Source organism: Saccopteryx bilineata, chromosome 5, assembly GCF_036850765.1.
Source record: "Saccopteryx bilineata isolate mSacBil1 chromosome 5, mSacBil1_pri_phased_curated, whole genome shotgun sequence".
In the NCBI taxonomy this organism is placed as follows: domain Eukaryota; kingdom Metazoa; phylum Chordata; class Mammalia; order Chiroptera; family Emballonuridae; genus Saccopteryx; species Saccopteryx bilineata.
Window position 1 is genome coordinate 19,930,608 of NC_089494.1, and position 141,948 is coordinate 20,072,555.

The 141,948-nt window shown below is 51.0% G+C and overlaps 2 protein-coding genes and 2 long non-coding RNA genes across 5 annotated transcripts; 1 reads left to right on the forward strand and 3 right to left on the reverse strand.

The window, feature by feature from the left end:
- Positions 1-16,301: 16,301 nt before the first annotated feature.
- On the reverse strand, positions 16,302-36,163 carry LOC136338409 (uncharacterized). The gene is made up of 3 exons (XR_010731961.1): positions 36,085-36,163; positions 33,298-33,425; positions 16,302-17,413 (listed from the first exon to the last, which is right to left on the reverse strand). It is a non-coding gene; the product is annotated as an uncharacterized lncRNA (long non-coding RNA).
- Positions 36,164-40,858: 4,695 nt separating this feature from the next.
- IGFBP5 (insulin like growth factor binding protein 5) lies at positions 40,859-62,090 on the forward strand. 2 transcript variants are annotated; one of them, XM_066233450.1, is made up of 5 exons: positions 40,859-41,019; positions 41,560-41,945; positions 54,883-55,112; positions 55,941-56,060; positions 57,360-62,090. In XM_066233450.1, exons 2-5 carry the CDS (start codon positions 41,612-41,614, stop codon positions 57,489-57,491), a joined length of 816 nt encoding a protein of 271 aa, XP_066089547.1. In that variant the 5' UTR covers positions 40,859-41,019; positions 41,560-41,611; the 3' UTR covers positions 57,492-62,090. The 2 variants fall into 2 exon arrangements, with proteins under 2 accessions (XP_066089547.1, XP_066089548.1); XM_066233451.1 differs by having other exon boundaries at positions 41,589-41,945.
- Positions 62,091-69,389: 7,299 nt separating this feature from the next.
- On the reverse strand, positions 69,390-98,386 carry IGFBP2 (insulin like growth factor binding protein 2). The gene is made up of 4 exons (XM_066233831.1): positions 97,908-98,386; positions 73,592-73,806; positions 72,702-72,842; positions 69,390-69,853 (listed from the first exon to the last, which is right to left on the reverse strand). The coding sequence occupies exons 1-4, from the start codon at positions 98,278-98,280 to the stop codon at positions 69,719-69,721; spliced, it is 864 nt and encodes a 287-aa protein (XP_066089928.1). The 5' UTR covers positions 98,281-98,386; the 3' UTR covers positions 69,390-69,718.
- Positions 83,445-89,084, reverse strand: LOC136306927 (uncharacterized). Its single transcript, XR_010725712.1, has 3 exons — positions 88,970-89,084; positions 84,596-84,652; positions 83,445-84,413 (listed from the first exon to the last, which is right to left on the reverse strand). It is a non-coding gene; the product is annotated as an uncharacterized lncRNA (long non-coding RNA).
- Positions 98,387-141,948: the final 43,562 nt, after the last annotated feature.

Sequence of the window (141,948 nt, forward strand, 5' to 3'; positions counted from 1 at the left end):
CCTTTGTCAGGGGCAGCGGTCGCGCACAGTGGGCGTTTCCCCGGTTTCTGAAGCACATTGGGTTGTATGTACTTCCATGGAAACCAGAGTCGGCAGCCCTGACGCAGGAGAGCCAGCAGTCAGTTATCAGGAGGGCACCCCCATTACCAGGTAGATGCCTTCGTGGAAAGAAGGTGCCTCAAGAGGTCCATCTAAGCTTGGGAACAGCTGACCCGCTGGGAGACAGGGTAGGTATGGAATGAACTTTACAGAAACAGCACACGCCCCCTCCACCGCCTCCCTACCCCCCCCCCTCCTGCTGTTCTGTTTGTGCTGGCAAAGAGCATGCTCTCTCCACACCCCGCCTTATCTGTGAGGGTGCCAGTGGGGTCTGTTGCTTCTGCAAACAATCCGTGCTGCCCCTGTCAGAAGAGCCAGCTCTGCAGAGCATTTGCAAACATCAGGCCAGAAGAGTTTGACAGCACTCCGTCTCTGCCTTCCCGAGGCATCCACTCCCCTAAAATGAAGCGGCCGAGGAGAAGGCTGGCAGCTGGGCCCGCTGGACAGTGGGAGACAGAGTGCTCTGTGCCGCTGACATGGACTTCCCAACCTTTCCATCCGGGAGAAACCTCAGTGCCCTGGGAGACCGCCACAGTCAGGGCAGTCAGTGCCCTGGAGACCGCCACAGTCAGGACACTCAGTGCCCTGGGAGACCGCCACAGTCAGGACACTCAGTGCCCTGGAGACCGCCACAGTCAGGACAGTCAGTGCTCCTGGGAGACCGCCACAGTCAGGGCAGTCAGTGCCCTGGAGACCGCCACAGTCAGGACAGTCAGTGCCCTGGAGACCGCCACAGTCAGGACACTCAGTGCCCTGGGAGACCGCCACAGTCAGGACACTCAGTGCCCTGGGAGACCGCCACAGTCAGGGCAGTCAGTGCCCTGGGAGACCGCCACAGTCAGGGCAGTCAGTGCCCTGGAGACCGCCACAGTCAGGGCAGTCAGTGCCCTGGGAGACCGCCACAGTCAGGACAGTCAGTGCCCTGGGAGACCGCCACAGTCAGGACAGTCAGTGCCCTGGGAGACCGCCACAGTCAGGACAGTCAGTGCCCTGGGAGACCGCCACAGTCAGGGCAGTCAGTGCCCTGGGAGACCGCCACAGTCAGGACACTCAGTGCCCTGGAGACCGCCACAGTCAGGACACTCAGTGCCCTGGAGACCGCCACAGTCAGGACAGTCAGTGCTCCTGGGAGACCGCCACAGTCAGGGCAGTCAGTGCCCTGGGAGACCGCCACAGTCAGGACACTCAGTGCCCTGGAGACCGCCACAGTCAGGGCAGTCAGTGCCCTGGGAGACCGCCACAGTCAGGACAGTCAGTGCCCTGGGAGACCGCCACAGTCAGGACAGTCAGTGCTCCTGGGAGACCGCCACAGTCAGGACAGTCAGTGCTCCTGGGAGACCGCCACAGTCAGGGCAGTCAGTGCCCTGGGAGACCGCCACAGTCAGGACACTCAGTGCCCTGGAGACCGCCACAGTCAGGGCAGTCAGTGCCCTGGGAGACCGCCACAGTCAGGACAGTCAGTGCCCTGGGAGACCGCCACAGTCAGGGCAGTCAGTGCCCTGGGAGACCGCCACTGTCATGACAGTCAGTGCTCCTGGAGACCGCCACAGTCAGGGCAGTCAGTGCCCTGGGAGACCGCCACAGTCAGGGCAGTCAGTGCCCTGGAGACCGCCACAGTCAGGGCAGTCAGTGCCCTGGAGACCGCCACAGTCAGGGCAGTCAGTGCCCTGGAGACCGCCACAGTCAGGACAGTCAGTGCCCTGGAGACCGCCACAGTCAGGGCAGTCAGTGCCCTGGAGACCGCCACAGTCAGGGCAGTCAGTGCCCTGGGAGACCGCCACAGTCAGGACAGTCAGTGCCCTGGGAGACCGCCACAGTCAGGACAGTCAGTGCCCTGGGAGACCGCCACAGTCAGGACAGTCAGTGCTCCTGGGAGACCGCCACAGTCAGGGCAGTCAGTGCTCCTGGAGACCGCCACAGTCAGGACAGTCAGTGCTCCTGGAGACCGCCACAGTCAGGACAGTCAGTGCTCCTGGAGACCGCCACAGTCAGGACAGTCAGTGCTCCTGGGAGACCGCCACAGTCAGGGCAGTCAGTGCTCCTGGGAGACCGCCACAGTCAGGGCAGTCAGTGCTCCTGGGAGACCGCCACAGTCAGGGCAGTCAGTGCCCTGGGAGACCGCCACAGTCAGGGCAGTCAGTGCTCCTGGAGACCGCCACAGTCAGGGCAGTCAGTGCTCCTGGGAGACCGCCACAGTCAGGGCAGTCAGTGCCCTGGGAGACCGCCACAGTCAGGACAGTCAGTGCCCTGGAGAACGCCACAGTCAGGGCAGTCAGTGCCCTGGGAGACCGCCACAGTCAGGACAGTCAGTGCTCCTGGGAGACCGCCACAGTCAGGGCAGTCAGTGCTCCTGGGAGACCGCCACAGTCAGGACAGTCAGTGCCCTGGAGACCGCCACAGTCAGGGCAGTCAGTGCCCTGGGAGACCGCCACAGTCAGGACAGTCAGTGCTCCTGGGAGACCGCCACAGTCAGGGCAGTCAGTGCTCCTGGGAGACCGCCACAGTCAGGACAGTCAGTGCTCCTGGGAGACCGCCACAGTCAGGGCAGTCAGTGCCCTGGGAGACCGCCACAGTCAGGACAGTCAGTGCCCTGGAGACCGCCACAGTCAGGGCAGTCAGTGCCCTGGGAGACCGCCACAGTCAGGGCAGTCAGTGCTCCTGGGAGACCGCCACAGTCAGGGCAGTCAGTGCTCCTGGGAGACCGCCACAGTCAGGGCAGTCAGTGCTCCTGGGAGACCGCCACAGTCAGGGCAGTCAGTGCTCCTGGGAGACCGCCACAGTCAGGACAGTCAGTGCCCTGGGAGACCGCCACAGTCAGGGCAGTCAGTGCCCTGGGAGACCGCCACAGTCAGGGCAGTCAGTGCTCCTGGGAGACCGCCACAGTCAGGGCAGTCAGTGCTCCTGGGAGACCGCCACAGTCAGGACAGTCAGTGCCCTGGGAGACCGCCACAGTCAGGACAGTCAGTGCCCTGGGAGACCGCCACAGTCAGGACAGTCAGTGCCCTGGGAGACCGCCACAGTCAGGGCAGTCAGTGCTCCTGGGAGACCGCCACAGTCAGGACAGTCAGTGCCCTGGGAGACCGCCACAGTCAGGACAGTCAGTGCCCTGGGAGACCGCCACAGTCAGGACAGTCAGTGCTCCTGGGAGACCGCCACAGTCAGGGCAGTCAGTGCCCTGGGAGACCGCCACAGTCAGGACAGTCAGTGCCCTGGAGACCGCCACAGTCAGGGCAGTCAGTGCTCCTGGGAGACCGCCACAGTCAGGACAGTCAGTGCCCTGGGAGACCGCCACAGTCAGGACAGTCAGTGCCCTGGGAGACCGCCACAGTCAGGACAGTCAGTGCCCTGGAGACCGCCACAGTCAGGGCAGTCAGTGCCCTGGGAGACCGCCACAGTCAGGGCAGTCAGTGCCCTGGGAGACCGCCACAGTCAGGGCAGTCAGTGGTCTCCAACTCGGATTGAACCAGAAGGGCAGCGGGCGGCGCCCCAAGCCCCGTGGCTGTGTTGAGAGTCACTCAAGCAGGCATAACTTCCTGGTAGCTCAGGGGGGCACCTGCGCCACCCACCCAGAGACTGTAATTACCACGAAACCCAGCGCAGCACAGGGATGGGAGAGGGGCGTGGGGAAGCAGACGGAAGCAGGCGTAGCCTGGAGGAGACTGGGAGAGGCTGGAAGACAGTATGAAAAGGCAGTAAGGACAGGCAGATGTCAGGATATTCACAACAAACCCTATGTATCTATTGTACGCTCTCACTTTCATATGATCATCTGTAGGCATGCAGGACTGTCTGTATGGGCCAAATCAATAATAGACAAGTCTTATAACCACAGAAGATGTTTGGGGCAACCCAGTCAGGTGGACTTTTAGTCCCACCATGTCTCATCTGTGTGACCTTGGGCAAATAACATGACTTCCCCGTACCTCGGTTCTCAGACAGGATTAAGAGTAGTCCCTCCTAGAGTAGTTATGAGAATTAAACGAGTGCCTATTTGTGAAGCACTTCGAACAGCGCCTGGCACGTATCAAGTGTTAGGAGCACTCATTAAACACACTGAGATTCCAATGCATCTGTCCAGGATTTAATGCCAAAGGGCTCCCCGCCCTGTTCTTTTTTCTTTTTTCTTTTTTCATTCATTTATTTATTTAATGAATATTTATTGGGTGCCTACCCCACGTCAGGCTGTGTGTTGACACTGCAGCTGTGAAAAAGAGCAAAACAACCAGGGCCCTCCCACTCTCGGGCCTCGGAGTCTGCGTGTCGGCTCTTCTGATGAGCTTTTCCTCCCGGCACCTCCAGGTCTCTGCCAGGTTAAACCGGCCCAACCGAGATCAGGGCTTGTGTTGGGGGTGGGGGGCCCACCCCTGAATGCAGGATCTGTGTAGGAAAACTGGCTGTGGTTTCCCAGCTGCCCCAGCCTGGCAACCTGGTGACCTGGTGACCTGGCCTGCGGGAGAAAAGCTGCCAGGACCGCGGAAAGGAACCCCAGTATTCACAGTGCAGATGGGGTGAACCCAGCTTAACCGTCAGGGTGGCGGGGTGAGTCGGTTGCCTTGCCCAGCACCCATTCCAAACTCTCTGCTGCTACAGAGGCTAGAACCTTCCAAAACTACATTTCTCAGACAACCAGGCAGTTAAGGTTTCCAGACACAGCTTGGGACCTATGAAGTAGATACACCTGTTCAAGACCTTGATTTGCAATCAACTTATGAGGGACCAGGATGGAATGTCTATTTAACTGGAGCAGTCTGGAGCCAAGGCAGGCAGGCCTGGGACAGTGGCCGGGACCTCCTGATCCACAGGCAGCTTTCTGGTCACGGCAAAGGCAGAAGCTTATAGAAGGGCCTAATTCTGCAGTGGGCTTTGGGACATCATTCCTGGAAGCTCCATCTAGAATCTTTTCCTCCAGCCTTCCGTATCTATACCTCTTAACAGATCCCTTTCAGCCCACATCAGCTGGAGTGGCTTCCACTGTCTGCAACTAGACATAAAAGACTCTATCCAGAGCTGACCAACCCTAGCAATGTAATTATGGTTGAATCTAGACTTAAACTTAATGAGAAAACTCTGTTTTCTAAGGTGCTGGGAAGGAGGAGACACCGGTTTCCTTATCATTTGGCCAACACAAACAGCAGGGCCAGCTTGAGATTCAAAAAAAAAAACAACCTCCTGTGTGTTTTTCTCAATAATGAGCTTCCATATTAACCAGGCAGAGAAAAGTTTGGAAGGTTTCAGCTGCAAGGCCATGATGAAGTGAGCAGTTAAGAAAGAAGAGATGAGTATAGCTCTGTATTCTTCTCACCCTAGCCTCAATCATGTAGGACCTCTTTTCTCTCTCAAACATGCCAAGTGTGCTTGTGCCCCAGGGCCTTTGCCCACGCTGAGTGATGGGCAAAGTGGGAAGTGACTTTCTATTACATTGCCCTATCCTATTATCTTTGCATCACTTATCAGTTACTTTATTGATATATTTGTCTATGTGTTTATTATCTGTTTTTCCCCATTAGAGCATAAGCTTTTGGGGGTTGAGAGTCCTGACTTGTTCGCATGGATCCCCAGACTATGGACCCTGCCTGGCACAAACACATCTGTGTACTGGCTAACCTGTTCACTGGCTCTCATTCCTTAAAGCTACTTCTTGAGGTTCCAGGCTTTTGAGTCAACCAAAAAGATGCAGTCTTTTGGGTATGAATTAAATCCTGAGTACATCATGAGGACAGGAGGGGCTCACGAGTTAAAACCTGGAGGTCAACTGCAGGGAAACATTTCCCCCCTGAGAAATTAATAAGTTAAATCAGATGGAAATAAATTTAATCTTCTCCTTCCCTCTTATTATCCTAATTGATTTACTTTTATGGCAACTTTTCAGCATTCTTACAACGGAAAGCAACTCATGTTGCATCAGTAGCCCAGAAAGTAATTACCTTGTGGTTTTATTCTAATTCACTAACAGACACTCTCTTTGGCTTTGAGAACCCCTGAGAGCGAAGAAGTAAATCATGAAGATTAGAAAATGCTGGTGGGTTTTATTTCTTATGCTTATTTTACAATTGAAAACTAAGATAAAATGATTGGGCCTAACAATCATATTTGTTCTTCATTATTATAGAAGGCACGTAATTTAGAGTACAATGTAAGACATGAATAAATAGATACAAACATTTTAATACAACTGGGCATCCCGTTCAGTGACCTTCGACTAGTTTCAAATATTGCAAAATGCAGACTTGATTTTATTCTAGAACTGAGTAAATTAAATTCTTTGATTATCCTAACTCGGACATAATGTCTCCCCAGGGCTTATCTCAAGTCTAGCGTGCTTTGTGTCTTTGTAGCAGTTCCTCGTTTAAATAAATAAAAACATAACAATAATGCAAAAAGCTTCTATCTCACTTTGATCGCTTTCTAACAGAAAGACCTGTAGTGTTCTTTTTGCAATTTATTAAAGAAAACTCTAATTTGTCCTTTTAAGTCTCCAAGTTATTTTCCTTCTCCCCTCTCTTCCAATTTGCTATGCACCAAAAAGAAAGTAAAAATCAGACAAATGATACTCAGCTTTGTTAAAACCTCACTTTGAGATTTCCAACCCAACATGCCTGTAATCTGCATACAGTCCCTTCAGCACTCCCAGGAATCTCTGCCGTGGACAGGGGACTGTCCTATTAAGAAAGGCACCAATTCTTGCCCTTGACACCAAACTTATTTTAAGCAGGTAAAAACACTATTTAAACAGGTAAGGATGCTATTTCTCTACCATGTTCACATCCTACCCGTTGCAGCCAAACTTATCTGCAAGGTCCTTTGAAAGTCCTGAACAAAGTGGTAACATAGACGCTAGCATAATTGCCAATAAAAAGATAAGGTCCTGGGGACAGTTACCCAAGCGCCGAGGGTCCTTTTTGCCCTCCCCCTGTCCTCTGTTCTCCATCTGGTGCCATGAATAGCAGGGGTGGAACCCTCTGCTCTGTCCCAGGGCTCTGAGGTTTAATCCACCACTTGTCAAGTGGTGGAGCAAATTTTCCCAGCTCTCACCATGAGCCAGTTCACCAGAACAAATGTTGACAGAGGTTTACAAAGACGGGAGCTGGAGAAGTGAAGGAGTGGGAGCAAAGGAGAGCAATGCCACTCAAGAGGCCTGGCTGTCAACGGGCACACCAAGGCGACACACTCCATGGGTCCCAATGTCTCTCTCTCTGCACTGGAAGGTCTGCCCATGGCAACGCTCCTACATGTGTGGCCCAGCCTCAGCTCCCTCCTCTCGGCCTCTTCCTCCTTTCCTGCCGCCTCCTCCTGCTTGGAGAAACCTCCAAGGAGCATCTACCTGGTCATCTACCTGGTCATTCATAGCACATACAGAAGAAGGTGTCCTCCAGTGTCTGGGGTCAACACGGGAATGCCAGAACTTCATTTCCCAAGTGTCACCTCAGTTAAGGCGCTTTCGGGGACAAGTAATGGAGAGCCCAATGCAAACTGGACTTATCAATAAAGAGACTGATCTTCTCGTGTCACGGAAAGAGCGGAGGGTGGCTTCCGACAAGCTCACAATAGCAGCCGACCGACGCCCTCCAGGTCCTGACGTCCTTCCTTCTCTCCAGACTTCTAGCCACAGCATCTTTTCCTCATGCTTGCCAGAGGCTGCCAATGGCAGTGGAGACTGAACGCTTCAACGTTTCACAGGAGAGAGCAGCGAAATCTCTTTCCCAGACATGCATACAAATCTTTCCATGATCTAATCTGATTGGACTAGTTTGGGTCACTTACACAACCAAGCACTGCCCCCAGAGTAGACCAGTGGTTCTCAAACTTTTCCAACTTGGGACCCTTTCAAAACTCTAAAAAAATCAATGAGGATTTCAGGAAGCTTTGATTTAGGTGGGTTATATCTAGTGATATGTATTGCATTATAAATTAATACGGGGAGACTTTTTAAATATTTATTTAACAATTTATTTTTAAATAATAATAAAACACATGGCATATTAACATAAATAACCTATTTTGTTATGAAAAATAACTATCTTTTAAAGTTCAGTAACATGTGTGGCATTGTTCCATATTTTTGCAAATCTCTTTAATTTCTGGCTTCCCAGAGGCAGCTGGGTTCTCGTATCTGCTTCCGCACTCAACCTGCTGCCGTCTCACATGACAGCCCCTGGAATAATCCTGTGGACACTCACAAAAGAACCAAAGTGGAAAAGGCAAATAATGGTTTAGTATGAAAATAGTTCTGACCTCCCAGACACCCTGGAAGGGTCCCATAGACGCGTTTTGAAAATTGCAGGCTTAGACCCATCAGAATTGCCCTCCGAAGTACGGGGTGGAATGAACATCTGAACACAACTGGATCCTCTTGGAGGAAGGAAAGGGGTCTGGGTTTGGGTGGCAACCAAGTGTGTCCTTCACTGACACTGAAAACATACACACAGCCAAAAACAGCTGCCATCTACCATCTCCCACATTTCTTTAAAGAAAAAAAAATTTTTTTATATTGAAGACACTGGATGAACACAATTTCAAAATAAGAAGTAATGGTTTGGATAGAATACATCAAATTTTATGAAAAACTTACTACACTGGTTAAATACTTGAAAGAGAAGGGAAAGAAAGCATACAGTGGTCTCTGGCTTGAAAAGTGAGCCGAAGAGCATGACACTCACTGAAATATAGAACCGGATGGGGACAGGTCTGGGTCAGAAACCACAGGTCCCACTTTGGATGGTGTTGGGCTTGGCGGGGGCCTGGGAGACAGCCAAGTGGGGAGGTCAGGAGAGGAAAGTTGGGAGAGTCTCGGGTGTGTGCATGACGATGGAAAACACTAGACTGTGGGGCTCCCTAAAATGAGGGATGCTCTGAAGTCCCGGTACTCAATGTGGTGATTGGTACCCAGCACGTGCCAAAAATAGATCCGCTGAGGAAATGTATGGGTTTCGGCTCTGAGGCCTGGCTATGCACATCCTGACAGAGATGAACCTGGAAAGGGGGAAAGGACCAGGAGCTGAAGATCTGATTTTTAAGTTCCAGTATCTGAATGGTATGTTGAGGCCATGGGTGGAAATATTCTTGTTTAGGAAAAAGAATAATTATAATAAGGTTAAGTAAGCTTCTTTCATTAGAAACAAACAAAATGAATACCGGCAGTGTGAAGGGAGGAGCCAATCCACACAAACAAAGAACAGAATCCACTTGGGGCTCGGTGACTATCAGGCAGGTGAGGCTGACGCAGAGGGCGCGGTGGGCCAGAGAAAGCGGGGGCCAGGTGCAGAAAGGCCAGCTCCAGAACAGGTCAGGACGTCTGTGGAGAGCACAGCAGCTCACTCCAGGCTCACTGGCTGCACCCAAGTCCTGGGAGAGGAAATTCATTGGCATTTCTTGGGGCATGTACCCTTCTCTTGGTTAAACCAAGACAGGTCTTCACTGAGACCAAAGGGTAACTCCTGTCGATGAAACTAGGGTGGCATTATCAGAGAAAAAGAAAAGGAGAAATATCCTTAGCAGCCAATGCACAAGTGCCCTAATAATTACAAAGCTTTACCAAAGCGTCAGGATGGAAAGCGTGTGAACAAGTGACCCAGAGACCCTGCAAAGTCTCCGTCTGTGGTGACTTCTAAGAAAAGTCATATACAAACCCCCTCCTAAGATTATTTGAATGGCACGTTGACTGGAAATAGAATAAAGTGGGCAACATTTCCTGATCTACAAGAATCAATGTTTTAGGATAACCGAGGGAGCCTAGAAGGTTTGATAATTGCCTATTAGTGTATCTTTTTTAGGTGAAATGGTATGAAATTATTTCATTTTTGGTGTGCTGGTGATAGGGCTGGGCGGGGGTGGCGGAGGCACAGTGGGTGAGCTGTTGGAATAACCGACTTCAGGGTGGATGGGTAATGTCTAATTTATGTGTAGCCGTGCCTTCAGCGCTGCAGGCATATACGTCAAGATAGACATCTAGACGTGTTGAGATGCCGCGGGCAAGTTGCCCTCCCCGTTGGAACACCTGGGATTTATAGACTTGGAAGAGGCCTCCCCATGCAAGCAACTGTCAAGAATGACAGATGCCAAAACCTCAGGCAGGAGAAAGGCACAAACGACAGGCCTGAGCTCCGGGAACCTGTTGGAAGTTATTGCCATTCTCTTTATCCTCAACTACCAAGGACTAAGGAGGGGCGAGTCTTTCCAAGGTCCAGAGAAGCAATTGCAGAAGTAGTAGGAATGGCTTAAAAAGCCTTGGAGGAGAGTGGAAGAGGGGAGGGGAGCAGAGTGGTAATGGGCAAGGGAGATAACGGGGCAGAGACCCCATGGGGAGACCAAGAGGGGATCTAGCATGTCAGTAAGAAATTAGGATGACTTGCCTTTGAAACTACTATTTTGGACAAGAGCTTCTCTTCACCAGCTGTGATACCAGTCACCTTTCTCCTAGTTTTTAAAGCACAAGAATCTTTACATGACCTTCCGAAATTGCCCTCCCCGATTTCTCTTCCCTTCCACTTCCCAATCCTCTGCTTCCTATTTAAAATCTAGACAAGGGTCATATACTAAGCACTGAAGAGGTTAAAGCCCACAGACACTAGTCCCCAAAGTTTTTAAAGAAATGGCAGCAACATACATGATCCAGACCAGATTGAAAGCATTCTAACTGATACAATCTCAAGGAACTGTCACATCGGCCCCATAAAGTGGGTAGGGCCGGCCTTATTCTGCTTCGAAGCTAAGGAAACAGTGATAGAGAAACAAAGATACATGTTCAAGATGATGTTTCTGGTAAGGAGTGAAGCAGAGAGGTTGGTCTCAAAATTCTTTTTTTAATCTTACTACGGTATTAGAAATATCCTTTATAGCCGTGTGTTTAAACACTGTTTATGAATTCTGCGGTCACATTCATTCACTGAAATTACACTGAAACACTGATCTCCCATCTGCATGCAAGTAGCTCCTTGAGTGGTGGGGACAAGGTACCTGTTCTTTGTGTCGACTGCCAGCCAGACCAAAAAGAATGGGGCAGCACTACAGCTGAAGAGAACTGAGTTAGTTCGCAAGAAGAGCTTCCTCACTCTTCTGGAGCTCAGATATACTCTCAGAAAAGGTCACGGCATTTTATTTTATGGGTTTTTTTAGAAAAGGTGGGACCCTGGCCAGTGGCTCACTGGATAGAGCATTGACCTAGCATATGAACATCCTGGGTTCGATTCCCCATCAGGGCACACAGGAGAGACAACCATCTGCTTCTCCCCCCCCCTCTCCCCCTTCTCTCCCTCTTCCTCTCCTGCAGCCAGTGGCTCAAATGGTTCAAGCGTTGACCTCAGGGCACTGAGGATAGCTCAGTTGGTCTGAGCATATCAGCCTCAGGTGCTAAAAAATAGGTTGGTACTGGAGCATTGGCCCAAGATGAGGTCCCAGGTGGATCCTGTGAGGGAACACGTGGGAGTCTGCCTCACTATCTCGAAAGGAAAGGAAAGGAAAGGAAAGGAAAGGAAAGGAAAGGAAAGGAAAGGAAAGGAAAGGAAAGGAAAGGAAAGGAAAGGAAAGGAAAGGAAAGGAAAGGAAAGGAAAGGAAAGGAAAGGAAAGGAAAGGAAAGGAAAGGAAAGGAAAGGAAAGGAAAGGAAAGGAAGAGAAAAGAAACGGTGGACACCACTAGGTTTCTAGTATGGCTGCATGAGGTGCTCACCGTGGACAAGTGGACAGACACCTAGTGTTCTTGAGTGAAAGAAGCTAAGGCAGCGGAGTGTTGGAACCCAAGTTCTGGAAGTCAGAACCTAAACTCCCAGGCAGATCCCAGTGGAGCCCCACGCAGGCCACGGAAGCTGTGCCCAGGGCTACCTCTTTCTCTCCAGGTTGGTAGTGGGCGGGGCGGGGTGGAATTAGAGGCAAAGGAAGCAGGGACAAGATTGTGAGGAATGAATAATGTCATTTTCCTACAAGGATCTGAGCCTCTGAAAGATGTGATGTAAATACCAGGCATTGTTATTATGAATCAGCATTTCTTCTCTTTAAATCCTTTCTTCACTTAATACTCTCAGCAATGAAACATTTCTAGGAAAAGGGAGTCTGAGACTTGAGAGGTAGTTTTCCAACTGAGTGGAGTGTTTCAGATTCTTTGAACCGGGTTTCACAATCTTTTGTTTCTTTTCAGACTCAAACACCACCGACTGACAGACATCATTCTGTCTAAACAGGAAATCCCCAGCCCCAACCCAGTCCTTCTCCTTCCGTCTCCCCCGACATCTTCTTTACCCTTTGACCAGAACATAATACAAATATTTAATCTCATTTATTACCTGAAAATTATCTCTATTTATTTTGTTTATTTAATGACAGTTATGTAAAAACAAAATAAAAAATACAGGCTTGGGTCAAACAACCACTGTGTTTGATTTTTCCACTGAGGTACTCTCTTTTGCTATTTAATTTAGATAACTGACTGCTTCCCAAAAACACACGTGGGCTGTCCCAGCACTCTTGTTTTCCGACCTTCCTCACACTCCCCACCACCACCCCCATCTCTTCTCGGCCAGGAAAAATCCCATGTGTTGTTAGATTCCACATATAAGTGAAAGCCTATGGTATTTGTCTCTCTCTGACTGACTTATTTCACTGAGCATAACACCCTCTGGGTCCACCCACGCTGTCGCAAATGGTAAGATTGCATTCTTTTTATGGCTAAGTAATATTCCATTGTATATATGCACCACTGCTTTTTTATCCACTCACATCTATTAATGGGCACGTGGATTGCTTCCACAGCTTGGCTATTATAAATAACGCTGCAATAAACATAGGGGTGCATATCTTTTCGAATTAGTGCTTTGGGTTTCTGAGGATATAATCCCCAGGAGTTAGAATCACTGGGTCATAAGGCAGTTCCACTTCTAATTTTTTGAGGAACCTCCCTACTGTTTTTCCATAATGGCTGCTAAAGAACAAAATAAACAAGCGAAATAGAAACAGACTCGTAGATGCAGGGAGCCAGAGGGGTGGGGAGTTGGGGGCCGACTGAGAAAGGTGAAGGAATTGAGAAGTACAGATTGGCAGTTACAGAATAGTCACAGGGATGTAAAAGTACAGCACAGGGAATATAGTCAATATTGTAACAACCATGTATGATGTCAGGTGTACTGAAAATTTGGGGGGGGGATCACTTTATAAAATATGTGATGTATACCTGAAACTAATACAAAATAATATTGCATGTCAACAGTAATTTTAAAATAAAATATTTTTAAATCCCACTCATCTTCCAAACTCTATTTCACATACCCCCTCCTCCAGGAAGACTCCCTTGATAGCCCCTCCCACCTTGACAGCAAAGCCAGTGTTCCCTTCCCAGTTCCCAGAGAGCCTTGGGTGCACCTGTATCTTTGGTCTTATCGCAGCACATGATTCTCTGGGACCTCCTGAGACAATGAAATGGAGATATATCCAAGAAGGACTCTAGTCACACTCCCTGACTTCTAATACAGATGCTACAACTCTCTATTCTGAGACACAAGCCCAGTGTCTTTGCTTTTCCGTGAGTCAGGGAGCCCATCTTATAATACTCTGCTTGAGGGGCTTCTGGCTTCTAGGAGATACTTTGCTATCCTTGGGAGTTGGATAGACAAGGAAGAAAAGGAAACTAAACAGAAGAATAAATAAAGATGAAGATTGGAGAAGTTAGAGGGAAGAGGCAGGAAAAGAGGAAGGACGAACCCTTGAGTTCGTCTCCCACACCCCAGCTTCCAGCCGCTACAGCCTTTGGTTTGGGGCACGGCTTACATTGTCAGTGAGCCCCGTGCTCCTGATCCCCAGCGCGGTCTGGAGCTGAGGGTTGAGTGCAGCGGCAGGACGAGACAGGAGCGGGCAGGCTCCATCGGTCTGCGCTGGCACTGTTTACAAAGTCTGCCTCCAGGGCAGGACCTGGCTTTGGGACTACCCCACGCCCTCCCTCACCAAGCCAGACCCACTTAGCCTAGGGTTGGAAGAAGTCCAATTCCATAGAACTGGGGATCCATTTATCCTTTCAACACACAAGTCAGACCATGCCTGTCCCTTGCTCCCTGTGCCCTGATGGCTCTCCCATCACTCAGCATACAGTCCAAGGTCCTTACCAGGACCTGGCTTCTGGCTACTTCTCTGCCCTCTGTCCCCCCACTCAGCCTCCTTACTATTTCTTAAAAACACCACCAAACGGGTTCTCACAAAAGGCCTTTACAGAAACGTACTGCTCCTTTTCTGAGGCTCCACTCCTCCCGATAGAGGCAGGGCTGCCCCCAGCCTGGTCCGGACTCTGCCCTCCTGTCACCGTTGGGAGACATCTTCCACGCCCACCTCTCTAAGGCGCCTGCTCGTCTGCTCCCAGGTGCTTCCCTGTACACACCTCCATCCCCCTCATCTCACCTGACACGACCATTGTCACTTACTTGCTCGCTGCTTTATTTGGTTTTTGTCTGTTTTCGCTTCTCCGCGTGCTCCGCAATCACGTGTAATAATAGGTGCTCAGGAAACAGATGTGAGTAGATGACAGAATGAAGGTCTCCAACCTTCTCATTCACAGTGAGGAACCCAACATCCAGAGCAGGAAGTACTTGTTCAAGGTCACACTCGCCGGCTTGTGTGTGGCAGGTCCTGAATTCACCCCATTTCTCCTGGCTCCCCAATGGAAGCTCTAGTGCCACTCCACACTGTGATCTGGGGAAAGGCTCCCTCACCCCCACCATTCGTCCACATACACCCCTGGGTAGTCCCGAAAGGGAGGGTTAGCCGCCGTCAGCCCAGGGCGCAAAAAAAAGGCCCCTGCTCCCAGCCTGCTTCCTGTGCTGTACTGGGGTCTCTTTGCATCTCTTATTCCACATAGGTTTGGAACCGGAATGTGCAGTCGCTTTAAGAACCCAACTCAAAAATCACAGGCTGGGGATGACCTGTGATGGACTATGTCACAGAAAACAGAGCGACAGTTCACTGGCTTTGGTTGGAGTGGGGTTAAAGGGCAAAAGGGGTCCCTAATAACAAAAGACAATCGGAATTGGGAATGGGTTTCCAAGACAGGGTGAAATATTGTTAAAACCCTGCAGAGACAGGAGGAAGCCACAGCTATCAATTTATGTAACATTCATTCAGTCATTCAGCAAATATTTAGTGAGTGCCTACTGAAGCATTTTAGGACACCTAAGAACAGGGGCAGGGGCAGGAGACTTGAGAGGCCTCGCAAGCCCAAGGAGCCTGCATCTGTATGGCTTCATCCTCAGAGAACCTCTTTGAAGAACAGCTTCTGCATCAGCTGAAGTCCTGAGCATTGGGAACGAGAAACTTCCAACAGGGTGACATGGACTTCCTCCAAGGAGGATGACAATGACACCCGCATCACAGCGTCATGGGTGCAGATGCTGAGCATCCTGTCCTTCCCTCTGACCCCAAGAGTAAACAGCACTTGCTTGGCCCCAGGCAAGGGTGGGGCATTCTTGGAGATTTCCCAGCTCGGGTAATTCCACAGCCTCCTCTGTTCAATCATCAGTGACCACCACCAACCCTTTCCATCAGAAAGTTCCCTCTGAGTCTGCCCTCATCTTTACTGCTACCCTTTTTTTTTAGTTCTTTTTTTAAATTAATCTCTGTAATCATAGATAATTCTACAGACACCAGACCCCCTTTTGCACCATTTATTAAAGAATGCATTAAAAAAAAATCAATCGGTCAACAAGTGTGCACAAGGCATCAATTATGTGCGGAAATCCGTGGTAGGCTTGGGGAGAGGTACAGTGAAAAAACAGAGGGGAGAGTGGTGGGTCTGGGCACAGATAGGAAGTTGGAACCACATCTAGGACACTTGTCTCCATGAGGACAAATTCTCTTCCTCGTGTCAGGTTTATTGTTAATGAAATGGGGGTGAACAATTCTTGCTTCGTCTATCACACTGGGTTGTTGTGAAGCTCAATAAAAATTAGAATCAGCAGGGGCTTTATAAACTGTAAAATTCCATAGAAAAATGAGTCAGATGTAAGACGGCGTAGTGGAAAATCACTGAATTTACAGCCACAAGGCTGACAGTTCTGACTCTGTCAGTCCTGACTTCATCCCTAACGTCCCCTGGGACTTCGGACAGGTCATTTAACCTGTTTCCTTCTCTGTAAAAATGACTGTTGTGCAAATGAAGACACCACATGTGGAAGCACCCGTCACTGGCTCCTGGTACCTCGCAGATCCTCTGGGTCCGTTTGTTCAAACCCTAACATGTCTTTTGACATAGCTAGAGCTCAGAGCAAACCCCCAGCTTTCTAGAGTGCAGGCTTTGTCTCAGTCACATACAGCTGCAGAACAAATCACTTCAAGATGAACGGGCAAAAGACAAACATAAGCATGTATCATCACAGTTTCTGAGCATGCCCCGCTGGTTGGTTTGAACTCTGGGTCTCCTATAAAGTTACAGTCAAGAGGTCACCTGGGGCTGCAGTCCTCTGAGGGTCTGGCTGGGGCTGGGAACCCACTCCATGGTGGCCCCATCACATGGCAACAGATTGGTGCTGGTAGTCGACAGGGTGCTCAGTTACTCACTACATGAACATCTTCACAGGACGGTTTGAGAGGGCTGGTGATATAGTGTGGCGCTCTGAGAGAGAGCTAGCTGCAATGCCTTTGATGCCCTGGCATCAGAAGACACACCCTCTCACTTTCGTAGAATTCCATTGTCGCACTGACCAATCCTGTACAATGTGAGAGGGCTCTGCATAAGGGAGTTTTCAAGGACCACTGAGGACATCTTAGGGTCTGACTACCATGGCAGGGAGAATGGGATATTGAAGAGAAAAATCTTGGAACCAAACAGACCTGGGTTCAAAGCTCAGGTTCTTGACTTACTCCCTTTGTAACCTTGTACAAGTCACTTAAATCTCAAGTTTTTGTTTCTTCCCTGTAAGCTGAGAATAAAAATAGTAGTGCCAGCATCAGAAATGGTTCTGCACACAGAGTATCTTGTCAGCTCCAATCAGAGTCCGCGCTCGGTAAATGGTAGCTTTGTTCACTGCCGTGATGCACAGGCAGGTAGGTAGAGGACTGTCCCAGAAGCCCAGACCATCCTTGTGGTCTGCTGAATAATGCCCCCCAAGGATGCCTCTGTCCTGATTCTCTGAACCTAAAATTAGGTTACCTTAGAGGGCAAAATAGATTTTTATAGATGTAAGCCAAAGACTTGAGATGGGGAAACTGTCCTGGATTATCCCAGTGGGCCGATGACGAGTCACCAGGGTCCTTGTAAGAGGCAGGCAGTAGCAATACAAGCAGAAGGCGATGTGAAGAAGGAAGCAGGAACTGGAGTGGTGCAGCCACGAGCCAAGGAGCCAAGGCATGCTGTTGGGCAGATAAAATATATTATGCTCACTTTGTTAAAGATGGTGCTGCCCACGTGGAGGCCGTTGCCCAGGTGATATTAATGTGTGTCTCTGTGGGTTGTGGGCAGGCAGGATTCTCGTAGCCTGGGGCTTGGTTTTAGGACTAAGCCTTTCCCACCCTTTTTGATGTGGGGTGGCACAATCCCGTCATGACTCAGATAAGTGACTTTGTAGTAGAGACTTTCCTATTTTGTATATTGGATTAAAGGTTTTGATTTCTACACTATAAAATGGGGGCAAAGCGGGAGCTTGCTCTCTTGGTTCCTAAGATTATCATTAGAGGAGAGAGGAGAGAGCAGAGAGCAGAGAAAGGCCACGTGGAGGAGGCCAGGAGAAGCAGCCAAGATGGCGGAGTGTTGAGTGAGAAGTCAGTTTGTGCAGAGTTTGTGCAGGGAGAAGGAAGGAGATGGGGAACTGAGGAGAATAAGGCTGGTGAGCTAGAAACCTTTGATTCTAGGAAACTCAGATAAGTCAGTAGCTTTGTAAGCACTGAATGTGAGTGGGTTTTGGAGCCCAGTGTGTATTTTTACTTGCCCGCCGGGTGCAAGCTAGGATTAAAAATAATGGCCCATCAGTTTTTGGCTCTGTTGTTTCTTTACCGACTGTCCGAATCCAGTGCGAACCTGCATGGGCCAGGCTGCTGTGATAGTGGCCCTGGCTTCTGGCCTTACACATGCTCACTTCTAACTTCTGACCTCCAGAACTGTGAGACAATAAATTTTGCTGCCTTCATCCACTAAATGCATGGCAACTTGTTACAGCAGCAGTAGAAAACTAATATGGTCCTCTGAGGGGATCTAATTGGCACCTGGAGCCTGCTGGGAGGATGGATGGCGGGAGAAAGGATAAAAGGAGAACAGGATAGGCGCACATTGCTGAACTACGTGGAGGGAGACCCATCACCCTCTCCCAAGACAGTGACAACCCAGCTCTGGAGGCTCTGCTGCTCCCTGAACAAGAGGCATGGATTCGGGCCCCAAGCAGAAGTAGGGAGAGATAGAACACAAAGAGGCGAAGGGTGCTGGAGCAGTTCTGAAGATGACCGGCCTGGCCCTTAGAGTGCCTTTTGATTGACAAACTACATCGGCCAGTTCCTGATGATCTCAGTGGCCCTGCTCCAAGACTGGTATTCTGCAAACTTCTTTCTCTCCCAGCAAAAAGATTAGGAGAAAGCATCTAAAGCCTGGAGGAGACTAATGGAGGGGGAAGAAGGAGGGGAGAGAGACTGGATGCCATGGGCAGATGCCAACGAAAAGCAAGCACAGGGTTAGGAGGCAGAAAATGTTCTTCGGTCCCAGGCTCTGCCACTTGCTGCTTAGTGACACCGAGAAAGTCAGTTTTACTTCTCTGAGCCTCAATTTCATCATCTGTCAAATGAGATTGTTGAGTATTCCATAGGTGAAGGCATGTAGTATAGTCTGCACAACAGGCATACAGCAAGCAATGGATAAACTTAACCAATAGTATGGTGACCAATTTTGTTTCAGAAGCATGGGTTAAGTGGTTACTCTGAATGAGGTAGTGTAGATGCTGAATAAAATGCAGTCTCAGCTCCTCATGAGCCTGTGGTCTGGTAGGAGACACAGGCAGGGTCCCATTGGGCCCTAGTGTGGCGCCTGTGGCACCTAGGACAGTCCAGAGAACCCTGAGACTTACAAGGCTCTCTGAGACACAAACAAAGGGCTGCCGCTGAAGCAGACTGGCCCTGCATGGCCACTTTGAGAGGCTGGTCAGAACTGCAGAAAAAGGCCTCAGCTCCCCATCCGTGATGTCTCCATTCAGAAGAGAGCAACTGCTCTGGCCCTGGCCAGTTGGCTCAGTGGTAGAGTGTTGGGCCAGCATGTAGATGTCCCGGATTCTATTCCCAGTCAGGGCACATAGGTGAAGCGCCCATCTGCTTCTCCATCCCTCCCCCTCTTGCATCTCTCTCTCTCTCTCTCTCTCTCTCTCTCTCTCTCTCATTCTCTCTTCCCCTCCTGCAGCCATGGCTTGTTTGGAGCGAGTTGGCCCTGGGCACTAAGGATGACTCCATAGCCTCCACCTCAGGGACTAAGAAGAAGTTCCTGAACAATAGAGTGACATCCCAGATGAGCAGAGCATCGCCCCTTAGTGGGCTTGCTGTGTGGATCCCAGTCTGAGCACATGCAGGAGTCTGTCACTTGTCTCCTCTCCTGTCACTGAATAAAGAGAGAGAGAGAGAGAGAGCGCAACTGCTCTATGGTTAGTGCAAAACTTTCAGGAAAACAACTCACATAGCAATGGCCCAGTCGAGACAGTTATTCTTACTATTAGTAAGAACTCAAGCTTTAGAATGACAATTCTTCATCCCAACCCCCACCAGCATAGTGACAAGCAGTCGGTTGGTAAACTTAACTTGGGTGTCGTTTCAGTTCGCTAAGCATCAGTGGATTATCCAGGGAATGGGGATGGTTACCCCTACCTCCTGAGTTGCTCTGCAGACAGAAGGCACTAAATGAAATCCCTCACACTAGACAGAAATCAGATGACAGCACCTCTGTGTCACTCTGTTGCTTTTGCTGCTCACCTGGCTGCCACTGCTCAGGAGTCATGGCAAAGGGGCTGAGTTCTGACTTCATGCCAGACTCGGCCAACGGGACAAGTAGGAGAAGAGCCATGGCTGAGCCAGAACAGCACCGGGCCCTGTGTTCCCCATGCAGCCGCCTAAGGCAGCCTCGCTAGCACCCGGCTCTGGTCCAATGTGAAGGCAATGCCTCCACCCCCAAGCCACACAGACTGGTTACAGCTGGAACTTCTCACCAACACAAAATCTCAGTCCTTCCTGCTGAGAGCAGGCCCTGGGCGGGGCAAGAAGGCAGATGTGCCCATGTGGTTTCCTGCCAGAGCAGACACAGAAGCTGATATCTATGCTGACCGTGTGCCAGGGACCATGCTAAGCAACCCTCTTAAGGACGTATGTCACCATTAGTCATACCTGACAGATGAGGAAACCGAGTGCTGGGCAGATAAAATATAGTATGTTCACTTTGTTAAAGATGGTGCTGCCCACATGGAAGCCTGTCGCCCAGGTGATTACTTGAGATGGGCATGATTATGTTAATATGTGTTGGGGGAAGGCTTTCACACCAAAAGGTTTTAAAAAGAAGAGAGATCACGTTGTTCTGGGAGAAAGAGTGATAATGTTATAGGAGGAGCCCATGCTGTAGGAGAGCAGAGAAAGGCCACGTGGAAGAGGCTAGGAGAAGCAGCCAAGATGGCAGAGTGCTGAGGGAGAAGCCAGGTTGTGCAGAGTTTGTGCAGAGAGAAGGAGATGGGGAACAGAGGTGAATAAGGCTAGTGAGCTAGAAACCTTTGATCCTAGGAAACTCGGATAAGTCAGTAGCTTTGTGAGCACTGAATGAATGGGTTTTGGAGCCCAGTGTGTGTTTTTACTTGCCCGCCAGGTGCAAGCTAGGATTAAAGGTAATGGCCCACCAGTTATAGGCTCCATTGTTTCATTACTGTCTGTCCGAATCTAATGCAAACCTGCACGGGTCAGACAGCTGTGATGGTGGCCGTGGCGACTGGCTTTACACCGGGACACAGAGAAAGTAACTGGCAGCAGGTTACTTGCATGGTAAGCAGAAAATCAGGGTTCAAATGCAGTCATCTGACTTTGGAAGCCCTGCTCCTCACCACCAGGCTGTGCAGGCACGCTGCCCTGGGGACCCAGTTATGAAAATTGCCCTCAATGAATGGCCGCGGCCTCTGCAATGAGGACAGGAAGCAGTGGCTCGCGTGACAATTCTGGGATCGCAAAGGCCCCCTGACTGGGGAGACCCACCAGACTGCACGTGCCCCTGCTGGGCGCGGGGCGCTCTTCCTTCTGCACTGCTCCCCCAGGGGGAGACCCACCAGACTGCACGTGCCCCTGCTGGGCGCGGGGCGCTCTTCCTTCTGCACTGCTCCCCCAGGGGGAAACCCACCAGACTGCACATGCCCCTGCTGGACGCGGGGGGGGGGGCGCTCTTCCTTCTGCACTGCTCCCCCAGGGGGAAACCCACCAGACTGCACGTGCCCCTGCTGGGCGCGGGGCACTCTTCCTTCTGCACTGCTCCCCCAGGGGGAAACCCACCAGACTGCACGTGCCCCTGCTGGGCGCGGGGCGCTCTTCCTTCTGCACTGCTCCCCCAGGGGGAAACCCACCAGACTGCACATGCCCCTGCTGGACGCGGGGGGGGGGGGCGCTCTTCCTTCTGCACTGCTCCCCCAGGGGGAAACCCACCAGACTGCACGTGCCCCTGCTGGGCGCGGGGCGCTCTTCCTTCTGCACTGCTCCCCCAGGGGGAAACCCACCAGACTGCACGTGCCCCTGCTGGGCGCGGGGCACTCTTCCTTCTGCACTGCTCCCCCAGGGGGAAACCCACCAGACTGCACGTGCCCCTGCTGGGCGCGGGGCGCTCTTCCTTCTGCACTCCCAGCACTTTTGCCGAGTTGGCCCTCAAATCACCGGTGAAGAGAAACCTGTTTCGACCAAGTTCTTGCCAACGTCTGCGGGCCAGCCCTAGGGAGAAGGCTTCTTGGCCAGGACACTAGAAAGTTTCCAAGCCTTCACACCACCCTTCCACATAGAGAATTAAAATAAAAAAATAGACAGGGAGGGGGAGCCATCTGAGAACTAAGGTTTCCCCAAACACTGAGCAATCCTGAAGCATCACCTGAGGACTGGAGCCCAACAAGTTGCAACTCACCGAGACTTCTTCCCCTCCAGCTGCACCGACTAATTATAAGGGGGAAGGTTGAAAGGGAAGTTTCAAGCTTTCGTGACAGTGCAGTTTTCTCTTTTACTCTCCTTTCTCTCTCCTCCTCCACTGTCCCTCCCTCGTTCTCTCTGTGCCTTCCTCCTTCTCTGGTTCCTGGCAATATGTCCCTGCAGATAGGTATGAGTTGGCCGTGGGCACTGAGCACGCACTCACACTCTGGAAGGATCTTCCAGAGGTCATAGAATTGAATCCCTGCCTCTCTACACAAAAATCGCTGTTCACCTGCCAGCATCCCCCAGGAAAGGTTAGCAAAGGGCCTGGACTTTGCTCTCTCGAGACAGCCTTTAAAACCATGTTTATTTCTTCTTGTATAAGTAATGCATACTCGTGCACAAGGTGCAAAGAAGACACTTAAGATCTACCAGAGATAATATACCATTAACATTTTGATGTACAAGAAACCCTAGACATTCCCAGCAATTATACCTCAAGATCATGCATCTCTAAATTTAAGAATTTGGAAATGTTTGTGGAGACCCCCAAAGAATTTTCAAAGAGATTCTTAACGTCAATATCATCATAGGCTTAAAGAAGGGATGTCCTAGTCTGAGGTTGGGAAGAATGGGTTGCCACCCATTTTACAGATGAACAAACTGAGGCCAAATGGATATATTCATTTGTCTGTGGCCCTCAGCTAAATGGGAGTCAAAGACGTGGCAAAGAGGAAGGAATGCTTTGGCAGGGTCTGCAGAGACCTGGTTGTCAAAGGACTTGACCAGGATTAGGCAGTGTCCAGTGCAGGGCAGGGGTGAGGAGGAGGGCTGGTTCGAGGTTTCCAGCCCTGGTGAGCTCTTTCCGTTTGCCTGGGTAGGACGCACACGTGTGCCTGCGTTGGCTGGGAACCTGGAGGCACAGGAAAGCCAGCGGAAATCCTGTCCTCCTGTTTACACTAACAGGTCGACCCTCCAGCTTGACCAAACCCAACTTTTCCAGGGTCTGCCAGATGTGTTTTCTGGGTGTGTAGAATGAGACACAGCCTCTCCTGACCCAGGGGGCCCTCAGTCAGACAGGGTGTATGCTCCTCAGTATTAGAGCTGAGACCAATGTATCCTCAGAAGAAAGACGTCAAGGAGATGAGCAGATGCTCACCCTGCATGCCACAGGAACACTTAGGTCCAGCATGCGTCCCACCCAGGCGAACAGGGAGAGCTCGCCAGATGTGGGAACTTGGGACCAGCCCACCTCCCCACCTGTCTCTCACTTACTCTCATTTTTTTTAGTGGAGTCTTTAGGTTTTTTTATGGATAGTGTCATGTCATCCGCAAATAATGACAGTTTCACTTACTTTCAGTGTTGAACAACTGTAAAGCCAGTAGCCAGGACTACCATCACAGCAGCCTGGCCCATGCAGGTTCGCATTGGATTCGGACAGTCGGTAAAGAAACAATGGAGCCAAAAACTGATGGGCCATCATCTTTGATCCTAGCTTGCACCCGGCGGGCAAGTAAAAACACACACTGAGCTCCAAAACCCACTCACATTCAGTGCTCACAAAGCTACTGACTTATCCAAGTTGCCTAGAATCAAAGGTTCCTAGCTCACCAGACTTATTCACCTCTGTTCCCCATCTCCTTCCTTCTCCCTGCACAAACTCTGCACAAACTGACTTCTCACTCAACACTCCGCCATCTTGGCTGCTTCTTCTGGCTCCCATGGCCTTTCTCTGCTCTCTGCTGTGTTCTCTCTGCTCTCTGTTCTAATGTTAATCTCAGGAACCAAGAGAGCAAGCTCCCATTCTGCCCCCATTTTATAGTGTAGAAATCAAAACCTTTAATCCAATATACAAAATAGGGAGGTCTCTACTACAAAGTCACTTATCTGGGGCATGATGGGATTGTACCACCCCACATCAAAAAGGGTGGGAAAGGCTTAATCCCAAAACCAAGCCCCAGGCTACAACGATCCTGCCTGCCCACAGCCCACCCCCAACACACATTAATATCACCTGGGTGATGGCTTCCACGTGGGCAGCGCCATCTTTAACAAAGTGAGCATAATATATATATTTTATCTGCCCAACAACAACTTTCCTTTCTTTTTCTTGGATATTCACTTAGCGAAGACTTCCATTATGGCGCTGAATAAAAGTGGCAAGAGTATTGTTGGGCGGATAAAATGTATTATGCTCACTTTGTTAAAGATGGCGCTGCTCACGTGGAGGCCGTTGCCCAGGTGATATTAATGTGTGTCTCTGTGGGCTGTGGGCAGGCTGAATCCTTGTAGCCTGGGGCTTGGTTTTGGGATTAAGCCTTTCCCACCCTTTTTGATGTGGGGTGGTACAATCCCATCATGTCTCTGATAAGTGACTTTGTATTAGAGACTTCCCTATTTTGTATATTGGATTAAAGGTTTATTTAGATTTCTACACTATAAAATAGAGGCAGAACAGGAGCTTGCTCTCTTGGTTCCTGAGATTAGCATTAGAGAGCAGAAAGCAGAGAAAGGCCACATGGAAGAGGCCAGGAGAAGCAGCCAAGATGGCAGAGTGTTGATTGAGAAGCCAGTTTGTGCAGTTTGACGCTGGAGAAGGAAGGAGATGGGGAACAGAGGTGAATAAAGTCTGGTGAGCTAGAAACCTTTGATTCTAGGAAACTCGGATAAGTCAGTAGCTTTGTGAGCACTGAATGTGAGTGGGTTTTGGAGCCCAGTGTGTGTTTTTTGCTTACCTGCCGGGTACAAGCTAGGATTAAAGACTATGGCCCACCAGTTTTGGGCTCCATTGTTTCTTTATCGACTGTCTGAATCCAATGCGAACCTGCATGGGCCAGGTTGCTGTGATGGTGGCCTCAGCTGCTGGCTTTACAAGTATGCATTCCTGTCTCATTCCTGATCTTAGAATTACAGCTTTCAGCTTTTCACTGCTGGCCGTGACGTTAGCTGGGTTTTTGTCATATGTGGCCTTTAGTATGTTAATGTAGAGTTTTTTTCTATAGCCACCATGCTTAGAGTTTTTCATCAAGAATGGATGTTGAATCCTGTCAACGGCTTTTTTTCTGCATCTACTGGAATGATCATGTGATTTTTGTCATTCATTTTGTTAATATGGTGTTTCTTTTTTACTTTATTTTAATATTTTATTAAATGTATTGAGGTGACATCGGGTAACAAAATTATATCGGTTTCAGGTGTACAATTCTATAATAATCATCTGTATATTGTGTTGTGTGTCCACCCCTCCCAGGTAGCCCTAACCTGCACTTAACGCTGCTCACGCCTGGCCGAGTTCTCTGACAACCAGCAGCAAGCAGTGGTAACTGCCCTGAACAGAAAGGAGCAGGCTTCAGACCGGCAATTGAGTTTACATCTCCATCCCATGGCAGCCAAAGAGCTCTGGGCGATGCTTTGGAGTTTGTTGCAACCTGTAATGCTGGCTGACCCTCCCCTTCCTCCTCCAGGATTTTGCCTGGGGCTGGAAGGCCTTGCTTGCCCTGCCCCTTGCACAGCGGGGAGCCAGCTGTGTGGAGTCTTCCATCTCTGGACCTAGCCGGGCTGACTCATCTGCTGCCAGAGTCCCGGGTCCTAGCCCAGGGCCTGTTCTCACCCCACCCACAGAGCCCTCCCTGGGTGCCCCTCTCTCTCACCCTAGAGCCTTTAGGAATTGATTTCTTTTTCCCCAACCACACCTCAGCTCCTACAGCTTCTGTCTTCATATTTTATCTCCTGAGTGGCTCATCGAAGGGAAGAGGAGGGTGATGAGCACAGTTCTAAGTAATGATGAAAACTAGGGAAGAAAGATCTACACACTACTCTTCCAAATGGCCTGCTGGGAACGTTCAGTTTAGAGGACCATTTGTTCAAGGTTCAGGAGGGCCTTTGGAATTCTTCAAGGATCTCCAAGCTCTTAGAAAATATTTAGAAGTAAAAAATTTATTTTAGAATCATTCAAAAAAACAAACAAAATCCCTGCAGTGACCTCTGACCCAGATTCTATTTCCTCCAAAGATCTAGATACATTTGTAACATGCAAACCCATCCTATTGGCTCTAGGTCCCGAGTCTCCCACATGTAAATGTATGCACATACCATCATGGCACATTCCCTAGAGATGCCTGGGATTGTGCCCACCCCCAGTAGAGTCCTCAGAGTTCATAAATAAAAATACAGAATACCCAGTTAAATTTAAATTTCAGGTCAATGACAAATTTTAATACAAGTATGTCTCAAATACTGCATGGGGCATACTTTTACTAAAGTTATTCCTGTTTATCTGCAAGTACAAATTAACTGGCCCTATTATATTTTATCTGGTATCCTAACCTTAAGGTATGCACCCCTAGGTCCCCCATGGAAGCACTACTCTCACCTAGCCCCACATAGGTAATCTACCATGCACATGAACCTGGACCCACTGAATTTTCCCAATTTTTATATAATCATCTGAAAAACACCAAGGCTGAGGCTCTAGGGGGTGACAAGCTCTTTTTAGTCCCTTTACCATTTGCCTTATTCCTGATCTCACTCGGAAATGTGGTCAGGGATTCAAAGATGGCAGATAGAGGGGTGTTTAAACTTATCAAATGTCCAAACTTTTTGATGTACCAAAAAATTCATTAGCTCACTGTTGGGCAGATAAAATGTATTATGCTCACTTTGTTAAAAATGGCGCTGCCCACGTGAGGCCGTCGCCCAGGTGATATTAATGTGTGTTGAGAATCCTTGTAGCCTGGGGCTTGGTTTTGAGATTAAGCCTTTCCCACCCTTTTTGATGTGGGGTGGTGCAATCCAATCATGCCTCAGAGAAGTGACTTTGTCTTCCCTATTTTGTATATTGGATTAGAGGTTGTGAAGCTACACTATAAAATGGGGACAGAGCGGGAGCTTGCGCCCTCTTGGTTCCTGGGATGATTAGAGGAGAGAGCAGAGCAGAGAGCAGAAGGAGGCCACGTGGAGGAGGCCAGGAGAAGCAGCCAAGATGGCGGAGTGCTGAGTGAGATGCCAGTTTGTGTAGAGTTTGTATCTGGGATAAGGAAGGAGATGGGGAATTGAGGAGAATAAGGCTGGTGAGCTAGAAACCTTTGATTCTAGGAAACTCGGATAAGTCAGTGGCTTTGTGAGCACTGAATGTGAGTGGGTTTTGGAGCCCAGTGTATGTTTTTACTTGCCCGCCGGGTGCAAGCTAGGATTAAAGACTATGGCCCACCAGTTTGTGGCTCCGTTGTTTCTTTACCGACTGTCCGAATCCAATGCAAACCTGCATGGGCTGGGCTGCTGTGATGGTGGCCCTGGCCCTGGCTGCTGGCTTTACACTCACTCATCCTACAGTTTTCTTTCACAACTGTGCTGGTTTGGGTTGAGAAAAGGCTGGAGGTGTTGGCTCATGTGAAGTGTTTAACTCCTAGGTGCTAGCGAAAGTCAAAGAAGTAGCTTCACTGGTTTCTAAGGTTAGGTCACACAGATGCCCGGGACAGCAGAGGGGCTGTCTCAGCAGATCCACTGCTAAAGGACAAGAGGTATCTTTGTGCCTGTTGTCCACGGCCCCAACCCTGTATTCCATAGAGACTGACCGTGGCCGTAGCGACAGAGCCTTCAGATATCTCACAGTTCTTCCCTGCTCACCTTCAGGGTTGAGCACCCCCAGGTGGGTGGACGCTCTCTCCTAGTGGAGAAGAGAAAAGATCCCCCACGTCTGTGATGAGGCTCTTTGGAACATCTCTGTCAGGGGCCTTTCCCTTGCTGGGCACGTGTGGACAAGACTCTCTCATGTTTTTGACTCAGCCTGAAATGAGCTTTTCCCCAAAGCTCAGGTCTCTAGCTGGCAGCTTGGCAGTGAGCTTGGGAGACTGGGGGAAGGAGGTATTCTCCCTAGGTTACCAAAGCTAACTTGCTTCAGAGACACACACTACCAAGCAGCCTTCCTCTGAGCTTGTCCTCTGGCTGAGTGGAAGGGGTTCACTTAACCAGCCAGGTGTTGTCAGGAGGACCAAAGAGATGGTATCTGTGAATTTATACATTTTCGGAAGGATAGGGTCAAGATCTGAAATGTCAGGCACTCTTTCAAGGGTCAGATATGCTTTAAAGCTTTCAAAAGAGATTTTGTTTCTCCAGGATCTCTCCCCAAAGAAACTCAGAGTCTTTAAGATAAAGGAAATAAAAAAGATCTCAAGTCTCCTAGAAAACAAATAATTTGGAGGAAAAAAAAAAAAAAAAGAACTACAAGATTCCCAGAGAGAATAAAGAGAATGATGGGAAGAAAAAGTCAAACTTCCACAAGAGGACCAGTGTTTGGCAACTCAGGGTTTCCCTAAGAGTGAAAGGTTTCTGTGTGTGAAAATTGACACAGTAATAAACTGTTCCCACGCAGCATCTTGCAGAGTGGATATTCTAGGGAGACACACTCTCCCGCTGCTCTCCAAGGTGGGAGAAGAAGAGGACTTTGGTGGCAGTCTAGGACCACCCAAAATTTAAAAAGTCATGCAGATGCTTTCATCAAAAGCTCTTTGGTTTGCAAAGAATAGAAACCCTCCCCAAGTAGTTCGAGGGGAGGAAGGAGTTGTTAAAAGGGCATCAGGAATGTCGTGGTAGTGTAGGGGAAGTTTCGTGGGATCTTGGAACAGGACACCGACAGCCGTGGTGATTTGGGGCCATTCTAACCTCTCCAGCTATGGGTTCACCTGCTACTGGATGCGTGTCCATCTTGTTGTCCCAATATCCCAGCCTCCTGAGACTTCTCCAAATGGTTCTTTGCTCTGTGCCTTTCGTTCACGCTTCTGAAACGATGATGGGAGGGGTCCTGACTTTGGGTAATGAACATACAGTGTAATATACCAATGCTATATTATAAACTTGTACACTTGAAACATATAACTTTATTAACCAACATCACCCCAATAAATTCAATTTTTTAAAAAAAGTGATTTTAGAAAGAGAGAGAATCTAACAGGCCCAACTCTCTCTGTGGGTAAGCCTTGATGGGGTCAGATGTCCTACCCTCAGCCAATCGCTGTAATGAGGCAAGGAGGGTCCCAGCCCCGCCACCCACGCGCAGTGGCGGGACAGTCATCACTATGCTTGTGCAGAAGGGACGAAGGAGTACATTGAGAAGGGAAGCCAAAGCTCTCTTCAACAGAGCAAAGTCTCCACCATCCACAGGGAGTACGAAGAAAGAATGAGAACTTCAGGTCACAAACCCAGCCATCCAGTCGGCAGTGTGCTGAGAATTTTACAGATATCACCCTGTGTCGTGTTCCCATCAATCCTGCATCATAGGCTAAGTTATTTTCCTTTTACAGGTAGGGAAAACGGAAGCTCAGCGAGGTAACTCACCAGAGTCACTCAGCTGATTGGTGGGAACACTATGGTCCGACCTAGGCCCGTGTGACTCCTATTCAGCACGCTGCCAGACCCAGTGAGCCCCTGAACAAGGTTCTCCCTCTGCAAGTGGAGTCAAATGAAAAGCAGAAAATAAAAGACAATTTATCCTCAAAGTCTCCCTAAATGAAGAAGAATGGAAAGGGAGAGAGAGGCCAGGAGGAAAAAAAAAAAAAAGGATTTGCTTTTCCTGAGTAAACAGGAAGGATGAAATGGCAGAAAGATGGAAAACATTTGGCCTGTCCGAGAACCCTGGGACGGAGGCAGGGGGTAGCAGAAAACAATGAAATCCAAGGCTATAGAAAAGTACTCCCTTTAAAGGACCGATTTTGTTGTTGTTGTTCTTTGTTTCTGTACCAGAAGTGGCTATGGAAAAAAAAAATCCTTGCCGTTGCTCCAGCAACAGAGAGCACCAGAGCCCTGCAAGAAGGCCTTTGCCAGGTCAAGAGCTTTTTCTGTGGCTCCTACCCCCAACATTCCCATTGTCAAGAGGAGGGGCAGAGACTTGCCAAGGAACACCACTCAGGAGATGCGGCAAAAGCCCGGACCTCGCTCCAACTAAGAAAGAAGCTAAAGGGATGCATGGGGGACAGAGGGGGCACCGTAAGCTCTGCCCAATTATACCTGAAGACGGTGACAGAAGTGGAGACCAAAATGAAGTCCTAAAGTTCATCTGCAGACCAAGCGAGAGAGAGAGAGGAGCAGAGAGAAATGATCAAAGAGAAACACACACACACACACACACACACACACACACACACCCCTACAGAACCAGAAACGGATACACACCTACACTCACACAGAAACAGAGACTGGAGCGAGAGGATGGTTGCCGTGTTTATTCTCGTGAACGGCATCTGGATTTCTCTGTGTGATCCTGACTTGGGTCTTTCCCTCATTTTCCAGCTGGGCTGAATGGTGAAATGCCTGGCACGAGAACTGCTATGAGTCAGCTGCAGACTCAAGCTTGGTCCCTCTGCCCCTCTGCTCTGCTCTTTGCCAGACCACACAGCCTCCCTCCCCCTTCCTGTCAAGCAAAGTGGCTTAGCTCACCATCCAGGTAACACACTTCAAAGACTTGAGGGTAAGATGGGGTGGGCTGGGCCCGCCTCAGGATAGGACCAGATTCCACTCCCAACCCAAACATGCCTCGTCAATTTTTTTTTGAATGTTTTCCCCTCCTCTCACATCCTTGACACTTTGAGTAACCCCTGGAAGCCAGAACTGGAAAACCTAATTTTTCACTGGGGCTGTCAGTCCCTTCTGCACTGCAGGTCTGTGTGGCTTTATTACTGTTGGGTTGACCAGATGTCAGCCAATGCCGAGGCACAGCCTGGCAATGGTAGAGTGAGTCTGTATGCTCTTCTCTGGGTTTGATCATACTCCCTAGGGCACTCAGAAAGACAAGGGGGTACTTGTACTTAACTGACCAGAAACCACAGGACACTGACCAAGGTGTGTGCCTCACAGGGACGCCCTGGGTGTGGGTCCTGGGCCTGCAGGCTGCTGCCTACAGCTCTTCAGACATTGCCTTTCTACTTTGGCTATTTTCTACTAACTGTACGTGTTCAGTCTCCCGAAGAAAACAGCAGAGATCCTGTCAGATGTCCAGACTCTGGAAATTTAAAGTCCTTTATCCTCTACTTTCCTTAAATAATCGTTTTTTTGGTTACCAAATTCTTCCTCCATAATATGAAAGGGCATCATCCCCCTTCCTACTTACCCTTTGGGAATGTTTGAGTGAAGTTTCCAAGTCTGATTAGAAAGAAGCCCCGCGGATATGACAGTGCGCCTGAAGCTGAAGGGTTATGCTCTCGCGATGTTTTAAATTTCAGTCCATGGAAATGAAGGAAGTGGGTAGAGCTGTGTATATGAAGCAGGACGGCCATGGAATAATGGTTGTTCAGGCTGGAGGGTGGGCCTGGAGGAGGTTTTCATACTATTCAGCCTACTCTTATGTGTGTTTGAAATTATTCTCCGCAGTAAAAATAAAAAGGTTTTTAATAAAATTCATATCCAATTAAGTCTTGCCTGACCAGGAGGTGGTGCAGTGGATAGAGTGTCGGACTGGATGCGGAGGACCCAGGTTCAAGACCCCGAGGTCGCCAGTTTGAGCGCAGTCTCATCTGGTTTGAGCAAAAAGCTCACCAACTTGGACCCAAGGTCGCTGACTCGAGCAAGGGGTTACTCGGTCTGCTGTAGCCCCACGGCCAAGGCATATATGAGAAAGCAATCAATGAACAACTAAGGTGTCGCAACGAAAAACTGATGATTGATGCTTCTCATCTCTCTCCGTTCCTGTCTGTCTGTCCCTATCTATCCCTCTTTCTGACTCTCTGTCTCTGTAAAAAAAAAAAAAAAATCCAGTTAAGTCTTTTTAAAAAAGAAAAGAAAGAAAGAAAAGGAAGGAAGGAAGGAAAGAGAGGAGGGAGGGAGGAAGGGAGGGAGGGAGGAAAGAAGAAAACCAGTCAGACAAAAGTGAGCCAGTGCTGTTTCCACAGCCCCAAATGGTAACAATAGGCTAAAAATAAATTGTTCCTGCCCCCCTTCAACCCATGTTTCTCCCCAGTGCCCCCCAAGCCTGCATTCTTCTTGTGTCTTGCCTGGGGCTGTGTGTATGTGTGGCAGCTGTTCTTCAGCTGTGAGGAAATAGCTAAGTAGATAGATAGATGATGCCAGTCAATCAGTGAATTATGAGTGTGTTTTCTGCTTGCAGCCATTACTTCTCAGCCGATGAAAATTCATCTCTGGGTCCCTAGAACACAGAGCATTGTCCCCCCATAATTCACAGTCCAATTCCTGCCCAAGTCCAAGATCTATACAACTCGTGACATGTTTTCAAACCAGGAGATACATGATAAAGGTAATCACATCTTTGGGGCCTACACTGGTGATCTGCGGGCCAGGGACTGTCCTAACAGATGAAGGAGACGTGCATCACACTTTTCTGAGGACCCAATAAAGTCCTTGTATCTTTCCAATCCCCTGGCTCCTCATTTAGACTTTGACTTTCAACCTCTAGAGCAGGGGTCCCCAAACTTTTTACACAGGGGGCCAGTTCACTGTCCCTCAGACCGTTGGAGGGCCAGACTATAAAAAGAACTATGAACAAATCCCTATGCACACTGCACATATATTATTTTAAAGTAAAAAAACAAAATGAGAACAAATACAATATTTAAAATAAAGAACAAGTAAATTTAAATCAACAAACTGACCAGTATTTCAATGGGAACTGTGCTCCTCTCACCGACCACCAATGAAAGAGGTGCCCCTTCCGGAAGTGCGGTGGGGGCCGGATAAATGGCCTCAGGGGGCCGCATGCGGCCCGTGGGCCGTAGTTTGGGGACCCCTACTCTAGAGTAATATTGACCTCACTGGTTTCTTCCCAGACTATCAGAGTAGAATTGGGTCCCATTCACTTTAAAGTCCTAGCCCTGACCGGGGCCCAGGAAATGCCCAGAGTGGGCCGAAGCTGTCCCCAACACAAGCATCTTCACCCCAACCCCATCAGCACCCCTGCTGCCCTTTGCCATCTGGCTGGGTTTCCAGCTGGCTGCAGGGAGCAAGTGATTAAGGTGGATGTAATAATTATCAGCAAAGGAAATTAAAATTTGTTTGGTTTTATTTCTTTCGCCCTTTAATACTTTGGCAATCTAGAAAAGATAACTAGGGAAAGAGACTGGCTACTGAGAAATCAAAAAGAGAAAACAGAAAGGAGAAAGGAGGAAAGAAACAGACTTTGTTCACTTACCCACAAGCATTCACGGAGTGTGTGCTGTGTGCCCACTGCTATCCTAGGCACTGGGCAAGACTGTGTACACAGACCACAACGTGAGACCTTCTGCCCTCGTGGCACTGCCTTTCGAGACATTAACGGGCCTGATAAGACAACGAGAATAGAGATCTGAAAATTCTGGCTATAAAAATCCTCCGTGGAAATGTCATTGAAGAAGGTGTTGTGAATAATAATAACTACCACTTGAGTGTTTATGGATTGAATGGTGCCCCACCAAATTCATATGCTGACGTCCTAACCCTCAGAATGTGACCACATTTGGAAATAAGGTCATTGCAGAGGTAATTAGTTAAAATGAGGTCATACTGGAGAAGTGTATATCCTGAATCCAGTATGACTAGAACCCTTAGCAAAAAAAAGGAAAAACTGGAGCCAGACCCACACTCAGGGAGAACGCCATGTTGAAGACGAAAGTTATGCTGCCACAAGCCAAGGACTTCCGGCAGCCAGGAGAGAGGCCTGGAACAGAGCCTTCCCTAGAGCTTGCCAACACCTTGATCTCAGACCTCTAGCCTCCCAGACTATGAAACAATAAATTTCTGTTGTGTAAGCCTCTCCATTTGTAGTTCCTCATTACAGCAGCCCTAGCAAATACACTATGTACTAAGTGCTGTGCTAAGTGACTAACATGAATGATCTTGTTTCACTCTCACAACAGCCCACTGAAAGATACTCAGCCCATTTTACAGAAGAATAAATCAAACCCAAGGAAGGTTAAGTAACTTACTCAAGGTTGAACTGTTTCTATGGAAAAAAACGGTGGTGTTCAAAGCTTGGGGCTCAGGGACACCTGCCTTGACACCCAACCTACTCTCACTGGGAAAATCCCACATCTCTCGCCACTCGAGCTTTCAAACCTTGCTTTGAACAAAGGTTCTCTCTTTGGTTGATTTATAGTTAAGATGCTTCCATTCCCTGCTTGATGGTCAAATTGGTGCCGTTTCTTGCTAAGTCAACACAAGCAGCAGCACTAGTGAGTTTTGTTGTTCATACTGTATGTAATGTCTAAGTCTTACCTCCTCACTTATAACAAATTGATAGCCAACTCTCCTGGCTTCATGCCATCTCTGTATGTGACCTCTAATATACTCATACACACACACACACACACACACACAATCATATACCACATACAAACACCAGCCATAATAGTACAGATTGTTCATGTTATTTGCTTGTGTGTTTGGCCAAGGCTTGCCATTCAATTGTGTGCAGATTCCTTATCTCAGCCTTCTATCCAGCTCTAGAAGACACTGTCCATTTTCAAAGGCATCGGCACCAAGAAGCACCATTCTCATTGTCATTTGCTAATGGGCTAAAGGGCAGACATGGACTTGATCCTGAGACAACATGTAGGGGCTGAGTGAAGCCTAGAGGACATGATCCAAGTTACAAAAGTAAAGGTTTTGCAGTACTGTTTTGTTTTGCAAGTGATTTAAAGGGTTTTCATGAGTAATTTTGATTATACTTAATTTTCGTATTTCAAGCGGACTTTAACCACTATATAAACCATGACTCCACTATAGTTAAAAAAAAAAAAAGTGGGAGAATTACATCATCAAACAGGACATCAAACATGCATATGCCAGCTCAAAAAACTCACACTGTAACAGCTAAACCACAATCACAACGTGAGTAATGATTTCTTTCCAGCAAAACATCAACAAAACATCAACCAACACACTAAATTAAGATTGTCATTTTGCAGTTTGTTGGGTTGGTAGTTTTGATTGGATTTATGCATATATTTGTTAAATTTTTCACTGAGATAAGCTTATGGAGCTTATACCTTAATATGTTTTGACATTTGTTAAGTTCAACAATAAGAGTACATTGGAATTTACTGTTATCTTAAAAGAGTCCATAAATATTCACATTTGAGACATAAAGTGCTGACTAGACTAGTATATAAAGGGACAAAATAGAAACACATCAACATGGATATGGCCACAAGTCAGAAGGATGCAGAAATATAACTAGGTGTTTAGGAAGATGTTGGCATGATTAGGGGATGGTAAATGTTCTTCATTTAAAAATAATTTGAGTGCCTTCTGTGCTACAATGTACTAAGGGCTCATGACCAAGAGGTTGAGAAAGAAGGAAAAGTGGAAATAAGATACCAAGCTGAGTAAGACCTTAGGTCCTTCAAGACTTTCAGTCAAATGGGAAGATAGGGCTATAATAAGTAAGACTGATTAAGCATCAATGAGGTTCACATAGACTGCCCCACCCAAGGCTCACAACAAGTCTATGGGTAGGCAATTCATCCCCCCATTTTACTGATGAGGATGCAGAGGACCACATGGGGTATATGCTGCTATCCAGCTAGGTGCCCTCAGGGAATCACAGATGGGAGTTAGAGAAACCTTCCAAAGTAGGTGTGATTTCATCCCGGACTTTAACAATGACTAAGAGTTCCCTAGTCGGCACAAAGGGGAAAGGCATTCCTATCAGAATGAACAACTTGTGCAAAGACATGTGGGCATGGGAAAGCATGGTTCCTCTCAAGAATGACACACAGGTATAGACTGGCTCAGCTGAGAACATGGTCAGGGTCCACTGCCTTGAAGGGGTTCAAGCCCACCCCTCCACCCTGGATCAAACCATGTCACTGGACCAATCTTGTCCACACTAGTAAAAAAAGCAGTGTTTCCTGACGGCCCGGAAACCAGGCTCACCTCTTGCAAACAGGGCCAGCACACACAGCTGTGCAAGTTGTGTACCACACAGTAAGAGCCTCACCTGAGTGGCAGTGATCACACAGCACACGACACAGATAGGTACATCCAGGATGACAGCTTCCTGATAAAGTGTCTTGTCCTAAAAAAAAAAAAAAAAAAAAAAAAAAAAAAAAAAAAATCTGCATTTTACCACAATTTTCTGACAAATAGAAGCGAAGTGTCCTGAGTGTGGGGGGGGGGGGGCGCCGTTTCCTAATTCCCACCAATCTGCCTCTGGGCTGGAGCTGGGAATCCAGCCCCTGTCGCTTCTCCCTCTGGAACTGGAACTGAAGCTCGAGTCCAGCCACACACTGTGATTGTCCTGGGCTTTCACGGCTCACAGGAATCCTCTTAAACCTGCTTCAAGCGGTTAACACTTCCTATTTTCTCCACCTTCCCTACCTAGCCCATCCCTATTCTGCCAGATCTGGTTCCACCAACACTTCTTCTAACTCACCACAGATCACTTTTCCTGGCTCATCTTTATTTTGCCAAAATTCAAACACAGCTCTGGGGTTGTCCGTTGTAGTAACATCCCAGAATCCCATGAGCCAAAAAGACAGGAGGCCTCCAACCAGAAACTATTTACGGAACCTCCCCTCCTCCCCCACCATATCTCTCTGGAACGGCTCCAGAGCCTCCTAAACATCAGTTCTTAAAACAATTAACTTATATATTGCTCACACAGAAATATAAATCACTGAGTCATAGCTGGCTCCGGTTCCTTCAAAAGTCAGCCAGAGGGTCAATTTAGACTCTAATTAAATTGCCACCCAAGCAAGCACCACCACAAAATTAACTCTAAAGTAACGTGTAGTTTCCCCCTCGAGATGGTTCTAACTCTGTCCTAAAAGCAGCTCCATGTGAAACCTAAGAAAATTTGGTGCAGAAAAGACACAAAGCTTCTTCGGGAGGGGAGCTACCTCTGCGGAGGGAAGCCCAGCAGGGGCCAGAGCAGGAAGCCGGCTGCTCTCCCTGCCACTGTATTATTTCTTTTCAACAAAACCCCCAACAAGAATGGCAAAACGCTAGCACGTGTTGCATGCGTGTGGTGAGTAAATGACATCGGTTACGTTATCTCCTGCCCTTTGAATGTTTGGAATAGTCCATAACTTACATGCTAAACTGTACAATGGACATTTGTCTGTATGCACTTTGGTAAAGACCCTATCTTCACTATTCATCAAAGAAGCCTTAGGGCATTCTATGATGAACCCAAAGTAATCATGTTCTGAGCAGGTGGGCCCTGGACTCCGAGGTAAAATGACCATGACCAAGGCTGCTGGGGAGCCTTGGACGCGCTCCACCTCCAGCTCGATTGGTCCTGTCCGGGCAAAAGGCAGTGGATGTGGCCCTCCATCCCAGCTTTTGTCGTCCCACCCCCCCTTTGCCCCCCAGCTGTTAAAGACTTCCACCAGTCCCTGCTTCCAGCCCTTCTGCTTCTGGACAGGAGGCAGTGTTTTGAACGATGTATCCATTCTGCCACCTAGCCTTCAGCCCCGTCACTACAACAAAGCTGCCTTTAAAACGGCTCTAAATTCCACCGCCTGTCCCTTGTTTGGGGAGGGACTTGAGAGACTAGGCACTTTATTTCTCCAAGGTCACCATACCTTGGTTCTGGGCCAGGATGAGGTAGCAGCGTTAGTATGCCTGCTGTGTGCTGGCCTCTGGGAAGCGGACTGATGGCACTCTCACAAGGTCTTTACAGTAAGAAGATTACTCACTGTGAAACATGGCAGGCAAGTCCGCCTGAGAGAGTGGTGAGAGCAATGACATCTTCCCTTTCCAACCAGAGCAATCCATGGTGCTTTCTGGACTGTCAAGAGTCTAGCATTCCCAATCCATGTTATCAGGCATCACCCTTGCCTCGAAAATAACCCAAGGACTCGAGCTTTATAAAACAAAAGTGCTACGCGCCCTTGGGAGAGTTGTACATATAAAAGCACAAATCTCTCACTTGTTGCATTTCTTGAAATTTGGTTTTGATATCCAGTTACTCTTCTTACGGAATGGGGAGGGGTGATCTCTGGGGAACGGCACACAAATGGATGATATTTAACTTCTTACTTCTCCAAGAAAGACGTGTTGAAAGGCATTGAAACTCCAACACGCCAGAGTTGGGAAGCAGGGATTTGAGAAGCCCCTGCCTGTGGCCGTGGCCCTGATGGGGGGGGCTGGCCTCTGACACGCCCATCTGACGGGCATAAATGACCCCCTCCCAATTAAGTTCTTTAATGCAAGCTATTTCTTTATCCGAAAGCAATCTTCGGAAGGTGGTTGTGAACAGACCTAGGCCTTCGGAATGGAGGGGAGGGGGAATAAAATCAAGAAACGCTCTTGAGCATTCTCCAAATTCACTTCCCATGACAGAGCTCCCCACTTCACCGCCACACGCTAATTACAGACCTGTAGACGCAAACCCATTTGACCAGTATCCCACCCTCCCACAAAACTACTCTGGGCGATCCCAGGCCACTGAGAATTTTTCCTCACGCCCTCCCAGGAAGCCTACCTGAGGGTCCCTGGACAGACACTCATGTCCCATCAGCTCTCAACCATCATGACTAAACCCACATCCAAGTCGGGATACAGTATGGTCACTTTTCCTTTACTTCCCTGCAGGGTCCCCTTCTCTCCATGGCCCTCTTCTGCCACCAGACCCCAAAGACCAGCTCTTGCCACAACCTCTCCTTCCTTCTCCTCACCCTTTTCATCTGCTCTCTGAATCATCCCTTCTTCCTTTTATCTGTCCTCACACACTTTATTTTCCAGCCACTGGAAGTCGGCTAGACAAGAAAGACATGTCACCAGAGGCCAGCTCTCTCAGAAGAGGGTGGCTGGCACCAGGCCCCTCGTGTTTGTCTGGAGAGAGCACCACAGTTTCCCCGTTCATCCCGAATGCTACCCGTGAGCCTGGGACGGCTCTGCTGCGGAGCCGGTGCAGAAATAGGAGCAGGGGCCGGAACACACACGGCACACTGTTCGGCCGCTCTTCTAGTCCAAACTTGATGCAGAAGAAAAAGAACACACGGCCTTCTTCACTCCCCAAGTATTTCCACCAAACTTTGTAATATTAACTTCCCCCTAACTTACCAAGCCCCCCTCACCCCCAGACAAAGGAGAAAAGAAATGACAGGAGCCTTGCTGCTTTTTTTTTTTAATCATTACACACAGCTCCTCCTCCCTCTCCCAGCCAACATCTAAAACCCCTTTGGCAATACAAGTGAAAGCAGGACTTTAAACTTTAACCTCATTTTTTAAGATGTGCCTTTCGGCAAGTAGATAAGTGAGAAAAGAGATCAGAATCTGGGAGTGTTAACAGCACAGAAAGACTTGCTCCTGAACCAAACCAGTAAGAGAAATATTTTCTTAAACGCAGTCCTGCAGAAAGAATTCTTATCATAGATAAGGGTGCAGTCTAGTGGCAAACTTCATGAAATGCAGCCGGTTCTCCAGGGAAAGTTAGAGCACTTCCAAAGGGATGGAAGGAAAGGTAAGAGGTAACACTCCCACCGAGCTTCTCCCAAATGGAGCAGCAAAGACTGGTCATTTCGCTTTGACCTGGCTGTGAGGGCCACAACCTGTCCGCGTCAATTTCAGAAAAAAAAAAACTAAAATCGCCACGTTCCTTATCTTAAGACTTTAGCTTTTTTTAAATTATTATTATTTTGCTAAGGAGAGGAGCCCACACTGTCTGAACAGATTATCTAAGGTTCAAATGGGATAATAATGTTCCTCGTCGGAATCTGTTCAGGGCAAGTCCTGTAGCCTGTCAGCTCATATTCTTGGGACATGCCTGTGTGTGCCAACTAACCTTACAACAGGGTGTCTTTCTAGACTGCCACCCAGTCCCTTCAAAGATGTGGCCCTGACCAACAAAAATGTCCCTTAAAAAGAACGTGAAGGGTATTACTCCAATCTGCCTTCATCACATTTGAAAATTCCTCCCCAGGATAAATCTCACTAGGCAGGATTTCAGACCGAGTGTTTCCTCCCAGTGCCGGCTCTGTAACGCGTTGCTCCCTACACCACCATGGCCTGAACATCCCTTCCTGCAAGTACACACAACACAGACATACACACAAAACTTCCCTGGGCCAACAATGTAGCCAAAGGACAGTGCCTACGCCTTGCTTGACCACGTGCCCGAAGTCACTCCACCGGCAAGAGTAACTCTTGATTGCACCCCCTTCTCCAGGCTTTTAGGGGGGAATCCAGTTTTTCTTCTTTTTCTCTCTTTTTAATTCTGCTCACCACCCATGGCTGGCCATCCTACACTAACAACCCTCCCCCAACACACCACAGCACACAACACACACACACACACACACACACACACCCCTTACATGGTAACTTAGACACTAGCAGACAGCCATTCCTCAAAGGTTGGGAAGAATTTCTTGGGCACTGTATATATCCAGCTGGCTAATCAGAAAATGCTTCCCCCTTCAGCCTGGGCCTGGGCGAGACTGAGTTATCCCTCATTGTGTCCACCGTGCACCGAGGGACGCTCTCAGCCTCACACACCTCACCTCCTCCTCCCTCGCACAACCCCAGCCCTGTCCGCCGTGCCCCGCTCTTACATTCCGGGGGGAGGAGGGCGCTGTTCGCGGAGCGCAGGGGAGCCCCCGTGTGTCTCGAAGGCCTCTCCCCACCCCCACCCCGTGTGAGTTCGCACTGCAAAGCTCCTTGGCATCCCTGCCTGGGTTGGGTGTTGGGGAGCTCAAATTGCAGCTACAAACTGGCTGGCAGCCAGGGCCGTCTATTTAAAAGCGCCTGCTCGCCTGGAGCCGGTAGTCTCTTTGGAAACTTCTGCGGGGGGAAAAGAGCTAGGAAGAGCCGGGAAGCGGTGTGGGGTTTTTCCTCTTTTTTGCTCCTTCTAATTACCTTCTTCTCCGTTTGCACCCTTCTCCGGGCTTCACGCAGAACCTGCGAATTCCGAAGAGGTGGTGGCAAAGTGAGAGAAAAGAAGTGTTAGGGTTTGGGAGTTGGGTTGGTTATTTTTTTTTTTTTTTTCCTCTCTTGATTTCAACCTTTCCCCCACCCTGCGGCTGCAGCCGCCTCCTTCTACCTGTCCCGCGGCGGCCGCGCGCCGCTCGCAGCTGAGGGTGAGAAAGGAGCAGGGTGTACTTTAGATTTGAAACAAAATTTCTGAAGACAAACCCATTTTTCTCCCCCCGCCCCGTCTTCTCCACAGCCTCCGAGCTCTTTATTCCGGCGGTTGCTTTGGAGTGAACCATTTTTGGCTTTCCCCCCTGCAGTTCTGACCGGGTTGGGCTCGGAGGCTTGCTCGGCCGTCCCCACGCCTGTGCACCTGGCGCTGCTCTTTTACCCCAACCTGTTGCAAGTCTTTAATCCTTGTAACTGGGACTCGCTTGCAGGCGCCCCAGCCCTCCAACTCTCCCCACATTTTGCAATTGTCTGGGGGAGGGCATCTGCTCTACCTGCCAGAATTTTTTTTTAATTTCCCCGGCGTCCTCCCGGCCCCCTTCTCCAGGCGCTCTCGCTCTCCTGCCCCGCCCCAAGGTAACGGGAGAGACTCGGAGAAGATGGTGCTCACCGTGGCCCTCCTGCTGCTGGCCGCTTGTGCCGGGCCCGCCCAGACCCTGGGCTCCTTCGTGCACTGCGAGCCCTGCGACGAGAAAGCCCTCTCCATGTGTCCCCCAAGCCCCCTGGGCTGCGAGCTAGTTAAGGAGCCGGGCTGCGGCTGCTGCATGACTTGCGCCCTGGCCGAGGGGCAGTCGTGCGGCGTCTACACTGAGCGCTGCGCCCAGGGGCTGCGCTGCCTCCCCCGGCAGGACGAGGAGAAACCGCTGCATGCCCTGCTGCACGGCCGCGGGGTTTGCCTGAACGAAAAGACCTACCGCGAGCAAGTCAAGATCGGTGAGCGTGCCCAGTGTGCCAGTCAGTTACACGGCACACGAGCGGGGAACAGGGGACGGGCGGGCCACGCGCGCTTTCCCCAGAAAGAGGCTTAGAGCTGGGGCGCAGCCCGGGAGGAGGGCGGGGAGTGCCTTTACACCTGGGAATTGGAGCCCTGGCCGATCCAGCTACCTTGGGCGGCTGTCTATCCGAGCCTCTTGCCGTCTTCTGTTCTGCTCTTCCCCCCTGCCCCCCGCTGCTCCACGCTACCCCTCCCCCCTCGTCTGAATACTGACTCTGAGCTCTATTCAGTCTCAAGGTCCAAACCCCCAGGTACTCAAACTCCAGTCGGAAAGGGTGCATGTTTCATGAGCAACTCCCTCCTCCACCACCTCCCAACGCATTTTATTTTTTCATGAACTTGAAAAAAAAAATCTCTGTTAAAATATTGCTTTAATTGGAGACCTGGAAAGAGAGACGTTCTGTGCTTATCCACCTTTGTCCCTTCCAGCCCTTGCCCCTTACCAATCCCTTCTGACGTTTCCATCCGACACACACGCGCGCGCGCGCGAGCGCGCACACGCACCCTTGGGAGCTAATGCCTTTTGGATGGGGGCTTTGGTGCCCCTCCCACATGCACACCCATTATTTTTGCCTTGATATGATTGTGATTGATGGTAAAACAGATTAAAACGTAAAATGTCTTTTTTCCTCCCAGGAAGGGAAAGATTACTTTAGACACGCACGGCGGAGGCGGGAGGTCAGTGGGGTAGAGGGGGTGTGGGGGGGCAGCGACGTGGGGAGTGGTGGGGAAGGGTAGGAAGGAAAGGTTTGGCGTTCCTGTGCTGGACGTTCGTCCTTGAATCTAATTACTTTTCCCTCGTCCCAATTCAGATTTTATCTAGGACGGAAGGTGAATAAATATATAGGGTCAGGAGGCAAGAGGGGATGTGAAATTCACACCTCAACAACTTCTCCGTCGGTAGTAATCCCTCCGCCCCCATCTCTCAAACCTGATCGCAAGTGGTTGTGGTGTAAATGTAAGAGGGACCCTGGAGACACAAAGTAAAATATAGGGGGCGGAGACTGGAGATGCCACGCCCTGTTTCTTGGAGGGCGGGGTTACTTGGAGGCGGAGGCCTTCAAGTAACCCCGCCCCCGGGTTGCCCTGCCCCCAAACTCTCCTCGCCAGAAGTCTAGGGTTTAAAAGGTGACTGAGCTACTTGTTAGGTAGAACAGTTCTGCCCTTTTTAGATTGGGGGCTTTTTTTGGAAAGAGTTACCTGATATTAAATTTTTTAAAAATAGTTCAGTTAACTATGCACAAAAATCTGCTTTCTGAGACTCTCCAAAACGGGTTAGGACTTGGCTAAATAATGTTTATTCTATGTAGTTTCACCCTGAGACAATGTCCTCCTCTCTCATCCCATTTCACTATGAGCACCCAAACATGAATTTTCTTAATCCGCAAACTACAGACAGCATTGTGTAGGAAAGAAGAGCGTCGGCGAACTTGAGAAGAGGCAGGAGAGTTTTCCTAGGTTCTGGCTAGATCTCCCAAAACTCTGCAGTTTTTGCCGAGTTTGGGGGCCGCCCTTCCAGCTTTAAAAGAGGTAGTCTCATTCCGGAGTGGGGCCTGCAAAAAAGAGACGGAGGGCAACGTGCAGGCCCCGGGGGCCCCAGAGGCTAGTTTGTGGAGTTATTTTTATTAAGAACCACTTTTTAAAGCGGTCCCACCCGCCTTCATGTGGCATGTGGGGAGTGTGGGTTTGGAAAAAGCGCGGGGGGGCGGGGGGGGGGAAGCGGGTAAGAGGTATGAATCGATTTCCTGGCTTGGGAGCCAGCGCTCTGGTTAACAATCCGGTCCCATCGGAAGTATGCCAGGTTATCCCCTCAGCCACATTCTAGCCCCCCTTTTATCTGCCCGACAGTGTGGTTGGTGTGATGTGGTAGGTGCAGTGTGTGTGCGCGTGCAATTGCTGGGAGAGCAAATAGGCGCACCCAACTTTCCAGTTCAACACACACACACTCCAGCTTCCGTCCCAAACAAGATGCCCTTTAGGTTTTTCTGCAGCCCCCTTCTAGGTACCTCTGTACCAATACATAGCCCCTCCGCCTCAGCCCTTCTCACCTACTCCACTCGCCTTAGACAGGTGCCTGGCCGACCGAGGTCGCTGGATGCTGCCCTCTGCCATGGCCGAGGCTGACGCCGTCCTCCAGGACGGATGGCATAGGAGTGGGCGCTCCAAGCTATAGCTCTTCAGCTCGAAAACCTCTGGGTGGGTCCCCAAAATGTTGGAGATGGCGCAGAGGCACATCTTAAGGAGTGGAAAATGAACAGAGTGATGGAGAAGAGTGTCAGCTCCTTTGGCCAAAATTCCTGTTCTCCAACACACCCGACCACCACTTCCTCCCCCACACACCAAAATCAGCGGTGCGAACTTGCGTGCGCCCCTCTCCCTTCGCGGTTTCCATATAAACACGGATAGAGGTATATATAGATCACACACACACCAAAAACATATATGCACATATAGAGATAGAGCTATATAATTTTTCAAACCTCCTCCCCCCCCCCCCAAAAAAATGCATTTTTGAGTTAGTAATGGGGAGCTAAGGAGAGCGAGGTGGCAGGCAGCCAAGCTTCTGGGAGGAAGGGCGGAGGGCGGAGGGCGGAGACTGGTGTTTTGCTGCGCGTGTTGCTGCGCAACGGGAGAGGGAGTCGGCCCGAGAGCTTGAAGCTGGGAGCGCGCAGGGCCCTGCATTTTATTCTGGCCACTTCAGGGGCAAAGATAGATATAGAAACAGCGGGCAGTGTGTGTGTGAGTGGAAGGAAGCGGGAGAAGAGTTATTTATTGGGCCAAGCTCAATAAATATCGGTGAGCTGGATCGAGTCGTGAAAGTGCCGGGCTTTGCTCTGGGCATTGTTTGCAAAAAGGATCCTGTGGCTTTGTAGACGGGAGGGCGGCACACATCTATGCCCTGGCCTGGGAGAGCTCTCCTGTGCCTGGGAGACATTAAACTGGGGGTGTGGGGAGAAGTGGGTTCTGGGTTTCAGTAGCCTCATTGAGAAATAAGAGAAACAGAAAATATGCTTCTGGGAAAGAAAAAAAATACCTCAGTAAAACTGAATTCAGCCTTTGCTTCTTTTAGGGGTTGGCCTCCATCACCCTGGGTTGCACTCCAAACCCGCTCCAAGTGCCATGTTGAAGTCAAGTTCCAGAGTTAGGTTTATTGGCCAAATTTGTGTCTGGGTTAAACAAGATCATGGAAAACTGAAGGAGGCAGCTTCCTTTCCCACCCGCGCCCCCCTCCCTTTGAAATAAGTCTTTGAGAGGCTGGCTTTGCCCTGAGCCAACCAAAACTGAGTCGGGAAGACAAGAGATGCTGCTTTTAACTTGACTTTTCTTACCTCCCCACACCCCACCGCTTTCTGCTGTGTCAGCTCAGGCTAGAAGAGCAAGCACAGCTGGCCACATTTTCTTTCCATTTCAATTTTCCCTCTCTCTTTATCCCTCCCTCCCACTACCCTCTCCTTTTCTCCATCCCCCACCAGCCAAGGCATCCCCTGAGGGCTTGACTTTTAAGTCAGAGCAGCTGTGAGTTAGTCCCTGGGTATGGGCTGGATTTGAGCAGGCAGGTGGGCTTGCAGATGTAGAGGGAGGTCAGAGCTGACCCCAGGAGCCAGAGGTCACCGTGAGGGTTACAACAAAGGGCATGAGAGCCGGAATCCCAAAAGAAACCCTAGTCCCCTTAATGGGAGAAGGGGGAGCTAGCAGGAAGAAAAGGTGAGTTTTAAAGATTTTACTTGGTACCTGAGCAATGGCTTTGACACTCTGAGTTATTTAACATGTGGAAAATAAAACGTGGAAGAAGGTTTCACCAGGCTCCAGGCCCACTGCATCCAGGAACTGGAAGACCATAAAGGGAAGAACCGACTGAGAAGAAGAATGGTTGTGGTGAGAGACAGGAGGTGATTTGGAGGGGTTATGTTCAAGTTTTTGTTTTGCATTTTTATTTCAGTTGGTCCAAAAGTTGCAATCCCTAGAGACTATCCTTAAATTGCCATTTGGATGTTTTCCAAAAACAATGATTTATTCAATACTTGCAAAAATAAGCAAGGAAGCAAGTTCTACGCTTCCACTCCCCTTTCCCTTGTATCCAGAGAATCCCTCATGTTTTCCCCTGTTCTGTTCCTTTCCCTGATTTCTGTTATGATGTCCTTTTACATATACACACTAGATTCTAGTCACTCAAGGAGTGACTGGAAATCTCTGTTAGGGGCAAAGTGTTCTTTCCTGCCTAGCCACTTGGCTTAGCACGGTTCTAACATCTCTCCAGGAATCATCTGGGTATTGGCCAAAGAATGTTAAAGCTGGAAGGAACCCACACTATCCTTGAAGTCAAGGCCCTCATTTTACAGATAGGGATGCAGACGCGCAGACCAGTGAGTCAGCTGCCCAGAATTAGACTCAGGGTTAGTGGCAGAGTCGGGACTAGAACTCTAGTTTTTTCCCTGTTGATTTTAAAGCTCCACTCTGCTATTCCTGGCTTTCTTTACTAGTCACCAGGGCGCCTGCCTGTACCCAGTCTAACCTGCAACGAAGCCTTTGGCAAAGATCACCCTATGCCAGTGGTCCTCAACCTTTCTAATGCCATGACCCCGCAATACCCCAAACCAAAAAATAATTTTGGTGGCTACTTCATAACTGTAATTTTTGCTACAGTTATGATTCAGAATGTAAATACCTGATATGCATTATGTATTTTCCGATGGCTTTAGGCAACCCCGCTGGGGTCGCGACCCACAGGTTGAGAACCGCTGCCCTATGCCATCATCCCATAGTGAAGGTTGTGAAGAAAAAATAAGAGGTCAGAACTTGTGGGGGCTCTATTTTTGGGGAAGAAGTACAGTAGCCCCAATGTGGAGAATGCAGCACCCCTGTTACTTTCCATCATACTCTGGTCCTTTGCAAACTAAGCTGGCTTAGGCTAGTGGTTGGTGAGGGATAGGGGACAAAGAGAGAGGAAGGGGACTTCAGGTCAGTCCTCATTTCCTGAATGACAACGAGCTCTCCTCCTGTGGGAAGGCAGGCTGACCCTGGCTGCCCAAGCTGTTCTAACATACTTAAAAATTGCCCAATAACCAAATCAACTATTGGTTTTTAAATTAAATTAATTTAAATGACATAAATTTTCAAATCCAGACCCACTACCACATTTCAAGTGTCAAGAGCCACAGGTAGCTAGTGGCCACCAGCAAGCCCCTCCCGCACCTGAGAGGGAACTACTGTCTTCGCTCTCAACTCCTGCCCACAAAGAATCAAAAAGGAAAAGAATTTGAGCTTTGATTGCTGGACCAGAGAAGATTCATTCCTTTGTCTGACTCATACCAGAGCCACTCTTCTCAGGGAAAACAGGGCGAGGTCAAACCACTTGCTCCTTGCTGCCCCCTTCTGGTCATGCAGTTCATGCAGGGAATGTGGCTGCCTAATTGTAATGTTCTGAATGGGCTGTGATGAGTCATGATTGGGAGTGTTTCCAGGTCGTTGAGAAATGGACCAGAGCTTCCTCTCCCTCATCATCTCCCATTCTTCTATTCAGAGGCTGCTCCTTACCTAGCCCCTTGACCTTCTGGTTTGGGATGCTTAAGAACAAAGATAGACATTCCTACTGCGCATGCTCCACCTTCCCCACCTCTAGAGAAAACTGGCTGGGGACATTCATCCTAGGAGCTGTGCATCACTGTATAATTCTTGTGTGTCAATTTACCACCAGCTGCCTCTCAGGGGTCAAGAATTGTGTACCAGAGTCATGGCCGTGAATCCTGGCTTGGCCCCAGGGAGGGGTGGGAGGAATGAGGAGGATCCTTTCTTTACCTCTGGGTCCTGGACAGTGAGGGATGTGTGAGTGGAGCCCCGCCTATCATTCTAGGGGAGTGTCACCAACTTGACATCGGCCACATCTACCCTGTGGAGGGTGGCTGGACACCCTTTCTTTCTCCATCTGTAGGGATGGAGACCGGTGCCTCAGTGCAGCATGAAGGATGAGACTAGGCAGCGGGACAGACTCCCAAGGCTGGTTCTCTCTGTGGGAACTGGTGGCCTCCGGAAGTGCTAGTGCCAAGTCCCTCTCGCCTGGGCTTGGCAGTCAGACTCCCCAAAGATGAGGCTAGAGCCATCACTTTCCAGCAGAACTTTCTGCATCTGGGAGCCTTAGATCTTGTGATGTACAAGTACAGCCAGGTGCCAAGCAACCAAATTTTTAGTTGTTGATTAAAACTAGAGAGGTGAGAGGCCTCAGAGACCTGTGCTGAGAGGTAATTAGCACATGTCAACTCACTAAATCCTCATTAGAACACTGCAGAAGAGGCTGTGGTCATCCTCCCGGTGACTCGGATGAGAAAGCCAAGGCACGGAGAGGGGAGGAAGACACTAATGGTGGTCAAAGTGAATCTGCATCGGGGTTTATTGAACCATCCTTAGCAGCCTCCTCTTCCTCCCCAGAAGGATGGTGAAGGGTAAGGGTGGGTAGGCTAGCTCTTGGTTCTGAATGTCTATCCACTCTGCTATGTGATGTCTCTCTTTCCTCTGCTCAGGGCAGAGCTGAGACATACCCACATTGGCCAGCTTTGCTGCGTGTCTAGGGCACCTGACCACATTAGTCCCCCTGGCCTGAAGTGGGGTGGTGGCTGGGAAGGGGCTCAGCAGAGGCAGCTTCTTGCCCTCACCGTCCGGTCACCAGCCAAACCTGCTGCTGCCGCCGCCACTCACCCCGAGTCAGCAGGACTCCCCCTTCTGTGTCTTCTTGCGACTGAGGGTGACCGTTGTTTGTTTGGGTTTGTTTTCCTCCTGGAAAGTCACTGCTTTTTTTCCCTCTCAGCCCATAATGCAGGTGAAAAAGAGCCCAGAACATGCACATGTGTAACTGACCACAGAGGAAAAGAAAGCAGTGTCTTCCAAGAGAGGCTGGTGAAGGGTGGGATGGGCGGGGGAAGGGAGGCTGCCGCTCCCCTGGAAGGTCCCACAGCCCCCCCCCCCCGCCACCCCTGTCCCTTTCTCTCTATGCAAAGGCATGCACATGCGGTCTAATTGAGCCATTTGCCATCTGCAGCCGGGAAACAGTCAGACTTCAGGAGACACAGACATGCCTTATGGTTTCTTAAACAGCAGGCAGCCGACCCATCATTTCCCTGGAAGCCTCGTGTTGCAGCAGAGAGCAGGAGGCTGCAGGTGGGCTAGGGCAAGGCGGGAAGGGGACACGGAGCACCTAGCCATCCCCCGGCGGGGGCGAGTGCCTTTCAACAAGCTGTCCAGTAGAATTTCCTGCAATGATAGACGCGGCTGTTGAGTACTTGAAATGTGGTTACAACAACTAAAGAGTTGAATTAATATTTATTCATCTAAATGGCCACATATGGCTAGTATTGTCTACTGTATTGGACAGTGAAGCCTCTGACCAAAGAGGAGCCCAGCAAACCCAAAGACCACTGCTTCTGTCCTTGTCCTGTGAGGCTCATTCCTCGGCCTCCTTGCTCCCTCTGTGGCAGTTATTACGCGTAAAGACAGTGACACCAGTGGGAGGACCCCTCGGGCACCCTCTGCATTCTAACGTAGCCCAGCTTCTAGGCAGAAAAGCCTCCAGACCCACGTCACTTTGTCTCTTCCTTTAGATACAGGCATCTCTCCATTTAAAGATTATTTATTGAGTGCCATATGCCGGAGAGACAAAGATAAATGACAAGTCTCTGCCCTTAAGAAGATTGTTTCGGTTCCACAGAAGGCCGTAGAATGAGAGCCAGTGGAAACCTTTTTCAGTCCTTGGAGAGAGCTTCTGGGTGAACCCATCTTGTCCTCTGGCTGTGGAAATAGACCTTCTCCCTCCGGGTCCAGGCGGCCTGGCCGAGCTCGGCGCTCCTCCTGCGCTGGGAATTCCAAGTACGCCTCAGTTTCTCCCGTTCCCATAAGTGAAGCGCAGGATCTGGGCCACCCGGTTTTATTTGAAGTTTGATTATGAGGGATAAAGAAAGGATGGGAAGTGCCACCAGCTGGGAGTGGGCTGCTAATGATGCCAGGGCGGGACTGAGAGCCCCAGGGTGGGAGGTCCGATGGCAGGGTGGAAGGGACTGAGAGCCCAGGGTGGTAGGGATTGCGAGCCCCAGGGTGGTAGGGACTGAGAGCCCCAGGGTGGGAGGGACTGCGAGCCCCAGGGTGGGCGAGACTGAGAGCCCCAGGATGGTAGGGACTGAGAGCCCCAGGGTGGGAGGGACTGAGAGCCCCAGGGTGGGCGGGACTGAGAGCCCAGGGTGGGAGGTCAGATGGCAGGGTGTAGCAGGTCCCCGGCTGGACCCTTCCATCTCTCTAACTGGGGAGCAGGGTGGGGTCAAAATGGTTTTTAAGAGCACATGCCTGTGAATGTTGCTAAAGCATCCTGCCCCTAGAAAATAGCGACAGCAAGAGGGACACGTTGGAGACAGTGTTGAGCCGGGTGGAGGGCGTTGTGCCCCTGTACTGTGCCTGGACCTGCCCACTCTAGGGTGCCTTCCTCTCGGCCCACGCGGCCAGGCCTGCACCCAGACACCCTCTGTGTTTGCTGGGACGTGAGAATGCGTAGTCCTCAAGCAGAGGTTCACGTTGGTGAGTCCGTCTGTGCCTCAGTGAGTGCTACTGCGCTGGTGTGAATGGGCGGCGCCTTGTGAACCAAGGAGGGCCTGAGATAGCCTGGGAACACAGCAGGGGCTGGGCCATCGGGAGCTGGTTGGCAGGACTGAGGGTAGAAGCCAGAGCGGAATCACAGCCCACCCAAAGGTGACTACTGATTAGACAGCTCTCGCTTTGTCAGGCTTCGGGCAAGATCGTGGAATTGAAGAAGGAAACCATACTCAGCACTCCACATTTCCCATCTTCCGCAGAACCCTTTCAAAATGACATCTAGAGATGGGAGGGGACGTTCCTGATATGTTTTGCTCCGTTCCCTGGTCACTTTTTCAATTGCAGATGAAAGAAAGCCGGGGGTTACACACAGATAGAATCTCGCCCCCGCCTCTTGCCTCCGGTTCCCACGCCTGCCTTCTCCACCCTCCACCCTCCCCTCACCTGCGGCCTTTCCAGGCCTTGCTTCTCCGTCTCCCTGACTCTTTACATTCATGTTGCAGACCCACAGAGATAAGGAGAGGATCTGGGTGGTTGTCAGAGAAACAGGCACACACAAATTCCAGATTTTAAAATTATCGACAGTCCCTGGCAATACACAACAGGGACACAGAGCGTGGTCATCGGTCTCCTCCGCCATCTACTGGCCATGTGGAGGTATTGAACTGTTTGTCCAACAGGTTCCAGAGCCCAAGGCACTATTCTGTTCCTTCCATCGCTGTTCCTGTACAGGGCCACCTCACCAGGAAGTCCTCTCTTATATCTCACTTAAACCCATTCCACAACCTCGGTCCACTTTCTCTTGATGAAATAGCTCAGTCCACTCGTACCTTCTTGTTTTATCTCAAATGTACACCCTTCCCAAAGGGAAAGCCTATTTATAACTTGGCCACAAAGCAGCTGAGCAGGGCTTGCTGGCTCCGGCCTTCCAGCTCCGGGTCCATGTTCCAGCCCTTTAATCTCCATGGCTCTGCCCTGGCCCTGCTCCAACTTTCCACTGTCTCTCTGGATCCTACAGGTGACCACAAGACCCTGATTAGTATCTTTGATACTCGACTCCACCGCTGCCTAAGTAATAGGTCCCATGAGGTTACGTGGCACCAAAATCCGGGAGGCACATCAAAACTACACCTGCCCTTCAGAGCAGCCAGAGAGCCATTAACCTGGGGAGGGGGTCCCGCAGGAACCCGCCCCGGTGAGACCAGGGAAGGAAGGAGAGAGGGTTTGCAAAAGAGTTTTGAGTTCCTCAAAGAGGATATGGGAATCCACATTTTGTTTGCCGGTCTCATCGTTGCTTAGCCCAAAGCAATACTTGAACATTTTCAGAGAGAAAAACTAAGAGAGGTCAAAGTCAATCTGACCCCGAACTTTATCGAACCATTAACAGTCCCATCCTCCTCCCAGGAAGGGGGATTCAGGGTTAAGGCTGGCCCACAGCAACCTGTCCGTGCCACGGTTAGCTTTTCCTCTGCTCCTCGCCTCTCCCCGAGACCCGAGCCTCAGGTGTGGGTCTGAGTTATTAGATAACAGAGCCCTAGCCTTTCAGTTTGTATAGAACCCCCCCCCAAACCAGCCATGTCCCTCCTGGCATCCCACCCTCATTCTCATGCATCCCACAGCCAAGAAAAGTAAGTTTGTCCCAAAGCATCACTCTAATAGCTCCTTCCTGGAAGGCTGCATTCCACCGACCAGGCACATCCCATGCCGATAAACCGTCCTCACAACAGGTTCACAGGACAGTGCGAGCCAGGGTGGGAAGACGGAGTGGAAAGGCCCAAATCAGGGGGACAGGAATCCTGGTGTTGAATTTGGTTCTAGGAGACCCTGCTCTTTCTCTCTCTCTCTCTCTCTCTCTCTCTCTCTCTCTCTCTCGGCTTTGCTATTTGCTGACTGCCCCTCTCCTCCTCCCATCTTGGTTTTTTTTTTTTTTTTCCCCCATCTTTCTGAAGCTGGAAACAGGGAGAGACAGTCAGACAGACTCCCGCATGCGCCCGACCGGGATCCACCTGGCTCGCCCACCAGGGGCGAGGCTCTGCCCACCAGGGGGCAGAGGCGTCGCCATGTTGCGACCAGAGCCACTCTAGCGCCTGAGGCAGAGGCCACAGAGCCATCTCCAGCGCCCGGGCCATCTTTGCTCCAATGGAGCCTTGGCTGCGGGAGGGGAAGAGAGAGACAGAGAGGAAAGCGCGGCGGAGGGGTGGAGAAGCAAATGGGCGCTTCTCCTGTGTGCCCTGGCCGGGAGTCGAACCCGGGTCCTCCGCACGCCAGGCCGACGCTCTACCGCTGAGCCAACCGGCCAGGGCTCCTCCTCCCATCTTACTCTCTAATGACTACATCCCTTCCTCTGCTGTGGATAAATAACCCACATCAACTCACTATCCAGAGCCCTGCAGACCTGGGGAGGTTCCTTCAGGGCTGGGAACTTCCCTGCCAGAGCCTTAAAGACCGGATGGATACCTGTTCAATTAAGAGTGACAAATCATGAGCCAACCGACAAACAGGGGCTTGGGTGCTTCCTGCCACCTGCCATCCTGCCCAAGCTCAGCCTGGTCCCCAGATGCCTTCTCTAGCACACCCCTGCCCTGAGGACACCTCACAGTCTTCTTACCCAGCTCCTCTCTCCCTGCACCCCACCCCCACCTGCGCACCTCTTCTCCTACTACTTACTGTCAGTGGCGCCCTGCTCCTGGGTAGCCCAGTGAGAGCCAAGTGGGTGGAGAATAGGGTTTTCCTGCACCCCCTGTCAGTTATGTGGAGTCGCCTCCAAGTCTTACTCTCTCCTTTTAGAATTTGAGAAGAAAAGAGGGCAATGCCGACAGGGCTTCCCGGCTCCCACCCACCCTGCCTTGCACACCCTGCCCCGCTGGGAAGAATGGCCCTCCCTCCTGGACCTGGGTCCCACACATAGGCTGCTGGAGCTCAAAAACTGAGAGAAAAGGAGACCCCAGGAGGGGGGCTATGAGACAGGAATTAAAGGGAAATCCATGGACTGGGACAAGGCTGGGCAGATAAAATGAACAGATCAACAAATTAATGAACAAAGTCCTACTCCTTTAAAGGTCAGAAGTCGGCTAAGTATAGGCCGTTGTCAAGTCACCCCTGTGTATAACTGCGCCAGTCTCCGCCGCTGCCAGCCGCTCTTGGCCTGAAGCTGTTACGGTCCAGCCTGTCCAGGGCCCAGAGCGCGAGGCCAGCTCTGAGCCAGAGCCGGGAGCGAGGCCTCCGGGTCCGTGTCTGCCCCACCTGCGGCTCTGTTCCCTCTAGGCCCCATACCTCTGGCTTCCCTCATCCTCTCCTCCTGTTCTTCTTTTTTTTTTTTTTTGTATTTTTCTGAAGCTGGAAATAGGGAGAGACAGTCAGACAGACTCCTGCATGCGCCCAACCGGGATCCACCCGGCACGCCCACCAGGGGCGACACTCTGCCCACCAGGGGGCGATGCTCTGTCCCTCCGGGGCGTCGCTCTGTTGCGACCAGAGCCACTCTAGCGCCTGGGGCAGAGGCCAAGGAGCCATCCCCAGTGCCCGGGCCATCTTTGCTCCAATGGAGCCTTGGCTGCGGGAGGGGAAGAGAGAGACAGAGAGGAAGGAGGGGTGAGGGTGGAGAAGCAAATGGGCGCCTCTCCTATGTGCCCTGGCCGAGAATCGAACCCGGGTCCCCCACACGCCAGGCCGACGCTCTACCGCTGAGCCAACCGGCCAGGGCTCCTCCTGTTCTTCTTGATAGCCCCCCCCCCCGCTAGTCCAGACCCCCAGGACCCCCCTGCTCGCAGTTCCCCAAATCCAGATATACATCAACTCCAGCAGCTGTGCAAGCACAGACCTCACAAGGGTTTAAACTTGGTCTCTCTTGTCCACACCCTGGCTCTTCCTTATTCTCCCTCCACCCCCAACAGCCAAGGTCTCCAGGTTGTGTTCTTACCTCCTGCCTCTGCGCCCTCTGCCTAGCCAGCCCCAATAAGCAAGCCCTCAACTAGGCCTCTGCCTTCCCACGGGCTGCTTCCCTCCCTCCGCCCCCACCCTGTCTCCAGAATGTCCTCTCCCTCCTGTCAGACTTCCCTCACTCATCAGCTTGACTCTTTCAACACCCTCCACTCCGTGAAGTCTTCCTGGATTTGCTCTATGGGACTCCAGTCTTGCCAGCAGTTTCTTTCCTCTTACATGAGTGTTGATTCTTGTGCCCTGGTTCTTATTTAAGCTCTAGGAGGGCGGAGACCCTGTCTCTTCACCCCGACTTCGGAGCCCCGGGCTCCCTCCACACGTCTGCGTCTTCGCCACAGAGGCTGACCCTCTGCTTCCTTCTTCTCGCAGAGAGAGACTCCCAGGAGCACGAGGACCCAACCGCCGCTGAGATGGCAGAAGAGACCTACGCCCCCAAGGTCTTCCGGCCCAAGCACTCTCGCATCTCGGAGCTGAAGGCTGAGGCTGTGAAGAAGGACCGCAGAAAGAAGCTGACCCAGTCCAAGTTTGTGGGGGGCGCTGAGAACACCGCTCACCCCCGAGTTGCCTCTCCTCCTGAGACCAGACAGGATTCCGAGCAGGTGAGTCTCAAGGATTCCCTGCTCTCCCCTCTGTACCCACGCCCCGCAGCCTCTCCCACCCTCCCTGACTTGCATTTAAATGAGCATTGGTGGTGGCAGCAGAAGGTGCTTAGGTTAGACCTAGGGATGGACCTGCCACTTACAATGGAGAGTTTTTAGCGCTTACATGTGTCAGGACCCAGAGCTGGTCTGTGTAAGCAGGAGCAGAGGCAGTACTTAAGGGAAGTGCCAGCCACCGCAAGGACACGAGCAAACAGCAGGCGTGTGAGTGACCTGGAGCTGTGTCCTCACCTAGGCAGATGCTGAACATTGCCCTAGCAGGGGTCGCCAAACTTTTTACACAGAGGGCCAGTTCACTGTCCCTCAGACCACTGGAGGGCCGCCACATACAGTGCTCCTCTCACTGACCACCAATGAAAGAGGTGCCCCTTCCGGAAGTGCAGCGGGGGGCCGGATAAATGGCCTCAGGGGGCCTCATGCGGCCCGTGGGCCGTAGTTTGGGGATGCCTGCTAGAGCGTCCACAGATGACCGCCTCTGGGCATAACTACTCAGCAGCATGGAAAAGTGGAGGGTGGGTATCATGGACAATAGATATGACAGTGTGCCTCTGTACCTGCTCAAAATTCAGGTTCTGCAAACTAGATACACCCAGGGTGCATAACAGGTGAGCGGGAGGAAGGGTCTTTGGTAGCGACTAATCAGAACACACGGTGGTAGCTCTCCCCACAGACCCTTTAGCCCCCAGACTCTGGGCCCCGCGTTCTGCACAGGTAGGTGGTTTCCACATGGGTCCTGCCATGACTCTCATCGCTCCCGTCCATGCACAGGGTCCCTGCCGCAGACACATGGAGGCTTCCCTGCAGGAGCTCAAAGCCAGCCCGCGCATGGTGCCCCGTGCTGTGTACCTGCCCAACTGTGACCGCAAAGGATTCTACAAGCGAAAGCAGGTATGCTCCCAACCCGTGCCTCCGAGTTCAAAGGGCTCCCGAAAGGCCACTTGCCAGAAGGCTTCTACTTCTAAAGCCTACAGTTTCTGTCATGAACGATCGTGGTTTTCAAACCTCAAATGTCCGTACTGCAATTGTGATTTTTTTTTCCCATTCCTTCCTATACTACAAAATCTACCTAAGTTTTAATGATTCGCCATATTTACATGAATCTTAAGAAGCAAGTCTGCACCACTGGGTCACATCACACATTGTGTGTGTATGATCTTCTGACACACGCACGTAAATATTCATAGGACTTGAAAACATATCTGCACCATGTGCTTACCTGAAATCATTTTGTGTCCCACTCACAGCCTCTGAGCAGCCTCGCTGTTGCTCGACCGATAGTACTTCGCTTATTAAACTGGATCCGCATTACCTTGAGGCAATGGTTCTCAGCCTTCCCCCGGCATCAGAATCTCCTGAGAGGCTTGTTAAAACACGAACTGTTGTCCCCACCCCCTCCCCCAGAGTGTCTGATGGATAGGTCTGGGTAGACTCTGAGAATTTGGCTTTTCTAACAAGTATCTTCCCACGTGACCCTGATGCTCCATAAGCCCCCCCCCCTCCCATCTAAGTCAGGGGTCAAGAGCCAGACCGCCTTGAGTTGATTCTCGGCTCTCCTGCTCACGAGCTGTGTCCTCCTATCCCAGGTGTTCAGTCTCTGCCTCCAGTTTCTCCTGTAACATGGAGGACAGTTGCACTGGCTATTTTCACACGATTGTGAGGAATAATGGATTAATCTCTGTGAAGCACTTAGAACACCGCCTAACTGCTCACAAAAATTAGGAGATACTTTATCATTTCATATTCATTTTGGAAATAGCCCTTATTTTTTGTGAGCAGTATATATAGTAAGTATTAAATAGCAGTGTGGGGACCTGACACCAAGCTGCAGAAGTGATGCCTCCTAGTATTATTATTATTATTATTATTATTATTATTACTATTATCAGATCATCAGATCATGGAGCTCGTGGTACTCTCTCCAGAGAGAATACCAAGTTGGAGGCTCCTGGATCGGTAACATAAAACAGAGATTATAGGAAGTAGCCAAAGGCAGACTGCCTAAATTATCATTTTTCACCAGCCACCTCGTGCAGTGGGGACACCAGAACCCCAAGAGTTTGGTACAGGCCCCTCAACTCTCTGGAGGTGAGAGTCTGTCTTGGAGCAGGCAGAGGCGGGGCCAAGCAAGAGGCGGAGCATCTTCAGGGCACAGCCATCCTCATTACCTGCCTCTCCGCCCACCCGCAGTGCAAGCCTTCCCGGGGCCGCAAACGTGGCATCTGCTGGTGCGTGGACAAGTACGGGATGAAGCTGCCAAGCATGGAGTACGTCGATGGCGACTTCCAGTGCCACACCTTCGACAGCAGCAACGTTGAGTGATGCGTCCCCTCCCCCATCCTCCCCTTCCCCCCCACCCCACCCCCCAGCCCCAACTCCAGCCAGTGCCTCCCTCCACCCCAGGACGCCACTCATTTCATCTCATTTAAGGGAAAGCAAATACCTATATCTATCTAATTAAGGAAACGGAGGACCTCGGGATCTCTAGCCAGGTCTCAACTTTGAAAGCGGCAACAACGGAAATGGGAAAGGAAGCTAGGGAGACCTCCCGCCCCTTGTCGGTGGTTTTTCTTTTTGAGGCAAGTTGAATGGACAGGGAAGGGCAGAGAGGAAGAGCAGGAGGAAGAGAAGGGAGGAAGGCAGCGCGCACCAGAGAGGGAAGGACTGACAGAGTCAGGGAAAGGAAGGGAGACCGTGGGCAGCAAGGACAGGTCACAGGCACCGTGGCTGGACCCGCCTTCCCGTGCAGCCCTGCCCCGAGGCGGGGAGAGGTGTGTGTGGGCGCTGGAAGTCGTGGCCCGGGATGTGGCAGTCGAGGACGCACGTGGATTGGTCACAGGAGGAGAAGGGAAGAGGCAAAAGGAGTCACTGACTCCCTGGGTGTGCCTCCTCCTCCGGCCAGCCGTGCGGGCGGGTGGCTCAGACCCCCTCCTCTGCTCGCCCCAGTGGAGTGTTCTCTCCCCCCAAGTTTATGAAAAAACCAAAATGCATTCCATTCCTCTCAAAATGAAACAAGTGAATAACCAACCGAGCGATACTAGATAGATAGGTTTCCCTACGCAGATACCTAAGTATTGAGTATGTGTACATATTTTCCTGTGCAAACTTCTAGAAATGAATACACATACACACCCCGCCAGTGGACAGACTTAGTCCTCCCAGGTGACTGAGACCCCGCCTAAGCGTGTGGTTTCGGCCCCTCCATGCATTTGATTCGCAGCTAGCGCAGCCTCTGTGGGGGAGATTAGGCTGGAAAAGTGTGGGCCTGTATTTATCTACAAGGCTCCATGTAGTCGTATATAGGCATATAGATCTATTTTCTTTCTTTCTTTTATTTTTTCTTCCTTCCTTCCTCCCTTTCTTTCGAAGGTTTGCATTAACTTTTCAAAGTAATTTCTATGGGGGCGTGAGGAGCTCCCTCATTCTGGGAAGACCAAGAAAAAACAAATGCATATTCTTCTAACACCACTCAGCTCAGAAAACAGCCACTTTGCCTGCCTTCCATGAGCAGCAAACTCAACCCTTTGTGGGACACAGTGTTGGATTTTTTTTTTCATGATTTCCCACCGGCACAGGTGTTCGTACATGCCACCCAGCCAGGTGGCTGAGCGCTTGGTGAGCCCCCACTGTGCTCCCCGCATGTCCCAAGTAACTGTCTCCGGACCCCATACTGAGCGAGCCCCGACAGGTCCCGCCCAGCCTTCCCGCTGCATCTGGGCAGAGCCTGCGGCGTTGGGAAAGCCTCTCTCGCCCTTCAGGCTGGCAGGACAGGACCAGACAGAAGTGAGAGATGGTCACGAGGGAGGTGCGGGTGACCAGGTTTCAGTACAGGGAAGCCGCAGAAGTGACCGCTCAGGCCAGACAGATGGCATGGAGGGACGGAGGGCTGGAGGAACGGAGGGGCTGACGGCCCCATTCTAGTTTGGAAGCAAAGCAGTAGAAAGGGGGACAGAGCCAGAGGAAGTTGCCTGGCTCCCCACTACAGACAGGCCTCTGGGATTCAAGAGAAAGGAGAGAGGAAATGGGGAAAGAGGTTGTCAGAGAGAGATGGGCTAACTTCGGGTCTTAGAGCCAGGGCGCTGGGTAACCTTGGGTGGGTTCTAGACTCGGCAGCCAGGCCAGAGAAAGGAACAGTAGGGACTGGCCGTGTTTTGAAAGGACGAGACTTAGCGCTCAGATGCCCGCCTTCACCCTGCAGGGAGGGATGGAGCCCGAGGGTCTCTGTGGCTCTGGCCAGTTCAGGCTTCCTCCCTGGGGCGGAGGATGGACGGAAGGCCCAGCCAGGACAGGAACGGATGTTTGGGGCTGCTGTTACTTGACAGCCACATCCTGAACCAAGGAAACCCCCATTCTCCACGGACTGCCTCAACCAGTGAGTGACCTTGGGGCTGTCCTCTGAGGCTGGCAGGGGGCTCAGACACTGGCAAGCAGGTCCTTCCTCACCCGGAGCTCAGCTCTCTCCACTCCTTCCTGATGGCACGACACCGTGGAGACCGCTCCAGCACCAAACTTGGGGCAGTGAAGAGGGACAGCAAAGGAGCAAATCTGTCCCAGCTAGTGAAAAACTTGCAGCTGTGGGACTTGGGGGGAGGGGTCTCTCACTCCCCCGGACAGGACAATTGGCTGGGGATGGAGAGGTGGTCGCTCCTCCTAGGACAGAGGGCCTGACCGGAATGGCAGCCACAAGGACTCTCTTGACCTGCTGTGTCAGCGCACCCTTCTGGCTGAGCAACTGTCCCCACCCCCCACTCCCATTCCCATGCTGGAGGCCAGTATCGTGAACTCCCCACCCTTCCCTCTTCTTCCCGCCCGCCCTTCCTCTGGACCTTGAGCAGTCAGCGAACTGGGATCTGCCCAGTGGACTGGACACCATTCCCCCTAAGAAAAGACTGAGCCAGGAACTGCATCCTCCCCTCCCCAGGCCCAGACCTGGTTCCTGAGAGGGCTCCCCTCCTCGCTGTGGATGGACTTTGAATGGCCTCTCCCCCTTACATCCGTGGCTCTTCGCTGTTGGCCACCAGGCGGGGCAGTTGCCAGGTTTGACTCCAGGTTCCTAAAGTTGAAGACAACTAACCCACACCTGTGAGTCCCAGTGTTTGCAGGCGGCGAGGCTGGTCAGCTGGCCACACCCTGGAGGACACTGGGCCTCCGTGATAGATAGAAGTAAACCTCTCCAAAGGCGGTCTGGCCAGAGCCCAGAGCGGAGAGACCATGGGGAGAGAGGCACTGGGGACCACAGAGCCTGTCCCCTGGGCAGGGTGGGAGGAAGGCAGGGGGGCTGCCAACCGCCGGGAAGGCCCGAGCCGCCTCCCCTCGACTCCAGGCTGCCCGCTGGCCACTGGCCTCTCACCTGGGGGCCGTCGGCGCCAGTTTCTCTATGACCTCAAGTCTAAATGTTGCCCCCACCCCCAACGGGAGGTCTCTCCTCATCTCTTTTTTGACTCACGCCTCACTCCAGCGGTGTAGGCTGTACCTGGTGTCGCCCAGTGCCGCCCGGTGACAGAGGGGGGCCTAGCCAGGACTGGGCCCCCTCCCCTCAGCTCCGCCCCAGCCACCCTGGCCAGACAGGGCATGGCATGGGGGGGGGAGGAAGAGACCTGACAGCCCCTCAGACGGCCAGGCCTGCACATGCCGGCCCGGAGACATCCAGCCTCCATGGGGGGAGAAAAGAGGTCCCAGGAGGCCCTGTGGGCCCCACCTCCGCGCCCCTCGCCCATCTGTGGGTCCCACCTCCGCGCCCCTCGCCCATTTTCCCATCACATCTCGGTGGTCTTCACTGTTACCCCTTCACGGTCCACCCCCTCTGGGATTTAGGGGAGGTGGCTCTCAACCTCACTTCTTCCACCACCTAGCTCTCTAGCAGCCACAGGGCTGCCATGGCAACCACCGCACACATCCCCCCCACAAAGGAGGGGCAGCGTGCTCCCTCTCCATCTGCTCAGCGCCCCCAGAGGGCTCCAGCTCAGAACGGGAACTTCAGACGAGAAGAAGCAGCAGCTCTCTGAGACCAGAGAGGACATTTTTCACTTCCAAGAGGAAGGAAGCTAAGTTTTAAGAAGCCGTGGGACGAGGGAACGGGGTTTCACCTGCCAGCAGTCTGGGCATTGTACTGTCTTTATTTTTTGAAACCACTAAAGTGCAAGACGTATTTTGCACTTTTCTCCACCTTTTTATTTTTTTCCTCTTAGGTTTTTGTGTCTTTTTTTTTTTAACATTTTTTCTTGGTTTTTCTCATGGAGTATAGAGCGTAGCCGTCTCCACGGACTCTGGCTTCCTCTCTTACACTCTTCCTGGATGGGGAAGGGCGGGGGGAGGGCCGGCCACCCTGCGTGCGTCTCCCCCTTCCTCTGGCCCCCGGCACCAGCCCGAGTCCCACCGTCCACCGCCACACAGTAGCCCACAAGGATAGACAGTTGTCAGACAAGATCCTCCAGATTCCGAGTTGCCTACCGGTTTGTGTGTTTGATTTTTTTGTTTTTGCTTTTCGTTTTTTTTTTTTAAGACAGCAATAACCACAGCACGTATTACTGTAGTTCTTGATAGTTTTACATACATACATACCATAGCTCTTTTTCTCTTTTTTCGTTTTTGACTTTTTTTAAAAAAAAAAACAAAATAAATGCTCATAATTCTTATTGGTGAAAAGGATGGATAAACAAACCAACAAACAAAACCAGTTTGTAGTGTGAAAAAAAAAATGTGGGAAAAGGAAGTCACCCGAATGCAGAGGAACATGCCTCCCTCCTGTTTAGCATTCTGTACCGAAGGAAATAAAAACGGAAAACACAGAGGGTCTCACGTTTCATTGAAAAGGTGAAGATTGCTGTATACTATTTATTCAACGTATAATTTATGTTACTCCTTGATCTTTGTCGTTTGTCATGACAAAGCATTTATTTAATAAAGTTATGCATTCAGTTAGCCTGCGTCAGCTTCCTCCAGCCACACTCCAGGGGGAAGGACAAAGGACCAGGCGGAGGCAGGACCCAGGGGACCCCCCCACACCAAGATCCGCCCTCCCACCCAGGACTCGGGTGCCCCCTCTCCGTCCCTTCTCAACTGTTTCCATGAGCTCATGTCCACCACACGCTCAGAACAGCGAGCAGTCGATGCATGTCCAGCTACTGTTTCACTATTATATCCTTCTCAATTAATCTCAGCTCCTGCTATTAAATAAAGTGGCCTTAACCTCTCCTTAAGCAAATGATGAGTGTCTTCTCTTTGGAGAGAACTGGAAGGACGGCATTTCTAGAATGTTCTATAGTCACTTACTCCTGGGAACCTCTGGCCAAGGCAAATGCTCCCTCCTGCTCCTACGCAGCCCACTGCCATTTCTGCCTGGGGAAGAAGGAGTTACTAAATGGCTAGTGACTCTGCCTTCAACCTTTCAGGGGCTTAAAGAGCATGGTGCCTACAGTGTCCTTTCTGCCTCAGTTACCCTGGTGCAGTTTCTCCTAGATTCCTTCCCTCGGGCGTTTCTCCTAATCCCCGTGTCCCCTCTCCCAGTGCGGGGCCCACAGCAGCACACTGTCCAGGCATCCCCTTGACCGCACCCTACAAGGGCCTCTTGGTCCGTAGGCCCAGCTGGGAGACAACGTTGGTGGCATCCCCACTCTGCCCAGCCTGAATGAACCCATTGCCCTTCCCCGTGCGACTCACGTGTCAAGGGAACTGATTAGAAATGCCCACGCCAGTCACGCGCCGTGGGGATGGCCAGTCATTAGGCACACCCCTTCCGAAGGGTCGCTGGGTCACTGGAACTCTTCCCGGAGACCCCCACGCATGCACAACTCTGCAAATGTTCAGTCTTCCACCAAAGCAAAGGAGAAGGGTGTGAAAACTGCTGAAAGGCACAGACAGAGACTGGGTGCCTTGCCCACGTTCCTTTGCAAGGCTGTTGGTGTATGTGGGACAGGACCAGTAACATGCAGGAAGGCCATGCTGGGCCGGGTCACCCACACGGCACCACCTGCCCTAGGCCTGTCTCCTGGCCTTCCCACCAGCAGCTGCTCACCCTGCTGTCGCCCACGCTCTGCCTGTAGGGGGTGTGAGCTGGACCCTCCATCCACTGCTACTCCTTTGTCAGGGCCCGTCTCACCCCCCCTCCCCACCCCCCACACACACCATGCTCTTAACTCTCCAGAGCGTCCTCCCTCCCCTTACCGCCCTCATCTGAGAACCCCTGGATTCTGGCTCCCAGCTGCTCCACTCTGTCCCACCTCACCCTAGACCACCCACACAGCACCTTAGTGACCACACAGTGGCCTGGGCTGCAGTCCCATGTCTGCCACCATCACCCTCAGCGGTATGGTGGCCGCACTTTTAGAAACACTCTGTTATACTCCTCAGCTCAACTGGCTCTCCCCTCCACCCGCTGAAGGCACACTCAGCATTGGGGCCCCAGGTTTCTACAGGGAACATCTGAAAGCTCACTCCCGCATTCCAGTCACAGCCACTGTTAGAGGGAGAGGCATGGGGTGCAGGGACAGCTCCCCATTCCAGTCACAGCCTCTGTCAGAGGGAGAAGCATGGGGTGCAGGGACAGCCCCCCATTCCAGTCACAGCCTCTGTTAGAGTGAGAGACATGGGGTGCAGGGACAACTCCCCCATTCCAGTCACAGCCTCTGTCAGAGGGAGAGGCATGGGGTGCAGGGACAGCTCCCCCATTCCAGTCACAGCCACTGTCAGAGGGAGAGGCATGGGGTGCAGGGACAGCTCCCCATTCCAGTCACAGCCTCTGTTAGAGGGAGAGACATGGGGTGCAGGGACAGCTCCCCCATTCCAGTCACAGCCTCTGTCAGAGGGAGAGGCATGGGGTGCAGGGATAGCTCCCCCATTCCAGTCTCAGCCTCTGTTAGAGGGAGAGGCATGGGGTGCAGGGACAACTCCCCCATTCCAGTCACAGCCTCTGTCAGAGGGAGAGGCATGGGGTGCAGGGACAGCCCCCCATTCCAGTCACAGCCTCTGTTAGAGTGAGAGGCATGGGGTGCAGGGACAGCCCCCCCATTCCAGTCACAGCCCACTGTTAGAGGGAGAGGCATGGGGTGCAGGGACAGCCCCCCATTCCAGTCACAGCCACTGTCAGAGGGAGAGGCATGGGGTGCAGGGACAGCCCCCCATTCCAGTCACAGCCTCTGTTAGAGTGAGAGGCATGGGGTGCAGGGACAGCCCCCCCATTCCAGTCACAGCTTCTGTTAGAGGGAGAGGCATGGGGTGCAGGGACAGCTCCCCCATTCCAGTCACAGCTTCTGTTAGAGGGAGAGGCATGGGGTGCAGGGACAGCCCCCCATTCCAGTCACAGCCCACTGTTAGAGGGAGAGGCATGGGGTGCAGGGACAGCACCCCCATTCCAGTCACAGCCTCTGTCAGAGGGAGAGGCGTGGGGTGCAGGGACAGCCCCCCCATTCCAGTCACAGCCTCTGTTAGAGTGAGAGGCATGGGGTGCAGGGACAGCCCCCCCATTCCAGTCACAGCCTCTGTCAGAGGGAGAGGCATGGGGTGCAGGGACAGCCCCCCCATTCCAGTCACAGCCTCTGTCAGAGGGAGAGGCATGGGGTGCAGGGACAGCCCCCCCATTCCAGTCACAGCCACTGTCAGAGTGAGAGGCATGGGGTGCAGGGACAGCAACGTCAGCGTTATTACTTAAGGGGCAATGGAGTCTGGTTTTCATCCAACCCTCTCTGGCTTCCTTCCCTGAGAACACAGTTCATGGTTCCAATGACAGCTTCTACTCGTCCGGCTCTCACCAGCCCTGGATACACCTCCCAGCCCCCCTGTCACTCCTGCACAGCCCTGCTGAGCCCTGAGGGAGAAAGCCCCACCGCCCTGTGAGCTGACACCACCACGGAACTCCGGGAACCTACTAGGAACCCCTATGTGGCCTGTCTCTCCACAACATTGCCTTCTGGCAAACTTCTGGCCATGCTGCCTTCTCCCTGTCAGAGAAAACCAAGACCCACCTGGCAGACCATGCTCATCCTGCCATCCCAAGTCCCGCACAGGGAGCCACAGAACCACCATCCTGTTCGCCTTCCTTCTCCAACAGTCCCCCGGTTTCCAAGGACAGCCCCGTCCCTTTGCTCCCCCCACCGGCTGCTCCCCATCTCCTCCACCAGCCATCTCCCCTCACTCTGCGGGTGACAGAGGAGAGGGGACAAAGTCCCGGAGATTGAAGGGTGAGACTTGTTCATGAATGGGATGTTGGGATGAGGATGAGGAGAAAGTCCAGGTTGTCTTCTCCACCCCAAATCCCCCAGGCAGCTCGAATTCATCAGCCCGAACTGAGCTTATCCTGTAAGCTCAGGCGCTTTGCCTGTCTTATCGCTGTATCTTACACCTTACAAGTTCAACAACCAGGAAAACTATGAACCCATCTTTCCCTTTAAACCATCCCACCTCATCCCCCTTCTCCTCCTCCCCGTCTTCATCTTCCTCCTCTTTTTGCCATGTCCGAGAGTCACCTCCATCCACCCAGTCTCCCAAGCCTGACCCCAGCCATCACCCTTGACTTCACTTACCCCTTACATCCAACACATCCCAGGAAGAAGCTCCCTCATGGACAACTCTCACATGTGACCCTTCTCTCCTCCTCCCTGCCTCGTTTGGATCACACTCACTTCTTCCTGATCGCTGCAATTCCTTCCTGCTGGGACTTGCCACCTATTCCCATTCTGTGCCTTGTCCTCCATGCTAGACACCTCCGTTGGATTTTATTTTTTTCAGTTGGCAATAATCGCACCTCAGAGCAACCTCTTAGGCTGGAGTTCACTTTCTGAAACACAGGTCCCGCCATGCCCATCCTCTGCTTAATCTCCTTCCTCGGCTCTTGAGAGCTTTCAGACCAGAGTTGAAATCCCTCAGCAAGACACCCGAGGTCCTTCTTCCTGAGCTTTCCTCTGGCTCCTCTCCAGCCACTCCTCCACCTGCCCCCTCCCTTGACCACAGCTAGGTCTCTGTACTAATTGTGTAGCTCCTGCTATTCCTCTTCTAAACTCCACGCCCCCCACACACACACATACACACTAGGTTTTTCCCTGAATTCCTACTCCCTTCTTACCATTTTATCCCCTCTGAGGCATAGCTATTCTTCCAGATTGCACCTGGACACACCTCCATCACACCTGTGTTCATCACGGAGTAACATGGCTTTTTCCCTCCTCTAGAATGTCAACCCTTCGAAACAGGGACCATAATCCTTTTTACTAACTAAATCACCAACTCCATTTAAGTAACACTTACTATATGACAGAAATTATTTTATATTCTCAAAGCAACTCTTTGAGATACAAATGATCCCAATATTTAAAGATGAAATAAGTGAGCTTCAGAAGTTAGAAAGTTGTCCAGAGACACATACGCCCTAGGTAGTAGAGTCCAAATTCAGCTTCCCCCCCCTCAAGCCCATGCCCTCAACTACCACATCGTACGTAGCTAGTATTCAAGACACATCTGACAGAGGTGGTCGCAGCAGGGGTGATTCTCCAAGTTCAGAAGGCACCAGCACCGGGCCTGCTTCGTGGGCATGCAACGTGCAGTCACACAGGACCCCGTTCGTGGCTTAGTGCTCTGTCTGTTGTCTCAGCTGTCTTGATCATTTCTGAATGAGGGACTCTGTATGCTCCTTTTATCTTGAATCCTACAAATTAGGTCACTTGGAAATCAAGTGATTCTACAACTAGAATAACCCAGGAGGCATGTTTAAATGCATATTGCCAGGTCTCTTCCTAAAAGTCTAGCTCTGGGATAGGTCCTGTGATTCCCCAAGTTTAACCAGCATTCCCAGTTGACTTATTTGGGGATCCTGAGACCACCTCTTAAACAAAATAGACTCAGAAGTGGGGTAAGCGTAGCTGCAGTTTCTTGGTGCTGCCGCACAGTGGCAGTATAGCCCCAGTGTCTGTCAACTGCCAGGTTTTGTTTTGGAGTGGGTTTTTTTTTTGTTTGTTTTATTGTTTAAATGTCAACAAGGAAGAAGTTTCAGAAGGTGAGCAATAGGCTAGATAGCGCCAAGACCCCTGCCCTCCTACATGGGAGCAGTTATGCTTTACCTCAGCAAATTTCTAGGTCGTTTACACATCAGTGTGGTTCCTGTAGCTAGAACCGCGGAGGGGTACTGCTCACACACCCACAAAATCCACCACTTCAGAGGGCTTAGAGTACATACAAGGAGACTGTGGGCGAGTGACATGGTGCAGGGCACGGAGATTGTGGCACCCTCAGGAGCATTCTACACAGATGTTCCAGAAATGACCCAAGCGAGCGGACAAGCACGGGGTATGGGGGCTGGCATGAGAGCTGACCCCAGCAACAAGCCCATGATAATCCCTCCCATTTTATCAAGTCCTATGGTTTCAAAGCACGTTCACATCCACCATCGCACCTTGATACCTCCCTGTTATTTGAGGCTGACATCATCCCCATTAGACAGATGAAAACTGAGGCTCAGAGAAGGCAAGTGACATAGCTCCAGAGCAGTGGCATAGTGGTGACGAGCCTGGACTCAAACCCCGTGTCCTGACTCCAGCAGCCGTCTTGCTCTTGCCTCATCCCTGGCTGTGCATTAGAATCACCTGGAAACCCTTAAGAAATAAAACACCTGCCTGGGCTCCAGTCCAGACCAATCAGATCAGAATCTTTGATGGTGAGGCACTGGCATATTTTTCTAAGCGGCCTCGGTCATTCACGGTAGCCAAGATTAGGCACTGCACTTCCCCGGAGAGCCAGCAGGGGCTGCCCCAGCCGCGGAGAACAGCCACCAGCTGCTGGCTGTAGCTGAAGGGACGGAGAGGGGAGGCAGAGCACGCAGCAGTGAATAAGAGGAAATCAGACCTCTAGATCCAATCGGGCCCCAAAGCCCTGCAGGCTCTCTCCAGTCATCCCACAGGGGGCGATACAACTCAGGGCTGAGCAGCATTCAGGCCTTGGAATTTAGGGACTTCCAGGCCTCGGGTTGAAGGTTGGGCACCATTAGTGACCATTTCATCTGTAAAGTGGATTCATGAAGATTAACTGAATGCATTACACTTCCTGCGGGGAGCTAGCCACTAGCTAAGGAACCAAAGGTGGGCAGGGATCTGTCCGCTTTGGGGAACCTGAGAGACGCTCCTCTCACCCAGATGTCCTCTGCCCCCCCCCCCCCCCAGCCTGCCGTCACGTACAGCAGCGGTCCCCAACCCCCGGGCCACGCACTGGTACCGGTCCGCAGAGAAAGAATAAATAACTTATATTATTTCCGGTTTATTTATATTTAAGTGTGAACGATGTTTTATTTTTTTTAAATGACCAGATTCTCTCTGTTACATCTAAGACTCACTTCTTGACGCTTGTCTCATAAGTTCGACAGTTATATTTAAAAATACCAGTTTTTACAGCCAGTCGCATAATTTTATTTTGTGCATTTATTCATCCTACCCTAAAGGCCGGTCTGTGAAAATATTTTCTGACATTAAACCGGTCCATGGCCCAAAAAAGGTTGGGGACCACTGACCTACAGGATTCAGACTCCTGACACGAAAGAGAAGTAACAGGAAAGATGGAGCTCTGCTTGGTAAGGGGAAGAGGGGTAGACAGTGGGCCGTCCTTCCCCCATGGTCCATTGCAAAGTTAGGAGACCCCTGCAACTCACCAGGGATTGAGGGCCCACAGAACCAAGTGGGCAGAGCTCTCACATGGAATTCTGCTTCCGAAATGAGGGGCACACCAGTGCCTCAGTCTTCAAGTCCCTTCAGTATTTACTGTTCTAAGTCCTGCGACGGTCCCGTGACTTGGGCCCCTCGGAGCTGCACCGAATTCCAAGGCTGCCCCTTTGTGAAGACACTGGCCCATAGCAGCCCGTGTCCTTTGCTGAGGGATTGAATGGGTGTCTCCCCACGCAGAAGGGAAACCCCCCAGTTTCAGGAGCCAGAGGCCCCTGATTCGTGTTTCTCCCGTTGGAATATCTCTGAACATGGGTGAACGGAAGAGACACCCACTCCACCTCCCACTCCCAGTGCCCGCCCTGGGGGAGGGCTGGGAGCCTCTGCCAGATGCCAGGAGACACTAGGTGCTGGGGCTGCACAGGAGGGTCCCACCTGGATTGGGGACCTCAAATTTCCACAGGCCAAGGACATCGGAGGGAGATCTGCCTTCCTCCTGCCCCATCTTGCTTCCCGTTTCATGACTGGGGAACCCGACTTCCCCAGGAGTCAGGGGTCCCCAAAGACTCAAGCAACAGACACACACTTTATTTTTCCTTTCTTTAATTTTAAGCAAAAGAGACACAGGGGTTCAAAAATAAAAATTTCTTTTCCCCCTCCCAAACTTGGACTCCAGCTCTGCCTAAAGCAAGCACCCCTGCCTCTCAGCAGGGACTCGAGAGGGGGGTGGAGCCTCTCCTGCTGGGAGGGCAAGGCCGTGGTTGCCTGAGCCCGGTGCTGGTGTCTTTCCAAATATAAATACATGTGTCAACACTGCTGGGAAATGCTCCCCCACCCACCACCCAAGCTCGCTCCTCTCTCCGCTGCAGCCGTTTGGAGAGGCGGTGCGGGCGCCAGGCACCGGCTGGCCGCGGTTTACTGCATCCGCTCGTTGTAGAAGCGGTGGCACTCCGGGTCCCCACGGACAGTAGGGGATCCCGGAATCAGCTTCCCGGTGTTGGGGCTCACACACCAGCACTCCCCACGCTGCCCGTTCACAGCCATCTTGCACTGGAGAGAGAGAAGAGGAGGAGGCTGTGAGGACACCCCTGCAAAAGCCAGCTTTCGTTCAGTTAGGAGGCGCGCGCTGGCCAGCCGCGCAGCCTCCCTGCGCACTGATCTGAGACTTGCGCCAGGGGATCTTGCTAACATGCAGATTCCCGTTCAGGGGGTCAGGGCTGAGCCTGAAACTGGGCACAGCTCTGATGTGCGGGGCTGTTAGGGGTGCCCAAAGCTTTTCAGACTCAGCGCCCAGCTGCAGGTAGGTCCCAGCCAGAGGGGAGCCGGAATAGTGGAGTTCAGTCATAGCGTGAGGTGGAAAATGCAAGTATTGATAAAGGTCAGCACTAGCACTACTAGCACGGGAGGTAGTAGGCGCCAGGCACCATGGACGCAATCTACGTATGTGCTGCTTGGTTACCATTTATATCTAACACACATATTCACTTAACCTTCACAATCACCTTGTGAATTCCACCCATGTCATCACTTGCTAGATGATGGTCCAGGAGCACAGATGGGGTACATTGCCTAACATCACACAGCTAGTAAGAACTGAAGCTGAGATGCCCACTTACACTCGCTTCCCAGGGTCTCTGAGCTACTCATAAATGAAGGACTCCTGCAAATCTCGCACGGTCCAGCATGCAGATTATTTGGTTGGGGTTTTTTTTGTTCTAGAAAATATCACTATTTCTTTTTATGAGCTCAAAATGTGGAAGCTGGTTTACATTCAGGGCATCTGCACAAAGAGCGTCTAATGCTCGACTGGCATTGAGGGGCAGGGGGTCTGTGCTGTGAAGGAGATGGGGACGTGAGACCCCCACGGAGGATCGGCAGACCCCAAATCCCATCTCCTGGCTCCATACATCCGCCCTTTACCTCCACGCTATTGTCCACTGGGATCTCCAGGGCAACCTTGAAAATCCCAGTGCCCAGCAACCACCCAGACTCCCACACCTGGGACTCTGCAGCTGCAGCCCTGGCATCCATGTTTTCTAAGCTGCCCAGCAGATCCCCACGTGCAGCCAAGGCTCAGAACCACTGCTTAAAAACAGGTCATCCAGCCCGACCAGGCGGTGGGGCAGTGGACAGAGCATCGGACTGGGATGCGGAGGACCCAGGTTCGAGATCCTGAAGTCGCCAGCTTGGGTGCAGGCTCATCTGGTTTGAGCAAAGCTCACCAGCTTGGACTCAAGGTCGCTGGCTTGAGCAAGGAGTTACTCGATCTGCTGAAGAAGACCCATGGTCAAGGCACATATGAGAAACTAATCAATGAACTAAGGTGTCGCAACGAAAAACTGATGATTCATGCTTCTCATCTCTCTCCATTCCTGTCTGTCTGTCCCTATCTATCCCTCTCTCTGACTCTCGCTCTGTCTCTGTGGAAAAAAAAAAAAAAAAAAAACCCATCATCCAGGCCCTGATGGGTTGGCTCAGTGGTAGAGCACCAGCCCAGCATGTGGAAGTCCTGGGTTTGATTCCCGACCAGGGCACAGAGGAGAGGTGCTCATCTGCTTCTCCACCCTTCCCCCTTTCCTTTCTCTCTTTCTCTTCCCTCCCACAGCCAAGGCTCCACTGGAGCAAAGCTGGCCTGGGCACTGAGGATGGTTCCATGGCCTCCACCTCAGGCACTAGAATGGCTCTAGTTGCAAGGAGCATCGCCCCCTGGTGGGCATGCCCAGTGGATCCTGGTCGGGCGCATGAGGGAGTCTGTCTCTGCCTCCCTGCTTCTCACTTCAGAAAAATACAAAAAAAAAACCAACAAAATAATAGGCTATCCAGTGGAGCCCATACGCCTCGCCCCTCCCTCCCTCCCTCCCATGGCTTCTCTCGGTGATTTTCAACCCTTTTCATCTCGTGGCGCACATTAATTACTAAAATTCTGTAGCACACCAAAAAATAGTTCATATTTTTTGCTGATCTGACCTCCCCCTCACAAAAAAAATAGAGATAATTTTGATTCATTCACACCAGATGGCTATTGTTGTGTTGGCTGTTGTCATTTTTTTATTTGACAATCTAAGGGAAAATAGGTCAGTGCCCCTGACTAAATAGTCAGGTATTACATGTTTTAAAAATCCTTGTAGCATACCAGTTGAAAGTCACTTCCTTCTCTGCCTTAAATGAAAGACACGTGCATATACTTGTTCTCCCAACACAGGGATGATTGTTGGAGGAGGTGAGGGGTGGGCTGGTCGAGAGACAAGGGATCAAGATGGAACTAACAATCATCACTACAAACTGCGTGTGGCTGTGTGAAAAATACTGATAAGGTCAAGGGGAAGCCCCACTTGTGCACACGGATGATTAGAAGGCTCTTAAACAGAGTGGAAGGGCAGAAAGAGAGGTTCTGGCTGGTTTGCCCACACTCTCCCAGTGTTCTCTAATGTACTCACACTGCCGTTCTATTACTGTTTTTAGAAATATTTTAGGTGGTGTTTCTCCATCCCTGAGAAGCCAGCGAGGCTATGTGGTCAGTGGTTTAAATTAGTGATTCTGGAAGTGTGGTCCACGGACCACCAGCATGCCCTGGGAGCTTGTTAGAAATGCAAACTCTTGGTCCCCACCCAACCTTCTGAATGGCTGGGAATGACCTCCAGGTGACTCTCTAATGCTCAATAAAGGTTGAGAAATGCTGGTGTAAGCCCACACCTCTTTCCCAAGAGGCTCCCTCCCAACCTGGACACCAAGCTCCCTCCCAACCTGGTGGCTGGGTAAGTGTGCTCAGCCTCTGCCGGGCTGGAGGCCAGGACAGGAAGACCCGCCTCTGGCACCCAGCTCTCAGACGTCGGAGCGTGACAGGTGGCAGGAGCACAGGAACACAGCACACCAGAAGACTGGGTGGATCCTCTCTCACCTGCTTGAGGTTGTACAGGCCATTCTTGTCACAGTTGGGGATGTGCAAGGAATAGAGGTGCTCCAGAGGGCCCCGCTCATCCGGAAGGCGCATGGTGGAGATCCGCTCCAGGACCTGGTCCAATTCCTGCTGGCAGGGGGTCTGTGGGCACAGACAGGCACAGAGGATGCTTAGAGAATGGCCCTGGGAGCAACCTCAGAAAGAAACTCATGCACACGAAGGGACATCCCCAAGGCTATACAGGTAGTGCAACAGAACTTCTGACCCGCTGCCCAATGAACTGGCCACCATATCAGAGTGCCCCGCCCGCCCCTGAAAGAGCCTCAGGGCTGTGAGTGTTCTCTCCTCGCTCTGTGTCCACTGCTTTCAGGGGTCGAGACAGAGTCTGCTTGCAAATACTGAATTCAGGTCTCTGGATAGCTCTATCCCTAATCCAGTGGCCCACGCTCCAGTCCTTTCCATAAACCAACTGGAATCAAGACCCAAGACAGCAGAGCTGGGCCGGGAAGAAGAAGAGGGGAAGCTGAGTGAGGAAAGCACACTGCAACACGAGCGAGCGAGTCCAGGAGGAACTATCTCCACCTCTAGCATCCGTGTTCTTGGCTTACGTTCCAAAGCCAAGCAGAAATGTGGAGCTTTTAGACGGAAGGAACTTCAAGAAAGCACATGCCCAGTCCATTTCACACCCAGAGCCCCCAAAACTACTGGGGCCCCTCAAAGAGAGATGCTGATGGGCTGACTGGCCTCAAGGTCACTGATTACGTTAAGGACAGAACCGGAAATTGCTCTGCCTGGAGGCAACACAGAGCATGGGTGTTACTGGCGTGCCCAAGAAGCAACTCCCTCTGCACGTCCTTCCACCCTCCCAACTCGACCCGACGCCCTCTGACCCTGGCAGATGGCGGCCGAAGTTTCTTGGAGTCCTCCGGGCCGGGGTGATGCTTGCCACCTTTGCCCATCTGGCGGTGCTGGTCAGTGGCCTTCTCCCGTAACACAGCCATCTCCTTCATGCCTGACGTGAAGGCCTTCCGGCCGGCACTGCCTGAGCCTCCCAAGATGGTCCCATCCGCGTGGTCTTCGACCTCAGGGCGGTCATCGCCATTGTCTGCAGAGAGGAAGCAGAGACGTTCCAGAGAGATGGGCCATGCGGGGACTGTCTGGATCCCCGACCGTGAGGACGGAGATAACTAACTGCTAAACAATTGTGCTGAGCAGTTTATGCGGATTATCGATTTCGGTTTCACGGCAACTTTAAGGTGGACCCCATTATACCCTCCCTGAAGTGCCTGGGGCGCCTGCTGCCGTCCGCCTCCATTCCCAGAGGCGGCAACAGAGCAGAGGGGCGCAGACGGCTGGCCCTCACCACAGACGGGGGTTCAGTCCCTTCTGGGGTTCATCCTTCTCCCCTAGAAAGACCTCCCAGAGTCTTCTGTCACTAACCCTTCCGTGTATATGGTCTGGAAGGGCTCACATTGTACGAAATTTTAAACTATGGACTTTTAAACTAGGACCTAGTTTCCAACACCCCTGCCGAGACGCTTCATTTCCTCACCTGCCCCTCCGGATTCCCCGAGGACTGCTCCCCGAGGACTGCTCCCCGAGGACTGCTACGGCAGCAACCGGAGACCCTGGGTCTGTCTATCCACACCACCGCCCACCCCAGCACACCGGCAGCACCCAGGACGGGAATGAGGACTTTCTCAACTTGGAAGTTTCATCAATCATCTCCAGACATTTGTCCAAGAAACCTCCGTAAGTCTCTCTGGACTTTCTTAAATCACCAGTCAGTCAACAGTGGGGAGAGGCTCACACTGAGTGCACAGCTCAGGCAGCGGGGCCCTGGGAGCTGCCCCAGCCGCCGCGGTCTCACACTGGCTCCAGCAGGCCCCGCCAGGGCTGGGCCACAGGCTCAGGGTGCTGCAGGAGAGGGGGGCCCGGGGAGACAAGCCCCTGGGTGCTGGGAGGGCTGGGGCTCCAACAGCCCCTGGTAGACACAGGCTCCAGCAAGACCTAGGTGTGCAAAGGGAGTGTTTCTAAACAAATCTTGCACATTTTCTCTTCCCTTTTAATGCACCTTTAGAAAGTCCCAGCCCCAAACACAACTGAATGGCTCTTAAAGTATTTCTACACACAAGTTCCAGGCTATGCACTTAGTCTCTGGCGGTGGCTTCAGAATTTAGGCAGCCTGGTGGGCTATGGTCGCTCTCCGGGCCGCGTTGCGTGATGGAGAGCTGGCCCTCTCCTGTACAGGGGGAGCCACGCTGCCCCTCTGGGCTGTGGAGAGCTGTGGCCCTCCCTCCCTCACCGGCTAAGGGATGGGCACGCTGTCACTTGCTTTCAAGGAGCACGCTCCCACCGATTCCAGGTGACCAGGCGTCAGCACGGTCCCGGCAAATAGAAGTGTTTGCTCCCACCTCTTCCCTCCCCCTCGGGGCGTGGTACGTGGCCAGTTCTCCCCGGACACAGCAGCCGCCCACTAGAGGCTGGTATAGCATCTCCAGAAGAGCAGTACAAGGGACGAGGGTGTCTCCGGGTGGCATCCCAGCTCTGCCGGTTTTTGTACCAGCAGTTATTTCCCCGGCACATAACCTCTCTATGCCTCTCTGTCTTCTTAACCACAAATTGATCCTGATCGTTCCCACTTCACAGAACTGTTGAGCATTTGTTAGAGGTGAAGCAGTTAAGACAAAGTCTAGCTCCTGTGGGTGATAGCCATTACTTGGATGACGACGATGATGATGACTGCCTCAGTTCTCTGCTACCTGGACAATGGGGCACCCGGCCAGGAACCAGGAAGCAGAGGAAGATAAGCCTCTGAGCATGAGAAGGGCCTTGTCCAGCGCGGGTGCCTCACTCACAAGACGCGGGAGAGCCCGCGTGGGAGGAGCCCGGCCGCAATGTTCCATAAGCCCAGCTCTGGACGTCTGGTTTCCAAGGCCACCGCAGAATAAAATCAACAAAGTTAAAGGGAGGAAGGAGGCGGGCATGTAGACCGAGGCAAGAAGTATCAGATGGCGGGGAGGAAAGAGGACACACACACTTTAAAAAAAAACAACTCCAAGCACAAGAACTCTGGGGACCTTCAGTGCACAGAAACAACTCTACACCCACCAATGACCCCTGTGGGCTTCCACATCATGTGGCCCCCAAGCAAGAGTTGTGTGGATAATGGTAGAATGTCCAAAAAGGAGAAAGGGTTACTATGCCAAGTATTCAACATAAAAAATAAAAAAAAAAAGATTTCTATCCAAAAATTGTTAAAGTTTAGGGAGAAAAAAATTGAAATATTTAAATAAGTCCTCTGAAACCTGGAAAAGTTCTCTCTAGAATAGCGATTTCCCCCGGAGCCCTGGGAAGTCTGAGTCTTACCGTAAGTAAACCAAGCGCAGAATAATCCAATTCCGAAGCCCAGCACCACCCGCAGGGGAAGGCGAACCTGAAGCAATGCCTTCTAACTGGGTGGGATCCCTGTTCCATCCCGGTTGGATCAGACCCATCAATCCACCCCAACTTTCCTGCCCCACCCTGCCCGCCCCTCTCTGCTCCTTTGGGCTGAAGCAGCAGGCAGCCAGGGGCCTCAGGAGGAGTCCTAGTTCCTGAGCTCAGCTGCCCCTCAGGATGGACACACAAGAGTAACCCCTCCTGGCTGCACCAGTTTCCTCTGCCCCCCAGGACTGCACAGAGGTGCCCTCTGGGGCTGATCAGGTGGGCGTGGCTAACCATGAAGAAGCCCCCACTTCCCTGATCAGGTGGGCGGGGCTAACCATGAAGAAGCCCCCACTTCCCTCTTCAGATGACAGAGGTGGAGGGCTGGAGGCTGGAGGAGAGAGGCTTGGGAGAGTCAGAGAAAACCCTTGGAGACAAATCCAATGGTCTAATTTAGGAGCTCTCCATCTCCTTCACGTTAACCTTTAAAACATAGGGCAGACGTTGGCACAGGTAACGGGAGGGGGGGCAGACATCCCCATTCCCACCATCTCAGTTCTCCTGCCATTTTTATCGCAGCAGGCTTCTCTGCACTAAACCTGGTGTGATGGTCTCAGGCTTCCTGTCCCCATCCTGGCCCAGTGATCACAGGAGGAGGGCAGCAAGTTGCCCAGAGGAGTCCTTTTTCCCCTGTTGCATTGGGAACCGCCTAGGATCAAATGGGAGCCCCTTGTTTGCCCAAAGGCCATCCTCACTGCACCCTGACCAGCTGGCTTCCTGCCGGGAGTGGCAGAGAGACTTCCGGAAACCTCAGCACCACATCTGCCCGACACACATGGAACTCGGACAAGATGAGCGCTCTGGGAAGTCTGCTGCCGCCATTTCTGGACCATGCACCCTGCTGTCGGAAGCCTGTAACTCTCAGAAGCAGCTTCTGGTTCCTCCCTTCCTGGGGGAGGCTGGCCTGCCCACCCCCAGGCTTAGTTAAAATTGTGGCTGTAATTACACATTCTCTGGTTGAAGAAAGGGAGGCTCCACTCATCTGAACCCAATTCCTGGAACACCCTCTGAACTAGGGTCTCCCAGCCTCAACCCCACTGACAGGACCAGACGACACTTCACAGGGGCTGTCTTGTGCACTGTAGGACCCTGTACCCACTAAATGCCAGTCGTACCCCCCCACACACACCTATTCTAACAATCCAAAATGTCTTCATACATTTCCAAATGGCCCCCTGGGAGGCAAAATTACCTCCGGTGAAAACCACTGTTCAGGAGTTAGGCTTTATCCAAAGGTCTAAAATTTCCCTGGCCCAGTGCTGAAGACCCCAGGCCCCACACAAAGCAGATCTGGGCTCTCCTCTGTTCCCCATCGTCAGCTCAGACCTATCCCAGGCACACCTCTGGACCACCAGTCCACCTTCTTGGTGTGGGAGGGACCTTCCCTGGCACCCCAGAGGACTCAGCCCACTGCTCTCTCTTCTCTGAGCTCTCCCGGGCACTCGAGCCGCTGACGGAGCCCAGGATGCATCCCTCAGCCAAGTCCTAGAGGTCAGCGTTCAGAACAGGGCCATGGCCCTGGAAACAAGTTTGATGAAAAAGAGAGGCATGCAGAATATGTGCGTCCCAGCCTGCAGGCTCGAGGCGGGCCGGCTCCCTCACAAGGCACAGCAGGAACCGTGCCCAGGAGTCCAGAAAATGTTTCGCTTTCTCTTAAAATTAGAGGAAAAACTAAGCTTTTTCAGGGGTCTCAAACTCAACTCAGCATGTGGGCCGCAGAGCAAGATCACAGCCGTTCAGCGGGCCGCACTAGGTCTACAAAAGGCAACTGTTACACAACACTTTTCAGTGTCACAAAATGACCAGAAACTGTAGTTCGCATCACAACTGCTGTTAACTAAGCTAATATCTAGCTAGGATGCTAGAGAAATGAAAAATACAAGTAGGCCCCTAGGCTTACTTAATTTTATCCAAAATATTTTGAACTTCGTGGATTAGTCTGCGGGCCGCACAAAATTGTTCGGCGGGCCGCATGCGGCCCATGGGCCGCAAGTTTGAGACCCCTGTTTTAGGTCCAAGAAAACGTCTAAATACACAATACGGATGCCTTCACAGTTATAAAATAGGATTTTAAGATTTTTGTTTTTTTATAGAGAAAGGGACCCACAAAGGCTCAAATGTCTAAGGCCCACAAAGGTCATTACTGAAGCTCTAATTCAGGTACCAGAAGACAGGGGTCACCTGGGCAGGCTTCTTCCAGGATGGGCTGGCGTCCTGTCCTGAGATGCCCCCAACCAGCCTCTCTAAGGTGAAGGTCAGTCTGTCCACCCGCACAGACTGGACTCAAAGGTAAGTTTCATCTCATTCTTTTATTGATCTCCTCACTGCCAAAGAGCGTGCCAACTAGATGAGGAAAGCCATGGGCCAGATTTGCTGACGCACACGCTGGTGCCCATATCCTGAAGTGAAGGCCGGGAAGGGGAATGAAGTAACAGTAGGTGCAGATCAGAAAGGGCTGTAGGCTGGGGAAAGCCCTGATTCCTTGACTGTTCCTATCCCCAGCTCCCAAGTTTGACTGCCTAACGGAACCCCAGCTTTACCCCTTAGCTGTGCAGCCCTGGATAAGTTGCTTAAGCTCTCTGTGCCTCTGCTACTCATCTGCAAAATGTGGGCAGCCAGCAGCGCCCTCCAGTGGGTGGCAGGAGGACCCCAAGAGATGCTGCGGGTATTTACAGAGCACTCGGGTCTCAGTTGGGTGCATTCTCTCCCACCTACCCCCATCCGGGGGACGAAGCACCCACAGAGCCCTCTCTCTGCACCCAGCCAGACAAGGCCATCACCTCACATTACCAAGCTCTTCCATACATCCCCATAGGTGACAGAAGCCATCCTCAAGAAAACATTCCAGATGGAGAACTCCAGCTAGAGATGGAATTTGCCCTCAGAACAAGAAGAAAAAAAAAAAACAAGCAAAAAAAAAAAAGTTGCATTTTTCTTCTGCCGAAGAGTTAGGTTCAGAATAATATTTATTAAGCGGCCACTTCTGTATGCCGCTCCGTAGGCTGCAGTGCTGAGGGCATGCCGAGGAGCAGCCCTTAGCACCCCAAAGCACACAGCTGGAAAAGGCCCCAGGCTTGAAGGTGCCGGACAGGGACCTCCAGGGCCCGCGAAGAGCTTTTCCCCTGAGGATTAGTACGCATTAGCTGTTCTGTACATAGAGACCCAGGAAACAGGTCAGCACTGAAGCAGGGAGTTTTCTAATTACATACAGAAGGGAAAGCTTTCCCAGAGAGAGTGGGGGAGACGGCCGAGGCAGAGTCGTGAGCCCCAGTCTCATCTGGGGAGGGCTGGAAGAGTCGTGAGTCTCATCTGGGGAGGGCTGGAAGAGCCGGGAGAAGTCCCACGCTCTGCAGGTGTATGGCCACCCCTGTCCACCGTAAGCACCCAGAGGAGAGCGGGAGATGAGAGAGGCCGGTGGAATGAGAGGAAGTGGACAAATTGCCCCACTTTACAGACATCAAACATGGAAGGACTATACCACCCGGGCCTACGGAAGCACACACCACCTCTCTGCCATCATCAGAGGTGCTTCACAACTGGCACGGGCTGCCCACAGTGTCCCCTGAGCCAGCCTTGCTCATCTAGCCGAGGAGGGCAGCTGGAGCTGACGCTCCAGGAAGAAGAGATTTGTCTACTTCTATGCACTTACACCTTGGTTTTATAACTTCCTATCAGGACCCCTCACCCCCACCCCCACCCCCTCCCCACCCCCCCACCCCCGGTCGTAATCTTTTTTATTATAGTGCTGACAACCTTACTCAGTGGAAACCCTCGTGCTCAGCAGATCCTTCCACTCGGGAAAGCTCGCGTTCTCCCAGTGCGACACTGACCTCACTACTCCGCTGGCGACTCCTGATCTACGGGGGACCTGAAGGCATTCTTAGGAGAGCAAGCCCTGAGGACCTGAAAACAAGCCCCTAACCCCTTCTCACTCTGAGTGGGAGGCACCATTTTTACTCAAGCCTGATGAGGAGAGGGGACCTTTTCCCAGAACCATCGCACCTCTTCACAGTAGGTTAATGCGTCTCCTTTCTTCCTTTCTCTCTTCTGAAAAAAGAAATACTCGAGTCATTTTCCAACCTTCTCCTTAGTCTGTCTCATGGTTATTTGGAAATCGAAGAGCTGGAGGCACCAGGGAGGATCTGATCCAACTGCAAAACTACCATCCCCTCCAGTGGGTTGACCTCTTTTACCAGGTGAATAGCCCTTCACCAGTGGAGTCCAGCTGACAGCCCAGGAGGGTGCTGGCTGCCTCCTCCCCGGTGCCATCCTTCTTGGTGGATTTCTCCCCCAAAGCATTTAACTTTAACATATGTTGGGCAAAATAATAAATACTATTATCTTCCTCCCTCCTGCACATTCTCCATTAATGTTCGTGGAAATGGACAATTCATTAACAAACCCAATGGGGCAAAAACTCGGGGAGTCAAAAGCCCTAAATTCCAGTCCTGGCTTTGCCAGTTATGACCCACTTATGACTGTAATTTGGGCCAAACTCGAACTTCTCTGAGCTTTTATTTCTCAAGTCTGAAAAATGGCAATAATAATCTTTAAAGTGAAGGCGGCTACTTAACTAGGATACACTATGATTATCACTTAAATTCCCAATGTGAGAAAAACAAGCACTAGAAGAAATATACTACCGTATTTCTTGAATGGGTAAAGGAGTTATATTTGCTAGCGAGAGGGAAGGGTGAGTGATACCTGCTCTGTAAAATGGCTAAGTGCATGGGGGGGGGAGTTCTAGAGAGTTCTGCAATACTGCCTCTATGCTTATTACTCCTAAACCTTGATTTTGTTGATTATATAAATTCTATATGTTGCTAAACATCCAAGCTCTCCGCCATTTGATGGAAGTCCTTGGGCAAGTATGGATTTGCCTAAATTAACTCTGTTCACAGAATTTAGGGGGTGGGGGAGGGAGGCGGGCGGCGGCTCATTACTGCCGGGCATGTGCAGGTGAGGCAGGCTCGGCGGTAAACTCCCCACACTCGAGGAACCAGCTTTTGTTGGAGGGTACTTGAAGCCAGTCCCTCCGGATGGCTGATTGTGGTCACCTAACTCTCTAGCACGTGGCCGCCATGTTCAGTAACACAGCCCACCAGGAGGCTGGGTGGGTCACTCAGGCCGTGCTGGGAGGTGTGCAGGGAGGCAGAGGTTAGAAATAAGGTGGGAAAGGGGGCCTATTTGTTATTTTTCAGCTAAAGTTTAACCTGAGGTCCTCAGTGTCTCTGGGTAAATGATATTGTGTCTTCCTCCACATTTTTCTCAAATGGTCAGCGGCAGCTGGTCACAGGGCATAACCAGTGCACGTATGGAGGTCTGCTGTGGTGTCAGCTGGCACCCAGGATGTGCAAACATGGAGGTCTGCCGTGCCATGCTGCAGGCTGGCACCCAGGACGTGCAAGCATGGAAGTCTGCCTTGGTGTAGGCTGGCACCCAGGACGTGCAAGCATGGAGGTCTGCCATGCTGCAGGCTGGCACCCAGGATGTGCAAGCATGGAGGTCTGCCGTGCCGTGCTGCAGGCTGGCACCCAGGACATGCAAGCAGGGAGGTCTGCCGTGCCATGCTGCAGGCTGGCACCCAGGACGTGCAAGCATGGAGGTCTACCTTGGTGTAGGCTGGCAACCAGGACGTGCAAGCAGGGAGGTCTGCCATGCCATGCTGCAGGCTGGCACCCAGGATGTGCAAGCATGGAGGTCTGCCGTGCCATGCTGCAGGCTGGCACCCAGGACGTGCTAGCATGGAGGTCTGCCGTGCCATGCTGCAGGCTGGCACCCAGGACGTGCTAGCAGGGAGGTCTGCCGTGCCATGCTCCAGGCTGGCACCCAGGATGTGCAAGCAGGGAGGTCTGCCATGCCGTGCTGCAGGCTGGCACCCAGGACGTGCAAGCATGGAGGTCTGCCTTGGTGTAGGCTGGCAACCAGGACGTGCAAGCAGGGAGGTCTGCCATGCCATGCTGCAGGCTGGCACCCAGGATGTGCAAGCATGGAGGTCTGCCGTGCCATGCTGCAGGCTGGCACCCAGGACGTGCTAGCAGGGAGGTCTGCCATGCCATGCTGCAGGCTGGCACCCAGGACGTGCAAGCATGGAGGTCTGCCGTGCCATGCTGCAGGCTGGCACCCAGGACGTGCTAGCAGGGAGGTCTGCCGTGCCATGCTGCAGGCTGGTACCCAGGACGTGCAAGCAGGGAGGTCTGCCATGCCATGCTGCAGGCTGGCACCCAGGATGTGCAAGCATGGAGGTCTGCCGTGCCGTGCTGCAGGCTGGTACCCAGGACGTGCAAGCAGGGAGGTCTGCCGTGCCGTGCTGCAGGCTGGCATCCAGGATGTGCAAGCAGGGAGGTCTGCCGTGCCGTGCTGCAGGCTGGTACCCAGGATGTGCAAGCATGGAGGTCTGCCGTGCTGCAGGCTGGCACCCAGGACGTGCAAGCATGGAGGTCTGCCATGCTGCAGGCTGGCACCCAGGATGTACAAGCATGGAGGTCTGCCATGCTATGCTGCAGGCTGGCACCCAGGATGTACAAGCATGGAGGTCTGCCGTGCCATGCTGCAGGCTGGCACCCAGGACGTGCAAGCATGGAGGTCAGCCTTGGTGTAGGCTGGCACCCACCACACATCCCAGCTTAGCTGACTATATGTCCGCCTGGTTGTTGCAGCCACCCACTCTGACAGCCAGTTTCATTCCAAACTCCTTTTCCTTGCTTGCCCACTCTGAGCCCCTGTCCCCCACAAGGGATCCAGGTAAGCAAGCCCAACGTCTCTCAGATGCTACCATGCCCTGGAAGAAATGCCTTGGGAACAGACCAGCAGCTCCTCAGCCTGGTTTTCAAACAAAAGGAGATGATTCCTCCCCTCTGAATGCCCCTTGTGGAAGGAAATGGCTACGAGCAGCCTCTTCAGATGTTCTAGATCCACAAGTCGTCCAGGTGATACCACACAAGGGCAGCAACTGGCCTTTCTCTGGGATCACCTCCCTGCACCACAACTATGACAGTCCTGTCACCCAGCTACATGGTCAAGAGCTCGGTAAACTGAGTGGAATGGCCAGTAGACAGAGGCCCCCCTCACACAGGCAAAAAACCACACCGGGCAGAGAGCCGACCACCTGACAAGCCACCCTGAACCCTTTCTTGGTTTCCTTTGGAACACCAGCTCTTGAACCCAAAGCCTTGGCCAACCGGTTCGAGTGTGGTAGAAAGAACAGCGCTGGCCGGCAGGGCCAAGGCTCTGATCCTGCCAGTGAGGCACCGGCTTCAGTATGCTCATCTGAAACCCAGGGAATTCGACTAGGTGACTGGCTCCCAAACACTGCTGCTCATCAGAAATCAACTGAAGAGCTACCTAAAAATCGCATCCTGGACTCTAACCCTAGAATTTCAAAGACAGCAGCCTGGACAAAGGTCAAAGAATCTGTATTTTTAACAACCCCCTTCAAACCCTGCCATTTCCAGGGCCTCATTTCTTTGTGAGTCTCTCTGAGCCTGCCTCAGTTTCCTGAAGAACTTCTTGGTGATGGGAGAGAGATGCCTCTTCTTTTCAAGACATGTGGCTTCACATACACACGTTGTGAAGACGCAGCCACATAAGCTCCTTCCAGACAACCCGTGGGTTCACAAACAGGCACACACGTGTGCTTCGAGACACACGGAGGAGCCGTTCTTGGCCAGGCTGAGCCACGGAGGTTTCTAGAGCGTGGCCTCACGTCGCCATCTCCTGAGCTAGCAGAGACAGAACGGCCTCCCTGCTCACGCGCTTTCAAAGGGCTGCTTTATAAACAGCACCAGGGTCATTCCTGGAATCACAAGGACCCGGGGAGGGTCCGGGCTAAGGCAGACAGTTTGAGAAAACAAAAACAAGCTCAGATTCAGCCAAGGTCCTCTGGGACTCAGCGAGCCAGGCTGTCCTTGAAGAGCCAGGGAAATTGATACCAAGATGGCAAACAGTACTATCAGCTTACTCCTTTCCACGGTTCGCAAACATTTCCCTCTGGTTCAACTAACGCCATCCAAGAACCTGGCAAGGTGACCAAGTGACTGCTGCAGGCCCAAGTGACTATAGGGTGTGTCCTTGTACAAACACAGACTCGGGGCTCAGGGAGCAGGGAAAATGCGTCTGACCCGGCAATTCGACTTCTCTGAGACATGTGAGCAGGACACGCGGCCAACAAGGTTCATTCCGGCATCCTCTGTATGTGTGAGCAACTGTGAGCAACTGCACCCAAGTCTTTCAGTAGGTGGATGGGTAAAAAAAAAAAAAAGTCAGTATTATAATACAGTAGGATAATAGCAGTTAAAATGAGTAATTCTGACCTATGATCACTCATACGACCTACTCAAAACTGAGTGGGTCTCACAAACCCAAGGTTGACAGGGAGGAAAAGTTGCAGCATGAAACCTTTTACGTACATTTGCAGTTCACTTTCAGAGAACAAGTCTAGTGGTGATGATCATCCATTAGTAAATCTGTTTAGGTAAGAAAGAGAAACATTAAATGATGCATGCTGGTGGTCACCTCCGGGGAGAGGGGACAGGAAACAGGAGGCTGCTAGTGGGGGACAGCCATCAGGGGAAGTTTAAAAAAAGACTGGAAGCAAATATGACAACAACAAGGTATCCAACACTCCCAGTTCTGGGTGGTAAGCTGGTGTTCTTCCATTACTCTTTGTACTTTCTTGCATTTTTTTATACGTTTCTTTTCAAAAAGTCACCTCTCTCACTCCATTCACTCCTCCCCCTCCTTGTCAAGGTACAGTAATACACCGGGGGTGCTGTTAGAAGCCCACTAGCTGGACGAGGACCAAACAACCACAGTGACATGGCCCAGTGGACTGCTACTCTCAGAGGCCAGTGCCGTGTCACTAGGGTCACCTGGCTGCCCATCCGAGGCTGAACAGGGGCTCCTCGTCGGGTCTCTGTGGCATGAAGAACTGGGAAATGAGTCAGAGGAAAGGCCACAGACAATGGAAGAGAGTCACGGGGCCAAGGCGGGGAAGATGAAGGAATCAAGGCGCCCAGGCCCGAGAATGGAGAACAGAAGCACGAGCTCCTCCCACGCAGCACGGACGGGGCGCCCACAGGCGCAGAACGGCGGAGCGGCCCAAGGGCCGGTTGTGCCCAACCGAAGGGAGGCACCCGTTCTGCTTCCTGGCGGATGAGAAAGAAAACAGCCCTAAACTGAAGCAGGAGGGGTCACGTTAGAGCCCCCCGCGATTTTCGCGGGAAAGAACTAAAACAAATGACAAATTACACAGACTTCCTTCCGTGCTGTTTAGGAGGACCGTTCTAAGCAAGAAGGGAGACGGGAGACGGGCAATACGAACTCCGAGAGTCCAAAGGCCACCCGACCGAGTTGAGGAGGGGTCTTCCGGCGCGTGGGCCGTGCCCTTCCTCCCTCCCTCCTCCAAAGGATGGAAGCTTCCTGAAGACACAAACTTGGGCTTAACTTCCTGAGATCTTTTTTTAAAAAGTAGACACGATGAAACAAGTACAGGAAGAGAGACGCTCTGTGTGCTCAATTTACTTCTCTGAAAGGAGACTCTGCTTTCTTCTTCCAAGACTGAAGAAGCAGATACCTGTTCCACGCGCTTCTCTTACTTCCGTGACTTTATTCACCACAAAGGATTCTCACGATTTCCCATCAGCATCTTCCCAGGTGCCTCAGTTGCAAGGCGGAAAGAGCTATCTGTTTATTGGCATCAGCTTTATATGAATCTCCGCTGACCTGGTTTCTTCTTAAGACAGTATTCAACTTTTTAAAATGCTTTTCTGGCTCCCCTCTGGGATCCAAAGCCTGGGTTCCAGGTGGTAACGACAGCTGCATCCTGATGTGGTCAGTCTCAGAGCTTGCACACAGTACGTCCGCAAACTCGATCAACGTTTCAGCGTTAGGAAGGACAGTCATAACCAGGGAGCACCTCGCCACTCTCCGGCCTAGAGCACGTCACGATAGCACTTCTCGGCCTCCTTTTCCTGGGCTCTCCAGAACCATCTAGGCCCCAGAGCACCAAAAGTGGTTAGGAGGGGTGGTGAGCAAATAAAAGCATGAGACGGAAGAGGAAGGACACCACCCTCTCCCAGGACCCGCTCACACACTCAGTTTCGATGCTGTGTCTGGGTAGACCAGCTCTCATAGAGGAACGGAGACAGGGTCCTACACCCCTCTCTGCTACCACCCTCCCCTTCCCAACCGCCTCTTTCCCATCCCGAGAACACTGTTCTCAACTACTCCAGCCCGCACAAATTGAACCCACAGGATGCAAAAAGCAACGAAAAGACCTGCAGATGTCCAGGATTGCCGGCCACACTCTCAAACCGGCACGAGAAGTGTCCTGAATATAAATAAGTATCTTTAAATAGGTCATCAGGCTTTTCTTTCTCTTCAACGACAAGTTCACTAATTTTGTCTGATACAGTGCTGCACCCCATCCGTGGTCTCCTTTGGTTATGCTCTCTTGGTTTAGAGGCAGCAAACCAACCCAGAGACAACCAGCAGAGCCAAGTGAGAATCCTCACCTCTGGGGCATACCTGGGCCATGGTCAGCGGTCAGCCATTGGTGGAACCATAAAGAATGACAATGGCACCAAAGACCATGACTGCCCTCTGGAAAACTCGCTGTCCACTGACTTCATCCTGGGCTTTCCAAGCAAAGGGCAGCTGTCCGGGTAAGCCACACCTCCTAATAGGATTCTTAAGTTATCTCTTCTTTATAAACTTGGCCAATCAGAAAACATCCAAAAACAGGCATCTGACATTCTCCTTCTGTTCTGTGTGCTGAGACCTGCATGACCACACCTGATTATCTGCGTTTCTTACACCTAGTTTCTGGGTGAAGTGGTTTGTGTACAGAACTTCATTTTATCATCAATCTCATGAGGTTGATGATTTCTCATCCCCTCTCACCGCCAACAAGAGAGCCATAGGGTTTGAGGCTCTTTGTACCAAGTCACGTAGGCAATGGCAGAGCCAAAAACCAAACCCAGGTTGTTCAGTGTCATAGCTCTTAACCAACCAGAATGGCATCTGGCCACTCGGCACCAACCCTACAGAAAGATTCTCAACTGGACCTTTCAACCCAGAACTTCATTTCTTCTGTTCCCCATCACCTAGGCCTCTCCCCCACTCCACTGGACCCCCCCACCCCACATCTTCCCCATAGAGGAAGCCATCAGTCAAATGCCAACTGGCCCCACCCATCCTCAAGAGCCTTTCTGATTCAGTGAACACAGGCCCCTCCCACCCGGCTTTATCCTGCCTGGCACACCCCCTGCCACTGTTGCCACAGAAACTACCCAGCTTATCAGGCAGTGGCTGGGGCAGGACACCAGAAAATTGTCACTTGCATTTTATCTGGGCCTCAGGCACTTAGAAAGCAAGGTCACCATCCAGAGGCAACTTGGCATCTCCATTCCAGAAGTCAAGACAATAGACCTACAAGAAATTTCCTGGGGAGCTGCATAAAGGAACATTTTTGAGAAGTCAGGCCTTAATTACTAGCTCCCAGGGGAGAGGAGAGGAGCTTATCCAAGCAGCAGTATACAATCCCTGCTTCTCTGCATGCGTGTCTGGTGGAAGGGAGCCCTGGAACGCGGAGCCGGAGACAGGGCTCCGTGCTGGTCGGTCCGTTACAGTCTGTGCTTGCCTTGGCACTTGAACCTGAACGCAGTCCGAATTTCTTTATCGGTCAAGTGGGGAGAACCCTGAGGATAAGACAGAGAAAGAGAGGGGGAAAGAACCTACAGGCGCTTTGGGAGAAGTGGGCAATATCTAGGAAAAAAATAAAGCTTGTATTTATCATTGCTTCACCGTGTACTCTTTGAGAGCCCTTTGCTCACTGCTTGCCCACAATCCAACCTGGATCCCTCTGGCTGGAAGGCCCCCAGTCTCTTCCCCTCCTTTCAGGAGGGAACAGGCTGAGCCAGCTCCTCTGGCCTGGCCTCCTCCCCCACCTCCCCAAATTACCAAGGCCTTCCTGGGCCAGGTGCCCTCCCCTCCTCAGCTTCCTGGCTCCCCGAGCTCAGTTCCTTGAATGAACACAGGCTGACACACCTACACTCGTCTGCTAATTAGAAACCTCCCCAGGCTCTGCTCCGGCCAACATAACCAAGGCCTGTGGGGCAGAATGCCCGGCAGCTGGAGGCCGGCCAGCCCCCGGCCCCTTCTCCTCCACCTTCACTCCGGCTGCCTCCCCTCCCAACAGCCAGGAAGAGATGTGGGGCCCGCGGCCAGAAGGGGCCAGAGGGCTGCCAAACATCCCCCTCCCCCCTACAAAAAAAAAAAAAAAAAGGAAGGGAACCAGTTCCTGACTCCAGTCCACTCCGTTTCTTTCCGGGAGAAGAGCTTTCTAAGCAAGGTTCCCCTCTGTATCCTGATTGACACCAGGGCCTGGGCCAGCCACATCTCCTCGGCTTTGTTAAGGAACAGGAGTGGGTCAAGGGTTAGGAGCCAAGTAGGAGGGAGGCAGAGGGGGATGGCCCGTTTTTCAATTAAAAAAAAACCCTCTAGTCCACACATTCTACTCATCATGGAGGTGAGGCGAGGATGGGGGCACTCACTCTGGAACCTGCAGCCAGGAACTTCCTCTGGACTCGCTACCCACCTGTAAGGTGGGCTCTCCTGCCCACCACACACACACACACACACACACACACACACACACACACACCAGGAAGGCCCAGGGTCTCAGGGGACCAGCCACCCCAGACAGCTCAAGCATCCGTCTTTTCTGCCTCCTGAGGCCTCGCCTCCATCAGCAGCCTGACAACAGGCATCATGGTGCTCACATCAGCTGTCACTCCAAGGGCTTCCGGGACCAAAGAAGCAACCAGACAGGAAGAAAAACTGCAGGGTCCCAAAACTACTCTGCGGTCAGCGTCCTCCTCGCTGAGACCCTGCAGTCCACCGCGAAAGGCAATATGGCCCGCCCCGCCCCACCCCACCCCACCCTGGGAGTGAGGTCAACTCTGGAGCCTCCTCCTAAGGAAACATCAGCTTTCTGGATGGAACATCCAGTTCCTCCGCCAGGATCATGTTCAACTTTCTGGCACCGTCGGCTCAGGCAGGATGGATCTGAAAGCCCCTTTTCCTGAAGCAGGAAACAGGCGCCCAATGGGTCTTCGTTGGTTCTGACCACTCAAAAAATTGTCCCCCTCACACACACCCTACATCCCAAGTGTGTTCAGACCAGCTGGGTTTAAGCACAACCCTACTGTTCCGAAACTTGGGCCCTGTGGGTATAGGTTTCCTATGGAGGGGGGACCTTCCCACCCGAGAGGTGGCCTCAGCGAGCCTCCGGTCCCCGAACATGGGCAGCTGGAGGGCTGGCTCCTAGAGGTGGGCTAGCCAGAAAGCAGGACTCAGCCCTGGGCCACCTGTTTCTGAGCAGCAAGGCCAGCACAGGTATCCAATATCCCAACTCTGGGGTCAGCTCTATCCACCCCGTCCCTCCCCCTATCTAGGCACTAGAGTGCGGCTCCCACACCGAGAATAGTCCGTCCCAGGCATTAGCACATGGGCCCCAAAGAGTATTGCCCAACTCTCTATAAAATGTGCAAGCCTGTTGACTTCAAGCCTTTTTGATTGTCAGCTGGGTTTACACTGCTTTTAAAGCATAGTATCCTTACCCTCTCTGTGAAGGACTTCACTATCGCCTATGGAAGTAGGTCAGAGGTATGGGTAGGTCACCATTCTATAGGTGAAGAGAGAAAAAAAATCAAATGACTCTCCTAAAAAGAAAACATTCTAACTTTATTATCTCCCCCTACACACACAGACACACAAGCACACATGTACACACGTATGCAGGCATGACTTTATATCAATGCCTGATGTACAGATAAGGAAACTGAGGCTTGGAGAAAATACACCTCTAATGAGGCCCTTACACACACTGTTGACATCTTACAGGCGAGTGGCCTGCTGACACAGCCTATTTTATATTATTTTATTTTATTGACCGTTGACTGGAGGGGGGGGGGAGAGAGAGAAACACTGATTTGTTGTTCTCCTTATTGACGCCTTCACTGGTGGATTCTCGTCTGGGCCCAGACTGGGGATGGCACCTGCGACCTTGGCGTATCAGGACAACTCTCTAACCAACTGAGCTACCCAGCCAGGCTACATCTTCATTTTATTTATTTTTTAATTTTTTTAGAAGATTTTTATTTATTGGTTTTAGAGAGGAGAAAGAGAGAGAAGAGGGGGAAGAGCAGGAAGCAGCAACTGGTAGTAGTTGCTTCTCGTATGTGCCTTGACCGGGCAAGCCTGGGGTTTTCAAACCAGTGACCTCAGCGTTCCAGGCCGACGTTCCATCCACTGCGCCACCACAGGTCAAGCTGGCCTTCATTTCTTTTTTTTTTTTTTATCTATTTATTCATTTTTAGAGGAGAGAGAGAAAGATTGAAAGAGAGAGAGAGAGAGAGAGAGGAGCAGGAAGCTTCAACTCCCATATGTGCCTTGACCAGGCAAGCCCAGGGTTTTGAACTGGCGACCTCATTGTTCTAGGTCGACGCTTTATCCACTGTGCCACCACAGGTCAGGCCTGGCCTTCATTTCAAAGCCCGGCTAGCTAAGCGTCAGAAAGGAGACGCAGCTTGCCAAGATTAAAAGCAGCAACGTGTGAGGAGCTACTCCGTGTTGGGTACTTCCCACCACCACCTGCGCCCTCACACGCACCCCTTTTAAGAAATACAATATAGGCAACGATGTAACGGCTAGGTATGGAGCCGGGTGGGTACCGGAAATATCGAACACGTTGTGAAGTATACGACTGTCTAACCTCTGTGCTGTATGAATGTAAACTTTAATTGAAAAAAAAAAAGAATGGAATAAGAAAAGTGACACAAATATACCTAAGTATAAATATTTCAAATAAAAATTTTAAAAATGGACACACAAGGCATGCAACCATCCCCGTGGCACCAACAGAAAAGGCCCTCGCCCATCAGCACTCGGGTTCTGAGCAGGTCTGCACTGGGACCCGGGTTGATTGACAGCAGAGCAGTCTGCTTCCACCATCATCTTCCCTGCCCCCTCCTGCCCTCCACTCCAAAAGACCACCCTGGGATCCTCTGTCTCTCCTGACTGCTGCACACTGGCCACTTCCATCTCTGAAGTCCCCAAGCTCCCGAGACTCAGGCCCCTGGAAGGAGGTGAGGAAATGCGAATAACTGAACCTGAACCCGGCAGTGATGAGCCAAGACCTTTGGCAGGTATCCAGAAACAAGCCCTCCAGCTGACGGGGTCAAAGGCTTTTCTGGCCAAGGGTCCCACTCCTTCCTCAGCCAGGGAAAGACATGCAGCCAGGTTAATGGGCCATTCTATTACCTGCCTGCTAAGGTGCCCCTTGACAAGGCCCAAGGCCACACCTACGAAATGGAGGCAAAAAGCCTCCCTCGCAGGGACGTCATAGACAGAAGACAAAGCAGGCAAAGAAGCTGGTTCACCACGGGATAAGGACAGACGGGAGGATGACCCATCTCCTGGTGGTTGCCTGCTACCTCCGCAAAATGTTGACCAGAGACAGCAAGGAGAAGCAGAGGGGCCCAGAACATCTGCCAACCAGATCGCCAGCTCCCCGGTGAACTGAGAGTGTAACCTCACTCCTCCATGCCCTGCTTTCCGCAGAAGCAGCCCTTGTACTGACCCTCCTGGGGGAGATGGCTACCCCTCCTCTGCCCACAGAGCCTGGCCGGGCACTGCCAGCCAACCACCCACCTCATTTAAGGATTAGATTGGTTTCAAACATTCCAGTCCCCACCCACCTACGTGGTCTCCCTCTAACTGGATCCCTGAGGCCCGTACTTTTTTATACCACCTTTTCTCAGTCCAGCAAGGTGTCCTAGACCCGGTCAAAGTGGGAGAGGTATGTGGGGAAGGGTTTAGGGGGCACTGAGAAGACAGGAAGGAGAAAGCAGGGGAAGGAAGGGGCAGCTGGAAACACAGAGAGGAGAGATTGAAACAAAATGTAGTCCCTGGGCCCTGGATGGTTTGCTCAGTGGTAGAGCATCAGACCAGTGTGTGGATGTCCCAGGTTCGATTCCCAGTCAGGGCACACAGGAGAGGCGCCCATCTGCTTCTCCACCCCTCCCACACCCGTTTCTCTTTCTCTCCCTCTCTCTCTTCCCCTCCTGCATCTATGGCTTGATTGGAGCAAGCTGGCACAGGCCACTAAGAATGACTCCATGGCCTTCGCCTCAAGCACTAAACAAGAGCTCAGTTGCTGAGCAATGGAGCAAGCGCCAGATCAGCAGAGCATCGCCCCCTAGTGGGCTTGCCAGGTGGATCTCGGTCTGGATGCATACAGGAGTCTGGCTCTCTGCCTCCTCTCCTCTCACTGAATAAAAAGAAACAAACAAATAAATAAATGTAGTCCCTACGTATGAAGTCCCTTTAAAAATAACAACAATCACTTTTTTGTACAGTGTTGTATAAGGTGAAGAAAGCCAATAACAAAACCACATGTGGCCCTGGCCAGGCAGCTTGGTTGGTTAGAGCATCGTCCTGAAGTGCAGAGGTTGCTGGTTTGATCCCCAGTCAGGGCACACACAGGAACAAATCGAAGTTCCTGTTGCTCACTTCCCCTCTCTCTCTAAAATCAATAAAATAAACATAGAAAGAAAGAGAGGAAGGAAGGAAGGAAGGAAGGGAGGGAGGGAGGGAGGGAGGGGAGGGGAGGGGAGGGAGAGAGAGTCCTTTGTTATGAAAATACTCTGTTTATTTCCTGCTCCTTCCCTTTAGCAGTCCCTGGCCTCTCCTGCCACTAACACCTGCACCCCTAAGTCAAGAATAAAGCTCCTGCCCTGGCCAGTTGGCTCAGTGGTAGAGCGTCGGCCTGGCGTGCAGGAGTCCCGGGCTCGATTCCTGGCCAGGGCACACAGGAGAAGCGCCCATCTGCTTCTCCACCCCCCCTCCTTCCTCTCTGTCTCTCTCTTCCCCTCCCGCAGCCAAGGCTCCATTGGAGCAAAAAGATGACCCAGGCGCTGGGGATGGCTCCTTGGCCTCTGCCCCAGGCGCTAGAGTGGCTCTGGTTGCAACAGAGCGATGCCCCGGATGGGCAAAGCATTGCCCCCTGGTGGGTGTGCCGGGTGGATCCCGGTCGGGCGCATGTGGGAGTCTGTCTGACTGCTTCCCCGTTTCCAGCTTCAGAAAAATAAAAAAAATTTAAAAAAGGAAAAAAAAAGAATAAAGCTCCTATTCTGCATTTCATTAGAGCTAAGAATTTTTGAAACTTCCTTATATCAAAACTTAGCAGTCGTATGTCCCGTTTTCTATGGCAGAGAACAGCTAATCTGAGAACCAACTAGAATTGAATCTGACATGCTCTCAAAATAAGCCCTCAAATGTATGACAATGGGGGGCCGAATTTGTGCCTACTTGTAGGCAACCCACAAGCATTTTTATAGGACTTATTTTCATGTCACAGCACCTCCCTCCACCATCCCCAACCCAACCCAAAGAACTGATTTGTCTGAAAAATATATACATATTTTAAAGCTCAATGCTAAGGTAAACTAACAGTGAGAACCATATAAACCTCCCTTTTCCCTCTGCCTGCCAGGAAACTCAATAGTTCAATTTGGGCAAGAACCACTGCATAGATAAGTCCTCATGACCACACCAGATACATTCTTCTTCCCCCATCCCAGGACTCTATCACCTATCCTAACTCAGAGTCCTTAGCCCTGTTTTTGTTTTTGTGAGATCTTTTGACATTGCTATACAGGATTTACTTTTTCTTTTTTGTTTTTTTTTTGGGTTTTTTTTTTGTATTTTTCTGAAGTTGGAAACGGGGAGGCAGACAGACTCCCGCATGCGCCCAACCGGGATCCACCCGGCACGCCCACCAGGGGGTGATGCTCTGCCCATCTGGGGCCTCGCTCTGCCGCAATCAGTGCCATTCTAGCACCTGAGGCAGAGGCCACAGAGCCATCCTCAGCGCCCGGGCAAACTTTGCTCCAGTGGAGCCTCGGCTGCGGGAGGGGAAGAGAGAGACAGAGAGGAAGGAGAGGGGGAGGGATGGAGAAGCAGATGGGCGCTTCTCCTGTGTGCCCTGGCTGGGAATCGAACCCGGGACTCCTGCACGCCAGGCTGATGCTGTACCACTGAGCCAACCAGCCAGGGCCGGATTTACTTTTTCTTAAAGCCTCCTCAAATATCTTATCAAGGGAATGGATGGGGTCACTGGTACCACACAAAGGGAATTGTCTATAGTGAACAGTTTGGACATAGGTGGAAGGTGGATGGAAAGACTGCAAGCAAAGCCCCTGATTCTGCCACTTCCTCAAATCCCAGCCCTCCAGCACAATGGCAGCTCGAGGCCACTGCCTGCCCAGCAGGCTCAGTTCCTAGGGAGCCACATCCTCCAGACCAGTCCCGCCTCCAAGGCCAGAGTGCACAGAGCCACCCTTGCTTGGTATCCACAGCCAGGAACCCCAAGTCTCCAAGAAAGGGGATCCAGGAGCAGCAGCCCTCAGCGAGTGCCATCCCCTTCCAGCAGAGCAGTGACTCAGGGGGAGCAGCTTAGCAGAGTTCTGCGGTCTGTCCAGAAGGGGGCAGGGGGGGGAGGACATCGCTGTTAGCAATCAGTGACAGTGGGTCCCACTCAGTCCCCAAGTCTATTTTATGACTTTAAACTCAGTATGTAAATTTATGCAAGACAAGATGCAAAACGGTGCTTTGAACCAGAAGTCCCATTGCTTTTCTCCCCTTTTTTGAAACTGCACTGAACCACTGTAAATCAGTGCTTGCCTCTGCCTCCTCCTCCTCCTCCAGCAACTGTAGAAGCAAAGACTGTGCAGCCTGCCTACCCTGGGACTTGGAATGACTGCACAGTTCTATAGCACCTTTATGTGTGCAGCGGGCCAGACAGCCACTTTGGCGGACCCACCCATCGGCATAATCCCCGGCATTGTACATGGTAGAGAAGGAGGCAGGAAGCTGCTGAGGGAGGCCCTGAATTCTGAAAGGACCCAACCTGGCCCAGACCCTCTTCCCCGACATTTCTAGGCACATCTGCCCGCCCCACCACCAACCACAGAACCACACTGTTAGGTCTAGGCTCCACGCAGCTCTCAGGGTCCTCCTCCCAGCTTTCTCCCAGACCCACCCGCTCCAGCCCCTCCCCTTTGACTTCCAGGTTCCTTTGAAGCAACGTCTCAGCCCATCACCCCCAGGGCACGCAGGCTGAAGTGCCCACCCCCACCCCCCAGCCGTCCCCAGGAAGCCAGCGGCACAGCCCCTGAGCCCAGGGAACAAAGACAAAAGAGCTAACTGTGAAGCCGGAACTGCTGGGGTTTGCTGCCTCGAAACGAGAGGGCATGTTTAAAATTCTTAAAAGCAACCTGCTCGAAGAGGAATGCAGGCTGGGATGGGGAGGGGGAGGCTCGCTCCTCAGAGGGGGAAGGAGACGGGTTGGGAGAAGAGGAGGAGGCAGCCGCATTCAATGCTAAGGTCTCTTCTGAACCGTGCTCATCCCCTGCCCCCACCCAGTTTGGACCCCTGGACTCTCCATGCAGTGCCCCCCACCCCAGCCCAAGACTCTCTTCTACACAAAAGCCTCAAAACGTGCCCCCCCTCTCCTCCTGACACCCCTGCAGGCCCAGGCTTCTCCCCACAGTGCCTAGGAACCCCGAGCCCCCCTCATGCTTCAGGCCCCCTGCTCTTGGTCCTGTCTTCCCAATGTGCCCGCTAGGCTTCCACATTTGACTCCCCACCCCCACCTTGGCGTCCCCTCTTACCGCTGTGGAGCACAAGAAAAAGACCCAGGAAGCTGAGGAGGCACCTGGGGCCAATCGGTGGAAGGAGTCCCACAGGCAGTAAGAAAACCCCGAGTGGCATTCTTCCCAGGAACTCACCCCACTGGCCCCGGGATCCCCAGCACCTGCCCCTTTCTGGCTCCAGGGAGGTGTACATGGGGAATCTGTGCGTCTGTACCCTGCCGAAGACCCTAACCTGCTGCTGGGGTCTGGGAAGCAGAAGAGCCGGTGTTCAGGCTGAGAGTGAGAGATATGAAAAGTAAAAGAAATCGTAAAATGTTTAGGAAGGCCATGCACCACGCACGTCATTAAAAACAATCAAAACCCAAAGGATTCTACGAACTTGGAGGCCTTTTGAAAAGTTCGCCCTGCTGAGGAAGATGTTGAAGTTTGTCAAGAGAAGAGTTCAGCTCAGAAACGGCCGGTATCTCCCGGAAGGACCAAGGGGGGCGAGGGGGCGATGGAGGAGGAGCACAGGACCAAGGCACGCGGGCCGCGGTGCGAGGCACTCGGCAGTCATTTTCCTCGTGGTGTGACTTTCTAAGAGAAGCAGGTGTAAGGGTTAATTAACTCTGAGGCAGGCTGGGGAGGGAGGCGAGCTGGTGGCAGAATTAAGAGACTGAGGCCTTCAGTTTGGAGTGTGCTGGGAGGAAGCCCTAACTTGCTCTGCACTCAAGGTCAAGCCAGAGAAATAGAAAAAGATTTCGACTCTGACCCCTAATTCCATTCCCAAGGAGAATGGGGTGAAAAACAATAGCAGGCCAGGGGAAAGGCGGGGGTTGGGGGGTTACAATGACCGCAGAAGCTGAGAGGAATGTTTTCACTCTTTTTCTTCTTCTTCTTCTTCCAAGTTTGAGAAACTTGGTCAGACTCGCTTGCTTTTTAAGCAGCAGGCAGTGGACATATTTCACCACTGTCTCCAAGAGAAAAGAAAATAATTACAGCTTCTGCCAGACCACTGCGGCAGGAGGCTTTTGTAATTATAAAAACATAATAATAATAAAAAAATGAAGTCCTTACAGTTGTCTCCCTCAGAAAACTCTTTTGGGGGGTTGAGGGCCCCTTACAAAGAATCTCAGGGTCCCCAGTCTATCATATAGAAAGAGTTCTCCCAAATTAGGATGGGGCGGCGGTGGGGGAGGGGCACCTCGCTCGGGCGAGAGCAGCTGCGTCCACCGCCCAGGCATCCTCCAGCTTCCGCCCGGGGGTCCAGATGTTAAACTGAGCCACACGGCTGCCCCCGCCCCAGGACTGCAGCCGGCGACCTGGTTTACGTTACACTGCCTCAACTGCTGGGGGGTCTCTTCCTCGCTTTCCAAAAGCCCCTCTTTTATTTCTCCACCCAACATAGTAGCAAGATCCTTTTTCTTTTCTCTATGCGAAGAAAAAATTTAAAAAGGCGGCGTCCGTTTTTATTCGCCCCTCCCCGAACAAACTCACCTTGCCAAATACCAACAAGTCGTTTATTTCTACCGCACAACCCTAGGAGAGAAGAGCGCCGTTGCCTTCTCTTTGAACCCCCTTTTTATTCAGAGATCCCCAGTGTCACCGACACCCGACACCCCCGCCCCTCAAAAGCGCCCTCCACCAGGACTTTTCCAGGACTCTTCGGTCCCTAGTCCCACAGGTCTGATTGAACCCCTCCACCCGTAACCCCCCTCCAAAATAAAAGTCAGGGGACATTCCACCCGGGGAAAGCATGCTAGCAAGGGTGCCTTTCCTCTCCCCCTGTAACCCTACAGGACGGAGCCAGGTTCCTCCGCGCGCTCTAACTCCAGTCCCCCCGCGGGCTTGACTTTCGGGTCCTCTTCTCAACAATCCCCCGAAGCTGGCCAAGGACTCCCTCCGCCTCTGCTAACACGGTCTCCGAGGGCCTGCCGCACACTGCTTTCCTGCAGAGCAGCCACCAGCCAGCCCCACGCAGCCCTCCAAGTTTCTCCCAAGTACGGTTCCCAGCCTGCGTTACCTGCAACCTGCTCTGGGCTGTCGGCGTCGCGGCGCTTCTCGCAAGTGCCCGCGCCCTGGACCAGCGCCTGCAGGGGCAGCTCGGAACCTGGGTGCGGATAACAGCGCAGCCCTTGGGCGCAGCGCGGGGTGTAGACGCCGCACGTCTCGCCCTCCAGACGGGCGCACACGGAGCAGCAGCCACAGCCCGGCTCCCGGACCAGCTCGGCGCAGGGGCCCCCGGGTCCGGCGGCCGGGGTCCTGCAGGAGGCCAGGCGCTCGGGCGTGCAGGGCGGGCAGCGGAACAGCACCTCGGCACGGGCGCCTGCGCCCAGCAGCAGCAGCAGCGGCGGCAGGAGCAGCAGCAGCGCGGGGCCGCCCAGTCTCGGCAGCATGTTGGCGACGGTTAGCGCGACCGCGGCGAGAGAGCGGGCAGGTGGCACGGCCTTGAGAGCACGGGAGCCGCCTCCTGGACTTCTTTCTCCTCGGCGGCCGCCGCAGCCGGGTCCTAAAGGGCCTTACGTCTCCCCGCCCCCTGTCTTCTCCCCTCCCCCTTTTGGAGACCACCCCCTTTCCCCGACACTCCAGCGCGCGGGCCTGTGCGTGCGCGCACGCCCACTTGCCCACCCCCACTTCGTTCCCAGCTCTGTAAGTCTCCTACCCGCCCTGGCCTCGGTCCCACCACACCCTTCTGCCCAGGCGCCCTGACTCCCGAAGAGTAAGAATCACTTAGGGGCTTGAGTAGGATCGGCCGGGAGTGAAGAGTGGGTGCTTTTGTCTCCTGTTTTCAGTTCGATTCGCTAGGAATTAGCTTGCGCGCCTCCCGGCACTGGGCTAATGGCTGAGGGAATGCAGAACACAAAGGCATGCTCTTGACCTTTAAGTAGGTTTCGCTCCCAACCCCAACGACTGCCTCCAACTTCGATTTTCATCGACCGGCTAACAAGTTGTTTGAGACAGTGATTTGGGGGTTGGGTGACTTGGGAGCAGTTTCACATCCTACCAACCTAGCGCTGTACAACCACCTTCAGGGACCATGGCAGTTTCCCAGCCGGGCAGGCATCTGGTAACTGTACGGTAACTGCAGTTTGTGGACATTGAGAAACCTGTTCCCTTCTGTTCCGCCTTCTCTGCCCCACCTCCGAAAAAATGTAATCCCTTAGCCACCTGAGACCCCACCCCCAGAACCCCTCACCCCCACCCCACAGAGGCATTTGCTGCAAAAGAGATCCCAGACCATCCTGCTTCGGGGGTCTTGGGAAGGTTAGATCAGCCTGACAGATGTGAGAGAACATCCAGGGGAAAGGTCATCGATAGCGCTCTCCAATACTGCCAATAAACGGAGAAGGATGGCCTCCTTTCACTGTTCTGTTTACTGAGTCATCTGTCCAAGTTGTCTTCAACCTTCCTGCACTCCAGGCTGGACCTGCCATCTTCCTAGGCTGTGATTCTACTAACAGAGACCCTTGTCAGAGAGACTGTCTTGATGAGGATGGACCATTAAGCTGCCTGCAGGCCCAGTTTAATTTCTCAGTACAGTTATGCCACGTAAGGAGGTTCCTGTGAACACGGGGCTGCGTGCACAGAGGTAGTTCCGTAAGATGATAATGGAGCTGAAACATTCCTTTTACCTAGTGACTTCATAGTCATTGTAATGTCGTTGCCCGGCACATTACTCATGCATTTGTGGTGATTCTGGTATAAACAGACTTGTGCTGTCAGTTGTACAAAAATATAGTATGTATAATTTTGTACAGTACATGGTACTGGAGAATGATGATAAACAACCATTTACTGGTTTATGTCTTTGCTAAACTATACCTTTTATCATCGTTTTAGAGTGTTCTGTAAAACAGCGTGTGGTGTGACGCTGGCAGTAGCTTCATCTATCTCCTGCTTACCAAGTATCTTGATGCCAACATTTTCTCTTGTGCTTGATCATATTTCATGTTATAAGAGGCAGGTTCTTACCTGACCAGGTGGTGGCGCAGTGGGTAGAGCGTCGGCCTGGGACTCCGAGGACCCTGGTTCAAAAGCAAAGATCACCAACTTGAGCGCGGCCTCACCAGCTTGAGGACAGGGTCACTGGCTTGAGTGTGGGTTCATAGACATGACTCCATGGTCCTGGCTTGAGCCCAAAGGTCTCTAGCTTAAAGCCCAAGGTCACTGGCTGGAGCCCTAGGTCCCTGGCTTGAGCAAGGGGTTAGGGCTCAGCTGGAGCCCCCAGGTCAAGGCACATATGAGAAAGCAATCAATGAACAACTAAGGTGCCACTACTGTATGCTTCTCATCTCTCTCCCTTCCTATCCTTCTCTGTCTCTCACTTGCGCAAAAAAAAAATAAATAAATAAAAGGTTCCTGATCTTAACATGCTATACAGGCTGTAGCCTAGGAACAATAAGTTAAGTACATTGTGTGATGTTCCCACAACAAAGAAATCACCTAATGACACATTTCTCAGAACATGGTCCCCCATCCTTAGCAGTGAATTACTGTACCTCTGTGCCACGCTTACTCCCACCAGAGCTCTCCACTCCAGCTCTTTTAAGACTCAGAGCCATGGTCATGGCCGATTGGCTCAGTGCATAGAGCATCAGCCAGGCATGTGGACATCCCAGGTTCAATCCCCAGTCAGGATACCCGTGAGAAGCGACCATCTGCTTCTCTTTTCCTCCCTCTCCTCCCTCCTTCTCCACTTTCTCTTTCTCTTCCCTTCTGGCTGGATTGGTTCAAGCATCGGCCTCAGGCACTGAGGAAAGCTCAGTTGATTCAAGCATCAACCCCAGATGCGGATTGTCAGGTGGATCCCAGTCAGGACACATGTAGGAGTCTCTCCCTCTACCTCCCCTCCTCATTTCATTCAACTCAACAGCTACTTATCAAGTGGCCACCTGGCCCTGAAGGTGTGCTCAGGAAGGCAAGTTCCTGATCTTAAGAAACTAACATTGTTATTGGAGAGATTTTAGTACGATGACCAAATAAGTGGTTGCAGAGGCTTCGAGGAGGAGAAATATTTAGACGGAGAGGTGATGGGGATTTCATGGGTAAACCACAAGCATTATTTGTCCGTTCAGCTACTCACTTCCCTTTTGAGAGTCTTCCTCCTCCTCCAAGAACCTTGGAGTCGAGCAGCCAAAGTGAGGCTAACTTGACCAACACAGAGTCTCAATGAGCTTTCTCTTGCCAGTGGGTTTGAAAACCACTCCCCAGTTCTTTTCTCCTAGTTCCTTAGTTAACTGTCACACACGCCACCACCAACCCCATCCTTTGAAGTCCTTTTCTAATCTCCATGAGGTTCAGAGCTCTATGCCGAAAAGGCTTCAATCACAGCACAACCTCCATCAGCTGAAGCTCAGAGAAGGGGAAGGCTTAGCCAAGGCCCCACGCGGGGTTACTCAGGCTGGCCTCAGACAGTGCCCGGAACACAGAGGCTCGGTAAATATTTGTTGAGTGAGCATGCTCTCTGCCCAGAGTCCCGCTCTGCCCACGGTTCCTGGAGCATACCTCGCTTTACGTCCCTCAGGAGTCCCATGTAAGGACATGCGTGTCCTTAGGCCTGAGGGTCTGTGCTGTGCAGTGAGGACTGGCTGAAAGATGGGGACAGGCTGAAACCAGTTTTCTCCCCTCCCTCAAACCCCTGCCTTGTCCCTTGGAGAAGTGTCTCACCAGCTCCACCCTCTCAGCGTTTACTGTAACTAAGTACCACCTGGACTATTATTTACATAATATTGTTTCATGTAAGTCAATTCACTTTTTTTTTTTTTCTTTTTTTACTGCAAGAATTTTAAAAAGAAACTCTGTGTCATTACCATAAATGGAAAACCTGTATGGAGGGCCATATATAGATAGCAACGGTAAAAATAAACACAAGGAAACAGAAGTTGCTCAGTTCGAGCTGGATACGGTTGCTTACTGGAGCCTGGCACACTCACTCTCCCGGTTAACAAGAGATGAGCCCCTCCCAGGGAAGTATGAAGGCAAGCCTGACCCCAGCAGGGGTGTTTTCCATTAAACCCTCAGAAGGAGAACATTTTTCAAAACATCTTACTGAAATATAACATAAATGCCCCAAAAAAGTACACATAGCATAAACTTGATACATGTTCAAAACTGGCCGTCCACATAAGAGAACAGTGACAGACTTCAGAAGCTTCCTTATCCCCCTTCCAGTCACTACCTGCCCCACCCCTCCGGGGGCAGCCTTGATCTTGACTTCTGCAATATTGATGAGTTTTGCATGTCTTTGCAGTTGATATAAAAGAAAACATACAATATGCAGTCTTTTTCTCCCTGTTTTTTTTTTCTTTTTCAATATTATGCTTGTGTAATTCTTCCATATTCTTTCTTGTGACAGAGATGGAGAGAGGGACAGCTAGGGACAGACAGACAGGAAGGGAGAGAGATGAGAAGCATCAGTTCTTCATTGCGGCTCCTTAGTTGTTCATTGATTGCTTTTTCTTATTGGGGGGGGGGGCTACAGCAGAGCAAGTGACCCCTTGCTTAAGCCAGCAACCTTGGGCTTCAAACCAGTGACCTTTGGGCTCAAGCCAGTGACCATGGGGTCATGTCTGTGATCCCATGCTCAAGCCAGTGACTAAGAGGGTCGGGCTGTGTGCTGTGGGGTGATTTCTCCACAGGCCTCGGGTGCCAGGCCAACAGCTTGACCCATCACCCTATGTCTTTAGAACATCTTCACCAAATGCCTCCCCTTGGATGCTAGCTTGGGCTTCCGTATGGCCCCGCCCTCTAGAAGTCCCTGAATGAGATTGAATGAGTCTGGAGTGGCCGAGTGGAGGGGACCCAGAGGGGGTCGGAATGGGAGTGGGAGCCCGGAGGCTGGCGGAGGGCTGAAGGGAAGGGCTCCGAGGCCGGCTGGCGGATCCGTGTCCAGACCCTCCACCCGCTGGCTGCCATCTGGGTCAAGGAACTTCACCTCTTCAAGCCTCAGTTTCCTCATCCATAATAAGGGGATGACAATAATGGTACGAATTTTAGAGGCTAGCTGGAAAGAGGAAATGAAACGATCAAGATAAAGTCCCTAGCACTCCACCTGGCGTGCAGCCGCCAGCAACAGATCACCGCTATGCTCCGCTCATCCTGGCTGACGAGGCAGGACCCGTGTGCTCCGTCACAGTGCAGTCGTCGGGCACACCGCTGAGCTCCTCAGTGTGCGGTCAGGAGAAGGCCACGTGCGTGCTGTCCTCTGAGAAAGCGGAGAAGGTGGAGGACTTCACCGGACTTGGGGGGAAGGGGCCGGGGTTGTTCCGTGGTGTGTTGGGAAGCAGGAAGGGTACGCAGGGGCTCAAGGAAGCACTCTGAAAGGAGTCAGGGAAGAATTGCAGAGGACGTCAGGGCACAGTGGCCCTCAGGGCCTGGAGGGAGCCGTGGAGCTGGCCGCAGGAGTCCAGGACCTCTCCCTGCTGTAAAGACATCCGGCTGAGCTGATGGCCATGGCCACAAGCAGTCAAGGGCCGTGACGAGAGAAAAAAGGAACCACACTAAGAGGAGTAAGTCTGTGCAAACACTTTCACGTGTGTTTTTTCATTTCTCATAAGTGTCAAATGAGGCAAGAGAGGTCAAGTGACCTGTCCACAGTCACCCATGAGTATGTGATAGAGCCAGATGTCAAACTCTCACCTTTCCACTACCCCAGGGGAGCCAAGGAAGCAGAACTCTAAATTAAGATCTCTTGGGCCTGACCAAGCGGTGGCATAGTGAATAAAGCATCAGATGGAACGCGGAAGACTCAGGTTCAAATCCCCAAGGTCACTGGCTTGAGCAACAGGTCACTCGCTCTGCTGTAGCCTCCCTCCCCCAGTCAAGGCACATACGAGAAAGCAATCAATGAACGACTAAGGAGCTGCAACAAAGAAATGATGTTTTTCATCTCTCCCCTTCCTGTCTATCTATCCTTATCTGTCCCTCTCTCTGTCTCTTTCTGTGACACACACACACACACACGCACACACACACACACACACACATCTCTTGGCTGCTTAGTTCAGTCAGAGCATCATCTCGAAACATCAAGATTGCAGGTTTCATTCCCGGCCAGGCACATACAGGAAGCCACCAATGAGTGCATAACTAAGTGGCACAACAAATGAATACTTCTCTCTCTCTCTCTCTCCCTCTTCCTCTCTCTGTTTCTCTAAAATCAATTAAAAAGTTAAAGAAAACACAAACCAAGATCTGCTAAGTTCCAAGTCTGTGGCCACAGCTCCTGTCCCCTGTCCCCTGTGGCCTACACTGCCAGTGCCCTTGTTCTGCTTACTTCTTGCTGGGTAACAAACCATCCCAAAGCTTAGGCCTTAAAACAGCGGTAGTCACCCTGGTCCCTACCGCCCACTAGTGGGCGTTCCAGCTTTCATGGTGGGCGGTAGTGGAGCAACCAAAGTATAAATAAAAAGATAGACTGAACTATAGTAAGTTGTTTTATAAAGATTTATTCTGCCAAACTTAGCGAAAATCCGACATCAAGTACTTGGTAAGTAATTATTATTATATGCTTTAACTTGCTGTAACTCTGCTTTATCAATTTTATAAAGTAAAGTTACGTCCCTACTTTATAAATCACCATTACTGTGGAACCGCTGGGCGGTTAGAAAATTTTACTACTAACAGAGATACAAAAGTGGGCGGTAAGTATAGAAAGGTTGATGACCCCTGCCTTAAAACAACCACTTGTATCTCTTCCTTGGTTCTATGGACTGACTGGGCTCAACTGGACACTTTCCACATGGGCTCTTCCACACAGTCATAGCGGACAGGGACTCGGGTCACCTGCAGGCTTGGCTGAGACCACCAAGAGCGTTGCTCACTCACTTGGCCCGCAGCTGAGGCTGGCTGCTGGCCGGCTCTGAGTTGGATCAACAACAGCGTCTGCCTCTGGCTCCTCCACGTGGTTTGGTTTCTGAGATCACGGCGACGGGTTTGGAGAGAGACTACCAGGACCGTTCCAGAAGGCCAGGTGGAAGCTGCAAGGCTTCCTGGCATCCAGAAGTCCCAAAGTGTCACTTCCCCCACATGCGGCTGGCCAGACGGTCACCAAGTCAGCCCATCTCCAAGTGGGTGGAGAAGCAGCGTATGGGACCGAAGATAGTGGGGAGACCGCCTCTGGGAAGCACAGCAGGCACAGCCTGCACCTCCGCACTGATGAGAACATCTGTGGGTAAGCCAAGTCCTCACTGCTCCAACGGCTGGTCCTTCCCTGGGCGGCGAGGGCCGCCTGCTGCTCTGCAGAGGCAGGTGGTGGGAACGAAACGCACACACCCTTTCCCTCCACCACGGCCCCCACTTCCACAGACCACACGTTTCCGCTCTCCTCTTTTAAAAGGGTGCTGAGGTACGATGCTGCAGACATCCTTGACGGCTTCAGGACCGGGGGGGACCCACTGCATTTGCAGGAAGAGTGTTATGCAAAGAGCCCCTCCAATGGAATTCTCTAGATCGAGGATCGACACACTTTTTCAGTAAAAGGCCCTACGGTAAATATTTTAGGTGCTATGAACTTCATATGGTCTCTTTCACAACTAGTCAATTTCGCCTTTCCAGCCCCAAAGCAGCCAAGGATGGATTCAAGCAAATGAGCGCGTGGCTAGGTTCCAGTAACATTGTATTTATGAGAACAGATGGAGGCCAACTTGGCCCGAGGTTTGCAGTGCACAGACCCCTGCGCTGGGACCTCCTTCATTATGGAGAGAAGGTTTTCAAAGGTGGTCAGCCCCTAGGACATCATAGAGACCTTAGAGTATTACTCCCCGGCCCACATCCAGCTGACCGCTCGTTGTAGCGTCCTCACGTGTGACCTCAAGGGAGCCTGTTGGACAGCCAGCCCCACAGATGTCATCTTCCATACCAGGACCCCAGCTTCCCTCTCGGTCCTCACTCTCAGGGTCCCCACCCCCTCCCAGAACCCCACAGTGAGATGTCTGGGTCCCCAGAGTCACCAGTAGAAAGTCTCGGTCCGGCATCTGGCCAGGTCCTGGCAGACCCTCCTGGTCATCTGGGAGAGGACACAGAGGCGACAGGATATTCCCTGAGACTCAGAAGGCAGAACGGGAGGCAGTCACAAGGAGGCCCAGCAGATGCCACGGATCAGAGCGGAGAGAACGAACTCTTCCCTGAAAGGGTGAATTTCAAGCAGGGTGCCTCATCTGTGAAAAGTCTGAGTAGGGCCGCTGCCTTCAAGAGATGGGGCAGCCCCCCACCCCACCCCACGCCCACCCCCGCCGCCGCTGTTCTTTCGAGGAACAAGACTACATCTGTTTGGCGATGCTCTATCTGGAATCGTTAAGTAAACCTTTCAGGCCCTAGCAAACAAGCGCCCTTCTTATTCCGATGGGGGAGTTCCTGGTACAGTGGATTTCTTAATCCTAAAATCTGTCTGGAGGCGTGCCCCCCCTCCGCCCCCAGGAAGTCCCTGCTGTCTCCACCCCTTAGCCCTCAACTGGGGCGGGGGGGGGGGGGACTGCTCACACTTGCCACCACGGGCCCCTCTCCACAGATTCTTGGTTTTGAGTCTTCACGTTTCCTTTTAGTAACTTTTGGTTCGCTCTTAGAATTGTTGCACTTGGTTTCTCCCCCTCTCCCCCTCCTCCCAGGGTGTCTCTCTCTCTCTCTCTCTCTCTCTCTGGCTCTCAGCTGCTCAATGGCTCTCGGCCACACAATACTGTCTGAGCAAACTAGTTCAGGCCCCCACAATTATCTCATCTCCCCATTCCCCCGCCCTCACCCCCTTGAGGCCGCTGAGAAGCCGGCAAAGACAAACAAAGCAGGGGAAGGGACCCAGCCGGCTTTGGCAAGGCGCTGGCAATGTGAAATCACAAGCTCACGGGCGCTGCTGGCCTCCTACACCCTGCAGGCCCCAGCCTCCCCCAAAGTCCCGAGAACAAACAAACAAACAAGAAGAAGCGAGCCCCTCCTATAGGTGAAACCCCAGTCCACTGCAGAGGCGTGCCGCAGGCAGGCTCCCACTCTGTCTAGCTGAGCACACAGACCTCCCCTCCCCAGGCCTCTCGCTCCTTTCCTCTCAAGCCAATTCCCCTTTCCAGGAAACACATTGTCTCAACAGAGAGCCCAGTAGAGCCAGAGAAGTTAGCTGCTGGAGGCACGTAAGCAATTTGGTTTCTTACCAAATTGCTGCCTGGTGGTGGCGGTAAAAAGTGATTTGCAAGGCACCCTGCTCTCTGCCCACCTCTTTCCCACCTGGGGGAGGCTGTGCGGAAGGCGCACCCAACGTCACACTCCAGTGTCCCGGGCAGCCCTGCTGTTTCTCCTTCGCTCTGGAATTAAGATTCAACCTCCCTTCTCCAACCAGGAGTCAACTGGCGAGACAGCAACTACTCAACTGAGACTGAGGAGGAAGGGAGAGAGACCTGAGGCTGGAAGGAAATGATGAGATCATCCAGGCTGGAGACTAAGTCGCTTGGGGTGGAGGGACAGCGAAGAACCCCCTCCTAGAGGAAGAGCACGCCCCTCAGCTCGGAGATCGTGAGCATGCTGGAGAGGGGGAGATGCTGCCGGGGCGGGAAGCCCCTCTTCCAGTATCGTTCTTGCCTCTCTCCGGTAGAGCTCTGTCCTGGAGGTGAGGGACACCGCCCCTGTCCCCAGCCATGGCTCCTAGCACCGCCACTCTGCACAGACTGTCTTAAGTCTGAGTCTGTACTACTTTGTGTTTCTTTTTCTGTGCCTTCATCCACCTCCCTCCCTTCCCCACGGCTCTGCCAGCCGGGTGAGGGCAGGGACCAGTCCCCTCTGCTTCCTGTGCACCCCCACCCCCCACACAAACACGCACCCCCCTCTCCCTGGCTTTGCCCCCAGCACACAGGGACTACCCCACTCTCCTTCCTTGCCTACATGTGGACAGCCTCACTGAGTCCTCTTTTCTTAAATGGCAAAACTTCGGCCTGAAAACTCGCAGCTCCTGCGTGCTCAGGGTCATTGATCGATGGTTTCCCTCCCAGAGCACTGGTCACTTCGCTCGGCGCTAGCTCCTCTTCACCCAGCGGTGGGCAGGCGGCCCAACCCCAACGGCCTGGATGGTCATTTCCTTAATATTTATCTTTAAACCAATCACTCATTTTACTTCAATAAAGCACGGCGAGCAATGTGTCTGGAAACACCTGCTTAATAGACTACTACCTTTTCTTGATGTGTGAGAACAGAACACATAGCTTGTCCAATGAAAGATGACCTTTGGTATGCCGTAAAATCAGCTCGGGGGCCATGACAAAACGTGCAAGGCTGTTCATCCTTTGCAAGTGAAGTGTTTTAGGCAAGTCTCTGAGGTGTGGTTCCCTCATCTACAAAATAGGAATAAGATGCCAGCTCTTCCTCGAGGAGGTAGTGAAAACCCGCGACGGGCCGTGGGCAGCGTAAGGAGCTGTCAGGTAGAACAGGAATGTTAAACCAGGACACCAGGGCCATCAGAGCCAGCCGTGCCCGTGTCTCTGCGGTGCCTCCCAGTGTGCAGCCCCTCATTTCCCCCTCCCACCTAGAGCCTCCAGCGCCTTCTTCCCCTGAAAAGCTTCCTGCCTGCCACCTCCGTGACATGCGGCGTCCTCACTATCTGCAGTGTCTCTCCTCTCTGCAACTTGTCACAGAGCAGCTACTTCTATCTTCTGTTTTGCTGTTCTTCTCTGTCTCATTGTACTTTATCTTGGGTTGTTCTCTTTTTCTCTTTCTCTCTGCATTCTCTGCCTCTTTTTCTCTAACATCGTTATCTTCATCAAGGATATTATTGTTTATCTCCAGCCCACCCCCAGCTAGAAGCCTCTTTCTCTGACCACAGCCCTTTCCTTCCAGAGAAGAGACCTGGGGACTCGGCATTTTGTGGGGACTCAGCATTTTGTGATGATAATCAGTGACCACGGACTCTAAGGTATCATTTCCTGGGGCTTGGGCAGAAGGGAATGTTTAGTGTCACAGTGATCCCTTCCCACCATCACACACAGACACATGCGTGCACACAGACGCACACACAGACACATGTGTGCACACACATGCACACACAGACACATGTGTGCACACACACACACACACTGCATGGCTGGGGTACAGCCCTGCGCATTTTACCAATAATTTTCAAACTCCACCTCCTGCCCACAAGCCAGAATGTCAAGTCAGTAATTATTTCCATCCAATAAGAGAAAACAAAATGTGGTTCCTATATACAATGGAATATTACTTGGCCATAAAAAAGAATGAAATCCTACCATTTGCGACAGCATGGATGGACGTAGAGGGCATTATACTAAATGAAATAAAGTCAGTCAGAGAAAGACAAACACTATATGATTTTTCTCAGATGTGGAAGCTAAAGAACAATATAGAGGAACAAACTAAATAGAAAGAGACTCGCAGACACACAGAACGCAGACAGGCGGTCACCAGAGGGGGCGGGGCTTAGGGGACCTGGTTGGAAAAGGTGAAGGGGTTGAGAAGTACAGGTTGGCAGTTAAGAAGTAGTCACAGGGATGTGAAGTTCAGCATAGGGAGTACTGTCAGTCATACTGTAATCACTATGTATGGTGCCAGGTGAGTACCACAAAGTTCAGGGGGAACCCTTTGTAAACCACTAAGCTGTACACCCAAGACCAGTACAAAATAATAGTGAATGTAATGTAATTCAAAAAAATTCTAAATAATAAAATGTAAAATATTTTTTTAAAAGTATTATTTCCATCCACATCTTTACAAAATAATAAACAACTCAGAGGCTCAGCCGAGTCAAGGACCTCAGCCCCTGCTTTGCCCAGAATCCTGTTCTCCGGACCTTCAGTGGGTAAGGGGCGTGTGAGTAGAATACCAAGGACTTCATAGCTTGAAACAACCAGCGTGAACAGTTGTTTGGCAGTTGTTTAAGGCCAGTTCTTTGGGGGGTCCCAGTGCCAACTTTTCCAGCTAACCCACAGGGTGACTTTTTGCAAGTCACCAAACTGCTTGGAGCTTCCATTTCTTTACATGCAAGATGGGGTAAGAACAGCGATTTAGCTCATGGGGTTCTTGTAAGATCGAGTGGAATCACTCGTGAAGGTCTCTGGAGGGATGTCTAGTCCAAAGATCTCAATATCCGCTGGACCAAACTGGGTCTGTCCTCCTACGGGGCTCTTGCCTCTGAGACCAGCCCTCTGAGTGCCCCGCCTGCGGAGCCCGAGACCTTCACCTTGCAGGTGTACTGTCTGTTGCTGCCCATCTGCCTGCTTGGTCCTGGCTGTCTGGAACAAGACCTTCTCTCAGAGGGAAAATATTATTGTTTTTTTTTTTGGCCACCTGTTTGATCCTCCAGAGTCAATATTTATGGAGATAAGCACAGTGTCATGTAGCCAGTGGAGCTGTTTATGACTGCCCCATCCCATTGGGTTCCAGTCCCTTCGGGGCCACAGCACGAGGTGAGGGGGTGTATTTCAACAGCGGCGGGTCCTGTCACTCACCCGAACTGCCTCAGCAAGGACGTGGGCGAGGGGCTGGAGCCAGACGTCACGTGTTCCTGAAGGTGTGCTCAGCCCACGCGGTCAGGAACGCTAGACGAGACTTCAGTGTGACCACCCCGGAAGCTGCAGCCTGGACTCCTGTCCCTCCACGACTTTTCTGTAACACGCCTTCTCCACTAGATTGTCAGGTTCTGGAAGGGTCTTTTTTTTATTTTTGTTTAAATAAAAGTAAGATTTCTTGTTTCCACTTCACATAAAAATGCCTGGAGAGATTTTCCACTCAGTCTAGAGGGATTATTTCAGAAGATTTTACTTAAAAATATAGGTTTTGAGGGAGATGCAAATTTTTCTTTGAAGTGGGTGGGAGGGGATGGCACCCCCAGGGGCTGGGTGGGCAGCCGTTCTCCCCTGCAGCCACACGGGGGATGCAGTGCGGTGGCAGCTGACTAGGAGGGCCACATGGCACATCAGGAGCCATCGAGGACAGAGAAAACAAACAAGTTTCAGATAAAGCCCCAAACCACAGTCTTGAGGACCTGCAGTCCGAGTTGCAATCGAGCCCCTTCACAAGAGGGCAACTCTGTAAAATCATATAGGATTAGAAGCAGAGAGTGATTTGTTTAAACTCAGTGAGTGGTTTTCTGAAGAGACACCAGGGAGGCTGGCCAGCTAATAGTAATAACAATAAGCAGAGAGGAGGGAGGCAAAGGAAGGAGAAGGAGAAAGAGGGAGGAACGGGAGAGCTGCAGCATCACTGGGCCGTCTGTTATGCACCAGCCTCTTTGCAAACTGACTTACAAAATTGATCTCATTTCACTATCTCACGTGATGCTCACGACAACCCTACAAAGGGAAGTGAGGCTCTGAGAGGTCCGAGTGAAATGCCCAAGGTCGCGCAGCTTGCAGAAAGCAGGGACCCAGTGAGTCTGTGCTGCCCTCCATCGAAGGACTGCCAACAGATCGCTCATCATTCTGTACTGGGGACAGCCTGGCCTTTCTTGTGCTGCCTTATCCATTTTCTGGATGCTTGCTCTTCTTCCCCTTTGAGTTGATGAGATTCTTTGTGTTTAGGACAGATCAGTGAACAAAACAGACAACCCTCGCTGCCCTGGTGGAGCATTCCTGGGAGGGAACACAAGAATGACTGGCAGAGACCACAGCAGGTTTCTTCTCCCTGCCTTTTTGCTAAGAAAGCTCCACCCAGCTCCAGTCAGCAACCCACCGAGCAGCCAGAGAAGATTCCTGCCAAACACACGTATGAGGAACTCAGATTCTGCTCAGAAGTCTTCAGTGACTTCCCTGTGTTCTTAGGATAAAGACCCAAAGCTTTAGATCCGCCTTCAAGGCCCTGCCTAGGGTCTCTGCACCTCTCTGGCCTCGTTCCCTCTCTACCCAGCCCTTCCAAGCTGTTTGCACAAGGACTGACTGGAGCACTCACCACCGTGTGCCCAGGGCCTCACCAGGACCTGGTCCAGCAGAATTCACCGAGTAAATGACTCTTTCACGCCACGAAGCGTGCACTGCATACTTCTAATGATCTTCTCATCTAAAAAGTGACAGGCCAGGGGATCAAAAGCTGTGGGCAGGTTGCCTTTAGCATCTAACCTCAAATCGAGACCTGTGGTCAAATGGCATTAGGTGCATATAACAGGGATAGAGACTGAATGTCTGATTTCAGTCCAGGTCGTGTGGTCACTGCACCTGTGCTGCAAATAGAAGCCACTGCCGTGTGAAATCTCGGAGAGGAGCGGGGTGAGAGGAGTCACTGGCTGAGCTTATCTCTAGGAAAACGCGGAGCAGAAACCCTCCAGCCCCACAGAGGTCGGCGCCGTGCACCTGAGAGTCCTGCTGCATCTCACCTACTCAACTCTCCACTGAAAAAGTGTGAGGCGGGGCTGCAAAGCTCCTTTCTCATTGGAGACGTAAGAGGCTTTCGTTCACTTAGTCATTGACAACACATTGAGTATAAGCCTCTACTATGCTTTGGGGACATAAAAATACAGTGGACTCATGCAGCTGTTGTCCACACTAACGAAGCAGGCAGGGGTGGGGGGGTGGGGGCAGTGCTAAGGGTCTCCAGGGCCATGCTGCAGGGCCCCAGTCTCAGCATGAGAAGGGCTTCTTGGAGGTGCTGAGACTTAGAGCTGAGGTTAGAGACAGATAAGAGTTCGGGTTTTTCTAGGCCACCGGTATGGCACAAAGGCACGGAGGTAGACAAGCGTGGGGCGCTGTGGGCACTGCTTGCTGCTGCTACTGCTGCTGCTGCTGGAAAGGCAAGTGTCAGACCGGGAATGGTGGAAACGGAGCTGGAGCCGTAGGGATGCTCCAGGTCGTGGAGCAAGTCCCACGAAGGATTCGGAACCCTCTCATGTTGAAACAATGGAGAGGCTGGGAAGGTTTTAATCAGAAGAGTAACATGGGCAAACCTGCATTTTAGGTAGATGCTGGTGGGGAGGGAAGGCTTTGGAAGGGCCCAAGGATGGGCAGAGAAGCCGGGTAGCAAGCGGCAGCCCTGTCCGTGGAGAAAGGCAAAAGCGTGCTCTTGAGTTATAGGAGAGGCAAAGGGGGTGGGTGGCAAGGAAGAGTTAGAAACCTGCCCCCAGAGAGCGAGAGGGTGGGAACAGCAGGAACAGGAGTGTCCATTTTCTGAGCTACATGCCCCACACTCTGCAGAGCTTGCTATGCAGAACTGTACATTTCAATATTTACCCAAGGAGGCGGGGAGCCAGGAGAAGGGAAGGCCTGGAGGCCCTAAAACCCTCTACGTAGGATCTAAGTATCTTGGAAACACTGCGCAGAGGTTAAAGCCAGTGACTGAGCCGAGATGAGGGGTGAGGAAGGCAGCAGGGGACGGATCACAGAGTGGAAATGTAAAGAGAGGGTGTCTCAACAGTTCATCAGCGGAAAAATTTAACTGGGGACTTTGTGAGAGTCCAAAGTTTGGACAGGGGTTTATAGACTCAAATGTTTATTTGTACCGGAAAGTGGACATGAATAAGTGAAATAGGCAAGAGATCAGACAATCGGAAGCAGTGGGGACTGAGACAAGGAGAAAGCTCACGTGCCATCAAAGCAGGTCAGTCTCTGCTCTGCTCCAAGTGACCGTGGCCTTGAAGAACAAGAGCTCAGCATAGACAAACAGGATGGTTTTCAAAGCAAAACCAGTTCTCCAGACTTTTGCATAACATCTGCCCGTTTGAAATGTCAGAAACTAATTTGAGACGTAGGGAGGAAATGAAAACCATGGCGCGAAGCAGAGGCAACCTGCCTGCGAGCCAGGTGGAAGCAGAGGGCTGGCAAGGCGAGGGCCCCGGCGTAGACCACAACTAGCAGCTGGGTTGTGGAGAGGAAGCGGAGGCCCAGGCTGACACATGGAAGAGCAACGAGGATAGAAAAGAGTGGCTTAGGGGTCCAGAGCCTGGCTCGCTCGCTGACAGGAAAAAGCACCATTTGAAGGAGAGAGAACAGGTGTGGTAATGTCCCCTCTCCACCAAGGGACAGGATGGGCAAGGACAGTCCTTCCTGAGGTAAGTGGGATCTGTTGAGGGATAAGCAGAGGCTGTCAGATAGGAAGAACACCTGGGAGTGGGTGGAATGCCTGCTGGAATTATGCCCACCGGTTCCCATTCCTCCCCTTCTGCCTTGGGTCCATTCTGCGCTGTCCTTGCAGGGTCCCCATTTCAGTTCCTGTTCTGTGACTCTGGTTCTAAGACCCTTCCCACCCTCAGCTTGATCTTTCTCTTCAGACCCCAGAAGCTGCCCTGGGACTCTTCTCCTTTGCTGCATCCTGACCTGCCAGACTGTGCCCGGGGTGGCCCCCTGCCTGAGTCTGCCCCTGCAAACCCAGCCTTCATCATACAGTCCTGCGGTCTAAGATCGGGGGCAGGGATAATGTCCCCACAGTTAGGGAGAGAACTTGAAGGGCGATACTTAACTATAACAGCAAACAGGGAGTAGGAATAGAAGGTATGTTCTCAGAGATGTCCAGAAAGACGGGGGTCTTGTAGTTTAGTTGACTCAGAGCAATACACACCCAAGAATAAAGACAGTTTCTACCCCTGCCAATAGTCCCACGAGGTGGGAGCCATTCTTCTCCCCAAACTGAGATATGCGGGGAGAGGCCAAGCCAGGTGCTTTAAGATACATAACCTCTTTTCCGACCCAGACTCAGCTACAGAGCTGGTACTCTAATAGCAAGATTCTCAAATTACCCTAGTGACAAACCACGGACCGGTCCACCCCCCAACTCATCACAGACTGCCACTTCTGCAAAATATAACAATAAAATCACTTACAAAAAAAAAAAAAAAAAGATCATGTGCGTGTGCTTGGATGGCGCAGTAATGGAAACTGCTCTAAAGGTTTCTGAGTGCTTACTCTCCATTTCCACAGCTGTCGGGTCAGGTGCCGGGCCACAGGGGGCCACATACCCTTTGAGCAGCCATCATCCACCACGCCATAATCTCTCAGGCCTGAGGATGTGAAGGACTGAACTGGGCATTAAAAAAAAAAAATCACTTGTTTGGATTTCAAAGGCTGAACTGTTAACGTGCACCGCCGACCCCAGCATTAAGGATCTGTGAGAGCCGCTGCCCGGTTCTGGGGGCGGGGGCCTTAGGGAGAGGCCCTCTGTATTGTACTGCAGTGAGATTAATTAACTCCAAAGGTCCCTCCAAACCCAAACACTAGGATGCCGGCTCCTTTTGCAACACTCCAGCTCAGCAGAAATGTTTGCCCGGCCAGCTGTTTTTGTTCCTGCACTCATTAATAAGAGTAGTGAATGCAACAATAGTCACCCTTTTCTCTCCTTTGTCAAGCCCTGAAAAGAGGGCAGGGAGGGGGCAGGCTGCGAACGCAGGGGACGTGCCAGACGTGCCCCAGGAAGGGCTTGGCGGTGTGGACTGCGAGGAAGGCAGGCAGGTGGGCGGGCGCGGGCGGCCTGGGCGGAGGGCGGGGGCGGGGGCGGGGCCGAGTGACAAAAGCAGGCAGACTCGTGGAACCGCTCACCCCAGGCAATGGGGTGGGAGTGCACCTGGGAGTTAGAAAACACCTGGCAGTTTCTGGAACAGCGTTGGACTAAGAGCTGCAAGGATTCTCCAGCAGGGGCTGCCATATAAAATACAAGACTCTGGTTAAATTTGAATTTTAAATTTTAATATTAAATACTTAATTTTTTATATAAAGAAGTTTAGTATATAATGTGTTAAGTGCCACAGAACTGTTCTTTTATAAATGATTAAAATGATTAATTCTGTTATATGTATTTCAGCACACTAAAAATTGAATATAGCGTTTTGTGTCGTGTAGTGGAAATTCACACTTAGCCAGTGCTCTGTGCTTTATGAAATCTGGCCACCCTACACCCAGCAGAAGCTAGAACGACATCAGGGGGCTGCTCAGAAAGACCTGGGGCCACAGAGGTGACAGCTCTTGCTGCAGCTGCTGGAGACACAACGGGAGCCGGAGGGAACGCAGGAGAAATGGTCGGGCTTCTCCCCTCTGCCACCTTCCAAAGACCCGCCAGTTCCTGCCATCAGCCAGAGCTCCTGGAAGCCAGAGGGCAGAGGAGCTAATGAGTGCGGGGGAAGGGAAAGGATCCAAGAGCAAACATGCAATTATTTTAAATGACACCAGGTGGCCAGACATGCCCGACCAAATGACCTCGATTTTATTTTATCCTTGAGCTAAAGTAAAGTCCCAAGGATCAGTCAGGTCACCTCTTGGAGGTTCTTGCTCTTGTTAAGGAGGAAGAAATTTTACTCTGCCCTTATTGGTTCTTTTGGCTTGTCTAATAATTAAATTGCCATGAGACAGATTATTAGGAGAAAATATATGTATGTATGTACATATATATATATTATATATATATGGGATCCCCACATGCATGAGTCAGAGACCCCCACACACATGAGCAGTTCAGAAACAGAAAGGGAAAATGAGGTATTTCTGGTGTACTGAGCTAAGGCACCTGGGACTTCAGAGGAGAAGAGGGTCATTTGTAGGATGATAAGAAAAGCAGATGTTCAGTAATTATATGTTTGCCTTTCAAACACAGACCATAAAAAGTTACTTTTTGGTAATGACTCTTATGATGGACAAAGCCCCCGTGAGGTCCAGAGCAGGTCACCCCAAGACCTGTCCGTGGTATGCAGATGGTTTTGAGCTCAAGGCAAACTTAGCCACTAGCTCAGGAGAAACTCTTGCCCCTTCCCTTAACTGCCTAGAAGAATTTGAATTAGCGGCCTTGCCCATAAGGAATGATCAGCGAGAACCTTTTTCACCCACCTATATGGCAGGGCAAACTTCTATTTACTAAAGGTCTGCTCTTTTTAACATCCTACAATGACCTTTTGAAGCCTCCGAGGCACAGGGCCTCATCCCTGGCTCAGGATGTCTTGTATACCCATTTCCCTTTCTATCTCTGAACCTCTCATGTATGCAGGGTTCCCATACGTACGTATATATTAAACTTGGTTATTTTTTCTTGCTAATCTGTTTCATGTTTCACATCTATTTGATTACCAGACCAGCTAGAAGAACCTTGAAGGTAGAGGAAGTTTGTTCCTTCCCTGCACCTCTACTTTAAATTCTTTAAGGAAGAGGTAAACTTTTTTTGAACCCACATGGTCTCCATTGCCTTTAGCTCAAAATAATCCACATGCCAAAGTGGCACATCCTGGGGAGGCCAGCTCTGAATGCCTCCTTCTCACTGTCCTGATCCGTAGGGTGAGGAGTTATTGCCTGCTGGGGCAGCAGACAAGACAAGAGTACGTTTGTGCCCATCTTCACACCAGGAATTGAGAAGGAGTGAATCAGGACATGAAAGAGTTGCCCCGCCCCAATCAATTCACACCTTTATCCAGTATCTGCTTATAAGATAAGCAAGTGAGTGGATGGTACTAAATTAAATAGATACATTCCACATTCTCAAGGCGCTTAAAGTTCTAGTTAGTTGGCAGGGGCATGGCGTGTGGTGGGACATAAAATGCAGTGAAAATGAACTAAAACACAAGATGTAAATGACAAACAGATAAAAGACTAGCAGAGCCTGCGCAGGCGATGGCGCAGTAGATGGAGCGTCGGCCTGGGATGCTGAGGACCTGGATTCAAAACCCCAAGGTTGCCGGCTTGAGCACAGGCTCATCCAGCTTGAGTGCGGGGTCACCACCTTGAGTGTGGGATCAGAGACATGACCCCACAGTCATTGGCTTGAAGCCCAAGGTCCCTGGCTTGAGCCAGAGGTCACTCACTCTGCTTGAGACCCCTCTCCAGTAAAGCCACATATGAGAAAGCAATCAATGAACAATTAAGTTGCCGCAACGAAGAACTGATGCTTCTCATCTCTCTCCCTTGCTGTTTGTCTGTCTGTCTCTCTCTCTCTCGCCCGCAAAAAAAAAAAAAAAAAAAAAATAACAACAAAAAGACTAGCAGAGAAAGGCAAGGCAGCTCACAATAAATAAGGGACCTATGCTGTAGGGCAGTGGTCCTCAACCTTTTATGGGTCACAAATCGGTTTAATGTCAGAAAATATTTTCACGGACTGGCCTTTAGGGTGGGACGGATAAATGTATCACGTGACCGAGACAAGCGTCAAGAGTGAGTCTTAGACGGATGTAACAGAGGGAATCTGGTCATTTTTTAAAAATAAACCATCGTTCAGACTTAAATATAAATAAAACGGAAATAACGTAAGTTATTTATTCTTTCTCTGCGGACCGGTACTAAATGGCCCACGGACCGGTACCGGTCCATGGCCCAGGGGTTGGGGACCACTGCGCTAGGGGATACCTACAGAAGGTATACAGTATAGTATGCCCAGTCTGGTGCTAGGTACCGGGAGACAGCAGAATGGAATTGGACGCACGCCTCCTTCTCCAGGAACTCACGAAGTCTTTCACAAGACTCCGCAGAGGCAGCCACTCATGCTTGCCCCCTTGTCTTGGCTTCTCATACCCCCTCCGGGATGCTGTTGGAAGAATAGAGCAGATTTGGCTGCCCAGCAGTCTTGGGTTCCTACCAAGCTCCACCTCCAGCTCTGTGGGTCCCCTGCGGAAGCGAGGGCCTGGCCTTGGGGCTCTCTGCCTCTGCTCCGTGACTCCTCTTATCCTGTCATGCTGGTACTTCTCTGCTTCATGTCTGTTTCCCTCTGATTGCCTCCCAAGAGGTGGCAGGAGCTGCACCTGGTCGTTTGTAACCCTGGGGCACTGCGCTCAAAGCTGTGACGAATGACTCGCAGTTGCCCCCAGCCTGTGCGGCAGCAGCAGACGATTGGAACGTGGCTCTGGCGTCAGGCTGCCGGGGCTGAGTCCCGACTCTGCCAGTGACCAACTTCAACAAAGTTACGTAAACGCTCGGTGTGTGTCTGTTTCTTCATTTGTAAAATGGAAATAATAATAATAGCTTATGTTTTGGTAAGGCTGAATAAGACAGTGCCTATAAAAGTGCTTAGAACTGTGCCTGTTAGCTATCACTGTGGATTATCATTATTTATTAATCACTCCTCATTAGAGTTAGAAGTCAAATAATAAGTTTGCTCCCAATTGCCTATCTTCAAGTCATTGCCTTTCAATTTATGGGTTATGAACAACTAAGTACATTGTGAAATCTCTGTGATAGGTACAATATTATGCATTCAGAAAGGTTTCCCTGGACCCAACTCTAACACGTGGGCCCCACACTAACAAGTAATTCTAAGACACCAGCAAGGTACTCAAAAATTCAACTCAATTCTGACTCTACCTACTTCTGACACTATCTACTGAAGATAGCCTCAGATTCCTCAAGGTAAGGGTTCAGTCCACCTGACTCTTCAACACGCACACTTTCATCGCCAGATGCAAGCCCAGACTCTGACCAGTGCTTTTGACCAAGTAGCTATAGGTTGGAGGTTCCAGTGGCCTCCTCCAGCCCAGAATGCCAAACTCAAGTCCAGTTTGTTACCTGTACTTTTTTTTTTTTTTTGCGCACGCGCGAGAGAGAGATAGAGAGAGGAACAGATAGGGACAGACAGGAAGGGAGAGAGATGAGAAGTATCAATTCTTTGTTGTGGCACCTCAGTTGTTCATTGATTGCTTTCTCATATGTGCCTTGATTGGGGGGGGGCTACAGCAGAGTGAGTAACCCCTTGCTCAAGCCAGCGACCTTTGGGCTCAAGCTGGTGAGCCTTACCTTGCTCAAACCAGATGAGCCCGGGCTCAAGCCGACGACCTTGGGGTTTTGAACCTGGGTCCTCAGTGTCCCAGTCTGATGCTCTATCCACCGTATCACCACCTGGTCCGGCTCAAAAGAGCAGTTCTCAGAATCCTAACATCTTGCACTCTGTTTGGATTTGATCATGACAGGCACTCATACCACCATGGATTCTGCTTCCTCATCTGTGCAAGGCGGGGCTCCCATTGAATGATATCTAACACCCTTTATAGATAAAGCATTCTGTTACAGGTGTTGCACGGGGTTGAGACAGGTAAAAAGAGTGAGCAAAGGGGAGGGTAAATTGGACGGAGAGCATTTGCTCCATCTCAAGAGACAGCTGCTACTCCAAGCCTACCAACGGAGAAGCTAGATATCTGAGGCGCTATGTGAAATCTCCAAAATTTTAAATGTTGACACCTTAATTACAAAATGTTCAACCAACATACAGGCCAAGCAAAAGCATCTGCAAGCCTGACTCCCTCGGCCTCTAGGTAGCAGCTTTCTGCCTCGTGCAGTGGTCCGCGAGCTGAAGCAGCATGAGTCACACAGAGGGCTTGCTGACACACAGCCCCCGGGCCCCACCCCAGTGCGTCTGATTCCAGGAGGCCAGTCTGGGGCCTGAGGAACTGCATTCCTGACAACCCTCTGGGTGATGCTGCGTCACCTGCTCGCCAGGCACTGTGCGTATTCTAGGGCCCTAATTAGACGAAGGATGATGACGATGAAGGTGATCAAGAAAAACAACCTTACTTCTTTTTTTAAGCTGTTATTTATATTGATTTTACAGAGAAGGGGGGGGAGGAGGAACGAGAAGCATCAACTCATAGTTGTTTCACTTTAGTTGTTCATTAATTGTTCATTTTACGAGCCTTGACCAGGCAAGCCCAGGGTTTCGAACCAGCAACCTCAGCATTCCAGGTTGGTGGCCCTCTATCCACTGCGCCGCCACAGGCCAGGATAGCCTTACTTCTTAAAACGAGTCCTACATGAGGTAAATACTTTATATATATATTAGGGCCGTTTGTCTTCAGAAAGCCCCAGAGGTAGGTGTATAAATAGGCCCTAATTACAGATGAACATAGCCAATAGGCGGCAGATTTGCAGTCAGAGGGTGAGGCACTGGAGACCACCTTCCCTGGCAGGATTCCTAGCCTCCTCACGCACTCCACTGCATATTCAGATCCTCCTCAGTGGTCGGCACACTCATTAGTCAACAGAGCCAAATGTCAACAGTACAATGATTGATATTTCTTTTGAGAGCCAAATTTTTTAAACTTAAACTATATAGGTAGGCACATGCCTTATCGAGGTAGCGCCCATATGTGGTATTTTGTGGAAGAGCCACACTCAAGGGGCCAAAGAGCCACATGTGGATCACGAGCCGTGGTTTGCCAACCAGGGCTTTAGATCATACTTTTTATGGGGATGTCTCCATAAGTCAAAGTAAATTGTGTGTTAGTCATTTTGTTTGAGCTTAAAGATATAATTGCAAGTCATACAAATATGAGGAACATAGCAAACAAGTTAAATGGATAGGGAGTGAAAAGGGGAGGAGAGCAGAGTTATTTTAAAAGAAAGCAGTTTGAAAAGGCCTCTCCAAGGAGGTAACACTTGAACAGAGACTAGATGAAATAAGAAAGTAAAGAAGAGAGGAACAGCAAGTGCAAAGATCCTGGGGTGAAAACAAGTGTTGCATGTTGTTCTAAGACCAGTGTGCTGAGAAGAACGGGGAGCCATGGGAGGGTTTTGAGCAGGGAAGTGATCCACTCTGATTAGGTAGGTACCAGGATCCTTTTGGTTGCAAGATGAAGACCACACTGCAGAGAGACCAGAGTGGGAAAAATGAGCTGGTGTCTAAATGACAAGAGGCTCAGAGATGCCTGGTAGATGAGCTGCTGTGACCTGTCTCAGCCTCAGTGGATGGAGAGAGGGTAATGGTGAAGGATGAGGACGAGGAAAGAGAAAAGAGAGAATTAAAATTATCTGACAAATCAGGACATGGAAAGTTCTGTCTCCCTCGTGGGGACCTGGGAAGGTAGAGGAAGAGAGGTGGTACAGCCACTGCTAAGGACACCCAGCAGCCAGGTCTCCTGACTCCCAGTCCCGGCCACAGGCCCTGCTTGGCTGGGGAGTAAAGGTGACTCCCTGTGTTGGGTTTGGAGCTGCAGACAGATGGTCCCAGTCCCCAGACTTATCTTCTATGAAGTCCATCAAAGTGCTTCAAATCTCCCGGTAGGAGAGATGGAAATACTGGAAAACTGGATTGTGGTGAAGGTTGCATAACTTCATAAACTTACTAAGAATCATCAAATTTACTAGAGAGTGAACTTAATGGTATATAAATCTTATTTCAATAAAGTTGTTTTTAAAAATGTTTGCTCACAAGGGACTCATTCTTTGAACTTTAAGCTTTGAAGAGTTTGCCTGTCACAATGTAGCCTACAGCACTGAAAGTATATAAAGCGACATCTAATTAATGGCATAGCAGCCACGGAAAGTCGTGCTTCTGAAGAGCCCTTAAACCATCAGAAAATAAATATTCACTGAATAAATGTAAGAGTTTTGTTTTCAAAGGTTATAAAACCATGTAAAAATTTCAATTTTGTTGTGTGTATGTGTGTGTGTGTGTGTGTTTGAGAGAGAGAGAGAGAGAGAGAGAGAGAGAGAGACCCATACATTAATTCTGGGTGCTGAGATTAAGTTTTATTTCTGTTTGGTTTTTTCCCTCCGGCTGTTTGACTTTCGAAAATTTCTACAGTGAATATTATTGGGAAAGATGGCCCGTTACACAAGTGGGTACGAAGTAAAGCCTATATAAAATTGAGTTAAGGGTTAGAAGTGGCTAGAAGAGAGGCGCTCTGCACTGACCCCGGCCATGTGCGTTGCCTGCGTGTATGAGGAAGAGCGGGCACGGACCAGGCGAAGAGGAAAGTAGGAGGAATGAGTTACGATGTTAATCATGGAATCACAGGCGATTTCAACATTTCTCTCCTTGCTTACCTATCATTTCTTATTTTTCCACCATAAACATGTATTTTTGGCCTAATGAAAGGGAGGCATAAAATCTTATAAACCGCTGGCACTGTGGCGGTGCAGATTACTTTCTGCTTTTTCATGGGCTAGTTCCTTCTTGCTTTTCCACTCTGAAAACTTAATTTAGTTCAAAACCCCCCACAACTATTTACGGAATGCGGTTCCGCACCAGCACTGTCCCAGGCACGGCGGGAAGCAGAGCCGTTAATGAGGCGGATCGGGTCTCTTTTGCTCAAGTGGCTCATCCCACCAGCCAGGGAGACAGATGTGGACACAGAGAACAAAGCTACGGGTCAAGGTCGCAGGGATGGGGACAGAAAATACAAGGGGAGCTCAGTAATTAGTCAGCCAAAAATGCTCCCCCCCCCTTTTTTTTTTTTAAAAAAAAGCAAGTTCTATTATTATTGCATACACTCTGACAAACATAATCTCTCTTGTTTTACTAGCTGGCCCAGTATAGTCTCGGGTGGCCTGAGCTATGTGAGTGGGTGGGTTGGGTAAGGTAGCTGAGAGTCATCGGGCATCTGCTGTGTGCTTTATACTCATTTAATCCTCACCCCTGCCCGAGACACAGCATGAGGGGAGGGCGAGAGGAGCTGATGGAAGGCTAAACTCTATAGCCAAACAGCCCGTATTCTAACCTCAGGGCGGTTACTGATATAACCATTAGATAACCTCCAGCAGGTTTCTTAACCTCTCTGCGCCCGGCTCCCTCCTCCATAAAACGGGTGTAATAACAGTACACACTTCAGAAGGTCTGGGGCAACCACTAAACACACCATCACATGCATAGAGCAGTATCTGATGCAGAACACATTCTCGGATTTTTTACTTCACATTTCTATCCCACCAAGTAAACATTCATCCTCCATTTTCTTTTTATTTTTTTATTTTTTATTTTTTTGTGACAGAGACAGAGAGAGAAGGACAGATAGGGACAGACAGACAGGAAGGGAGAGAGATGAGAAGCATCAATTCTTCGTTGCGGCACCTTAGTTGTTCATTGATTGCTTTCTCTTATGTGCCTTGACTGGGGGGGCTACACCAGACTGAGCGACCCTTTGCTCGAGCCAGCGACCTTGGGCTTAAGCTGGTGAGCTTTCTGCTCAAACCAGATGAGCCTGTACTCAAGCTGGCAACCTCGGAGCCTTCAACCTGGGTCCTCCGCGTCCCAGTCCAATGCTCTATCCACTGCGCCACCATCTGCTCAGCCTCATCCTACTTTGTACTACCTTTTCCAAGCGATGCTTCAAGTGTTTTCTTCCCAAAGAGCCAATTCGTGACAATGATTCAGCAAACACTTTTGGTCACCTATTGTGTGTACCCACTACTGGGAAAACACACACAGGAGCCCACCCCCAAGCCCCAGACCTGTTCGCAGGTTCATGCCTGAGAGAAGCACAGGACCGGTCATTAGTAACAGTGGTTGCCGAAAATGTTCTGAAGTCCTCGAAACCACTTTCTCCGTCTCATAGTTAAAACGTGGTTCCCATGATCATGTTTACGGTACTTGCTTGTGAAGGGAAGATGGATACCCATTCTTTGGATGTCTGGTGTGCGCCAGATCCGGAGCTGTCTACACAGCAGAAGGCTCGTCGCACCCCAGGAGCTGTGTGTGCTGGGCGCCTTACCTGCATGTCCTCCTTTAATCCCGTGAAGCAAGTACAGTTGCCATCCTCATTTTACATGTAGGGAAATCAGGGTCCTTAGCTCAGAGGTCAGGGAACTCTCCCCTCGCCCCTGTGTCCTCAACACTGCACTATATTTCTTCCCAAAGTCATATTCTGTATGTCATCTAATTTAATTATCATGGTAACCCTCTGAGGGAGGTGCTGTTGTACCTACCGGTATTTTTATAAATGAGAAAACGGACATTTAAAAAATGCAATGACACGCCTGAGCGGTGGTGCTGCTGTACATTGAGCACTGGCCCAGGACGCTGAGGGCCCAGGTCTCCCGCTTGAGTGCGGGCTCGTAATCTTGAGCGCAGGACCAATGGCTTGAGCATGGGATCATCAACATGATCCCAGAGTCGCTGGTTTGGCTAGAGCCTCCTGGTCAAGGCACGTATGAGAAGCAAACTGTGGTGGCGCAGTGGATACAGCGTCAACCTGGAATGCTGAGGTCACCATTCAAAAGCCTGCAGTTGCCTGGTCAAGGCACATGTGGGAGTTGATGCTTCCTGCTCCTCCCCCCTTCTCTCTCTTTCTCTCCCTCTCCCTCCCCTCTCTAAAATGAATAAATAAAATCTTTAAAAAAAATTAAGTGAAGGAACTACAAGTTGATGCTTCTCATCTCTCCCTTTCCCCTCTCTCTCTTCCTTCCTGTCTCTGTCTCTCATTCTAAAAAAAAAAGGTATGATTTTGCCCAAGGTCAAAAATTAGTAAGCCTCAGACCCAGGTGCCTCCAGAGCTGTGGCCTTTTCCTGGATATTATATGGCCTTCCATTTCCTCCTGTGCAGGTTACAGTCGAATTTTGGGAGCACAGTGAATTGAGATGTAGGAGACATGAATTTTCATCCTCAGTGCCATTAATCAGCATGGTGGCCTTGGACAGATTGCTTTCCTCTTGAGGCCTTCCTGTCCTTACTGGTCAAGATAATGTAGGACACACACTTCCCAGAGTCCCCAGAGGAATGTCATAGAAAATAGGCTGAGATTAGACTCTGCTGGAATAAACCCAGGGTGGGAGCCTAGGGTGGTGCCCCAAGAGTGCAGAGGGTGGGGGAGGTCCCACAGCTTTGTGCCAGCCATCTCTATGGGAAAAGGTCTCCAAGCTTCCATCTGCCGGCGGAGATGCAGGATGCCAAGTCCATGACGTCCGCAGGACTGACTCAGGCATTCGATTGCGTCGTTGTCAACCTCAGCAAAGGTAGAATGCCATTTATCACACTCTATGCTTACACTCATAAATTCAGCTGGCCTCCTTGGAAGAGCCAAGTAAGGAAGCACAGACCGATGCCCCTAGAACTTTAGATAAAAAAGAAAAAAGCAGGGCTGGGAGAAAACGAGAAAGACTCTGATGGAAGATGGGACAGCCCTGTCGGGGGACTCAAGGAACGGCTCATACAAGAAAGAAGAGGAACTGTGGCATCTGGGACTGAGATGATCCTGGAAGGCAATAATGGACATTAATGGACCCATTCTGAAGCTAACTAGCAGACCCGCTGCCTGGAGTGGAGGGTTTGCAGGAGAAGCTGAAAAGTGAGAGAGAGGCCGGTTAGTCGTGGAGGACTTGAAGTGTAAGAGCTAGAAAAATATTTTTTATCTTTTTATCCCCAAACAATTTTAACAAGATAGCAATGTGATCACAGGGGGGCCTCGCAATGTTACCTGGAGCCAAGTAGGACAAACAGGTTAAAGTCAAGAAAAGACGAACAGTCAAGAAAACTGTGACAAGGGCAAGCAAAGATCAATAGGCTTGGAAAAGAAGCCACCCTCGGTGACCTTGCAACGGCACTCCCAGGGTGACCTCTCTGGAAAGCAGGTCACAAAGGCGGGAGGAAAGGTAGGCAGGGCTGAAGCGACAACGAAGAGCGTTCCAATTCCAGGGAGAAGCTTCAGGGTGAAGGAAGGTCAGTAGGTCATGGGACAGCTTCAAGGCGAGTTGTATTCTTCTTCGCAGTAAGTGGAAGACAGAGAAGGCGGTAGAGAGAAGGAAGAAAGGCTCTAGAACACCAGTGGAAATGACTCCCAAGGAAAGGCGGACAGGGGTGGGCTGGCCTTTCCCCTGCCCCCCCCCCAAAGCTAAGGCGTATGGCTAGATTGGGAAGTGTGAGGGTTTGAATACATAGATAAATGGATAAGATTAGACAACGATTCTCATAAATTCAGCTGGTCTCAATGTTCTCCATAAAACAGGGTTTGCAGTTATCGGCCGTGAGGGAGATAGATGGAAGAGAGATGGTGTTTTGGGGTGGCTTCCCCCAGAAGCAGGCTTTGAGATGAGGATTAGAGACAAGTAGTTTATCTGGGAGCAGATTCCAGGAAGCAGCAGTAAGGGAGCTGGTCTGTGAGACAGGGAAGGGAAGGTAGCCAGTCATGAAAGCACCCTGAGGCCAGCGCTCCCTCTGGGAGCCTCGTCCATCATGGACGGAGCCCTGTGAACCACCCCAGAGCACACTTCTCAGAATTACCCTACAGGAGAAGGGAGGGAGCCAGGGAATGCATCTACCAGCTTCCTTCAGTCGTGGGGTCAGGGTTCCCCCCAAGGGCTACGTCCTATAGACACAGTAGCGGGCAGTGCCATGCCTGCTGAAAGGGAGGGCGCAGCAGGCTCTAACAGCCGGGTGCGTGCGTTGGAAGCATGCCTGGAAAGGGTACCAGCTGAGAAGATATGGTGCCAGCTCCAAGAGCATTTCCTAGAGATGGGAATTTGCCTTAAATAAAATGTGTGAGGTAGACAAGGTGAGGTATATAAAAATGGTTCTTCAAAGATACATAAGGGCAGATCTTTGCAACAGTGAGACTCAGCTCAGATTTAAGGGTGTGATTGTAATGATCGAACCAAGCAAAAACTGGGGCCTGATCAGATTCCAGAAACACTTGACCATCTGAGAGCTGAGACCAGGGAACGTGGACGGTCAAGATCAGCTCTGGCCGGTCGTGAGCAAAAACAGGCAGAGCGGAAAGTCAGAAGACGAACACATTTTGAGCGCTTGGAGGCCCAGCATTGGGCTGGTTATTGCAGCATCTAGATAGGATATGGCGACACAAAATCAAACACCAGCATGGACCTCAAGAGCCGGAAAGGAGAGATTATTAACTTTATTGCCCTCGTTCAACTGAGGATGGAGCTGAGAGGAACAGAGAGGGGAGGTGACTTGGACAAATGGCAGGATTACAACCCACATGCGCCAGCCCATTGCCTTGGGCTGTTTTCCCTTGAGACAGATCCCAGTGATTTTGAAAGGCAAAATTGTAAATTTTGTTACGGGTATTTTACCACAATAAACAGCACCAGCAAAGAACAGACATTTAGTTTGTGGTCGTGGAATCATAGTACAGAACTCAGACCCCAGAGGCGCCATGAGCCAGCTGTCCTCCTGTCCCAGGGGAGAGGGGGAGGAGCGCATCTAAGAAAAACTGTTGGAGGGTAAGCTGAGGTGTAGATGGGCATGCGTGCACTTGAGGAGGGTACCAGCCACAGGAGAGCTCTTGCTTAGAGAAGACTGCACAGGTGAGCAGTGGGGGGCTTAGCTGGATGAGATACTCACTGAGGAGTTGGCCTCACATGTGTTATCAATACATTCCTTTTTCAAAACAAATAGTTCCCAGGCTTGGAAGGGGCGTCAAGACTTAACAGTTAAGTGTTGTCTCCACGGTGTGTGGTGCCCGTGTCTCACAGGAAGAATGCTCTCCCACCTCACTTCTTGGGGATATGTCTATGCCACCCCACCCACACCCTGTGATCTTCCCCATCCTGCTGTGGTCGACCTCCAAAAGTCACGACCAAGACCAACCACCCGAGCATGGTCCTAACTCAGTTTTCCAGGTTCCCCGCTCGGGCTCTGGAAGGGAGCCGGAAGGAGGAGTGGGACACAGGACAAAAGTGAATGCACTGTCTCCCCAGGGTGATGACGGAGCCCCCGTGGCCAGAGTCTCAACGTATTTTGAGCTGTGGGATTTAGAGTCTAAGTTAATTTGAGAAGGAAAAAAAAAAAGCCTTTGTCTATGGAGTTTGCAGCTTAAGAAGAGGGTATCATATTCTGTAACTGTGAGAAATTAGGGGGGAAACAATGTCTTTCCAAGGAGAGGGTTAGTTTACACCCTAAGCAGAAAACTGAGAAGGGTTTTGGGAAATTGGAAATGAGGAAAGCCAGCAGCGGTTCAGTCAAACTAATCTCTATTTGACTTGAGGCACAAACACACAATACAATATACAGATTATGTATTATAGAATTGTACACCTATATAATTTTTATGAACCAATGTCACCCCAATAAATTCAATTAAAACAAAAAAAACCCGTAAATATACACTAACACATTAAAAAAAAACACTAATCTCTAGAACTTGCTTTGTCTCATCAAAAAGTAAACTGAGACCTGACCATTTGGCTCAGCGGTAGAGCATCGGCATGGCATGTGGAAGTCCTGGGTTCGATTCCCAGCCAGGGCACACAGAAGCAGCACCCATCTGCTTCTCCACCCCTCCCCCTCTCCTTCCTCTCTGTCTCTCTCTTCCCCTCCCACAGCCAAGGCTCCACTGGAGCAAAGTTGTCCCAGGTGCTGGGGATGGCTCTGTGGCCTCTGCCTCAGGCGCAAGAATGGCTCCGGTTGCAACAGAGCAACGCCCCAGAGGGGCCGAGCATCGCCCCCTGGTGGGTTTTCCGGGTGAATCCCAGTCAGGCACATGAGGGAGTCTGTCTCTCTGCCACCCCGCTTCTCACTTTAGAAAAATACAAAAAAAAAGTGAGCCTGACTTGTGGTGGTACACTAGATAAGGTGTCAACCCAGAATGCTGAGGTCACCAGTTCGAAACCCGAGGCTTACCCAGTCAAGGCACATGCAAGAAGCAACCACTGCAAATTGATGCTTCTTGCTCCTCCCCCCTTCTTTCTCTCTCTTCTCTCTAAAATCAATAAACAGAATCTTTAAAAAAAAAGAAACTGAGATGAGCTCCAATGTGAATGGAGGTAAAGGGAGGTGGAGAAAGTTTCTTCTCCTTCCATTGCTGAGCTTCCTGGAGTTGCAAAATGTCACATTCAATCCCCTGGTGACCTCTAAGATGTCTGGCCTTCAACAGGGCCTCCCCACTCTGTGTGGAATGAATGCTGGACCCAATAAAAGAAAAGAAGCAAGTGGATGCCTAAATGAGGCCCCGTGCCAGCCCATATTTCACAATTAACAGTAATAAAGTGAAGGACAACATAGCCTGAATTATTATGGTATTGTGACCTTAACTTTGTGCAAACACTTTTTGTTTAGCTAGAATAATGGGTGTACTTGGATGAGTAATAAACAAGTAAATGAGCAAAGAAATAGTCTTACACTGGAAGTAATTTACGGTTTGCAAAGCTATCATGAACACATTTTTTCCATACAGCCCATAACCCACCCCGAGCACAGGCACGACAAACATTACTTTCTTCTTTAACAAATAACGAAACTGGAATTTAAATCACTTAAATGACTACAGTCACAGAGCTCATGGTGGCAGAGAACAGACTGAAACCCACGTCTGGGCCTAAATGCTCCTCCAGACCCGTGGTCCTTGCCCCCAGGAGACTACACTCTGGAAAATTCATCCCACTCAGGGGCTCAGCGTGGTCAGCTCCTTGAAGAGCCTTCTTTTTCGATCCAGGTGTCTACGGATGACATTTGGTCATTTTGTACGGGTTGTTAATTTTTGACAAATTATGTAATTAAACTGTGAAATGTGTAACTCAAGTGTTCACCGTGTCTTCTCCCGCAAACAAACCCGTTTATTTATAACATCTCTCCTGAACATTAGCTAGGCCCATTTCTATTTCCACCCAGCCAGGGGTGACCCACCCCCCTCCCAGGTGAGCAGAGAATGCCATCTCTCTGCTCACGTCCCTGGACCTCGGTCTTCCTTTCTGAATCTGAGCACGTTTTCCTGTCCCTCTGCTGCTTCGCTCACCCACTGTGTCTGTTCTCCTCCTCCGTCTTGACTTGTCCCCAAGGCCCTGGGGCTGCTTGCTTTGGAGACAGTGTGTACCCACTCTTTCTTTCCAGAGCTTCGGCCAGCTGGCCCCAGAAGCCAATCAGTGGCCCATCAGCAACCGGGCTCGTAGCTGTCACTCCCACCCTGGAATTTAAGTAAACCCCCCACCCCCAGAGGACCGTCAGTGCAAGCATTCCATGAGTCAACTCTGTTTCACAGAATTCTCCTATTTCCTGCGGCCTCCCCAAGCCTCGTCCACGTCTTTCTCTGCTAAGTCATCGATCTCTCCTCTAGGAATACGGACTCTCTTTGTTTTCAGGCCTTTTCCCCCTTTTTTCAGGCTCACTGCCTCTCCCAGAAAGCGTTTGCAGCCTCCCCACGCGCCGCCATCTTCCTCACTCTGCCCTTCTCACGGATCCCTCTTGCCCCTTTTTAAGGCGTTTCTTCTCCGTCTCATTGGGTGCTTGAACACTTCAGCCAGCCTCCCACGCCCTGAGCCTTCACAGGCGGCGTGTTTCTTCCTGCCGGTGCGGGAGCTGGGAGACGCTCCCGGAACGGAACGTCCAGTCCAGGACTCCTCACGGGGGGTCCGCGGGGTCCACCTGTGGGGTTCTGCAGAAGCCGCAGGGCTCTGAAGCTGCGCGCAAAATATTCAGCACCTGGGAATTTCTCTTTAGCTGGATCTATGGGGAATAATTTTTGTCACTATTCCATTCAATAGTAGTGTGTGCCCTGCTGGTCCCTGTCCCAGTGATCATGATTACTTGCGCCTTGGTTTGCCTGTTATACTTTGGGAAATTCTAAACACGAGGTTAGAAAATGGTAGAGCCAAGGTTCATAGGACATGTAGCGTGATTGCAAAAAGTTAAAAACCCACGCAAACCAATTCCAAATGTTTTTCATGGACACACGGACTGAGAGAATGGGAGAGGAGAGGAGAGGGTAGGGTAGGGTAGGGTAGGGTAGGAGAGGAGAGGAGAGGAGAGGAGAGGAGAGGAGAGGAGAGGAGAGGAGAGGAGAGGAGAGGAGAGGAGAGGCTTGCGGTAAAAGGGACTTGAACCATATTTGAAATATTTTAACTATTTTTATCAAAAAAAAAACACACTTGAAACAAATAGAAAAATATTTTCACAGTTGCTAATTCTGCATAATGAGAGCACGAATATTTCATATTCTTCGAACGTTTATGTATTTCTTAATTTTCTTAAAATTCAAAAGTAAAAAAGAGAGACAACCAAAAGAAAAACTTGGTCACGTAAAACATTCCCAGATAAGGCTGGATGGAAAAGACCGTGGCAGATAAGGGCCTGTATTAATTTGCCAGGGCTGCCATGATAGAATGCTGCACGGGAGGTGGCTTCGGCAGCAGCAATCCACTTTCTCACGGTTCCGGAAATTGGAAGTGCAAAGAAGAAGTGCCGGCACGTTTGGTTTGCTCTGAGGCCTCTCTCTGTGGCTTGCAGATGCCGCCCTCTCACCGTGTCTGAAGCTGGCCTTCCTTCTGAGCGTGTCTACGTTCTCATCTCCTCTAATAATGAGAACGGGCAGGCTGTCTTGGGCCTGACCCTAATGACCTCATTTGACCTTCATTACCTCTTTAAGACCTTTGCTCCAGATACAGGCCCACCCTGAGACGCTGGGGGTTAGGATTTCAGCAGATGAATCTGGGGGATAGGACTTCAGCAGACACATCTGGGGAACATGGTTCAGACCACAACAGAGACCTTCTCTGATGCCCCTCCTCATCATCCAGGACTCGGCCACCTCCCTCCACTGACTGCTGCCCTGCGTTCCTCTTTCCAACGTCCTGGATATGCAGGCCCCGTCCCTGAGTGCCCCACGCCTGCCCCTCCTTGTCCTCCTCGGCCCCAACTTCTGTTTCCTCCAGCCAGCCTCCTGAGCGCCTCCCCACCCCACGTCACTCGACCTCACCCCAGCTCAGCCCTGCCCACTCCCTTGGAGTCCACTTCCACCTTGACGCCTCCGCTCAGAGCCCGTCCGTCCGTGCAGCCTCCGCCGTGGCGGAAACTGCAGCTTCACCCAGCTCCAAGCGTCCGCTCACGGACAGCACAGCCAAGACGTTTCCCCTTCTCGGCTCCAGCCGCTGACTGCCCGCGCCCCTCTGCCTTGTCTGCCTCCCTCAGAGGCGTCTCAGTGGCTATGTGTGGGGCATTCCTTCACCCATTCCCCTCTCTGTCGTTCTTACCATTTTCAGGTCCCAAACCTTATCAAACGGCGTCCAACCCAGAGAGAAGAAACCTCTTAGACACTTAATCAGAGGGAATTTAATATAGGGAATTGTTTACATGGGGGATTGGGAGAGCTGAGAAGCCAGACAGGACACGGTGAGGGACAAGAACATGGTGGCCCGTGTGAACAAGGGCGACCCCCTGGGGACGGTGGAGCAGCAAGAAAGAAAGAACTTGGGCCCACCGCTCTCTGAGGAGTCGCCAGCAGCTCTGACTTAGGTGAGCTGGCAAAGCCACTGTCACTTGGAGCTTCCGTTAGGGCAGCCAAGCCCATGTGCCACAAATGCATCTCTTCTTCTGTCACCTATTTAGGGGAGTTAACAGAGACAGCCCTTTCCCTTCCCCACGGAGACAGGGCTGTGGCCAAAGCCTTCTTCTCTGAAGTACATTTAAAGGCACCCCTGATACTCAGATGAGTGCCGGCACCAGCTCTTTCTGTTCGCCTCTGAACAGGGACATGGAGGTGGACTTCTTCAGTGCTTAAATGCAGAGTCCCAGGCAGACCAGGGCGAACTGGTCACCCTACCTTCTCCTCATGCCTGAGGCAAGACTTTACTTCCTCAAACGTAAAAACACCTGCCAGAGCCCCCGCCTCCTCTTCCCACGCCCACATCCACCCGCAGCGCAGACCGCTGCCCTCAGAGCCCCATAGCCTCCCGTGTCTCTTTGAACAAGACCTGGCAAGTCCTCCTGTGTCCGCCGCTTTCCTCAGCAGCTGGAGCAGAATCACCACAGAGGTATTGCAGCAGCCCTGGCCCTTAGCACCTGAGACATTTTCCAAAATGACTTCGGTTTCTCTGGATCTGTGGCTCATGTCTCGTTTCTTGTTTCCAGGAATTTGCCTGACCACAAGTACAAGTCTTTGGTGTCACCCCCCATAGATGATAACGGGGTTCCCCCACTGCACAGTCCTTGCTGAACTGCCGAGCTCAGCCTATCTGCAGGGGACCCTCTCAGGGAGGTCATCCTCAGGGTCCTTCTCTCATCGTGCCTTTGTCTGGGGATTGAGTTCAGACCCCGTGTTTGGAAGCTGCCCCGTCCCTGCCCCAGTCCCTGCTCTCTCTAAAATGTTGGGCAGGTTGTCTCACCTTGTCGAGCTTCAGGGTCCCATCTGTATCATAAGGCGGTGTGACAGGATGAACCATGACTCCTCAAAAGACATCCACAGCCTAGTCCCTGAAACCTGCAAATGTTACTTTATTTGGGAAAAAGCATTTATGCAGACGTGATTAATGATCTTAAAATGAGGAGATTTATCCTGGATCAGTCAGGTGGGCCCTAAAAGCCACCACAAATGTTCTTATGAGATGGAAGTCAAGGGAAATTACACAGGCAATAGAAGAGGGGACAATGTGACCACAAGTCAAGAAGTGGTGGCAGCCAACAGAGTCTAGAAGAAGCAAGAGACAAATTCTCCCCTAGGACCTTAAATGTAGGTGTTGGACACAAACAAACAATCCAATAAAAAAATGGGAAGAGGACATGAACAGACACTTCTCCCAAGAAGAAATACAAATGGCCAACAGGTATATGAAGAGATGCTCACCTTAGTTATTAGAGAAATGCAAATCAAAACTACAATGCAATACTACCTCACACCTGTTAGATTAGCTATTATCAACAAGACAGGTAATAGCAAATGCTGGAGAGGCTGTGGAGAAAAAGGAACCCTCAGTAACTGTTGGTGGGAATGTAAAGTAGTGCAACCATTATGGAGGAAAGTATGGTGGTTCCTCAAAAAACTGAAAATAGAACTACTTTATGATCCAGCAATCCCTCTACTGGGTATATACCCCAAAAACTCAGAAACATTGATACGTAAAGACACATGCAGCCCCATGTTCATTGCAGCATTGTTCACAGTGGCCAAGACATGGAAACAACCAAAAAGCCCTTCAATAGAAGACTGGATAAAGAAGATGTGGCACATATACACTATGGAATACTTTCAGCCATAAGAAATAATGACATCGGATCATTTACAACAAAATGGTGGGATCTTGATAACATTATACAGAGTGAAATTAGTAAATCAGAAAAAAACAAGAACTACATGATTCCATACATTGGTGGGACATAAAAACGAGACTAAGAGACATGGTCAAGAGTGTGGTGGTTACCGGGGGTGGGGGGAGAGGGGGCGCAGGAGGGAAGGAGAGGAAGAGGGGGAGGGGGAGGGGCACAAAGAAAACTAGATAAAAGGTGACGAAGGACAATCTGACTTTGGGTGATGGGTATGCAACATAATTGAATGACAAGATAATCTGGACATGTTTTCTTTGAATATATGTACCCTAATTTATTGATGTCACCCCATTAACATTAATAAAAATTTATTAAAAAAATGTAGGTGTTGGATGAGCAGGAAGAATGTGTGTGTGTGTGTGTGTGTGTAATATCTTTCAAATATGCCAAATGTACACATCTTAACGGACCGTTTACAAAGCGAGTTTCTGGAACATGATGCAAAGTAAATATTTCCTGGGATTCCAGTATTTAGTTAGGAATGAATGGCGAAGCCAAGTAAACTGGCTGTGACTGTCTGTAACCTCATAAACCTTCACCAGCAGCCACTGCCCTGGGCATGCCCTCCTCTGATGAAGTCTTTGCTCTTACTCAGTTTCTTTGTAGAAAAAAAAAGTGTTCTTCAACTTGTTAAAATTTATGGAGAATGTGTTGAGGCTACAACGTGTATAAGAATGGCAGGCGGAGGCCGGAAGGGCTGGAGGGGGCCAGGCTCGTTCCAGGGAGGGGGAAGGCCTCCACATTTGATTGGCTGGTGCTGGAAGCCACCTTCAGAACCATGATGTGCTTGAATCTCCTGACAGTTGAGCGTGATTGCTTGGAATAACTGGTTCAGTGGGAAGAGGATTGGATTGGAAGGCAAGAGCCCTGGGTCCCTGTCCTCATCCTTTTTGGCTCTAATATTCTAGGATCTAACAATGGCTCGAGGTGGTAGATTGCTACCACAATGGCCCCTGATGAATCAGCCCCTATCCCGCTTCAATTCTCTTTGCTGTGTCACTTTACAGGTACTTCCATCAGGATGTAGTCTGTTTCCCCACCCCCTTGAACCTGGGCTGACATTACGACTTGCATTGACCAATGCAATGCACAAGAAGAATACTGGGAGCCTGACCTGTGGTGGCGCAGTGGATAAAGCATCGACCTGGAATGCTGAGGTCTCCGGTTCAAAACCCTGGGCTTGCCTGGTCAAGGCATATATGGGAGTTGATGCTTTCAGCTCCTCCCCCCTGTCTCTCTCTCCTTTCTCTCTCTCTCTCTTTCTCTCCCTCCCTCTCTCCTCTCTAAAATGAATTTAAAAAAAAAGAAGAATACTGGGAGACTCTCTCGCTTAGTTCTCAAGAGACCTTGCAGGTGTTACTTTTACTCTCTTGGGACTCTGCTCTTGGCACGTGAAGAAGCATGGATCAGTCTCCTTGAGGATTAAGGACCACAGGGAGAGAGAGGCCCAACTTTTTCTTCTTTGGCAGCCAAATCCAGAGCTTTGCAGATCTGCCCACTGAATGCAGCTGCATGGGACAATCTTGCAAGTCCCACAGAAGACCCACCCAACAAACCCACTGAACTGTGAGAACTCACAAATGTTGCTAGTTTTAAGCTACTATGTCTTAGAATGCTCAGGTACACAGCAATACATAACTGAGCGCCTTACTAAAAGATGGTTTTTGAGAAGCCTCTTGTAAACAATCCCCTACCTGTACCTCCTATCACAGCAAGACCCTGCTCCTCTTGTTTGAGCTTCTCTCGTGAGCTAGAATAGACTTTCAGGCCTTTTCCTTGATCTCTGTTCAAGGAACAAGTCTTCTGGCCTATGTTCTGTGGGGATACTATACACATATGAGACAAAGTCCCGTTTAGCCTCTAGCCTGGGAGAAGCTAGTCTCATGTCCAAATCAGAACTTTCTTCTCAGAAAGAAAGTAAAACTCGTTCAGGCTGCTGTGGAAAATGTCTTCAGGAAGGAGGATGCCTTGCCTGGTGAGCATGACTGACAGTGTGCAAGGCAGAATAGCAACACGTGCAATCAGCTTGTCACTGAGAAATGGACTGTGCCTCGGTTTATTCTGCTTCCCTTTTTTCCTTCTCTGCTCCATCGCTCATCTCCATGCAGAGAAATTTAGAATATAATTGCTCTGACACACCCTACTTCCTGAGGATCAAGGGGGACAGATAAAGGCCACAAAGGCTTTCTAAGTTGTTCCTCAACTGATGGCCCATCTTCTGTCCGACAGACAGAGGGTCAGAGGGCTGGCATGTACAAGCTTGGCATAGGTCCCGGTTGTATTACCTTTTCTTCCTAGTGCAGAAGAGGCCTCAACTGCAGACATCAGAGAAGAAAGAATTATCTTATGAGAAGCACAACCTCCAATTCCAAAGAAACGGGAAAGGACTGCCTAGCATGGGGACCTCCCTGTTGAGCCGAATATCAGAATGACTATTATGGACACCAGATGTGTAATTTCCTGCCATAACAAACGGAAGGGCTCACACAGTCCCATTGCCATTGACCTGGTTTTATTTTTTTTCTGATTAGGCACAATCTTAAAAAGCAGCTGGGGCCTTGGCTGCTTGGCTCAGTGGAGAGAGCGTTGGCCTGGCCTGTGGGCACCCTGGGTTCACTTTCCGGTCAGGGCACACACGCGAACAGACCATCTGCTTCTCTCCCCTCCCTCTCTCTTTGTCTCCCTCTTTCTTTCCCACAGCCAGTGGCTTGATTGGTTTAAGGGTTGGCCCCAGGCACAGGGGATAGCTCAGTTGGTCTGAGCATTGGCCTAAGATGCTAAGGATAGCTAGGTTGATTCAGGCATTGGACCCAGACGAGAGTTGCCGGGTGGATCCCCAGTTGGGCACATGCAAAAGTCTGTCTATCTCCCCTCCTCTCACTTTAAAAAAAAAAAGCGGCTGAATTTGTTAGTTACCTTTGCTGGAGGGAGAACCTTAACATTAATGAAGGTCATTTGTATTTGATAGGTGCACACTTGATCTCTGGCCAACCATAGACAATGCCTTCACTTAGGGTTGCATTTTTCATTTTTTCATAGACAATTCCAAATTGATAAAGTTGTTTGTTTGTTTGTGTTTTTAATCATAAAAAGAGCACTATAGAGGCACACGAGCCTTCTTTTGCCTAATACAATCTATTTAGCACCAGTATTAGCTAAAAGTGTTTCTAGTTAACAGAACGCTGATGTGTGATGAGCATTTGCCCGCCGTCCCCTGATACCAGGCACACTCACTCCTGCACACCCAACCGTCTCCAAGCTCAGTTTTGGACACGTTGAAATGTCTGTTATTTATCCTAAGTGGAGATGTTGAGTAGGAAGTAAGATCTACAAGTTAGTACTTCTGGGAAGAGAACTGGGTTAAAGATAAAAATTGAGTAATGAGTCATCAGCATGTTGAGGTCCTACTAAGTGCAACAACACAGCACAGGGAAGTAGTCAGAAGACTAGGTTGTGGAGCTGGCTTTATGTGACTGGTAACCATGAATGTGACACCTTCCCAGCCCGAGACTCCATCTCCTCATCTGTAGAAGAAAGAAGTGGAATGAGATGATCTCTAAGGTTCCTGCCAGCAAAACTTGCCTTTGTGATTTTATAATTCTGATTGATAGAGAGCTTACTCTCCTGCTGAGATGACCAGTTTGACGAGTCAATTGGTCATAGAACCACAAGGACAACAGAGCGTGAGTTTTGTGCCCTGGATTCAGCCTAGCAATGGGAACAATAGGATCGTTGTGCATGGGAATAGTCAGAGAGGACTTCTTAGAGGACTGGGGCGGTGGGCAGGGAGGGCATGGTGTGGAAGTTTGGGAAGCTCTGGATTGGAAGACAGGGAGGAGAGAGACTCTGTTGCATGTTTCGGACACTTGAATGAATGAAGGCACAGAGAGGAGAAGAGCATGTCATTCAAAAGGGTTTAACTGAAGAGAATTGAATGAAAGGATTATTTACAGAGATATGGGCAAAGTTCAGGGAATTGTGAAGGGAGGGCAAAGCCCCAGCAGTGAGGAGGCAAGAGCAGGCCGTTTGGGATAGGGGGTGATGCTGTCCCAGAGCCCGGGCAGAACTAGAGTGGAGAACAGGGTCTATCTGACAGGAGCTGCGGCCACAGAGGACGGCCAGGCAGAGAGGAACAGGAGAATAAGTGCTCCAATCTCTCTCCCTCTTCTTTCTTTCTAACCTCTAACCAGTGCCTCCCAGCAGAAGCCCAGGGCCAGGCAGTCTGGGGACATGCTCCCTGGAAGTCAGCACCCCAAGGCATGGAGCAGAGGAGAGGGGCATGTGATGACTCTGGCGGGGCGTGGAGGCACATGGAGAGAGTCAGCATACAGGACACGGAGAGGAGAGTTCATCAGTGTAAACTCTTTCTAAGAAGTCCTTCCCTCTGTCTAAACACTCAAGTTATTCAACCCTAGAGCCAATTTGATGGTTTTGGACATTCTAGCAGCTTCAAATGTTTTTTTTTTTAAAGTTATAGATTTTAGGGTCCAGTTTCCTTCTGAGGTACCACCAGACTATCCTTGGGAAGAACCAACACAATTATCTTTCCACCTGGGGGTTTCAGGAAGGCCTCCAGGCACACACACACACACACACACACACACACACACACACACGACAAAGCAAGTGTGAACCAGAGAGCAAGAGCGAAGTCGTGCATTGAGGTCACAGCCTAAGGACTGGCTTGGTCCCTAAAGAGACCGGTTTAATCACTTCAGCTATCTGAAGAATTATATTAAACTTGAACAGAAACTGAACCTAGGGAATATTAAGTGTATAATCACAATTTAACTGCAACTCTTTATTGAATGCTTATAAGGTGCCAGATACTGTGTGAAGCACTCAGCAAAAAATCTTGTTTAATCTTTACAACACTCTGAGGTAAGCATTATTATTATTCCCAAGATACAGATGGCAAACTGAAGTTTCAAGGCTTAAGCAACTTGCCCTAAATCCCTCAGCTATTAAGTGAAGGATATGGGTCTCGAATTGAATCCCACGTCTGTCTGACTCCAAGAGATTCCTGAGTAACCATCCGCTAAGATCTCAGCGCTCCAGGAGACTTCGGAAAAGCTTTAGTTCATCGTGTCTGCCGCGGAGGGACTGTTCGGTAGGATCACAATGTTCCCAATTTAAAGACCTTTGGGATAAACTTTGCAGATTTTATGTATTCATTACCCCATCTCTGGTTGTGTTAATGTGTCAGCCAGGACCCCTCCTTCCCTTGTTCTCTGGGCAATGTGAATATGTCTGGCTTACAAACTCACTGGCTCCACACTCTCTAGCTGTTTCCATTGGTGTCCTGTCTAAATTCTTTCAAAGGCTGCAGGCAGGGGAGAGAGCAGGTGGGCTGAAGGTCAAAGACCAGCTATACGTGACACATAAGCTTTTTTTTTTTTTTTTTTTACCTATAGTATCTTTCAAAACCCAGTCATATTGCTTTTGGTCATCTTGATATGGAGATTATAAACTTGAGCCTCAGAGTCAGCCAGACCTGGGTTCTAGTGCTGGTTCTGAGTCATGTCCAAGTTACTTCCCCTCTCTCAGCCTCAGATCCCTCATCTGTACAATGAGGCAAGGACAAGTGTCATCCAAGGTTGTTTTGAGTGTGCCTGGAGGTCATGCGTCTACGGGGTTCAGCACACACAGCCTGTCACACAGGTACTATGCCAGACAGGTAGCTGTTGTTCTGTAGTCTGCTCTGATTGGCTGCCAGCTCAACTCCTTCTCCCCTGTGCCATGCCGAGTGACATGGAGCCGTGTCCTTTCTGATAGGTTCAAAAATCTGCTGTGTCAGGAACTGTCTCCTGACGTTGCTTCTCTTTTTATTTTGTGAGCAGAAAATGGTACAATGGCCCTAAGAAGAAGAATGATTACCTTAGCCCTAACTCTGTACAGAACACCGGACTTAGGCTTGGGGGAACTGTCTAGTTATGGAGTAGAGTGCCTAGTTGAAGAGATATGACCAGTACTCATGAAAGAAGTAGGCTGTCAGCCCACAAGACAGCATAACTCAGCACTGAACTGCTATAGAGGACGAATGCTAACACAGCTTCAGACTCAACTACTGGCTCATTCAGACCCCCAGCAGCCCTTCATCAGAGGCCCGGGAACCTCAGGAATCTCGTCCATAGTTACAAGCACACATCACCAGCGACAGTCGGGATCACTCGGCTGGCACTCTGCATGGAGGCCACCGCCCAGGAGGTGGCACGGACTTGTGCGTGGGCTGCTGTGTTCATTCCCAGAGGGCAGAGCTTAGGTTTGGGCTGATAGAGTGTTTTCCACTCAATAAACAAAAAGTGGCCACAGCAGGATTTGGGCAAAACAGGGAGAGGAAAGAACATTGAACTAGAGGTCAGGGGACCTGGGTCCATCATGACCACTGACTCCTTGTATGACCTTGAACAAGTCCCTTCTATTTATACATATACTTATAAACTGAGAGAGATGAACCACACAGGGATGTTTGAATGGCGTTCCATGGTGCTCTAGGCTTCTAGACATGCTGGAGCTTCAAGGGGACCAGAGGGTTAAGAGGACAGGGGCGTGGCAGTTTGGGGCTCTCAGTGATCCCTCCTCACTTAGCTTTTCCTGTCTTCAATCAGAGGAGCCCCATTTATATCTTTTTATACACTGAGGTTCTGTGGTAGCTTTCTTGGAAAATGACCTAACTTGTCTCCCTCCACATGGTGTGTCCACCAGAATTCGGTGCTCCTGGGGCATCTCAAATCCTCTTTGTCAACGGGGTAGCAGAGAACAGAGGACACACAGTTCACACAAATCTGCCGGGCTCATAGACAGGCTCCATTGTTTTTGCTTACAACATCATTCCAGATTTTAAGATGGTTTGCAGAGAGTATCAGGCCAAACACGGAGCCCTTCTGAGTGTGGGGCCCAGTGAGACAGACGCATAGGTTGAAGAGCCCATGACGCTGCCCCTGGGTCCCCTGGAGCCTTGCCTGCTCTGCCCCGTTCAGGAGAGAGCTCCGCCAGACTCTGCTGTATCGCCCCCTTCCCTCCGATGGACAGAGTTCTTCCTCCATGACGCTGCCCCTGGGTCCCCTGGAGCCTTGCCTGCTCTGCCCCGTTCAGGCTAGAGCTCCGCCAGACTCTGCTGTATCGCCCCCTTCCCTCCGATGGACAGAGTTCTTCCTCCGGTCATCGGCCTGATATTCGAGCCGGGGCCCTGGACATCACTCTGCACCCCCTCTCTCCCTCAAGCTCATTCCATCACCCACCCCTCTCCACTCTCCTGCCCAAGCATCTCTTGAATCCTCACATTTCCAGTCTCCCCTGCTGCCGCCTGGTTCTGCCCTCGACCCCTGCAATCGCTGCCTAATGGGTTTCCCTGCTCCCGCTTTTTTTCTCATGGAATGCCCAGACAGCAGCCAGGGTGAGCTTTCTAAGAATACAACCTGGCCCTGGCCGGTTGGCTCAGCGGTAGAGCGTCGGCCTAGCGTGCAGAGGACCCGGGTTCGATTCCCGACCAGGGCACACA

Excerpts from the sequence above, each read along its gene's own strand:
- IGFBP2 (XM_066233831.1), bottom strand. The coding sequence starts at position 98,280 with ATGCTGCCGAGACTGGGCGGCCCCGCGCTGCTGCTGCTCCTGCCGCCG. Across the intron at positions 73,807-97,907 it reads CAGCCCAGAGCAGGTTGCAG|ACAATGGCGATGACCGCCCT; the intron begins GTAACGCAGGCT and ends TCCTCTCTGCAG. Across the intron at positions 69,854-72,701 it reads GCCTGTACAACCTCAAGCAG|TGCAAGATGGCTGTGAACGG; the intron begins GTGAGAGAGGAT and ends CTCTCTCTCCAG.
- IGFBP5 (XM_066233450.1), top strand. The coding sequence starts at position 41,612 with ATGGTGCTCACCGTGGCCCTCCTGCTGCTGGCCGCTTGTGCCGGGCCC. Across the intron at positions 41,946-54,882 it reads CCGCGAGCAAGTCAAGATCG|AGAGAGACTCCCAGGAGCAC; the intron begins GTGAGCGTGCCC and ends TTCTTCTCGCAG. Across the intron at positions 56,061-57,359 it reads GATTCTACAAGCGAAAGCAG|TGCAAGCCTTCCCGGGGCCG; the intron begins GTATGCTCCCAA and ends GCCCACCCGCAG.